This window comes from Rana temporaria, chromosome 10 (assembly GCF_905171775.1).
Source record: "Rana temporaria chromosome 10, aRanTem1.1, whole genome shotgun sequence".
Classification (NCBI taxonomy): domain Eukaryota; kingdom Metazoa; phylum Chordata; class Amphibia; order Anura; family Ranidae; genus Rana; species Rana temporaria.
Genome location: NC_053498.1, coordinates 33,456,535 through 33,600,713, shown reverse-complemented (window position 1 = coordinate 33,600,713; position 144,179 = coordinate 33,456,535). Strand labels below are relative to the sequence as shown.

At 44.8% G+C, this 144,179-nt stretch overlaps 1 protein-coding gene across 4 annotated transcripts; it reads right to left on the bottom strand.

Moving 5' to 3' along the window:
* Positions 1-50,047: 50,047 nt before the first annotated feature.
* RIC8A (RIC8 guanine nucleotide exchange factor A) lies at positions 50,048-133,881 on the bottom strand. 4 transcript variants are annotated; one of them, XM_040327511.1, is made up of 12 exons: positions 133,682-133,881; positions 102,786-102,833; positions 99,752-99,769; positions 87,372-87,464; positions 86,317-86,931; positions 69,164-69,258; positions 61,265-61,415; positions 59,378-59,473; positions 59,111-59,255; positions 56,774-56,918; positions 55,948-56,067; positions 50,048-50,757 (listed from the first exon to the last, which is right to left on the bottom strand). In XM_040327511.1, exons 1-12 carry the CDS (start codon positions 133,763-133,765, stop codon positions 50,637-50,639), a joined length of 1,731 nt encoding a protein of 576 aa, XP_040183445.1. In that variant the 5' UTR covers positions 133,766-133,881; the 3' UTR covers positions 50,048-50,636. The 4 variants fall into 4 exon arrangements, with proteins under 4 accessions (XP_040183445.1, XP_040183444.1, XP_040183446.1 ...); XM_040327510.1 differs by having other exon boundaries at positions 50,048-50,760; positions 133,682-133,880; XM_040327512.1 differs by lacking the exon at positions 99,752-99,769 and having other exon boundaries at positions 50,048-50,760; positions 133,682-133,879.
* Positions 133,882-144,179: the final 10,298 nt, after the last annotated feature.

The following is a 144,179-nucleotide window of genomic DNA, read 5'->3' as shown; positions in this document are numbered from 1 at the left end:
AATTATGCGAATGTAATCGATTTGTTAAACTTGTAGGTTGAATCGTTTTATTTATTTTTTGTTCCTTCTGAACATTTGTTTTCGTATATAATCGTCAAAAGAGTCTTTAGTTCATTTGGATGCTTCCCAAAGAAAAATGCCGAATTTCATCCGATAACTATTATAGCCCCTGTTGCGCTTGGTGGGTGGTATCGTTTACCTAGCGCTACCCAATCAAGTGAATGAAATGGGGTGGCACTGCAACTTCGCACGTGCAGTCCCATTTGTTAGGGGTTAAAGCAAGCAGTCTATTGCTGTCTGAAGAGTGATCCAAATGTGGATTGCACTTCAGACAATAAAACAAGTCTAAAGATGGCCTAAATGTAATTTATTTTCTCCTGCCTTCAGCCCTCTCTCATATTTGGATATATACAGTACACGAGTGAGTGTGTGTATATATATACACACACACACACACACACACACACACACACACATACATACATACATACATACATACATTCATTATATATATATATATATATATATATATATATATATATATATAAATATATATATATATATATCCACACACACACACATACACACACACAGTATCTCACAAAAGTGAGTACGCCCCTCACATTTCTGTAAATATTTTATTATATATTTTCATGTGACAACACTGAAGAAATTAAACGTTGCTACAATGTAATGTAGTGAGTGCACAGCTTGTATAACAGTGTAAATTTTTAAAAAAAATTCTTTTAGATCCGACCAAAATGAGGGACAAAATTAGGAGGAAAAAGGGACAGAGGGACTTTGTTCCAAATCAGGGACATTCCCTCGAAATCAGGGACAGTTGGGAGCAACGCAAATACTGTAGCTGCTGACTTGACACGTACCTGTGCAGGCATCCCGCAATGTCCTCACCCGAGCCAATTCTTCAATCAGCTTCGGGTGGCGGCATCTGTAGTAAGGCTTTACAGCCTGTTTCTTACTGCACATGCACGAGTCGCGCTGTGCCTTGTGAATGGTCCCATTGTCTTCTGAGGGGGGCTTAGTTCACCGCAGCCATCTGGGCTGGAAGTGGGAGCGGGTACCAGGTACCCACCCCCTGTCCCCCCATTCTAAAAGTGACAAACAATCAGAACTTCCCCTTTTGGGTGGAGCTCCACTTTAACTGCAGACAGGAAAAAGGAACTTTATTATAGAGAAAAGACATCAAAGGGGTTGTAAACCCTCACGTTTTTTAAGCTAAGTGCATCCTATGCGTTAAGCTGAAAAAACACCTAGAAGTGACCGGTCCCCCAGCCTCTCACCCCCGTTTTACTTACCTTAGCCCTAGAATTTCCCTTGGCGGAGACATTGGTTCCTGCTGCAGTCAATCAAATCCAATGACGTGGGGAGGCAGGGCCGATTCCTACATTCGGCATCTATGGACGCCAAATGATGGACTTGGGAGTGCACCTGCAAGGTAACCCTCCCGGGAAAGCGATTCTCCTAGGGGGTTATTACGATGTGGGAAGAGCAGCGAGAGCCGCCGTGGAATCCCAGAAGTTGAGGATCGGGGCCACTCTGTGCAAAACAAAATGCACAGTGGAGGTAATTATGACATGTTTGTTATTTAAAAAAAAAAAAACTGAAGCCTTACAAAAACTTTAACCACTTAAGGACCCCTTCACGCCGATATACGTCGTCAGAATGGCACGGCTAGGCACGGCATGGCACGGCTTTAAGAGCCCAGCTGTGCGGTCCAAAGCTCTGTGACCGCGCCCGCGGGACCCACGAACCCGATCGCTGCCGGTGTCTCGAGATCGGTCACAGGAGCTGGAGAACGGGAAGCTGAAGGAGCTGAAGAACGGGAAGAGGTGTGTATAAACACAACTTCCCCGTTCCTTATTGTGGCAATGTCAGTGATCGTCTGTTTCACAGTAATCAGTGCATTTTTATAGCACTTTTCGCTGTGAAAATGACAATGGTCCCAAAAATGTGTCAAAATTGTCCGATGTGTGTGCCATAATGTCGCAGTCACGAAAAAAAAAAAAAAAAAAAACGCTGATCGCCGCCATTAGTAGTAAAAAAAATAAAATTATTAATAAAAATTACATAAAACTATCCCCTATTTTGTAAACGCTATAAATTTTGCGCAAACCAATCGATAAACGCTTATTGCGATTTTTTTTTACCAAAAATAGGTAGAAGAATACATATCGGCCTAAACTGAGGAAAAAAAAATGTATATCTTTTTTGGGGATATTTATTATAGCAATTAGTAAAAACTGCAGAGGTGATCAAATACCACCAAAAGAAAGCTCTATTTGTGGGAAAAAAAGGACGCCAATTTTGTTTGGGAGCCGCGTTGCACGACCGCGCAATTGTCAGTTAAAGCGACGCAGTGTCGAATTCTAAAAAAGGGTAAAGGTCCTTAAAGCGGGAGTTCACCCATTTTTTTTTTTTTACCCTTAGATTGATGCTCATTTTGTCTAGGGGAATCGGCTAGTTTTTTTTTTAAATCGAAGCTGTACTTACCGTTTTAGAGAGCGATCTTCTCCGCTGCTTCCGGGTATGGTCTTCAGGAGTGGGCGTTCCTATTTTGATTGACAGTCTTCCGACAGGCTTCCGACGGTCGCATCCATCGCGTCACGAGTAGCCGAAAGAAGCCGAACGTCGGTGCGGCTCTATACTGCGCCTGCGCACCGACGTTCGGCTACTTTCGGAAAATCGTGACGCGATGGATGCGACCGTCGGAAGCCTGTCGGAAGACTGTCAATCAAAATAGGAACGCCCAGTCCCGCAGCCCATACCCGGAAGCGGCGGATAAGATCGCTCTCTAAAACGGTAAGTACAGCTTCGATTTTAAAAAAAATAGCCGATTCCCCTAGACAAAATGAGCAGGAATCTAAGGTTAAAAATTGTTATTTCCGGGTAAACCTCCACTTTAACCTGCATAATGGTCTGGGTCTTAAGTGGTTAAATGTAACCATAGATGCAGCTGCAAACTTATAAACACTGCCATCTACTGGTTGATGTAGTTGTTGCATAAAATACAAATGAACATCGTATTCCAACGCCTTTTATGTAGTTGCCAGGAAAGGAGGGAAGAGAAAGAATATACAGTGTCACTTGAGTGACAGCCAGGGCCAGCCCTACCATGGGACCCGATGGTACCATTGTACCAGGCAGCACTTTCCGGGGGGCAGCAAATTTCCTGCCCGCACGCCATCCCATTCCGCCAGCTCCACTCTCCACTCCACTGTGGGGCTAATTGCCGCCCGACCGCTCCTCCCGTTCCGCTCTCCGCTCCACTGTGGGGTTAATTGCATGAATAGAGCCATAACAGGTCCTTTTTATACTCCTATATATATGTATAGAGCCATGATAGGTCCACTTTAGTTATCATGATATAAAATAATGGATGTGGGGGCATTTTGGTGAATGTAATTTTTTTTGGGGGGGCAGCATTTCATTCTTGGTACCAGGCAGCACAATGTCTTGGGCCGGCACTGGTGACAGCTTTGAATCTGCTGTGGCTTCTGATATCATATCCAAGTTGATGGTGCCCAGCAGCAGTCTCAGGGCCTATGGAAGGGAAGCTTTTACAGGTAACTAACATGCATAAAATGCGTAAAATGCAGATAAAATGTTATAGGTCTCTTTAATGATTTTCTGCCTATACTGCAGTATGATCAAAGAAGCAGCTGGAAGGCATATTATAAAAACCAGAGCCTGGGACTACATCCAGTTCCACCTGCTCTCCCGGCAGCCCTAAATAATATTAGAATCATGAAGCAAAAGCACTCAGAATGTTTTGGTGACGCTGCAGTTTGTAGAGACAGGTCCAGGCAGTTCCAAGCATCATTGACCTCCAGGTAGCGCTCCATGACAGTATTAAATTAACAAAGTGAAACGTCTTTCAACCCTAAGGACGACACGCAATTGCCGGGCACAGATTATTTTTCCCTCGCACTTGTCGAACAAGGTAGCTCCCAAGCCCGAGGGAAGATAATTAATGAACAGCGCATTGAGCTGACGATGCATAACTCGCTTCTAACGGAAAAGGCAATCTAGACATTGCAGTAGTTTTGCAATGCTATTAAAATGTCATTTAACTTGAACTCCAGGCAAAACACCAAACAGTCAAATGTAATAAAATGGTAAAAAAAACTTCAAATATGCAAAGACTAAAGTTCCAAAAACCTCAAAAGGATAGTTCACCTTTACCAACAAACTCCCTATGCCAGGGGTGTCCAAACTTTTTTCAATGAGGACCAGATTTGATGAAGTGAACATGCGTGAGGGCCGACCATTTTGCCTGACATTATTTTAACCATTAAAATTCGGTCTAAGTGTGTTCCTCCGAGCACTAATATACTGCCCAACAAGCTCAGGCATATTATTTGGATATACCGTATTTATTGGCGTATAACACGCACCTTTACTTTAAGAGCCAAGTTTCAGGATTTTTTTTTTAAATAAAGAACTGTGAAGCAAAATAAGGGTCAGTGCCCATCTGCAGCCTCACAAGTGCCCATCTGCAGCACCCACCATTGCCATGAATGCAGCACCCACCAATGCCAGGAATGCAGCACCCACCATTGCCAGGAATGCACTCACCATTGCCAGGAATGCACTCATGAGCGCCAAAGATTACCTACATGAGAATTTCCTGTTTACACGGCGGCCTCTTTAATAGAAAGTCCAGCCTCCTTTGATGGACAGAACAGTCGTCCAATGGCAGTGCCGGAGACGGGACTTCCTATTACAGAGGCCGCCTGTAAACAGGATGTTCTCCTGTGTATGTACGGCACTTGTTTCGCCTCCTCCCTGTCCCCTCTAAGGCAGCCAGAATATACATCTTTTGTGGGAGATCGTCAGGGGCCACAAAAGATATAGATGTCCAAATAACTAGGCGGGCCGCTCAAAACCGGAACGCAGGCTGTGATTGGCCCACAGGCCGGACTTTGGACATGCCTGCCCTATGCAGATAAGGGGTGTCTGTAGATCAGGGGTCTCAAACTGGCGGCCCTCCAGCTGTTGCATAACTACATATCCCATTATGCCTCTGCCTGTGGAAGTCATGCTTGCAATGCACCATGGGACTTGTAGTTTCGCACCAGCTAGAGGGCCACTAGTTTGAGACCCCTGCTGTAGATAAAAACAAACTCTGCAGCTCTGACTAAAGTTAAATCATGCCTTTGCTATAGGTGTAGGCCATTTATGTACCTTATGAAGACTGACTGGAATACTCCCAGGACATTTCTAAGTGAGGCCTAGTCTTACTGCTCACCTCCATCACAGGAGTGAGCTCTCTAAGGCCTTGTACACAAGATCAGTCCAAACTGATGAAAATGGACTGAAGGCTGAAGTCTGATGGACTGATGGACTGATGGTCTGATGTGCCTACACACCATCAGTTCAAAATCCGATCGAGTCCAACGCGGTGACGTAAAACACAACGACGTGCTAAAAAAAACGAAGTTCAATGCTTCCAAGCATGCGTCGACTTGATTCTGAGAATGCGCGGGTTTTGAACCAATGCTTTTGCGTACTAACCATCGGTTTTGACCGATCGGTCATCAGTCCATCAGTCCGATTTTAAAGCAAGTTTTAAAACTTTGGTCTGAAGGAAAAAGTCTGATGGGCCATACACACGGTAGGTTTGGACTGATGAAACGGAACTTCAGTGCGTTTTCATCAGTTTGGACTGATCGTGTGTACAGGGCCTAACACTGAGCTCAGAACTACTGCATCAGGGGAGAGAAAGGGCATGTGAAGGATGGAGGGAGGTTGAATCAGAGAAAAAGCTCACTCTTGTGATGGTGGAGGAAAACAGTAACAACTAGGCCTCACTTAGCAACACCCTGGGAGTATTCCAGTCAGTCTTCACGAGGTCAGTACTACACCTACAGCAAGAGCATTATTCAACTTTGATCAAAACTGCACAGTTTGTTTTTATCTACAGTCACCCCTTATCTGCATAGGCAGTTTTCTTGGTAAAGGTGAACTAACCCTTTAAAACCAACTTTTCCATTAAAAGCATAATACATTAGGGCTCCTCACCCCACTGTAATTAGCAGCAAGAAGGGAAATATTTGTGTAGCGGGGTCATCCTGTCAGAGTCTAAGGACAGGCCACCCCCGCTGGGACTTTATTCACGCTTGTAAATATGTAAGATACCTTTAAGAAGTTATGCATTACGGGATTGCAAGTAGCGGGACATATGGACTCCATTGACTCTTAGGAGAAACAGACTACACATCCCATAATGCCCTGCAGCATTGGAACACGTGACACCTCCGCGCAGACTTGTGGGGGAGGTTACTTAAGAAAAGGGCTAGGCCGATCTCGCTCTCTCGGGACCAGCATCTTCACCTCTGCGGAGCTGCTGTCACAGCGCAGCCGTGCTGCTAGGCCAGAAGCCTGGGCCTAAACCCACCAAGAGACCAGCCATCCGGAAGAAAGAAAGACTCCAGTATCCAGCCTGTGTTCCCGGAGATTAAAGAGGCAGCCCAGCTGACGTCTGAAACAGTGGAGCACCCTCGTCCGGGACCCTTGTGCTGTGGAGCAGTGTTTTACCAACGCGCCCTCTGAGGAGAACTCAGGCGGATCGGCCTGTTGGGTGAGAGAGCATATGCTCAGTTTTGACTTCCACCTAGACAGACAACTTAGTGCCACCCCACAGGCCGTAGATACATGTTTGGCCTCCAGCTGAAACTTAGGCCCTGTACACACGATCAGTCCAAACTGATGAAAACGGACTGAAGTTCAGTTTCATCAGTCCAAACCTACTGTGTGTATGGCCCATCAGACTTTTGTCCTTCAGACTAAAGGTTTAAAAATTGCTTTAAAAATCGGACTGATGACCGATCGGTCAAAACCGATGGTTTGTACTCAAAAGCATCGGTTCAAAACCCGCGCATGCTCAGAATCAAGTCGACGCATGCTTGGAAGCATTGAACTTCGTTTTTTTTAGCACGTCGTTGTGTTTTACGTCACTGCGTTGGACTCGATCGGATTTTGAACTGATGGTGTGTAGGCACATCAGACCATCAGACTTCAGCCTTCAGTCCGTTTTTCATAAATTTTGACTGATCAGGTGTACAAGGCCTTAGAGGCCCAGTTAACTGTTAAGTGTGTTATAAAAGTGACCGACGCTGACGAGCGATCAGTTCACCAACATTCACCGTTCCAGATACTTTGTTGGGTAATTTCTTTCATTGATTGCCACTGTGGATTACAAATTTAACGTGCACCTACCGGCCGCAACGTGGACATTAACTGTTCTGCAAAACTGCTCGCTGGAGGGAGCTCGCGAGCATAGATTTCCTACCTTAGTTTAAGTGAATAGTACTATTCTTTATCTGAACCTTTATGTACTGATATTTATTGCTGATACCTGCAAGGGCCCTTGCGGAATCATAGTGAGATATTACCTAACAGTTATTTGTTTGTGATCTAAACCTATGCTTGTTTCTTCAAGTTCACATGAAGTAAAATGAAGTAAACTTATCTTTCTGGTTTAACTATATCCACTGTGTGAAGTGTATTTTCTTGTCTGGAGGGGCCTTCCATGAGAGCAGGTAATAACATTGTTACATCACTCACTGTATATTGTGTGCCTGCTATTGTGACCCCAGCCCAGCAGAGGTCACAATACCTTACCCACCAGACTTCTGATGTGTCAAGGGAGGGTTCGAGCTTGTTGAATAGGGGCGAGTTAAACTAAAGAGAGTAGATCCCAAAACAAACCAGCGGCTCCTGAGGGGGTAGTGCTACACGTAAGGGCTCGTCTGGGATTCTACTTCTCAAACTATCAATTATCCCCTCATACTGAACCCTGCCCTTACCAAGATCAGCCATGGATGCAGCCGCTGTAGCTAAATGGTGCATAGAAGAGAATGTTCCATTAGATAAAGGCCTAGTGGTAGAAGTACGGGGAGAAACTTGGAGTGAAGGGGAAGTACTCTCAATCCTGAAAGCTTTGTCCTCAGATCAGAGAGTCTGGGCGACTAACTCAAAAGTGGACAGTGAAAACCCACACACCTATGTTCTATGTGAATGGAAATATGGAGTTCCGGACTGTTTTAAAGAACCTAGCATAGAGACCATGGATGGCACAACACTTTTCCTGTTACTACCTGAACCAGAGTCAGCCATTCCTTCTTCCTCTAGTGTAACACCTTCTACTTCTAGCCTCCCAGCACCTGTTGGGGCTTCAGGACAAACCGTGAAGGGGTCTGTCAAAGCACCACTTAAGGACTTTAACCCTGAATTATGTGCTGTCCTGGAGGAGATATATAACCCAGTGCAAGAAAGATTCTCCTGACTGTTTGACCACCGGGTATAGGAAGCTAAGAATTTTCTCTGGAAGACACCCTGTACCCTCTTCGGAAGACGATTTTGAGGAATGGATGGATCATGCCGTCCAAGCTCTGGAAGAGTGGGGGATCCCAGAGAAGAATAAGAAGCAGAGGATTATGGAAAGCCTCAGAGGACCAGCCTTAGAGGCCATACGCAACCTCAAGCATAGTAAAGACAATTGCACTGCCCAAGATTATTTAGATGTTCTACAGAATGTGTTCGGGAGGACTGAAGACATTAGTGAGCTTCACTGCCAATTGGAGCATTGCTTCCAAAAGAAGGGGGAGAAGCTGTCTGAGTTTGTTAGCCGCCTGGATAAGATCCTGCACCAGATGTTGGTAAAGAAAGGGCTAGATTTAAAACAAATGGATAAAACGCGCTTTCAACAAGTGATAAGGGGAGCCCAACCAATGGACCCCAGAGTCTTTAAGTTACAAGCTCAAAAGGGAACCGGGGTGTTGGAAGTATCCCAACCTGGTCCGGGTCATTCGGCAGGAGGAGGACCTCCTAGATCAGAAGAACGAGTACCAAGCCACAGAGACTCCTGCACGAGTGCGAGTCGCGGCCACTGAGGACAGTGACCCCAAAGTTGACCTCTTGGAGTCACGAGTGTCTCAGTTGACGGAACTGGTGGCCGCTGTATCTAGCTAAGCAGGGTTTTACCCCCACCAACCTAAGAGAGATAAAACTGAGAAGTTTGCCTATGGATCCTATGACCAGCAAAATAAACCAAGAAGGTTCATATCCTGTTTCAATTGTGGAGGGATAGGACACGCCAGAGAAGTTTGTCCTAGCCCAGTCAATGCTTACCAACCAATGTACCGGCCGGCGGAAAACTTCAGAGGGTCCCGGTGAAGGAGTCAACCGGGAGACCGCCTATCATAGACAACTCCAACCAAAAAAATGAAACAGAGGGACAGAGGCAGAAAGAAGAGCTCCCTTTAAGGCCATCTCCCAGCTCCCGCTCCCGTGGCTGGGAAGGGGCTAAAAGAAGCCCACGCAAGAGAAGAGTGATAATACGAGTTACAGGAGAAAGCGGGAAAACTACACCTCGGAAGTTTCCTGCGAATTTGGTGGGGCCCTCTCAAGTGGAAGGGATTTACACCAAAGCCCTCTTGGACACCGGAGCACAAGTGACTCTTCTGTACAGAGACTTTTATGATCAGTACCTTTCTCATTTGCCTTTGCAGAAGTTAGAAGAATTGGAGATATGGGGCATTGGAACTCAGAGTTTCCCTTATGATGGGTATTTACCAATATGCCTGACCTTTGATCCTTCAATAGCTGGGGTCGCAGAGACCTTCAATACCCTGGCGATAGTCTGCCCTCAGCCCCCAGGTGCCCATAAGAGCCAAGCTGGACATCGGTGGCTGGCAGCCCTCTCAGGTTTCAATTTCGGCCTGAAGTACCGCCCAGGAGCGGGAAACAAAGATGCTGATGCCCTTTCCAGGAGACCCCACGGATCGGTTGCCCCAGAAATGAAATGGACTCAAATATCCTCTGACGGGGTGCGGGCACTGTGCCAAGGGACTGAGCTACAGACAAGAGGAGGTTCCCGAGCTGAAGAGATAGGAATTCTGGCAGCAGGAGTGCCCAAGTTCTATTGTAATGTAACCCAAATGAAGAGTGGGGACTTGCCTCAGCTATCCAAGAATGAATTAGGGCAAGATCAAGAGGAAAATCCCCTTGGTAAACTGGTCTTATAGGCTTTGGAGAACCGAAACCCAAGTATGCTTTTTGCCAACCCTTCAAAAGAAGCACGACTGGTGCATAAAGAGTGGGACAGGCTGCAGCTCCATCAAGGGGTGGTCTACCGAAGGGGCCCCTCTGATGGTCCCGAAGATAAATGGCAGATGTTCCTGCCCAGTAAGCACAGAGAGACTGTACTAGCTGCGCTTCATGACCAGCATGGCCATCTGGGGACTGAGAGGACTTTCCAGCTAGTTAGAGACATGTTCTACTGGCCTGGCATGAGGGCTGAAGTTGAAGGATATTGCCATTCTTGCATCCGGTGTATCCAAAGGAAAACTTTACCCCGCCAAGCTGCCCCAATGGGCCATCTTCAAAGTCAGGGTCCATTGGAGTTAGTGTGCATAGACTTTCTTTGTGTGGAGCCTGATCTGAGCGGAATAGGAAATGTTCTGGTAGTGACCGACCACTTCACCAGGTATGCCCAAGCATACCCAACCAAAGATCAGAAAGCCTCAACAGTAGCCAAAGTCTTGGTGGAGAAGTTCTTTGTTCACTATGGATTGCCACAACGAATCCACTCTGACCAAGGGAGAGACTTTGAAAGCAAATTGATACAAAAACTGCTGGGCCTGCTGAACATAGATAAAACCAGAACCACTCCCTACCATCCCCAGGGGGATGCCCAGCCTGAACGATTTAACAGGACTCTTTTGAATATGCTGGGGACATTGAGCTCAGAAAAGAAGCAACACTGGGGCAAGCATGTGGCTGCCATTGTGCATGCATACAATTGCACTATGAGCGACGCCACCGGGTACTCGCCACACCGCTTAATGTTTGGGAGAGAAGCTTGACTGCCAGTTGACTTGGCGTTTGCAAAGGCTATGTGGACCGTTTGAGAAGGAGCCTAAAGACGGCTTATGGGCAGGCACACGCTTACTCTAAAAAACAGGAACTAAGGAACAAAAGGAACTTTGATCTAAAAGTCCGGATTCAGGATCTACAACCAGGAGACCGAGTCTTGCTAAGGAATCTTGGCATTCCGGGAAAACACAAATTGGCTGATCGCTGGAAGTCTCAGCCATACATCATATGTAAAAAACTACCTGACCTTCCCGTGTACCAGGTCAGACCTGAAGGAAGTGTGGGCCCTCTAAAGACCTGGATCCGGAATCATTTACTGCCTCTCACTGAAGCTGTTCGACTACCCTCGGTCTCCGACCCTCTGGATCAGCCCCCTGTGTCCAAACCCTCTGGGCCGGTTACTAGGTCCCAAGCAATACCCCCAGAATCCGATAAAGAGGCCGAAGATGAATGGATAGGGTCAGAGTGGTTATGGTCTTCTCAACAGCCAGAGCCAAGTACTTCGTTCCTGCCCTCATCTGAAGTGACAAGTAGTGGGACACTTCGGCCAGAAGCCCCTGAATTCATACCACAGTCTGAGATTAATGAAGGATTGGAGGGCGATGTTGATTTATACTCTGCAGAAGAATTCATGTAGGCCTCAAGCCCACTAGATAGAGACTTGAATGCTTCAGAAGATGAGGAATCTGTTGTGTCAGGAACAGAGGATGATCCTGCTCTTCAGGACAATGAAATAGACTTTATTCTTTCTAGCTCCTCAATACAGGAAAAACCAAAGGAGAGAAGAGCCAATCATCCCCCAAGGAGACTGACCTATAGCCAATTGGGAGAGTGTTCTGAAGAAGCTGTCCTCGCCTCAAAAAGATCCAATGTCTTGTGTGACCCTTCAACTGTAAATTTAGTGGAGGGTAGCCCCTGCTCACCCCCTGACACATCTGAATCTAATACCTTAGTGTTAGTAAACAGTGGACAGGGTTGCCTGCCCATACCCGATGAATGGTGGGAGGATCCCCTGTCCACTCTTTGTCAGTCGATGAGTTGTTTTGCTTTGAGCAACGCTAGGAATAGTGCACAGTGTTTGTTGCCTTGCATATACTAACACACTTTTCTCCGCTTGTATTTTGAAAAGCATGCACCAGGATACATACTGCTACCCTCTTTGGGGACCAAAGATTTGAAGTGGGGGGGAGTGTGTAGCGGGGTCATTCTGTCAGAGTCTAAGGACAGGCCATCCCCGCTGGGACTTTATTCACGCTTGTAAATATGTAAGATACCTTTAAGGAGTTATGCATTATGAGATTGCATAAGTAGAAGTAGCGGGAGATATGGACTCCATTGACTCTTAGGAGAAACAGACTACACATCCCAGAATGCCCTGCAGCATTGGAACATGTGACACCTCCGCACAGACTTGCGGGGGAGGTTACTTAAGAAAAGGGAGCGGCCGATCTCGCTCTCTCGGGACCAGCATCTTCACCTCTGCGGAGCTGCCGTTACAGCACAGCCGTGCTGCTAGGCCAGAAGCCTGGGCCTAAACCCACCGAGAGACCAGCCATCCGGAAGGAAGAAAGACTCCAGTATCCAGCCCGTGTTCCCTGAAATCATAGAGGCAGCCCAGCTGACGTCTGACGTCTGAAATAGTGGAGCACCCTCGTCCGGGACCCTTGTGCTGTGGAGCAGTGTTTTACTAACGCGCCTTCTGAGAAGAACTCGGATCGACCTGTCGGGTGAGAGAGCATACGCTCAGTATTGACTTCCACCTAGACAGACAACTTAGTGCCACCCCACAGGCCGTAGATACGTGTTTGGCCTCCAGCTGAAACTTAGAGGCCCAATTAACTGTTAAGTGTGTTATAAAAGTGACCGACGCTGACGAGCGATCAGTTCACCAACATTCACTGTTCCAAATACTTTGTTGGGTAACTTCTTTCATTGATTGCCACTGTGGATTACAAATTTAATGTGCACCTACCGGCCGCAACGTGGACATTAACTGTTCTGCAAAACTGCTCGCTGGAGGGAGCTCGCGAGCATAGATTTTTCTACCTTAGTTTAAGTGAAAAGTACTATTCTTTATCTGAACCTTTATGTACTGATATTTATTGCTGATTTATTGCTGATTCCTGCAAGGGCCCTTGCGGAATCATAGTGAGATATTACCTAACAGTTATTTGTTTGTGATCTAAACCTATGCTTGTTTCTTCAAGTTCACATGAAGTAAAATGAAGTAAACTTATCTTTCTGGTTTAACTATATCCACTGTGTGAAGTGTATTTTCTTGTCTGGAGGGGCCTTCTATGAGAGCAGGTAATACCATTGTTACATCACTGTATATTGTGTGCCTGCTATTGTGACCCCAGCCCAGCAGAGGTCATAATACCTTACCCACCAGACTTCTGATGTGTCAAGGGAGGGTTCGAGCTTGTTGAATAGGGGTGAGTTAAACTAAAGAGAGTAGATCCCAAAACAAACCAGCGGCTCCTGAGGGGGTAGCGCTACATTTCTTAAATTTATGTTACCCTGGCTTCCACCCACAACACCTAGATTAGGGTGACCAGACATCCCCGGTTTCCAGGGACAGTCCCCAGGTTCAGGACACTGTCCCCGGACCAAGTCTGTCCCCGGATTGGATTTGTAAAGGGGCTGGGGCAATTTCAAAGACAGTCAATGCAGAATAAAAAAAAATCTGCCACTTCTACTAGCTTGGGGGGGGGGTGTATTTTTTCCATTATCTGTGCTCCTTTTTGATGATCATGTGCTGGTCGGAGCGGAGGGAACATTTCTTCAGTTTCGGGTGCATGCCCAGTCAGCTCCACTAGCATGTTCTTCTGCCTTTGCTCAATTCCCGGCCAGCCGCCTTCCTGCTTATCTCCTTGCCTTCCCTGACAAAGTGATCTTCCTCTGCTCCCTACCCAGTAGTAGCCGGGGGCCCGGAGAGTAAGACTCGACAGGCTGTGAGGCGGGCGGCGGCGATGGGCAGATAGTCGCTGATTGCCGCCATTACTAGTAAAAAAAAAAATATGTCTCCGGATTTCATTTAAAAAATCTGGTCACCTTAACCTAGATGAGGGCAATGTCACCATCTTTTGGGCCCTTTCACACACACGGACAAACGCTCCGTTTATTACAAGTCCGTTTACGGACTTGTAATGTATCCCTATGGGATTGCAGACGTTAGCAGATGATGCATCTGCTAACGTCCGCAACCATCCGCGTCCGCAAAGATCCGCTTTTGCGGACGGAAGAAACACCTAAACAGGGCGGTCTCTGCACTGTGTGCGGGGACCACCCTGTCCGCCGACAGCTCAGCGGGGATTAACAAAGGAATCCCCGCTGAGCCAAACGGGCTAACGGAGTGGATCAATACGGATCCGCTCCATGTGAAAGAGCCTTTACAGAGAAAACCTAGGGCAACAAGGTCCCAAAATCTCAAAAGTAGTCAGTACTAAGTCGGGGCATCACCTTGTGAGATTTTGGATACTAAGCATTCCACGGGTACTTGTCAGAAGGTACTTAAAGTGGAACTGAAGTCACTATACCTTAGAGCTGCACGATTCTTGCCAAAATGAGAATCACAATTTTTTTGCTTAAAATACAGATCACGATTCTGGCGGCGTAAAATGTTTCACATTATACAAAAGAATTGGGCTAACTTTACTGGTTAGTTTTTTTTTTAATTCATTAAAGTAATGTTTACCCATAAAATTGCATTTGAAAGACCACTGCGCAAATACAGTGTGACATAAAATATTGTAACAACCACCATTTTATTCTCTAGGGTCTCTACTAAAAAAATATATATGTAATGTTTGGAGGTTCTAAGTTATTTTCTTGCAAATAAAAAGATTTTAACTTGAAACCAACAAATGTCACCAACAAATGTCAGAAAAAGGTTGAGGGGCAGATCCACAAAGAAATTATGCCGGCGTATCTATTGATATGCCGGCGTAATTTCAAAATTCCCGCGTCGTATCTTTGTTTTGAATCCTCAAAACAAGATACGACGGCATCTCGGCTTGATCCGACAGGCGTATGCCTTCGGATCTTAGATGCAATTTTTCGGGGCCGCTAGGTGTTGTTCCTGTCTAAATCCGCGTTGAGTATGCAAATTAGCTATTTACGGCGATCTACAAACATACGTCGGCCCGTCGCTTTTGTTTCCGTCGTTTGCGTTCGGCTTTTTCCTGCGTGTAGTTAAAGCTGCTATACTGAGGCGTACTCAATGTTAAGTATGGCCGTCCTTCCCGCGTACAATTTAGAATTTTTTACGTCGTTTGCGTAAGTCGTTCGCGAATAGGTATTTGCGTAGAATGACGTCACCGTCGTAAGCATTGGCGGGTTCCGGTTTAATTTCGAGCATGCGCACTGGGATACCCCCAGGGACGGCGCATGCGCAGTGCCAAAAAAAACGTTGTTTACGTCGGGTCACGACGTATTAACATAAAACACGCCCCCATTAGATCCATTTGAATTCCGCGCCCTTACGCCGCCGTAACTTATGGCGCGGATTCGTTGATGATTCAAACTAAAAAAGATAAGTTACAGCGGCGTAGCGTATCTTAGATACGCTGCACCCGGCGCAGATGTCTGTGGATCTGACCCTTAGTGTTTAAGTGGTTAAACTTTCCTAATTTACACACTGAAGCCCGTTCTTTTGATCTTAGGCCCGGTTCACTCTTGTGCGAGTTCATAACGAATGTGATGCGTCAAAAACACTTTGAATTCGCATGTCATCCCTATTTTGAATGACGGTCGTTCACATACATGTCTTCCGATTCCTCTACCAATGACCTCTGCCGGGTTAGCCCCCCCTTATTAGAAATTTTGACTTTTTTTTATGCAATTTGTTAGATCTTTGTAAGATCAGGTTAGATCAATCATTGTTTGCGTTAGATCTCACACAGAAGAAGCAATATTAACAGTTATTTGCTGGGGGGGCTAACCCGTCATCAGCCCCCTTATCAATTTTTTGGGGCAAAAATCATTCCGGCTAATAGATATTCGTTAGATCCGGTAAGATCAAGTGGTTTTAACGTTAGATCTCACATCGTTTCCGAGATATTCCACATATAAAAATAGATTTTAGGTGGTACATATGCATGGACATATGGACGGGTTGGCCCCCCCTTATCAAATTTTCTGGCCGAAAATTATTCAGGCTAATAGATATTCGTTAGATCCGGTAAGATCAAGTGGTTTTAACGTTAGATCTCACATCATTTCAGAGATATTCCACATACAAATACAGATATTGGGTGTATACAAGGACTAATGAGGGGGGGCTGGCCCCCCTTATCAATATTTTTGACCAAAAATCATTCAGGCTAATAGATATTCGTTAGATCCGGTAAGATCAAGTGGTTTTAACGTTAGATCTCACATAATTAGAGACTTATTAAGTGATTAATGAGGGGGGGCTGGCCCCCCCTCATCAATTTTTTGGGGCAAAAATCATTCCGGCTAATAGATATTCGTTAGATCCGGTAAGATCAAGTGGTTTTAACGTTAGATCTCACATCGTTTCCGAGATATTCCACATATAAAAATAGATTTTAGGTGGTACATATGCATGGACATATGGACGGGTTGGCCCCCCCTTATCAAATTTTCTGGCCGAAAATCATTCAGGCTAATAGATATTCGTTAGATCCGGTAAGATCAAGTGGTTTTAACGTTAGATCTCACATCATTTCAGAGATATTCCACATACAAATACAGATATTGGGTGTATACAAGGACTAATGAGGGGGGGCTGGCCCCCCCTTCTCAATATTTTTGACCAAAAATCATTCAGGCTAATAGATATTCGTTAGATCCGGTAAGATCAAGTGGTTTTAACGTTAGATCTCACATAATTAGAGACTTATTAAGTGATTAATGAGGGGGGGCTGGCCCCCCCTCATCAATTTTTTGGGGCAAAAATCATTCTGGCTAATAGATATTCGTTAGATCCGGTAAGATCAAGTGGTTTTAACGTTAGATCTCACATCATTTCAGAGATATTCCACATAGAAATAGGGATATTAGGTGGTACAGAAGGTACATATATCTACAACTGTCTCTGGAGGGTCTCTGGAACCGTCTTTGGATGGTTCTCTAGTGAATGCCTGTAGTCTCTCCTCACACCTCTGTTCCTGCCTCATGGTAATCTCCCCTCAGACCAACAAGCTTAAGTCTTTAGCTAGCCCCCCTTCTTGCAGAGCAAAAGTAGTAGCTCCGCCCCCCGTAGAAATCAATGGTGCCATTTTGTGATGAGACTTCAAGTCCCGTGGTCCTCTACTGCCGCTTGATTGGCTCCCTCACCCTGCCAATAGGGACACAGAGAAGAGAGCATAGTGGGCGGGATGCCGGTGAATGAGCGCCGCTCGTCACTCAAGGAAGAGGAGAGGGAGGGGGAGAAATCCCTCACAGGGACTGACAGTGAGTGAGTGCCTGTGTCTATTCAGTCCGACGGTTGCTGGCGGGAGGTGCGGGACCATGGGTGACAGAGCAGCCCCCGCTGCACACTCTCCCCACCAAAGAACCTTTGTTCCACCAAAGGAGGTAAAAAAATCTATGACGTGTTACATGCTTTTAATATACACACGGAAAAAAAAAAAAAGTTTAGTGTGCACAGGAAACCAGACAATTTGCATCTGCATATAACCCTGGCAGAGGAACATCCCACCAATTACTATAGGAGGGGAGGTTGTCCTGCCTCGCTGTTTTCATCTTCAGCAAGGGGTACAGACTGAGATCTAGTCACTGGCTGGGATCTTTGAGAGGCCGTTGGTGTGGACTGTAAATCTGTCTGTGGTGGCACATGAACTGCTTCTGACAGAGGCAAAAGATGATTGCGATGCCAAGTCTTCAGCGGGCCTGTGCTTCCCTCTGGCCAGCTTTGATATACTGGGAATCCTGGCAGATGCTTGCAAATGACATAGGGCTGTGACTTCCAGTGGTCAGCCAACTTGTGCTTTTCATGGACACCCAGGTTTCTCAGCAGTACCTTGTCATCTGGCTGTAGGTCCTGCACTCGTACCTTGAGGTCAAAGTCTACTGGCAGCCGGGCCAACCGTCCGAACATCAAACTATAGGGAGAGTAACCTGTGGCTTAAAGGGGTTGTAAAGGTTTGTCTTTTATTTTCTAAATAGGCTTCTTTAAGCTAGTGCATTGTTGGTTCACTTACCTTTTCCTTCCATTTCCCTTCTAAATGTTTTTTCTCTTTGTTTGAATTTCTTACTTCCTGTTTCTCCTCAGTAAGCTTTCCACCATCATCCGAACGGTGAAAAGTAATTTAGAACAGCTTACTGAACACCTTACTGAGGAGGAACAGGAAGTGAGAAATTCAGACAAAGAAAACAAAGAAAAAAAACATTTACAAGGGAAATGGATGGAAAAGGTAAGTGAACTAACAATGCACTGAGGCAAAGTCTTCCTTTGGATAAATCTGAAGCAGGAGTGGCAATAGTCCTCAACTTCAGCCCGCATGCAGAGCCAGTAGAACCGGTCCCTCTCCAGGTTAAAAGTCCTCTTGGGCCTTAGGTGGCCATAGTTGTCGGGTAGGGCAGTTAATACTGTCTCCCTATGTTTTTCAGGTCAGAATAGCTGCAATTTTTCTTCAGAATCATCAGAGGGGCCCCTTCGGTAGATCAACCCTTGGTGCACCAGAAACCGTTCCCACCCTCTGTGTAGCAGACGGGTTTCCTTTGGGGAGTCAGTGAGGAGCAAGTCAGGGCGTTGGCTCTCCAAGGCCTTCAATGCCAAGCTTCAGGGACGGTCCTCCAACTGGTCTTTGACAGCTTCGAGCAGACCCTCATCTCTGACATTGCAATAACATCTGGGGACACCAGCGGCTCACACTCCAACGTCTTCGGCCCTGGATCCTCCTCCACTTTGATGTTCTGCTCCTTGACATAAGGCTCCTACCACTTCAGGTGTCAGATGGGCCTATTCTTCTGGAGGGTCTCTGGAACAATGGGGCCTTCATGACAAAGCATCCGCATCTTATTTAAAGCGGGGGTTCACCCTATCGACAGGAAAAAAATTTTTTTTTTTTCTTTTACTTTTAAATCAGGCACTGTAGCGCGAGCTACAGTATGCCTGTCCCGAATTTTTTCCCCCCATACTCACCTTGTAGTCGTCCATCGAAGATACCGGGGAATGGGCGTGCCTCTGGAGACGGAGGATGATTGACGGCCGGCTCTGGCGCGTCACGCTTCTCCGGAAATAGCCGAAATAGGCTTGGTCTTCACGACGCGTGCGCATAGCCTGTGCGCACGCGCCGTGAAGAGCCGAGACCTACTCCGGCTGTCTTCGGGGAGAGTGACGTGCCAGGGCCGGCCGTCAATCATCCTCCCTCTCCATAGGCACGCCCATTCCCCGCGGGAGCCGGAATCTACGATGGACGACTACGAGGTGAGTACGGGGTTAAAAAAATCGGGACAGGCATACTGTAGCTCGCGCTACAATGCCTGTCTCGATGGTAACATCATGTGGGTCAGGGTGAACTACCGCTTTAAGGCTGAAAATAAACCCTGATAGAGTAGCCAATCATTTGTGACCCGTGGTGTCCAACTTGGTGGTAGTGATGATGTAGGTGAAAGGATTGTTGTCGTTCTTAATCACAAACTCCCTCAGCTTATCCATCACCGCCCACTTCAAGGCCAGGAACTCAAGTTTGTGCATGGGGTAGTTCTTCTCGTTCTGACTCATGTAGGCAACAGGCCGTAGATGGCCATCATGCTCTTGACATAGAACCACCCCTAAACCATCTTGACTGGTGTCAACAGGGCCATCTTTAATATGGTTTGGACCCTGGGCAAACATTTTTTTTGGGCTCCACCCCAATGTAATTTTGCTCTTCACCCCAACATAGGGTGAAAGTATTCTTTAGTAAGAGGATTGCTTTTGTTTTGCTCACTCCTCGATCAATAAAATACAGCACTAACACTGACTGTTAAACTGTGCGCGCGCCGCCGCCGCCAATGAAAGTGACAGACTGTCTGGATGTGTGTGGGGATCAAGGCCGATTTGCAGGCAGCACGCGGGCTTAACTAACAGCTCTGCTTTGGGCCTCAAACAGTGAAAGGGCCCTGGGCAGCTTCCCCGTTTGCCCTGTGGTAACGATGGCCCTGGGCGTCAAAGTGTAGCTCGTATGGCTTGGTTGGCTCTGCATAGACCAGGACTGGAGCGGTTGTTAGCCCCCATTCACACCTAGGCGTTTTTACGCCTGTAGTGCTACGCCGCTGCTGCCAGAGGGATGAAAACACATGTCCCTCTATGGAGATGGTTCACATCTCCACGCTGAACGCCGGACGCCTGACGCCTGAAAAAAGGTCCCGGACCTTTTTTTCAGCCGGCTTTCGGCGTTCGGCTAGGAGATGGGAACCATCTACATAGAGGGGGTCAATCTGGGGCACATCTAGGCGGACAATACCGGCGTTTTGTCGCCGCAAATCGCGGTACAAAACGCTGCTATTTGTACCGCGATTTGCGGCGACAAAACGCAGCGAATTTGTCTGCCTAGGTGTGAATGGAGCCTTAGGCTCCACTTCAGCTGCCTAAAACCTCTTCACACTTCGGAGTCCATTGTTACTGGACGGACTCTCTGGGTTTTTTGGATCCTCCAGTTGGTCTGACAGACTTCGCCAGATCAAGGTCAACATTTCAGCAAATCCCTTGACAAATCTTCTGCAATAAGAGCAGAATCCTAGAAATGACCTAAGCTCAGTCACGCTGGTAGGCGTATATCTATTTGTATGTGGAATATCTCTGAAATGATGTGAGATCTAACGTTAAAACCACTTGATCTTACCGGATCTAACGAATATCTATTAGCCGGAATGATTTTTGCCCCACTTAATAAGTCTCTAATTATGTGAGATCTAACGTTAAAATCACTTGATCTTACCGGATCTAACGAATATCTATTAGCCGGAATGATTTTTGGCCCAAAAAATTGATAAGGGGGGGCCAGCCCCCCTCATTAATCACTTAATAAGTCTCTAATTATGTGAGATCTAACGTTAAAACCACTTGATCTTACCGGATCTAACGAATATCTATTAGCCTGAATGATTTTTGGTCAAAAATATTGATAAGGGGGGGGCAGCCCCCCCTCATTAGTCCTTGTATACACCCAATATCTGTTTTTATATGTGGAATATCTCGGAAACGATGTGAGATCTAACGTTAAAACCACTTGATCTTACCGGATCTAACGAATATCTATTAGCCTGAATGATTTTTGGTCAAAAATATTGATAAGGGGGGGGCAGCCCCCCCTCATTAGTCCTTGTATACACCCAATATCTGTATTTGTATGTGGAATATCTCTGAAATGATGTGAGATCTAACGTTAAAACCACTTGATCTTACCGGATCTAACGAATATCTATTAGCCGGAATGATTTTTGGCCCAAAAAATTGATAAGGGGGGGCCAGCCCCCCTCATTAATCACTTAATAAGTCTCTAATTATGTGAGATCTAACGTTAAAACCACTTGATCTTACCGGATCTAACGAATATCTATTAGCCTGAATAATTTTCGGCCAGAAAATTTGATAAGGGGGGGCCAACCCGTCCATATGTCCATGCATATGTACCACCTAAAATCTATTTTTATATGTGGAATATCTCGGAAACGATGTGAGATCTAACGTTAAACCACTTGATCTTACCGGATCTAACGAATATCTATTAGCCTGAATGATTTTTGGCCCAAAAAATTGATAAGGGGGGGCCAGCCCCCCCTCATTAATCACTTAATAAGTCTCTAATTATGTGAGATCTAACGTTAAAATCACTTGATCTTACCGGATCTAACGAATATCTATTAGCCTGAATGATTTTTGGTCAAAAATATTGAGAAGGGGGGCCAGCCCCCCCTCATTAGTCCTTGTATACACCCAATATCTGTATTTGTATGTGGAATATCTCTGAAATGATGTGAGATCTAACGTTAAAACCACTTGATCTTACCGGATCTAACGAATATCTATTAGCCTGAATAATTTTCGGCCAGAAAATTTGATAAGGGGGGGCCAACCCGTCCATATGTCCATGCATATGTACCACCTAAAATCTATTTTTATATGTGGAATATCTCGGAAACGATGTGAGATCTAACGTTAAAACCACTTGATCTTACCAGATCTAACGAATATCTATTAGCCGGAATGATTTTTGCCCCAAAAAATTGATGAGGGGGGGGCCAGCCCCCCCTCATTAATCACTTAATAAGTCTCTAATTATGTGAGATCTAACGTTAAAACCACTTGATCTTACCGGATCTAACGAATATCTATTAGCCTGAATGATTTTTGGCCAGAAAATTTGATAGGGGGGCTGACGACGGGTTAGCCCCCCCAGCAAATAACTGTTAATATTGCTTCTTCTGTGTGAGATCTAACGCAAACAATGATTGATCTAACCTGATCTAACAAAGATCTAACAAATTGCATAAAAAAAAGTCAAAATTTCTAATAAGGGGGGGCTAACCCGGCAGAGGTCTACCAATGTGATGCGATAAAACAAAGGGTCTTGTCTGACTTTACTGCATTACATTGCAAAGTTAGTCTCTATAGACATCAGTGTAAATCGCTCTGAAATCGCAATGATGGTTCCCAGATGTGCGAATTTCACCACGCGTTTCTCCACAAAAACCAGGAAGTACACAGGAAGTTAACAGGAGGACTTCCTTACCTCTCAAGGCCCCCTTTATCCAGACAGTGTACCTGCTTGCCCGCCTATCATACAGGAAGAGGACGAGGAGGAGGAGGATTGTGTCAGCATGGAGGTGGAGCCTAGCACTCAGCAGCAGTCTTCAAGGGATCAATTACAGTCCCAAGGAACCCATGGACTTGTACGTGGCTGGGACGAGGTGGCTGCGGATCATGTCGTCCTCAGTGACCCAGAGGACTCCGCACCGAATGCCTCAGCAAACCTACGTTGTATGGCCTCCCTGATCCTGCAAAGCCTGCGGAGGGATCCTCGTATTCGTGCTATCAAGGAAAGGGATCATTACTGGCTGGCAACCCTCCTTGATCCACGTTACAAGAGTAAGGTTGCGGACCTTATCTTGCCGGCACAGAGGGAGCAGAAGATGAAACCTCTTCGGGAGGCCTTGCAGAAAGGTCTGTGCAACATGTTCCCAGATACTGGGAGGTTACAAAATCCTGGTCCTGGACAACGTGTTGCTGAGGCTTCGGTCAGTCACAGAAGGAGCGGTGGAGAAGGTGGCCGTCTGAGCGATGCGTTCAGACAACTTTTTAGTCCGCAGCCCCAAGGTATGACCGGTTCCAGCAACCATCACCAGCGTCGGTTTTACATGGTGCGGGAATACCTAGGGGCAAGATCAGACTTGGACACCTTTCTCACCGAAAATCCTCTGGCTTACTGGGTCTTGAGGATGGATTACCGCCTCTCCACCGACTCGGTCGATCAAATAACCTTCATAAAAATGAATCAAGCTTGGATCACCACCAGCTACCAAGCACCTGATGCTGATGTAATGTCAGATCCCTTCAAGACTGCCTATGCTGATGCTGAGTGACTATTCTGTTATGCTGAGTGACTATCCTTTTCCTCCTCAATGATCATGCTGATAGCTTGTAAGAACATTTTTGGTTCTGGGCACCAGTACCTAAGGCCCAATTTTTCTGCCCCTGTTTAACAGGGGCGTGTAACTACAATTTTTGATGCAATACTTTGCAGCGGGCTCATTCCTGCGCTCCAACTATATCTATATGAGGGGTTGCAGTGTTGTGGCACCACCACCAGCAAGAGCCACATTTTTCTGCCCCTGTTCAACAGGGGCATGTAATTACAATTCTTGATCTAATATTTCACAGCAGGGCCCATTCCTGTGCCCACCAATATTAACTGTGAGGGCTTAAGAGTTGTGGCACCAGCACCACCACCACCACCACCAACAAAGGCCCAATTTTTCTGCCCCTGTTCAACAGGGGCATGTAATTACAATTCTTGATCTAATATTTCACAGCAGGGCCCATTCCTGCGTCCACCAAGAGTAACTGTGAGGACTTACAGTGTTGTGGCACCAGCGCCAGCACCAAAGGCCCAATTTTTCTACCACTGTTCAACAATGACATTTAAGCCGCAAGCAGTTTAAATTACTTTTTTCTTATTGTAATCTCATTTTGTGCAGGGACAGTTCTAAACACGTGCCACTTCACAGGCATACTATAGACACCCAGCAGGTATAATATTTAAAGGAATTTTTCATTTTTTTTTTCACTTTAAGCATCATTAAAATCACTGCTCCAGAAAAAACAACTGTTTTTTAAAACTTTTTTTTCCATTGATACATGTTCCCTGGGGCAAGACCCGAGTTCTCAAACCCGTTTTCCGTCAATAACCTGCATATTGCCCAAAGTAATAACATTCAAATAATAAATAAACTCGCCCCTATTGATATGTGGATGGCGCACCTTTGTCTTCAGGACCAGTTACCCACGAGACCATCCCTCTTAAACTCCTAATTGAGACTGACCATCAGGAGACTATCAGCTTTGAGCTGATCAAATCACCCAAGTTCCCTATTATCCTAGGCATTCCTTGGTTCTCTATCCATAATTCCTCCATCAACTGGGAGACACGTTGATTAAGCTTTACATCTGACCATTGCAAAGAATCTTATCAAATAAGCCCTCCACCAACCCAAGATTTACAAGCAGCTTTGGCAACTATCAAGTCATACGACAAGCTACCTCTACAATATCTTGAGTTTTGGGACGTTTGTGATAAAAAGAATGCAGAACTATGTTATAAGGAAGAAGGTAAGAGGGAGGTGTTCTGTAGTCTTGTCCTAGGACGACAAGGGTACTTCTTTATATACAATACAGCAAATTATCATTTTCACCCTAAATTAAGGTGACCAGATTATTTAAATGAAAATCGGAGACATATTTTTATTGGCAAATGGTAAACTATTTTATAAGCAAATTTTCCTCAAATTATATATGCTGTGTATGTGGTATGTGTTTATGGAATATATATATATATATATAATGTTATTTCTCACATTTCGTCCACGAGGGAAAAAAAAAGAGATACTTTCATAGAATTTTTGGGGATAGGACTACCAAATGTTAGGGTCCTTTCACACCAGCGGACCGTTCGTCCATTCATTACAAGTCCGTTAACGGACTTGTAATAAATCCCTATGGGAACGCGTCCGTTAGCGGATGGAGCATCCGCTAGCATCCGCGTCAGTCGGGATCCGCTTTTCCGAACGGAAAAAAACCCTATTTTTCTTCCGTTCGGCGGAACGGACCGGATGCAGATGGACAGACGGTCCGTCTGCATCCGGTCCCCCATAGGGGACAGCGGAGCAGAGACAGGGCGGTCCCTGCACTGTGTGCGGGGACCGCCCTATCCGCCTTTGGCGGACACACGGAGCGGACCCAGAAACGGTCCGCTCCGTGTGAAAGAGCCCTAAAGAAGATAAGATAGAGAAAAAAAAGGAATGCAGGGCCCAGGAGCATGCCACGATACCTACAGAATGCAGGGGGGCTCACCAGTGCGTTACACACAGAATGAAGGGCTCATCAGTGCATTACACACAGAATGCAGGGGGATCACCAATGCCTTACACACAGAATGCAGGGGGATAATCAATGCCTTACACACAGAATGCAGGGGGCTCACCAGTGTGTTACATACAGAATGTAGGTAGGGTTGCCACCTCTCCGGGATTCACCTGGACAGTTCAGGTTTTAAACCATGTGTCCGGGTTTCAGTCCATCTGAAACCCTGACACATTATTCGGGAATGTGGTTCAGGGCCTGACAGGAGGGTAAGGGAGCACTATGCATGCTGCATTACTATTCTATATGGAGTGCCCAAAGGTGCCCCAGGTCTGTTCCAATCCTATAGTGTATGTTAACCACCTAAGGACCCCTTCATGCCGATATACGTCGGCAGAAGGGCACGGCTGGGCACGTCGGCTGTACGTCGCCATTAAGAGCCCATTCTTGGGTCACGAGCGCACCGCTGGCAGGGTGCTCGCGACCTGGTCCTGTTCTCCGTGACCGCGCCGGTGGGACCCGCGATCGGGTCACAGAGAGGAAGAACGGGGAAAGGTAAATGTAAACAAACCTTCCTCGTTCTTCCTAGTGTGGCTGTCACTGATCATCCGTTCCCTATGTTAGGGAACGACGATCAGTGATGTCACACGCACAGCCACGCCCCCCCCCCCACAGTAAGAACACTCCCTTAGGGCACACTTAACCCCTACAGCACCCCCTGCTGGTTAACCCCTTCATTGCCAGTGCATTTCTATAGCACTTTTCGCTGTGAAAATGACAATGGTCCCAAAAATGTGTCAAAGGTGTCCGATGTGTCCGCCATTATGTCGCAGTCGAGAAAAAAACCACTGATCGCCGCCATCACTAGTAAAAAAAAATTATGCCATAAAACTATCCCCATTTTGTAAACGCTATAACTTTTGCGCAAACCAATCAATCAATAAACGCTTATTGCGTTTTTTGTTTTTTTTTACCAAAAATATGTAGAATAGGTATCGGTCTAAACTGAGGAAAAAAAATGTTTTTTTATATATTTTTGGGGGATATTTATTATAGCAAAAAGTAAAAAAATATTGAATTTTTTTCAAAATTGTCACTCTATTTTTGTTTATAGTGCAAAAAATAAAAACTGCAAAGGTGATCAAATACCACCAAAAGAAAGCTCTATTTGTGGGGGAAAAAAGGACATCAATTTTGTTGGGGAGCCATGTCGCAATACCGCGCAATTGTCAGTTAAAGCGCCGCAGTACCGAATCACAAAAAGGGGCCAGGTCCTTTACCTGCATAATGGTCCGGGTCTTAAGTGGTTAAAAAAAATTGCTGTGCGCCGCTAAAGTGTTCAGGTTTGGCTTGAAGAAACACTGGCAACCACCAATGCATTACACACAGAATACAGTGTGTTCAGGGGCACATACTGTACATGTAATGGCCCTTTCACACAGGGCGGATCAGTAATGATCCGCCTCCGTGTGTCCGTAAGCTCAGCGGGGATGGCTCCGTAAATTCCCGCTGAGCCGGCGGCTGACAGGGCAGTCCCCGCACACTGTGCAGGGACCGCCCTGTCTTTTCTCCGCTCTCCCCTATGGGGGGGATCGGATGAACACGGACCGTGTGTCCGTGTTCATCCGATCCGCAGACGGAAGAAAAAATAGGACATTCTTCCATCTGCAAAATCGGATCTTTGCGGAGGCTGGTGATTACGGGTGTCAGCGGATGTTCATCCGCTGACACCCGCAATCACATAGGGACCAATGTATGTCCCTTTTTCATCCGCAAACGGATGGATGAAAAAGCGGAGATACGGTCCGCACGTCTGAAAGGGTCCTAATGGTCAGCAGCACCCAACAGCAGTAATACATAATCTCTCCTTGCTTGCAGAGTCCACACAGGGGAAACTATACAGAGCACAAACTGAAATGAGTGCTGAGCTAAGTTGCAGGATCAGGAACAGTTTACCTCAATCTACCTCTGGGAAATTCCATAGGAATGTATGTGAGCCTCCCTCCTCGCTCTCCAGATCTCCTGTATACATACAAGCTGCCACCAGACTGTGCACAGTGCCCGCCCTCTTCCCTCCTCTGCTGTGAGAGAGCCATGCAGGTTCTGTGCCTCACAGAATATTACTCTGATGCTCTGAGAGACCGTGGCCCAGGGGTGCCCAACCTTTTGAAGTACAAGGGCCACTTAGGCGACTTGGTAACTGATCGCGGGCCACAAACAGCGGAGCGGGCGGATGGCAGGTCCATGTCCGCTCTGCATATGCAGAGCAGACACGGACACAGGCGGAACAGATTTGAGGTAGGACACAAATCGGTTTACATAAGCGAGTGCAACGCAGTGTACCTTTGGCTTTTCTGCACTTTGCAATAGACTTCTATTATATTCTGCAGGTTTGGTGCACTTTCAGAAAGCTTACCAAACTTGCAGGTAATAACAGAAGTCTATGCAGGTAACCCACAGGTGCGCTGCTCTGCATCTGCGGATTAGTTTGAAAGCAGCCCAGTAACAATTGCAGAACAGATATGCCCATATGTACACTGTGATTTTACTAATAAACTGACCTTTAACCACTTAAGGACCGGACCAATATGCTGCTAAATGACCCAAGGGGTTTTTACAATTCGGCACTGCGTCGCTTTAACAGACAATTGCGCGGTCGTGCGATGTGGCTCCCAAACAAAATTGGCGTCCTTTTTTTCCCCACAAATAGAGCTTTCTTTTGGTGGTATTTGATCACCTCTGCGGTTTTTATTTTTTTGCGCTATAAACAAAAATAGAGTGACAATTTTGAAAAAATGCAATATTTTTTACTTTTTGCTATAATAAATATCCCCCAAAAATATATAAAAAAAACATTTTTTTTCCTCAATTTAGGCCGATACGTATTCTTCTACCTATTTTTGGTAAAAAAAAAATCGCAATAAGCGTTTATCGGTTGGTTTGCGCAAAATTTATAGCGTTTACAAAATAGGGGATAGTTTTATTGCATTTTTATAATTTTTTTTTTTTTACTACTTATGGTGGGATCAGCGATTTTTTTCGTGACTGCGACATTATGGCGGACACTTCGGACAATTTTGACACATTTTTGGGACCATTGTCATTTTCACAGCAAAAAATGCATTTAAATTGCATTGTTTATTGTGAAAATGACAGTTGCAGTTTGGGAGTTAACCACAGGGGGCGCTGTATGAGTTTCGTTTCACCTAGTGTGTGTTTACAACTGTAGGAGGGTGTGGCTGTAGGTGTGACTTCATTGATCGTGTCTCCCTATAAAAGGGATCACCTGATCGATGCAGCCGCCACAGTGAAGAACGGGGAAGCCGTGTTTACACACGGCTCTCCCCGTTCTTCAGCTCCGGGGACCGATCGCCGCACTCCAGCGGCGATCGGGTCCGCGGGACCCGTGGTCCCGGAGCTTCGGACCGGGTCGCGGGAGCGCGCCGCGGGGCACGCGCCCGCGACCCACGGCTGGGTACTAGTACAGGACGTACCTGTACGTACATGTGCCCAGCCGTGCCATTCTGCCGACGTATATGTGCCGGAGGCGGTCCGGAAGTGGTTAATAACAGTATTCTATTCTATTCCATTCCATTCCAGAGCAGGAGGTCGCAGACCACATCATAGGGCTCCTCTGACGGTATGGGTCCCCCATCAGATAATACCCAGGTTGGACTGTGCAGGCACAGCGCGTGCGCAAACAGAGCTGCCAAAAAATCGGTTGAACAGCTGTTCTGTACCTGTAGATGGCATATGCGCAATCAATACGCAGCTCGCTCCCAATTCTCAGGGCAGGTTATTCATAGCATACAACAAAGGACAGAATAAAAGAGGCGGATGTATTCTTGAGCAGTGCTGTTTTGGGAAATGCTTATCTCAATAAACTACACGTCTTTGCTGGACAGATTTATTGAAGGACCCTCTTTTTTGAACACTTTTGTAAGTACATTAGTACACGCACCACAAAAACGTGTAGTTTATTGAGAAAACCATTCCCCAAAAGAGCACTGCTGAAGAATACATCCACCCTGTTGAGAAAAGCATACGCCCCTTGTATTCCATCCCTTGTTGTATGCAATGAATAACCCACCCCCCGATCATCGGGAGCGAGCGGCGTGTTGATTGCGCATATGCCGTCTACAGGTACAGAACAGCTGTTCTTCCTTGGAGATCTTTGGTGGCTCCATTTGCACATGCGCAGTTCCAGCCCAGGCATTATCCAACGGGGGACCCATACCGACGGGACACCGGAACTAGAAGAGTATCGGCATCTACGGCCGTGTATCCCGCCACATCAAGTCCCAGTTCAGTCACATTGCTTGGCATGTCTGCATTGATCCAGGTTGGATAGATGCAGATTTGCAAGGCCTTGTGTGCTGTCCTACTATCCCTTAGCTGTCAGCCTGTTAACAAAACAGACAGAAATAATGTTGTGTTTTATTCCAAAACTGAATTTACTTCCATCAATAGTTCTGTAAACTGCAATACAATCAGAGAAACTTAGAATTATAATGTGTATTACATGTGACACTTGCAAATAAGTACAACATTAAATATTACTATACATAAAGCTGATATTTAAAGCATATATCAAACTGCAGTCCAAGTTTAAAATTTACTTTGAGAAATAATAAATAGACTTACAGGCATTGTGTATCTAGAGGCAAATATGAAGACCTTCTCTTGTCTGCATCAGAACTAAAAGGCTTATGAGGTAAAAACTTTATGTTGTTCAATAAGAAACTTTATTAACAAAGACAAGACTTTCCTGTGAGGAACTAAACTGTAATTGCAACAGGCAACCACCAGGTGTCCTCAAAATGAGAACCCTATAGACCAGGGGTACTGAATTAAAATACACAAAAATGTTCTTCCAGCAGAGGTCCGAATGTCATATTGGTGCTTTGACTTCACATGATATCCTCCACTTCACAGTACCCCCACCACACACCTTCGCGACACACACATCACACTTTGTGCTTTTTTCTTTCATCTTTATTGAAATCTCAAAATACATTTCATTAATTTTTATGCAGCACAGCTCAGTTTCATACCTCCCAACATTTAATAAATCCAATGCGGGACATCTTGTTGAGCTGGGGGGGGCGGGGATCAAAGTTGTTAACCGGGGGGGGTCAGAGTTGTTGAGCGGGGGGGCGGGGATCAGAGTTGTTGAGCGGGGGGGGGGGGGTTCTCCTACCTGTGCAAATACCTCTGTTCTGTGTTCCGAATCCCCGCCAGCGCCATCCACCTGCACCACCATCATCCATCATGGTTCGTATTTCCCGCACTGTGATTGGGCGTATAGCGGTCATGTGCGGAGGGGGGACTTCTAGACGTTCACAGACAGGCCAGCCCCACGACGCACATGACGCCAATACGCCCAATCACAGGCCAGGCACCGGACAACAAACATGGCGGGGGAAATCAAACATGAAGGCACGGAATGTCGCCACCCGTAATGTCACTCCCGGGGCCCTGTTTTCCGGGAATCTACTCTAGTCCGCGGGACCCTGGGACACACTTAGAATTCCGGGAGGATCCTGCGGAATCTGGGACGGTTGGGGGGTATGCAGTTGCGGTGCATAAAAACAGTATGCATTTTGCACCACACTGCTCAGCACGCAGGGGCGCTGTTGCAGTGTGAACAGGACACATAGAAAACAATTGTTTTCTATTGCTCTTGCAGAGACCTGTGTTTTTCAAGTGCAGAAATCACAGAAATCACAGACCCCCTTTTACATCAGTGTCCTCAGTCCCCCCTTCACATCACAGACCCCCTTTTACATTAGTGTCCTCAGCCCCCCCCCTTCATGTCACATCCCCCCTGCCTCATCACAGACTGACCCATCACAGACTGACCCCCCATCACAGGCTGACCTGACCCATCACAGACCCCCCCCCATCACACAGACTGACCCCACAAATCACAAACCTCTCATTACAGACTGACCCCCATCACAGACTGGCCTGACCCATCACAGACTGACCTGACCCATGACAGACCCACCCGACCCATGACAGACCCACCCCCCAAATCAGAGACTGACCTGAACCATCACAGACTGACCCCCCCATCACATACCCCTCATTACAGACTGACCCCCCCAAATCACAGACCCCTCATTACAGACTGACCCCCCCATCACAGACCCCTCATTACAGACTGACCCCCATCACAGATTGACCCCCCCATCACAGACCCCTCATTACAGACTGACCCCCCCATCACAGACTGACCCCCCATCACAGACCCCTCATTACAGACTGACCCCCCCATCACAGACTGACCCCCCATCACAGACCCCTTATTACAGAATGACCTCCACCACAGACCCCTCATCACAGACTGACCCCCCAAATCACAGACCCCTCATTACAGACTGACCCCCATCACAGACCCCCCAATCACAGACTGACCTGACCTATCACAGATTGGTCCTGACCCACCACAGACTGACCCCCCCCCCCCATCACAGTCCTCGACAGATCCACTCTCGATATTAAACCCCTGTCATTTACAGCACAGCACTCCCCCTCTCCCCACAGAACCCTACCTTATTCACACAAGACATGAAGCGTGGCCGCTCTGGACAACGGGCGGGACTTTTGATGTTAAAAGTGAGTGGTTTATTGCTGGAACCGCCCCACTGACTAGCAACCAATCACCCACTCCCTAACTTAAAAAGTACCGCCCTTTGTCCGGAGCAGCCGCGCTTCATGTCTTGTGTAAATCAGACAGGCAGTGTGGAGAGGGGGCAGTGCTGAGATATTAGAGAAGGCACAGACCTGCCGTGCCTGCTATGCAGAATGACCACTGGGGACGGAAACCGAACCGTGGTCCGCCATTTAGTGACGCCCGCTATAGAACATTCTATAATAGAAAGCACATTCCCCACCTTCTATAAATATATACCTCTACTACATAATCTATGAATTTCTGTACTATTCAAACAGGTTACTGTATCTTTTGGACAACACAACCAAATCTGAGTCAGGCCTAAGGTATACTTTAGCAATTCCTTGTTTAACCACTTCCCTACCGGCTCATTGTAAAATGACGCCAGCAGGGACCCTCTCTCAATCCTTGTTGACGTCATATGACGTCCTGTGTTCCCGGCGATCTAGGGGGCGCACACACTGCCGGCGGCGCGCGCGTGCCCGCGGCAACGCTCGTGACCTGGCGCGGGTGCCCAGCGGCAGCGATTGCCGCCAGGCACCCGCGATTGCCGGTAATCACGGCAGGAGTGTGGATCTGTGTGTGTAAACACACAGATCCACCTCCTGTCAGCGGTGAGGAGACCAATGTGTGTTCCCAGCAGTGGCGGCTGGTGCTCAAAATTTTTGGGGGGGGCGCAAACGAAGAAGAAAAAAAAATATAAGCCTCACTGTGCCCATCAAATGCAGCCACTGTTCCATCAATTCGCACCACTGTGCCATGCCATCAAACGCAGCCACTGTGTCATGCCATCAAACGTAGCCACTGTGCCATGCCATCAAACACAGTCACTGTGCCATCAATTGTCACCACTGTACCATGCCATCAATTGTCACCACTGTACCATGCCATCAAACACAGCCACTGTACCATGCCATCAAACACAGCCACTGTACCATGCCATCAAATGCAGCCACTGTACCATGCCATCAAATGCAGCCACTGTACCATGCCATCAAATGCAGCCACTGTACCATGCCATCAAATGCAGCCACTGTACCATGCCATCAATTCTGGTCACTGTGCCATCAATTGTCACCACTGTGCCATGCCATCAAATGCAGCCACTGTACCATGCCATCAAATGCAGCCACTGTACCATGCCATCAATTGTGGTCACTGTGCCATCAATTGTCACCACTGTACCATGCCATCAATTGTGGTCACTGTGCCATCAATTGTCACCACTGTGCCATGCCATCAAATGCAGCCACTGTGCCATGCCATCAAATGCAGCCACTGTGCCATGCCATCAAATGCAGCCACTGTGCAATGCCATCAAATGCAGCCACTGTACCATGCCATCAAATGCAGCCACTGTGCCATGCCATCAAATGCAGCCACTGTGCCATGCCATCAATTGTGGTCACTGTGCCATCAATTGTCACCACTGTGCCATGCCATCAAATGCAGCCACTGTACCATGCCATCAAATGCAGCCACTGTACCATGCCATCAAATGCAGCCACTGTACCATGCCATCAAATGCAGCCACTGTACCATGCCATCAATTGTGGTCACTGTGCCATCAATTGTCACCACTGTGCCATGCCATCAAATGCAGCCACTGTACCATGCCATCAAATGCAGCCACTGTACCATGCCATCAAATGCAGCCACTGTACCATGCCATCAATTGTGGTCACTGTGCCATCAATTGTCACCACTGTGCCATGCCATCAATTGTGGCCACTGTGCCATCAATTGTCACCACTGTGCCATGCCATCAAATGCAGCCACTGTGCCATGCCATCAAATGCAGCCACTGTGCCATGCCATCAAATGCAGCCACTGTGCCATGCCATCAAATGCAGCCACTGTACCATGCCATCAAATGCAGCCACTGTACCATGCCATCAAATGCAGCCACTGTGCCATGCCATCAATTGTGGTCACTGTGCCATCAATTGTCACCACTGTGCCATGCCATCAAATGCAGCCACTGTACCATGCCATCAAACACAGCCACTGTGCCAATTGTCCCCACTGTGTCACTGTCCAGTCATACATCCACCTCGGAGCTTTATATTATAACCTGCTGGGACTTGTAGTTCTCCATCGTCTCCTGGGGCTCAGGTGCATGCAATCCACCATCTTTGTCCAGTTTTTCTCACTGCTGGGACTTGTAGTCCCATAGATGGTGGATTGCATGCACCTGAGCCCCAGGAGAAGATGGGGAACTACAAGTCCCAGCAGGTTTATAATATAAGACTCCCATCCACCTAGGAGCCTTATATTATAACCTGCTGGGACTTGTAGCTCCCCATCTTCTCCTGGGGCTCAGGCTGCTGACGGCTGGCATTTCACCCAGATTATGCATTGCATTGAACATTAAAAATCATTTATTATGCCCAACTCCATGAAAATGTTAAAAAAAAATCCACCCTTGCAATGAGCCTACATCTGCACTGGGTTAATTGCTCATCATGTCTAGTGAACATTTGGCCGAAATCGCGGCACCCCCATCCCCCCCCCCCCCCCTGAGGGGGGATGGGGGTGCCGCGATTTCGGCCAAATGTGCACTAAAAAAAAAAATTCCAAATGTTCCAAAAAAATTTTTATAGTGAATATTCGGCCGAAATCGCGGCACCCCCATCCCCCCCCCCCGGGGGGGGAGGGGGGTGCCGCGATTTCGGCCGAATATTCACTAAAAAAAAATTGGAACACAGGTAATCTTTGCAGAAGGGGGGTGGACAGCTGCAGCTGCTGCCGCCGAACTTTGCAGAGAAAACAGTCCATTACAGAGGGGCAGAGGCAGGCGGCATAGCTCAGCTTACCTGTACTCGCACTGAGCGCCCCGAGTCCCGACGTCACTTCCTGTTCTTCCAGGGACGTCAGGACGGAACGAGCACAAATAGTGGATGCACCCGCCCAGCCATAACAATGCAGTCCATCGCGCCGGAAGCAAGTGGCGCGATGGACCGCGCCACAAAGGCATTTTTGGGCTGCCAATGTAGCGCCACGTCTGCAATCCCGTGATTGCACAGACGTGGCGCTACCCATACCGCGCTTTTCCCGGCGCCCGACGCCCGGACTCAGTGCACATAAGAACCTTTTTTGGAATTTTTTTTCCTTAAAGGGACATGTTTAAATAAAAAAATTTTTTTTTTTTTTTTTTTTTAGATTTTTTTTTTACTGACTGGGGGAGGGGGGGCGGCGCCCGGGCGCCCCCTATGGGCGGGCCGCCACTGGTTCCCAGTACAGAGTAACACACATCGGTCTCCTCCCCTTGTGAGTCCCCTCCCCCCTACAGTTAGAACACACCTTAGGGAACATATTAACCCCTTCAGCACCCCCTAGTGGTTAACCCCTTCCCTGCCAGTCACATTTACACAGTAATCAATGCATATTTATAGCATTAATCGCTGTATAAATGTGAATGGTCCCAAAAACGTGTCAAAAGTGTCCGATGTGTTCGCCGCAATGTTACGGTCACAGTAAAAATCGCAAATCGCCGCCAATACTAGTAAAACAATTAATAAAATAAAAATGCCATAAATCTATCACCTATTTTGTAGACGCTATAACTTTTGCGCAAACCAATCAATATACGATTATTGCAATTTTTTTTTAGCAAAAATATGTAGAAGAATACGTATCGGCCTAAACTGAGGACATTTTTTCTTTTTTTTTTTTTTATTGTGATATTTATTAAATAAAAAAGTAAAAAATATTGTGTTTTTTTTAAAAATTGTCGCTCTTCTTTTGTTTATAGCGCAAAAAATAAAAACCGCAGAGATGATCAAATACCACCAAAAGAAAGCTCTATTTGTAGGGGGAAAAAAACATAAAGATTTAGGGCCAGATTCACATAGAACTACGTTACGCTGCGGCGGCGTAACGTATCCCATTTTTGTTACACCACCGCAAGTTTACAGCGTAAGTGCCTGATTCACAAAGCACTTACCTGTAAACTTGCGGTGGCGTAGCGTAAATCCGCTCGGCGCAAGCCCGCCTAATTCAAATGGGGCGGGCACCATTTAAATTAGGCGCGTTCCCGCGCTGAATGTACTGCGCATGCTCCGTCCGTAAAATTACCCGACGTGCATTGCGCTAAATGACGTCGCAAGAACGTCATTGGTTTTGACGTTAACGTAAATGGCGTCCAGCGCCATTCACGGACGACTTACGCGAACGACATGAAATTTAAAATTTTGACGCGGGAACGACGGCCATACTTAACATGGGTTACACCACCTAGAGGGCACCCTTAGTTTTACGCGAAGCATCTCTACGGAAACAACGTAAAATTTAGATCGACGGGCAAAGCGGACGTTCGTGAATCGGCGTAACTAGTCATTTGCATATTCTACGCCAACCGCAATGGAATCGCCACCTAGCGGCCGGTCTAGAATTGCAGCCTAAGATCCAACGGTGTAACATAGTTACAGCTGTCGGATCTTAGGGCTATCTATGTGTTGCATGACCACGCAATTGTCATTCAAAGTGCAACAGCGCTGAAAACTAAAAATTGGTCTGGGCAGGAAGGGGGTGAAAATGCCCTGTATGGAAGGGGTTAATAATTTTGACCTCTGCTTTGCAAATTTTGCCGTCATCGCTGGAAATGGTTTTCATGACAAGACCCATTGGCCAATTATTGCGCTTTGCTTAAGGGTCTTTCAACAACACAAAATCTTCGTCTTCAACATTTGGTTTCTCCTCTTTCCACTTTCTTCTTGTTTGGAGTGATGATAAATACTCTTACCTCCAATGTTTCCAAGAGGTGTCAGCAAGGTTCTGAACTTGTTTCCACTGACACGTGTAAAGATCTTTTAAGGTGAACTCACCAGGAGGAGCTGATATTGCACAAGTTTTTGAGTCAGGAGCATTGCTGGCGTAAGAATTCTAGGTCTCTCAGGATCTGTTGAAATGGAAACCAATGGTCTAGGGTTCATTATAGCTGTAACCAGCCATCAGGGTAGTAAGCACATCATGTGACAGTCAAGTGTTTTTATTTTGCATCAACATTGAGTCTTAAAACTTAAAGAGGACATGGATTCAATCACCTCCAAATAAACCGCTTTAGTATTTAAACAAGTGAACATAACAGCCCATCTCTTAGGCCTTGTACACACGATAGGTTAACCAGAGGACAGCGGTCTGAAGGACCGTTGTCCTAGGTTAACCTATGAAGCTGACTGATGGTCCGTTGTGCGTACACACCATCAGTTAAAAAAACGATCGTGTCAAAACGCAGTGACGTAAAACACAACGACGTGCTGAAAAAAACGAAGTTCAATGCTTCCAAGCATGAGTCGACTTGATTCTGAGCATGCGCGGGTTTTTAACCAATGCTTTTGCATACTAACGATCGGTTTTGACCTATCGGTTACCAATCCATAGGTTGAATTTCAAAGCAAGTTCTCATTTTTTTGACCTAAGGTTAAATAACCTATGGGGCCTACACACGATCGGTTTGGACTGATGAAAACGGTCCTTCAGACCGTTGTCCTCTGGCTATCCTATCGTGTGTATGAGGCCTTACTCTCTGCAGAGTGTCCTCTAGTATAACTAGAAATTACATTCCAAGGCCTGAAAACATCAAGCCCTACATGTGAGAATGGAGGCGCTACAGTGAGCCTGTCTGTTGGGAGATCTGACATTTTCAGTTCCTGCAGCCTTCCCCTCAACTTCCTGGAGATCACACACTTATGGACAAAACTGGAGACGAGCTTCTTAGTGCGGCGTAGAGGTCATTGACTCTGGGGTCAGGGGCATGATTGAAGCTGACGATATGGGACCCTTCACTCTGGTGCCTCATTGGCAAGGTGTCTCTTTCTTCTCCTGTGATCCAAATCGTTCTGCAGCTCCAGGTCTCGGTTCGGTTTTCCTTGTTCCTTGTCTGGTTCTCTCCATCTTGTTCTTTCAAGCAAACCTCCCAGCTTCTTGGTTTCAGTTCTTTGGGGACATTAAGGTTAGGACTTGGTCTTTGCAGCTCTTGGTCCAATCTTTGAACTTTGACCACTTCAGCTCCATCTTGAGGTTGGGCCTTCTGCTGTTCCAAGCCTCCGACCACCTTATCGGCCTGGACGTGCTGTTCTACAACAAGCTCCTGCTCCGGAGGACCAGGCAAGGCCTTGTTCACTTTTGTGTTAAGGTCACCCTATTGGTTTTTGAGAAGGCTCTCGTCCTGGTTTTGCTTATTCCCTGCCCCCTCCTCTTTTTGCGCTGGCTTCTGTATACGGATCACCTGCTCAGCTGGAACTTTGGCTTTTTGCTGTGGAATGCCAACCCTCTGAACAGTGAGATGGTCCTCAGTCTTCTTTATCACCTCGGCTTCCAGGGCTTTTTTCACGATATTCAGATCATTATTGTTCTGCAGGATTGAATTTCCTGGGCTGCTTTCATCTCAGGTGTGGGTAAGGCGACTCTCTCTGTGTCTTTTCGCTGCTCTTCTCTGGGTTCGGCACTGGCTTCTTATCAATAGCGGGATCTTTATCTTCTGCTTTTATCTCTTCTTTACTCCATGGATGTTCTGGAGGGAGGCCGTCCGTCTTGTCACCTTCCTGCTCCTGGTGGATCTCCATGTGTTGCTCCTTGATCACAGCCAACAGCTTCTCCTGCTAATCCAGAAGACATTTCTGCTGCACCTGTTGCTGTTTAATGACGTGATCCAGCATCTACGTCTTCCCAACTTCTGTTTCCAATGGTGGTGCAAGTTCTGCTTGGTCATGGTCCAAGATCTTCTGCATAAATCCCACAAAATGTTCTTTCATTTCAGTTTTTTTTTTGCAAAAGAACATTGCAGAGCCAGGAATCTTTTCTGTGCTTGCTTTTTATTGTTTGGCAGTCTAGGACGCAGCAAGCAAAATGGTAGAAGTGCTACTTAATAATTTTTTTCATCAACAAACATCTCTTTTTTAACTACATCAAGGAACATTCTATCTTCAATAGACAGCAGATTTTTCATCATTTAAAGTTCTAACAAACGCATTATCACCTAAACTGTCTACACTGTGAGTTGCATTTCTTAAATAACATAATGGGTCCACTAGGCAGCACATTTGTCTTGAAAGAGTTTACATCTACTGATGTATTAATTCCTCTTAAGCATATGTAGCGCCTGTGTAGTTTTCAGTACATGTGCGATGTCAAATTTAGTTGGGGGATGAGAGAGTTACCTTGCTCTCATCCGTGTTGATCTGTTAAATTGGGTTTCTGTCAGCCCTGGGCTGTCCTGTGGTGTCAGAGTGTGTTCCAAGGATACCTTCCAATCTTTGGATAGCAGGTGGCGCGAGAGGGGTCCAGGCGGAGCGCCTTTCTCCAGCAGCCAATGAGAGGAGTGTTTCCCTCGCGGGGCATGCTGGGAGAGGGTATTTCTGTGACAGACGCCATTGTGTGGGGTTCTTTGCCCGTTCCTGGTTCCGGGTGCGGCACCCACCTTTAGGGTGTGCGCACATCACGGGCCCCCGGCGATATGGCCTACATGGCCCAGAGCGACTAATGCTGCCAAGGGGCCCCAGTGACTTACTGGGTCCCCCACCTCTTATTAAGAAGATCCCAAGCGAGTTGTGCTATTTGGTGGGGAGTCGGTCTGAGGTGAACCCGGAGGCAGGTGATCCAATAGGGATCAGACGATCCATCGGGGATCTGGGTGACCGGACACTGACAGGTTGTATGCTGCAAACTGTCAGTCGGTGACCCCAAGCTAACAAGTCTACCTGAGGAAGATTCAGACGAAATTGTGTTTCCTCTGGCGGATTTGGATCTGATGGCTGTACACACCATCAGATCGAAATCCCCGCGGAATACATCCGCGGTGACGTGGCCGCGCCGTGACGATGACGCGGCGACGTGCGCGACCCTGAAGGTAAATACTTCCACGCATGCGTCGAATCATTACGACGCATGCGATGGATGGGAGTGGACGGACTGATCCGATGAGTCTGTACAGACGACCGGATCAGTCCGCTCGACTGGATTCAAGCGGATAGATTTCTTAGCATGCTAAGAAATTTTTATCCGCTGGGAATCCAACGGCTGGATTTTTATCCGCTGGGAAATGTCTGCTCGGACATACACACGACCGGATCTATCTGCTGGAACTGATCCGCGGATCAATCCCAGCGGATAGATCCGGTCGTGTGTACGGGGCCTTAGTGATACCCTGGCTGCCAGGGGCCTGTCTAGGGGCACTACACCCACTCTGGCTGGAGTGTCGACGAAGCAAAAGCTATTATCCTGAAGCAGGACTGCTTCGCTTATCTAAAGGCCTGAATCTGCGAGTTCTCTCCTTTCACCAACCTATTCTATCTACCTTGAGTTGACTGTTGGTCATGTTGGACCAGTAATAAAGCAAAGAAAGCATCACCCTGCTGTCTGGACATTCCGTCATTTGCTCTCATCCCCATCCTCTCCTTCACCGTCTTCCCTGGACACATCACAGAGGTAACATAGTCATGCCGTCCCAAATCTAACCAGCGGCTCCTGGGGGGGTAGCGCTACACATACTTCCCCAACTATAACCCAGCCTAAATCTAAATGTTGTGCATAAGGCGTTATGAGGCCCATTAATCTGCTCACGTACCTTGTGCACACTTAAAGGGGTTGTAAAGGTTTGTTTTTTACTTTCTAAATAGGTTACATTAAGCTGGTACATTGTTGGTTCACTTACCTTTTCCTTCGATTTCCCTTCTAGATGTTTTTTTTCTTTGTTTTCTTTGTCTAAATTTCTCACTTCCTGTTCCTCCTCAGTAATGGGTTAAGTAAGCTGTTCTAAATGACTTCCCACCGCTCGGATGATGGTGGAAAGCCTACTGAGGAGAAACAGGAAGTGAGAAATTCAAAGAAAGGAAAAAAACCATTTAGAAGGGAAATCAAAAGAAAAGGCAAGTGAACCAACAATGCACTAGATTAAAGGAACCAATTTAGAAAATAAAAGACGAACCTTTACATCCCCTTTAAGATATCTCTTCCTAGCAAGAGAAATATTTGGGCATTAGGGTCAAGTTCTGTGATCTTGTCTTTTAAGGATTTCAGATGAGAGAAATGCTGTGTAACCTCAGGTGTGGGAATTTCTGACCTGTCATCGGGTATCATGTCACATTCAATAAGTGTAGGAAGTTTTATGTGTATTTGTAATCTAGTCAATATTCCAATCGCACACGTTCCTGGAAAAACGGCTCATAGAGCAAAGGTGGGTGCTGAAACGATCACCAGCTGGGCACTGGAACCATGAAACAAACAAACATATTCGCCAGCACACCGTGGATCGTAGATTACGTCCAAAAATTTAATACAAAACAAACATCACAAAAGTGCTTATCAATAGACTAAACAGTGAAGTTGGACGCCCTAAGCCCTGGTTTCTTCCTAATGCCTGAGCATGTTTTTAGAATGTAGGAAAATGTTTCACCACTAATGTTAAACATATTAAAGAACTCCGATTTGGCTAATGACCAGTTACTCTGATCATCTAACACTGCATACATTTTCACTGCACAGTCAGGTTTGTTAGGATACACAGGGCCAGATCCACAAAAGGGATACGCAGGCGTATATCTACTGATACGCCGTCGTATCCCTGTTTCTATCTATGCGGCTGATTCATAGAATCAGTTACGCATAGATATTCCTAAGATCCGGCAGGTGTAATAGTTTTACACTGTCGGATCTTAGGATGCAGTATATCGGCCGCCGCTGGGGGCATTTCTCGTCGAAATTCCGCGTCGGGTATGCAAATTAGCACTTACGGAGATCCACAAAGCTTTTTCCCTTCGTTTTTTTTTCCGTAAGTGTTAGTTTGCCGTCGCAAAATTAGGGCTGCTTTTACAAAGTGTAAACTTAGTACACCGTGTAAAAGTATACCCTTCTTTCCCGCGTCGCTGTCAATTTAAAAAAAAAAATAATTTCCCGCCGCGACTCTTTTTTTTTCTTTTACACCCTTCGCGATTCTCAAAACTCGGCGCAACGTAACTTTGCGCAAAGCACGTCGGGAAAATCGCGTCGGGAGCATGCGCAGTACGTCCGGCGCGGGAGCGCGCCTAATTTAAATGGGACTCGCCCCATTAGATTGGGCACACCTTGCGCCGGACAGATTTAAGTTACACCGCTGCAAATTTCCAGGTAAGTGCTTTGTGGATCGGGCACTAACTTGGACAATTTGCGGCAGTGTAACTTAAATGGGAAAAGTTAAGTTACGCCCGCTATTTGTGGATCTGGCCCTTAGTCACTAAACAAATCTTGGAACATGATCTGGGCCTTGTCCCTTGCGCCCATACCCCTGTACTCTTGGATACAATAGTGGATGGGGTAACTTCATCTTTCTCCCCGCCTTGCTCTTTTTCAGTTACAAGAGTCTCTGCTGCCCAGGGGGCTGGACCTGGATGCAATGATTAGATATGCTGGTCACTGTTACATTCTCTGCATTTTATGTTAGCTTTGCAGTCTTTAGCAAAAAGGTTGGGTGGAAGCACAGCATCTGAAGCAGATGCCATTTTCTTTCAGGTAAGCTTTACGTTTATCAATATGCTTGCTTTGATAGTGGGTGTGGTTTATTATGAATGGACATGGGAGAAAGAGGGGAGGGCATGAGGACAGTTGCTGAGGTTGGCCAAACGTACGTAAACCCACAATTTTTGTGGTGGACTATCTCGGTACTGATAAACAGGAAAATAATTCTTAGATAAAAATGTATTCATTTATTACATATAAAAGATTAAGAAAGGAGCAGAAGAAGGGAAAAACGGTAGATCGGAGGTAAGGAGGATGGGCCTTATAATTGGCAGTTGGGTAAGCAACTTTCCAATGTTACTGCTGAACGTTATATATTTTATATTATGTCTTTTTCTGTTTTATTCGACTATTTGTCTTATAATGTAAAGGGAAAAAATATGTGCGCTACCCAAAAACAAAAATAAGTGTAACAAAGAATGAACCCTGAACAGGAGTGAAGCAGCTACACAGGAATGTGACAAAACTCAGACAAATGTTGATGGTAATGTAGCGCTATGTGTGAGCCAAAAAGCAATGGCTGTATACACCTAATGGGGTGTGACCATATATTGTGACACAAAGGATGTAATGGCAAAAATTGCACCACAACAAAATGTGAAATGCGTTTCGATCCTGTAGACCAGTGTTTTTCAACTCCAGTCCTCAAGGCGCACCAACAGGTCATGTTTTCAGGCTTCTCATTATTTTGCACAGGTGATTTGATCAGTTTCACTGCCTTAGTAATCACCACAGCTGTTTCATCTGAGGAAAATCCTGAAAACATGACCTGTTGGGGCGCCTTGAGGACTGGAGTTGAGAAACACTACTGTAGACGTCCTATTGGATCGAAACGCGTTGGGCCATGCATTTGGCTCCCCATATTGCTTTTAATACTTATGAATTGTGATCACCTTTTTTTATATTTGACTAGCTGAATACCCGGCGTTGCCCGGTCTTCCTATCTTAACCTTTTGGGGAGGAAAATCATAGGAATATAAATATACCCATCTTTTATATAAGGGTGTAGGTAAGGGTTAATTTAACTGTCATATATTTGTATTTGGCATATAAGTAATATGTGTACCAGGTATTATTGAAATATCTCCAGGCGTACAGAAGTTATGTGGGAACATTAAAGTCCCATGCAAATCAATGGGAAATGTAACAAAAACCCCGACCCTCACAAATGGGGGTAGTTAAGGGATAAATTAACTATCCTATAGTTTAAGTGGACATATAAGTAACATGTGAGCAAGTGTTATCGAAATAGCTACAGCCGTTTGGAAGTTATGAAGTAACATGTATTTCCCATAGAGTTGAATGGGACTTTAAAGAAAAACCCCGACCATGGCAAATGGGGGTGGGTAAGGGTTAAACCACCTATCCTATGTTTGTTGCTGACATATAAGTAACATGTGTGCCAAGTTTCATGTTAATATCTTTAGCCGTTTGGACGTGATGCTGGAACATACATACACACGTTGAGTTTTATATATATAGATTATTATGTATATTGTTTTCTTCATTAAAACCTCTTTATGACCTACACCATTGGAACCCCTATTTTTTTCTTCGCTTTAAAATGAATTTGTGGAAGATAAGGTTTTTTTGAGCCCTCTCCAGTTGGTTTCCAGTACCCATGCCAGGGTTCTCACTTACCTGAACCAGATCGTGTTTGGATGCTTGGAGGATCTTTTATGATTGCCATACCCAAGGTCTACTAGGATCTTCAGTATTGAAGTAGTCGGTGGTTGATGAACATCTGGTCTTCCTGCCCTTTCCTGGGTTGACGACATCTGACTACCTAGGAGGTAGACTCCATTTCCTTCTGGACTTCCGGTGACATCTCTGTGGGACATTCCAAGCTCAATCGATCCACTGTCGTACGACATTTGGGTCCAACGGTTGCGGTAAGTGCATATGTATTCCACCTCATATTTGAAGATTTCTGTAGGGAAGTTCCTAACCATCTCATGACATCTTCATTGTTTATGGATACTACATTACATTTTTGTTTATATTGTTCACTTTTTTTATTTGAATTTCACATTTTGTTGTGGTGCAATTTTTGCCATTACATCCTTTGTGTCACAATATATGGTCACACCCCATTAGGTGTATACAGCGATTGCTTTTTGGCTCACACATAGCGCTACATTACTATCCATATTTGTCTTATAGATTACTCCTCCTGACGAAGCAGTCAGTGAACAGTTTGTACCGTGAAACTAGTAGAGGACTGGTTAATCTATGAGAAACACTCCATCAACAGATATCTCTTGGGGAAACCTTTGAGTATTTGTATATTGTTTATTCAAATCATTTTAATGTGATTCGTGTATGTCTTTTTTGTATGCGTTAAAAACAGGGGTTTAGTCTGCACACATATGTTGCCTTCCAATGCTGCTTGCTGCAATGGCCAGATATAGGTGGGAGCAGTGGACTCTTTTTTTGTATAAAAGTTTCAACTGTTCTGGGAGGGCTGTCCACAAGGTTTAGGAGTATCTATGGGAATGTTTCACCATTCTTTCAGAAGCGCATTTGTGAGGTCAGGCACTAATGTTGGACGAGAAGGCCTGGCTCGCACTCTTTGCTCTAATTTATCCCAAAGGTGTTCTATCGGGTTGAGGTCCGGACTCTCTGCAGGCCAGTCAAGTTCCTCCACCCCAAACTTGCACATCCATGTCTTTACGGCGCCGCACAACACTCCTGTGCATGCACCGCCGGTCATGGCACGCTGCTGTTGCAGAACTACCATCATGCCTCTGGGAGTAGTTGTAACTGCCAGCCTTGCCACGCCTCATGGGAAATGTAGTTCCACAACAGCTGGAGAGCCCCAGGTTACCTACCCCTTGCTCTAAAGCACAACTTTATCCATAACGTGATACAACATTATGTTCTTTAACAAGGAACATACTAATTTTGGTAGCATAATTATTAAATTGTTGTAAATTGCCTCTAGCATTGCTCTGGTTTCTTCTTGCTGGAGGCTGACATTTTGCTGAAGCCCAAAGCCCCTGAACAGCAGTAAATCTTTAGGCTGTTAGTAGATCTGCCTTAGATCTACATTTTTGGCACAGTACTGAAAAATATAGCAACTGAGCATGTGCAGAGCAGAGAGGCGCTTATTTTGATTTTAATGTTTTAAAGAGCTATAACTGCAATAGGAACCAGCCTGAAGTAATCTAGCAGTACTTAAAGTATAACAAAAAGACAATTTTTTTTTTTAAGTTTGGGATAAAGTGGAGATGGATTAGAACACCTATTTTTTCCTTGATGCGGTCTGTGCCTGTTAGGAAGATTTACCCTCTCCATTTATCCTGTTTGTGAGGACCCCGTCGCTGGGCTCAGTGGGAGGAAGGGGCGAGGGACCCGTCGCTGGGCTCAGTGGGAGGAAGGGGCGAGGGCCCCGTCGCTGGGCTCAGTGGGAGGAAGGGGCGAGGGCCCCGTCGCTGGGCTCAGTGGGAGGAAGGGGCGAGGGCCCCGCCGCTGGGCTCAGTGGTAGGAAGGGGCGAGGGCCCCGCCGCTGGGCTCAGTGGTAGGAAGGGGCGAGGGCCCCGTCGCTGGGCTCAGTGGGAGGAACGGGCGAGGGGCCCCGTCGCTGGGCTCAGTGGGAGGAACGGCGAGGGGCCCCGTCGCTGGGCGCAGTGGGAGGAACGGCGAGGGGCCCCGTCGCTGGGCGCAGTGGGAGGAACGGCGAGGGGCCCCGTCGCTGGGCTCAGTGGGAGGAAGGGGAGAGGGCCCCGTCGCTGGGCTCAGTGGGAGGAAGGGGCGAGGGCCCCCGTCGCTGGGCTCAGTGGGAGGAAGGGGCGAGGGCCCCGTCGCTGGGCTCAGTGGGAGGAAGGGGCGAGGGCCCCGTCGCTGGGCTCAGTGGGAGGAAGGGGCGAGGGCCCCGTCGCTGGGCTCAGTGGGAGGAAGGGGCGAGGGCCCCGTCGCTGGGCTCAGTGGGAGGAAGGGGCGAGGGCCCCGTCGCTGGGCTCAGTGGGAGGAAGGGGCGAGGGCCCCGTCGCTGGGGCTCAGTGGGAGGAACGGCGAGGGCCCCACTGTTGTTAAAGTGGGAGGAATTATGCCCCAAGGGCTGGATAAAGCAAAGGGCCACTGTTTGGAGACCACTGGGCGAGAACTACAATAGCCTATACATTTGTATTTCATCCAAATACAATTTTTTGTACCAAACTACAGAGTGCCATTGTATATTGAACGGGGGGGGGGGCAGACAATCTTCTTATATTTAATTGGCGATACTGCATTAAAATATAGAGATTTTGAAATCCATTTAATTTCTTTGCGTTCATAGATGTAAAAGAAAAAAAACACAAGCACAACGTGAAATATCTGTCTATTTTATAAAATGGATAATACACTACATATTTTAACTCCAGTGTTTAAATTATCTTTGATATTGTAGGTTTTTTTCTTTGTTTATAACAGTTTTTTTCTTTCTGAGCTAACCTAGACAGAAAATAACAGTGTAATAATAGTCTATGTAACTTTACTAATCCTTCACAGACATTAAATAAAATTCTTACATGTACGTTCATCCAACATGATTATAACTTTCTAGGGGTTCCAAGCCTTTTTATAGCAGATACTGTCCAAGGATAGCCACACACTGTTAGATTTTCCTACGAACATTCAAACGATAATGTTTTTTTAGAGCATTCGATAATATAGTCAGTGACTATACAAATTTTGCAAGCAAGTCTTTAAAATTTTCATTCAACTGTGAGGAAGATGTTGGCAATTTTAGAATTTGATTATGCAATGGATGGAGGGGAATAGGATTACAAAAAGGAATGAGAATTACTGGAAGAATATCATTTGATCAGATAAAAAAAAAAAATTCATGGTCAATATGATCAAAAGCCGTGATCGATTTGTCCACACTAACCATTACAAAATCAAAAGAAAGTTTCAAAAATGACAGCTTTCCTAAGAAATTCTACCAATGTATGGCTAGCTTAGCAATGTGCTTTGCTACCATGTTGTGTGACAACTAAAGTCTCAGATTTATCAATGAAGAAGACAATCTGTGTAATCCATTGCAACCAAGATTTTTTTCTATCACTGAATCAGAAATGAAGGAGGACTGTGAGCCATACAGACAGTTCTTCTTGCAGACTCCTCAAATCACTCCGGAATGAATTGGGATAAAATAGATAGCCAGGTTTTCCAAACTGAACCCAAAGTATCACTGACAGTAATTATCTCGCCCCCAATTCGAATCCACCAGCCTCTTGGTCTATGAACTAGAGGTGCTGCGAGTATCATGGCCTTACATTACAGGGTCATGGTCTTAACTGACACCAGAATCCATCTGCAAGTCTGGATCTTCCCAGATAAGAGTTTGAAAAAGTAGTGAAGTCAGAGGTAGCCAGGTAAGAAGTACTTTAAAACTTAATTCTGGGCTGGAAAAAAAAACTTTGCATTTAGGTCTCCCGCACTGCCTGGATAAATGCTCATCATAGGGAGCGAGATGAAAATGTCCTACCTTACCACCACCCCCCCACCACTCTGGCGCCATCTCCATCTGGCAACCCAAGTTGGAGGCAATCCCTCCGTGCCATCACTTACAATGCAGGGCTATTAACTCTTTACTGTATGTGGAGGAGGCAGGAATGTGTCTCTTTAAAGTCCAAAAGGGGAAGTTCTGCTTGTTTTCTCCCACCCACCTCCACTGCCACATTTGGCACTTTTTTGGGAGGGAGCAAGTACCTGGTTTTGACAGGTACCCACTCCCAGCTCTGTCCCCTCACTCCTTCCCTGCAGTGTTCTGGGACCTATCACAGGTCCCAGAAGACTACGGGACCATTCACAAGGCACAGCGTGGCTCGCAGATGGGCAGTAGGAAACCGGCTGTGAAGCTGCAAGGCTTCCTTTCCTGTTTCCCCTGCTTGCAATGCCGATGCATGTACCCAAAGCCGATTAAAGAATCAAGTTCAGGTGAGGACATCGCTGGACCGGCAAGTGTCCTTATATTAAAAGTCAGCAGCTACAGTATTTGTAGCTGCTGACTCTTCATTTTTGGGGGGAGTGTGGAGCTCCTCTATAAGGAACACCTTAAAAGGATAAGTTCACCTTTACAAAAAATAAATAAAATAATAAAACGATGCACTTTTTTTGCCCAAATTCTTTTATGAAAATGTTCATTTATTATGATTTTTTTAGGAGCCTGTAAAGCATTGCACCCATAATCAGAAGATCGTGGGTGTAATGCCAGGTTCCTGCAGACTGTCTGTGCAGCTGTCTAATACAGGCAGGCTGTTACTGAATGACAGGAAGCTCAGTGAACGACCTAGAGTGCTCAACAGCACCCTGGTAATAAATTGAGACAGCTGCAAAAGCCGACGATAGTTAAAGTTCATTGGTTCACAGGGATCTGTGAATCAATGACATGGCCGTGTAGGCAGAGCCCCACATGGCAACACTCTGTAAACAGTGACAGCAGATCCAGGGATATAATCCCCGGCCCACTGTCACAAAGAGGTCATGGGGGCAAAAGGCAGATGCTGAACATGTTACACCCTAAATATCATAACATATTCAGAAAGGTAAACTTATGCTTTAAGGAGGAGGCTTCTCAGTACCGGATGTACCACTGGAGGAAGCCTGCTTGAGAGAGGAAGAAGGTAAGCATTACACCTTATTATTTTACCCCTAGCATTTAACCCTTGCAGTGTGTGTGTGTGGGGAGGCTTACCGCAAAAGTATTTACTTTCTTGTGCCCAGAGCATAGGTGTGCGCAGCCTATTGCATTAGGGTGTGCACCCCAAAGCTCAAACATACACTATCGATCGCTCACGATCTTCATTCAGAAAGGGAAGGGGCCAGTAAATTACATATTTACCAGCCCCTTCCCCCCCCCCCACTCATTCTAAAACATCCCCACAGCAACAGCCGGTGGGAGAGGAGGGAAGCTGGAAGCGCTGTGACGGGGGAGGAGCTAGGGCAGTAGGGAAAATTTGTGCTGCACAGGGTGATTAGAGTGTGCCTGGGCACACCTGGCACACCCTGTGCGCACACCTATGGCCCAAAATGAGGCTTTAGAGCGGAACAAAGAGGAAAAAAAAAAAAAGAGTTGAGGGGTTAACTACTCATTTATGTCCAGCGGGACATAAAACAGTTTTACTTACCTGCTCCTTTAACCTGTTGGTCTCTGCAGCCATTTCTTACCCACAATTCAGGGATCAGATGTCTCAGACATCATCAAATATTATGCAGGGAGCAAAGCACTGCATTGGATGTAAACATCCCCAAGGAACAGTCCATTGCCCGACCCATAGAAGAGCACAATTCGTCAGGGTAATGGAGGATCAGGTTAGCAAGAGTGGTGCATTTACCGTCCCCTAGACATAAATGAGGCTACGCCCACACTGCAAGAATTAAATGCTCATTTTTGTCTAGAGGGCAGTAAAAGCAGTTTCATTTCTGATTTGTATTGGCGATTGCATGCTTTGTGAATACATTTACTCATCTATAGCTGTAAGTGGAACTGGAGGTCAAGTTTGGGGCACGGTAGTAAAGAACGGAAACACAACTGCTTTAAAAAGATTGAAAATAATGCCCTATTATGGTGCAGTCTAAAAATCTGTACTGCAAACCAAAACGTTCAACCTGCACAGTAAGCAGATAAACCCTACAGGCAAAATTCACCCCATCCTTTGGAGACCGTGTACAAAGGAAGCTCTGTGTGCTGTAATAGCGCCCTCCAGTGGCTAGAGTGTGCTTTGTTCTTGCTTCCTTGGACTTTTGCAGATTGTAGGACCACCTTCAATCTGAAAAGAGACACCCCAAGGAGAGCACCTAGGACTCCAAGTCTGAGCCTTCCGGCAGCTGGAACTTCACATCTTTGTCCTAAGCAGCCGAAGTCTCTAGAAGAAACGTGTTACACTACAAGTGTCCCAGTGATCAGCAGAGGACTCAGAGATACATCTACAGTAAGCTAGGTTTAATATCCCTCGTGGTTTATGGTGTCTGGATAACTGTTCTTGCTCCGATGGGACCTCTGCTTGGCTCGGATTCTGGACCGTGCTCCCCTCCAGCTTAGGTCGTTTAGTCTGAGTCAGTCTCCAGGTCAGACGACTCCTGTTGCTGTAGCATCCTCTGAGCAGACTCATCTAGAGCTTCCAGCCTCCCATCAGACGTTACTCCCATTGGTTGGATGATCTGTTCCCTGCTTAGAGGGGGAAAAAAAACAGTTGATTACACACTTGACATTGAAGGTTTTACCCCCTTCATGACCAGGCCATTTTTTGCTATTCAGTACTGTGCTACTTTAACTGCCAATTGTTCGGTCATGCAACACTGTACCCAAAAGGAAATATTTTGCATTTTTTTCCACATAGAGCTTTTTGGTGGTATTCGATCACCACTGGGTTTTTTATTTTTTTATCGTATAAATAATAAAAAATAAATTAAAAAAAAAATGGATTTTTTTTAGGCCAAAATTCTGCTACATGTCTCTGGCAAACGAGAAATCCCAAGTGTATAGTAATTGGTATGTGTGAAAGTAATAGTATCTACAAACTATGGTATATATACACTAGAATTGATACAGCTATAGACATTATACTGGTAAAAGCAGTGATCAGTGACCAATAGTGTGGCGGACAATCTAGTGCTAACAGACACTGCCTGGAAGGGCCACTAACTTACTGACACGGACGTCGCTAGTGACACCAATACAGTGATAAAACTGTACCAATGACACTGGCTAGTTAGGAGTTAATATCAAAGGGCTTCCAATGGGTTAACTGTGTGTCTAACAAGTGTAATATGTGCTGCTTTTACTTCCTGAAGTAGCTGTTTTTTCCCTGCTTTTCAGGGAGAAGAAACAGCCAGATCGCTAGTCTCTGTACACAGAGTTCTGTGTGTTTGTAAACACAGAACTGTGCCTGTGATTAACCACTTCCTGACGGCCGTACGACTTTGTACGGCCGCAGGGTGGCTCTAAATTTCTGGGACGCCGTCTTTTTACGCCTTCCGCTCCTCCTGGCCACTGGGGGGCGTGCGAGCGCGCCCCCCGCATCACTGAGATGCCTATGCGCGTGCCTGGCAGCCGCGATGTCCGCCAGGCACCCGCGATCGGCGGTTACAGAGACAAGGACATGGATCTGTGTGTGTAAACACACAGATCCATGTCCTGTCAGGGAGAGAGGAGACCGATCTGTGTCCCTTGTACATAGGGACACAGATGGGTCACCCCCCCCAGTCAGTCCCCCTCCACACACAGTTAAAACACTATACATTTAACCCCTCCCTCACCCCCTAGTGTTAACCCCTTCTATGCCAGTCACATTTATACAGTAATTAGTGCATATTTATAGCACTGTTCGCAGTATAAATGTGAATGGTGCCAAAAATGTGTCAAAAGTGTCCGATGTGTCCGCCATAAGGTCGCAGTCCCAATAAAAATCGCAGATCGCCGCCATTATTAGTAAAACAAAGATAATAAAAAATAATAATTTTGTCCCCTATTTTGTAGGCGCTATAACTTTTGCCCAAACCAGTCGCTTATTGCGATTTTTTTTTTTTACCAAACCTATGTAGAATACATATCGGCCTAGACTGAGGAAAAAAATAAAAATAAAAATTGGGCTATTTATTATAGCAACAAGTAAAAAATATATATATTTTTTTCAAAATTGTCGCTCTTTTTGTGCTTATAGCGCAAAAAATTAAAACCGCAGAGGTGATCAATACCACCAAAAGAAAGCTCTATTTGTGGGGAAAAAAGGACGTCAATTATGTTTTAGAGCCACGTTGCATGACCGCGCAATTGTCAGTTAAAGCGACGCAGTGCCGGAAGCTGAAATTTCACCTGGGCAGGAAGGGGGTGTATGTACACAGTAAGCAAGTGGTTAAACACAGCAGATTTCAACCTAAATTACTGGCTGAAATCTGCTGCCAAACTCATGCAGTGACCAATCCCAGCATGGGTTGGCAGGGGGTGCGCACAGCCCAAACCTGGAAAAAATTCCGGCAACATACATGTACGATAATGAGCCTGCACCTGATGCTCACTTGCGGCATATTTACCGTGAGCAGTCGGCAGGTAAAGAAAACAGCTACTTCTAAACAAACTTTGGTCAACATAACAACCCATCCCCAGCCTGTCTGCCCACCCCTTCTCCTTGAAAGAAAAGACTATTCCTAAAAACATTCCTCTCCCTTCTCCGTCTACCGATCTTCTGTATTAGATTTTTATTCTGGTCCAATCACGTGATCCCGCAGCTCCGCCTCCCCTGTGTCAGTGAGAGGAGGGTGCAGAGACAAATGGCTGGGACCTAGGAGCCTATGGGTGATGTCACAGCTCCCGGAATGCACAGTCATGGTTTATGCAGGGTAGGTAGGAGGAGAGGGAAGGGAATGGTTTTAAGAATAGTTAGGCTTTACTTCCACTTTAAAACGGTATTAAACCCCAACATTTTACCAGTCATTATTAGATGTGGTGGCTGCATTCTTTTGTTTAGGCTTTTTTCCCCCCTGGTGATCTGGCCAGTAACACACCTCCTGCATTAGAGTGTCTCCACTCTGGAGGAAGGAGCAATAGAGATAGCTTTGGACAACAGCATTGTCAATATGGGGGGCTGGGAGTGTTAGTGTATATAAATCTGCTTGTACATCAAACAAATTAGAGCCAAACTCCAGTTAAACTGGTTGTAAACCCGTCACTACCACCTTTACCTACAGATAAGACTATAATAAGGCTTACCTGTAGGTACCATGAATATCTCCTCAACTTGCACCGTTTGGGAGATATTCACTGTGTCCGCATGTGCCGACGTCATCAGCACACGCGCACTGAACAAACGGCTTGCTTGTGTCGTTTCTTCAGTAGACATGCCGTGACCGGCAGCTCCGTCATTGCGGCTCCGTCCAATCTCAGCGCCGAGGTCCGCGTACCCAGAACTAACTCCAGGAGACATGTCGCCGGTCACAGTGGTGTACAGGGACCGCTGCAACAGCTTCCTTCTAAGGTAAGTATTTCATAATGAGCTAGTATGCGATGCAGGTTTATTCATTTTATTTTTTGAGAGTTTACAACCACTTTAACACTTTATAAGCCAGTGGTTCTCAACCTCAGTCCTCAAGTACCCCCAACAGGGCCATGTTTTGGGAACTTTCCTTAGATAAAATAGCTCTTATTAATTCTATGTCTTTGCTTTTGATTTAAAGCAGCTGTGCAAAGCAAAGGAAAATCTGAAAACATGGCCTGTTGGGGGTGCTCGGCAGTGGTAAATGTTTTTTCTCAACCCTGTAACTGTACAGGAGAGCTTGTTCTTCCAAAAACAAACTTACTGGCAGGATCACCAGGTGAAAATAAAGGAAAGAAAGCCTAAAAACGAAGACTAACCATCACAACTATGATTTTGTAAGCTGAAATTAAATACATATACGTTTGATTTTAGGCCCCTTTCACACCAGGGCGGGAGGTGCGGTGACGGTATAGCGCCGCTATTTATATCGGCACTATACTGTCAGAATTGCGGCGGTATTCAGCCGCTAGCAGGGCAGTTTTAACCCCCGCTAGCAGCTAAAAAAGGGTTAATACCGCCCGCAATGCGCCTCTGTATAGGCGCATTGCCAGCGGTATAGCCGTGGTGTCCTATTGTTTTCAATGGGAAGGAGCGGTAAACACACCACTCCTCTCCCCGCTCCAATGATGCTGCTAGCAGGACTTTTGGAGTGGTCCCGCCAGCGCATCGCCTCAGTGTGAAAGCCCTCGGGAGTTTTTCAGGCGGTATTTAGGCGCTATTTTTTTAGCGCTAAACCCGAGGGCTTTTACACGAGGCGATGCGCTGGCAGGAGGCAAAAAAAATCTCCTGCAAGCAACATCTTTGGAGCAGTGAGAGGAGCGGTGTGTATACCGCTCCTTCCCCGGCGGTTTTAACCCTTTATTCGGTCGCTAGCGGGGGTTAATACCGCCGCAATTCTGACGGTAAAGCGCCGCTAAAAATAGCGGCACTATACCGCCACTGCACATCCTGCCCCAGTGTGAAAGGGGCCTTATTGAAAACCTATCCATTAGGGCCAAAACAACTAATCGATTATGAAATGAATCAATTCCCATTTTCATAATCAATTAATCGGCCAGTAACATAATGAAGTTAAAAAAAAAACCAATTAGCCCTTTATAGTACAAAAAGAGCAAATCGCTACTGTAAATATAACTTTCACTGTTCCACAGTAAAAAATGAACCACCAAGGCCCCTTTCACACTGGGGCGTATTTCGAGCGTTATTACAGCGTTAGTAGAAAAGCCTCATCTGCAATCCCAATGTGCTGGTAAAGCACCTCTAAGACCCTAAAGTTTTAGGGCGTTTTTGCAATGCCTCGGTGTGAAAGTGTAAGGCGTTTTTACAGCGCTTTTCAATTTATTTCAATGGAGAGGGGCGTTTTTGGAGCGCTTTTTTTAGCGCTCAAAAGCTGCTCCAAAGATGCTGCTTGCAGGACTGAGTGTGAAAGGGTCCATTGAGATGCATGGAGAGCGTTTTATGAGCGTTTTAAGAGCGCCATTTTTAAACGATAAAACGCTGTAAAAACGCTTCAGTGTGAAAGGGGTCTTACAGTAGCGATTATTTGCTCTTTTTGAACCAATTTTAGTTTTTTTAACCCCATTATGTTACATCCATGACACCTTCACATCCATGATTTTTTTCAGCTGCTGCGTATATGGAAAGGGCAGGGACTTTTTTTTTTTTTTAACGCAAAACTGTGCCATTTTGTTTTTTTGGCTCAATATACTTCAGTGGAGAAGCTGCAGAAAAGCATGTAATGCGTTTTGGCGGCAATTTGTGTTTTTTAATCTGCCCAACAACAAATTGGCCCAAAACATTTTTTTAATGCAAATCACAACGAAATTACTTTTTTTTTTTTTAAAGTTTATTAACCGATTAATTGAAACAATCGGCCAACTAAGCGGTTATGAAAATAATCGTTCGTTGGAGCTCTAGTATCCATGTCAACTGAAGAGTTGAAAGACCAGAGCCGCTACCTTATTTACCGCCCCATTATCTTACCGCCCCATTCTGCCCTAAAGAGACCCTGTCATCACTGTTTAGTTTTCAAATCAGGGTTCTCCAGATTACAGACCACTACAAGATTTTATCTGGCCAGCAAATAGCGTTAGTGGTCAGACACAGACTCGGGATTCAGATTAGCTGGTCTGATGAGGGGGGGGGGCTTCTAATATGAATGGAGGGGGCTTCAGATATTAAAGTTATTTTTTGCAGTGTGTTTATCCATTCATTTATAAAACCAATTTTTATTTGGCCTGCGAATATTTGCAAAATATATGATGTGGCCTTTGTGTTGAAAAGTTTGGAGACCCCCGTTCTAAATAAACCTGAAAGCAACTGACCTTGATAACTTATCAAACATGCTGACCAATTTCATGGCCTCATACTCCTTCTGCTCCTCCGTCATGCCATCCATGGGATTGGGCTGCTTCTCCTCCACCCGTCCCGTCACTGGATTAATGCTGTACAAATACAATAGAGAACAGAGATTTTCACACACTTTATTTCTGGTTTAGCGTGATAAATTATCATATATACATGTTCATTATGTTGTACTTCCTGTATGGGACTCATACAAGCAGACTGGTCTCATTTATCAATGAAATAAATAACAAATTCCTGTGTAGCCACTGAACAGACTCAGACTGAGAAAATGGCTGAAGAATGAACATTTGAATCTGTATGCAGAAGACCAGTCCAAAGAGTTCTTCTTTCAAAAGTAGCATGGCCAAAGCTTTTTTGGCCCCATTTCTCCTATGGATCACAGGAGCACAGTTTATTATGCACTCCTGTGACCCGTTTAAAACCAGTCCAGGCTTCGGAAAGATACCATCCATATGGTCAGGATCTAACTTGATGCCTGGACCAGGAAACACCTGACTCAGCCTCTCAGCGATCCGCAAGAGCCTGAGCCAGCCCCTCCTGCCCCCTCCACAGCCCAGCGCTCCAGTAAGCACTGGGGGGGAGAACAGAGCCGCTGACTGACAAAGGGAGAGAACCAAGTGGTGTTTGATGGCTCAGTTCTCAAAGCACAGCTGGCGGGGGGACACCTGCAGCATTGAATCTATACTGCATCCACCTAGGTGAGTATAAAATGTTTTTTTTTTTTTTTTTTAATCCTGAGCTTCCATTTTAAGCAATTTTATAATTATGTGATGCTACACTTACTTAGCTTTAGCTTCTCTGTACTCTTCTGTATCTGTGTCTTCATCTTCAGAGTATCGACCTTCTCCACGTCCACCTGCCAGCAGCCCTCTGGCAGCAAGCAAGCCAGCGGCATTCCCATATCCTGTGTATTTCACAAATCTAGACACTGTGTGCAAAGACAGGAATATCAGTCACAAAACTGCTCCATGTAAAAGCCAATTTACTAAACAATTACAATTCCACAGTAAACGTTTACGGTGATGTGATGAAAATTGCACCTGTTGCTCATAGCAGTTTCCAATTATATATTTTTTTTCTAACACCCTAGAGAACAAAATGGTGGTTGTTGCAGGATTCTTTTTGTCACACCGTATTTGCGCAGCGATCTTACAAGCGCACTTTTGGAAAAAATATTTTTTTTATTTAAAAAAAGTGTAAGACAACAGTAAAGTTAGTTTTTATATTGTGAAAGATAATGTTACGCCGAGTAAATTGACACCCAACATGTTACGTTTCAAAATTGCGCCCACTCGTGGAATGGCGACAAACTTTTACCCTTAGGGCTCTTTCACACGGAGCGGACCGTTTCTCGGTCCGCTCCGTGTGTCCGCCAAAGCTCAGCGGGGATCCCCGCTGAGCTGTCGGCGGATAGGGCGGTCCCCGCACACAGTGCAGGGACCGCCCTGTCTCTGCTCCGCTCTCCCCTATGGGGAACCTGATGCAGACGGACCGTCTGTCCGTCTGCATCAGTTACGCTCCGCCGAACGGAAGAAAAATAGGGTTTCTTCCGGTCGGAAAAGCGGAACCCGACTGACGCGGACGCTAGCGGATGCTCCATCGGCTAACGGACGCGTCCCCATAGGGATTCATTACAAGTCCGTTAACGGACTTGTAATGAACGGACAGACGGAGCGGACGTCTGAAAGGGGCCTTAAGGGTCACTAAAGGAATTTTTTTCTAAATAGCTTCCTTTACCTTACTGCAGTCCTGGTTTCATGTCCTCATTGTTTGTTTTTGCTTTGATGTTGCTGTAATTCCTCTCTGTTCTGCACACTTCCTGGTTGTCCGTTTCCTGATGACCACAGTACTGGGAGATTTCTCACTGTGGTCACTAATCAAGGAGGTGTGATTACGGTTTGTAAAACGAAACTGGATTGGTGCTGAGGGGTTTTAGACAAAGTATCACTGCTCTCTATTGGCTCTTTGTCTCTGTACATCAGAGAACCAGGAAACAACAGCAAAAACTAAACTAAACTGTAGGTACATTATATGATTGGTTTTTATCTATTTTTAATCATTTTTAAAAGGAATCAGTTAACTATTATGTCTCTATACCCTGTAAACAGTAATTTCAGCAAAAAATAATTTTTCCTTTAGTGACCCTTTAAGAATCTCCATAGGTGACGTTTAAAAAAATTCTACAGGTTGCATGTTTTGAGTTACAGAGTAGGTCTAGGGCTAGAATTATTGCTCTCGCTCTACCGGTCTCGTGTAGTTTGAACACCGTTTTCATATGCAGCGCTACGCACGTATGCATTCGCTTCTGCACGCGAGCGCAACGGGAGGCATTTAAATTTTCTTTTACTATTTATTTTACCTTTTATTTTTTCACTGTTCTTTTAAAAAATAAAATAAAAAAAATTGTGTCACTTATTCCTATCACAAGGAATGTAAACATCCCTTGTAGAAGAAAAAAAAGCATGACAGATCCTCTTAAATATGAGATCTGAGGCCAAAAAGACCTCAGTTCTCATATTTACACTAAAATGCAATAAAATAAAAAAATGTGTCCCTTTAATAGCTATGGACGGATGTGACGTTTTGGAGTCGCTTCTGCCCTGCAATGATTAGGAGAAGGGTTGGGGCAATCTTCCCCTCACTTGTCTCCATGAAAGGCTAGGAAGAGGTTCCGCCGCTACCGACAGCCACGGTAAGCGGTGGGCCTCTCCCGCCGCAGATAAAAGTGATGTCGCGTCGAATCAGCCGCAGAAACCACTTCTATATGAAACCAGATCACCCGCTAAAGAAAAGGATACCAGGGTTATGGTAACTAGCTGCTACCATAACAACGGTATTCCTCTTCAAAGAGAGGACGTATATAGTCGTACGGCGGTAAGGAAGCGGTTAAAGACATACTGTATTTATTGGCGTATAACACTCACTTTTTTACCCTGAAAATAGAGGGTAAACTGTGCCTGAATGTTATAGGCAGGGGGCTGTGGGAAGTTTTTTCCCTGAAACTTCCCTCTTAAAGTTAGGGTGCGTGTTATACGCCGATAAATACGGTAATTATTATAATCACTTGTACCTGTTCACCTGAAAACGGCATTGATTTTTGGCTTTTGATAGATCACTCACCATTTTCCTTACACAGAACAAAAAGGAATTCGGCAGCACAGTGCTTTACATCCGTGTCTACGTGTGTCATCAGACGGACCAACTTGTTGCGTAGTGTGTTCCCCACTTCTGGACGGTTCTTTACATCCCTCAAAGGAGGTAAAACCTGTAGGAATGAAGATTTATATATGAAATAGTAGAAAACAGGATTATACACATTGCAAGTTGTATGAAAATTTAGAAGCACTTTAATCAATAGCCGCTAAACTAGAAGCCTTGAATGCTTACTTTTGCTCGGAGGAACTTCCGCGTCTCACGATGGACCCGTGAACTTTCAGTCAGGAGGTTCAAGACTGGAGTCAGAGTCTCACGTAATTTATGACCCTACAGCAAAATAAATTGATATGTAAGAACATAATATTTAAACATCCATATGTAATATATTCAAAGGCTTAGTCCACCTGTAACGCCTCGTACACACATGCGGGATTTCCGACGGGAAAGCCAAGAACCTGCTCGGTCAGTCTTTCCCCCTACACACGGCCGGTTTTCCTGACAGGAATACTGCGATGGAGCTTTGGTCGGGAATCCCAGCCGTGTGTATGCTCCATCGCAGTTTTTCCCATAGGAAAACTGCCAAAAACCGCCGGTTTTCCCGGCGGGAAAAAAGAGCTGGTTCTCTTATTTTTTTCTGCGTTTTTTGGCCAGTTTTCCCGTCGAAAAAACTGCGAGGAGCATACACACGGCTGGGATTCCGTGGACGTATCCCAGTGCGCATGCACAAAATCACGTTGCAAATAGTCAATGCTTTCGACATGAACGTAACTTACGCAAAGCCCTATTCGCGAACGATTTACGCAAACGGCGTAAACAACGGAAAATTTGACGCTGTCCCGACGTCCATACCCAACACACCTCAGAGGCAGGGGTAAGGTTACACCGAAAAAAGCCTTACGTAAACAACGTAAAAAAATGCACCGGGCGGACGTACGTTTGAGAATCGGCGTATCTAGCTAATTTGCATACTTCTATGCGGAAATCAACGGAAGCGCCACCTAGCGGCCAGCGGAAATATGCACCTAAGATCCGACGGCGTACTAAGACGTACGTCAGTCGGATCTAGCCCACATTCAGTCTTATCTTGTTTTGTGGATACAAAACAAAGATACGACGGCGCATCGTAGAACTTACGCAGCGTATCAATAGATACGCCGCCGTAAGTTCTTTGTGGATCTGGCCCAACATCTTCCCGTTCTGCCTAGCTGACACTGATTGTGTTCCCTGTCATCGGGAACACGATCAGTGATGCGTCACAGCAAGCCATGCCCCCCTACAGTTAGAATAAAACCTTGGGGAACACAGCGCCCCTACAGCGCCACCTAGTAGTTAACCCCTTCACTGCCAGTGTCATTTTCACAGTAACCAGTGCATTTTTATAGCACTGTTCGCTGTAAAAATGACAATGGTCCCAAAAATGTGTCAAGTGTCCGATGTGTCCGCCATAATGTCGCAGTCATGATAAAAAAAAAAAAAAAAAAAAAAAAAAAATCGCAGATCATCGCCATTACTAGTAAAAAATATAATAATAAAAATGCTGAAAAAAAACTATCCCCTATTTTGTATACGCTATAACGTTTGCGCAAACCGTTCAATAAACGCTTATTGCGATTCTTTTTTACAAAAAATATGTAGAATACTACGTATCGGCCTAAACTGAGGAAAAAATTATATTTTGTTTATATATTTTTGGGGGATATTTATTATAGCAAAAAGTAAAAAATATTGAATTTTTTCCAAAATTGTCGCTCTATTTTTGTTTATAGCGCAAAAAAGAAAAACCGCAGAGGTGATCAAATACCACCAAAAGAAAGCTCTATTTGTGGGGAAAAAAGGACGCCAATTTTGTTTGGGAGCCACGTCGCACGACCGCGCAATTGTCAGTTAAAGCGACGCACCCCAACAGAAATGCAGTGTAATGCCACATTTGTGTACTGCTCAATGGAATTTACTGACTTCTGTTTGATATGCATTTTAAAAGCACATGAAAGGCAGGAAAGAAAACACACATGAACATAAGGCCTAATAAAGATGTGATATTGTGATCCAGGTCTACATATTGCATATACTGAATGCCATCTGAATGCCATCTCCTTCATGTTTTGTTTTGACACTCACCCGGTCCAACCTCCTGTCCAGGAACTGTATCAGGACCTCCACTGTGTCCATGTTCATTCCCATGTACTCCACAGAACCATGCTCGACTTTAGGTGTCAGCAGAACGTCAAGACACATGAGGGGCAGGTTCACCAGCAGGTTTACCGTGTGCCTGTACAAGGGTACAAAAACTTGGTTTAAGGAGCTCTCAGCATGAGCACTGAAGTCAGCAACAGAGGACTGTTCTTCTATTGCTAAAACATTCTTTGTAGCAGCCAGTGAACTGGTATTTTCATACAGGCCTTTCATGACAGGTTTAGATATAAAGCCAACATCCTCTGCAACACTTTACAGAAAACTCAAATAGCTAGATTCAGGTACATTTGCTCAACTTTGCGGCGGCGTAGCTTAAGGAATTTAAGCTACGCCGCCGTAAGTTAGCGAGGCAAGTACATGATTCACAATGTACTTACCTGCTAAGTTACGGCGGCGTAGCCTAAATCGGCGGGCGTAAGGGCGCCTAATTCAAATGTGTTTGAGGGGGGCGTGTTGTATGTTAATGGGGCTTGACCTTACGTTTTTTGCGAACTGCGCATGTGCCGGGCGCCTACATTTCCCAGTGTGCATTGCGGCTAAGTACGCCGCACGGGCCTATTGATTTCGACATGGACGTAAACGACGTAAATCCCGATTCACGGATGACTTACGCAAACGACGTAAAAAAGTTGAATTTCGATGCGGGAACGGCGGCCATACTTGACATTACTATTCCAACTAGAACCTAGCTCTAACTTTACGCGGCCTATCTCTTAAGTAAACTGCGTAAAAGTACTGCGTCGGCCGGGCGTACGTTCGTGAATCGGCGTATCTACTCATTTACATAGTCTACGCCAACCGCAATGGAAGCGCCACCTAGCGGCCATCCGAAATATTGCAATCTAAGATAGGATGGCGCAAGCCGTCGTATCTTAGATATGTTTAAGCGTATCTGTTTGAGCATACGCTTAAACATAAGTCGGCGTAGATTCTGAGTTAGGTCGGCTTATCTACTCATAAGCCGGCCTAACTCTTACTGAATCTACCTAAAAGTCATTTACTTTGGTCCCTGTTCTCAAAGAAGCTTACAGTCCAATATAATGCCACCATTTTTAGGTGAAAGTCAAATTTACACACCAGAACTTTCTTAAAATTTGATAGCAATTCTGAGCAGACAGGCAAGAATTCCACAAGCATGGAAAGAACATGATGATTCTATGCAGGAACAAAATGAAAGAGGAGAGAAAGCGCCATCTAAGTGCAGCAGGAAATACAGGATTAATAATCAACGGTCATAAAAACTCACAGGATCTGGATCCCGTTCTGCAGGAACAGCTGGGACAGGAGATGGAGCTGTCAAATCAGGCAAGGAGAGCAGAGGACCCTGCATGGTCAGAATGCACTCACAAGCATGAGCAAATGCGTTCCCGATGCACTACAAATCAGCATGAGGCTGGATGAGATACTATCCAGTGTCCTCGGCTCTCCTCGCCTGATCCAACAGCTCCATCTTCTGTCCCAGCAGGACGGGATCCAGATCCTGTGAGTTTTTAGGACCATTGATTATTAAAGCGGAGTTCCACCCAAAAATGGAACTTCCACTGTCCGGATTCCTCCCCCCCTCCGGTGTCATATTTGGCACCTTACAGGGGGAAGCAGATACCTGTCTAATACAGGCATTTCCTCCCACTTCGAGCAAAAGATCGCCGCAGTATCCATGGTGTTCTGCGCCATGTCTGGCCCCTCCTCCATCTGTCGTCCCCATCCCCCCGCTGTCTTCTGGGAGACACACAGGTCCCAGAAGACAGCAAGGACCACTCAGAACGCGCAGTGCAACTCATGCATGCGCAGTAAGGTACCAGGCTGTTAAGCCACAAGTCTTCACTTCCTGATTCCCTTACTTAAAATGACGGCGCCTGTACCCGGGAGTCAAGGGGCGTGTCTGCTTCGGGTGAGGACATCGCGGGAGCCCTGCATAGGCAAGTGTCCTTATTTTAAAAGTCAGCAGCTCCAGTATTTGTAGCTGCTGACATAAAACAGTTTTTCTTTTTCATGCAGAAAACTTGCTTTAAAGTTGTATTTTAACCACTTGCCGCCCGCCAATTGCAGATTGACGTTGGCAAAGTGGTTTTTAATATCCTGAGTGGACGTCATATGACATCCTCAGGATATTGAGCCGCTGCGCTTTCCCGGGGGCACGCATCGCGGTGATCGTTGTTGCAGGGTGTCAGTCTGATACCCCGCAACACCGATCTAGGTAAAGAGTCTCCGACGGAGACTCTTTACCTCATGATCAGACGTGTCCAATCACGGCTCATCACGATGTAAACGATGTAAACAGGAAAAGCAGGTAATCTGTCAGACGCGAGTAGAGAAGAGCCGATCGGCTGTTCCCCTGACAGGGGGGGTTTGTGCTGATCGATTATCAGCACAGCCCCCCCCCCCCCCCCGAGGATGCCCACACTGGACCACCAGGGATGCCACTAGACCACCAGGGATGTAAAACATAGGGATGCAAAACACACACTAGACCACCAGGGATGACAGAAATAATAGATGCCAGTGCCCGCAATGGATGCCAATCAGTGCCCACAATGGGCATCACTGATTGGCAGGCATTGTTTGGCACTGATTGGCACCCATTAGTACAACACATACGTTAGTGCCACCTATCAGTGCCCATCTATGCCCATCCGTGCCGCCTATCAGTGCCCATCCTTGCCACCTATCAGTGCCCATCTGTGCCACCTATCAGTGCCGCATATTAGTGCCCATCAATGCCACCACATCAGTGCCACCTTATCGGTGCCCATCAATGCAGTACCATCAGTGGAGAAAACGTACTTATTTACAATGTTTTATAACAAAACAAAAAAAAGTTTTTTTTCCATGAACTTTGTATGGCACTATAGCAGATGCTGTATGGAGTTCCCTTTTTGCACCAATGTCTCCTACTGACAATGATTCTATGCAGGCAGTTTCTCTGCTGAATCCACAACTCCAGTCCTTCAAGGCCATGGGCCCCGGCCTACCCTGTAACCCACTTGTTTAAGCACGTTTTTTCCTTATTTACAGTGGAAAAGTTAATACTGTGGTAAGATTTACACTAATCAGCCATAACGTCATGACCATCCACCCAATATTGAGTAGTTCCCTCTTTTGCCACCAAAACAGCCATGACCTATGGAGCCATGGACACCACTAGATCTCTGAAGGTATGCCGTGGCACTTGGGACCAAGCTGTCAGTAGCAGATCTTTTAAGTCCTGTAAGTTGTGAGGTGGGTCCTCCATGGATCAGACTTGTTTTTCCAGTACATCACACAGATGTTCAATTGGATTGAGATCTGGAGAATTTGGAGGCCACCTCAAATGCGTTGTTGTGTCCCTCAAACCATTCCTGAACCTGCTGAAAGAGGCCACTCATCAGGGAAGACTGCTTCCACAAAGGGGTGTATTTGGTCAGCAACAATGTTTAAAGCGGGGGTTCACCTGAAATATTTTTTTTAAATAGTCAGCAGCTACAAATACAGCAGTCAGAAGTCATACTGCTGACTTTTAAAAAACTAACACTTACCCAAGTCGCCCGCCGAAGCCGGAGCGGTAGCTCGGCTCTCGGCTTCCCCCGCCGCCATCCTCTGTAATGGAATCGGGAAGTGAAGCGCTGCGGCGTCACTGCCCGGCTCCCTACTGCGCATGCCCGAGTCACGCTGTGCAGTTCCCAATGGTTCCCGTTGTGTTTTGGGAGCCGAGTGTTTCCCAAAACACAACGGGGGGTGACACGGGTATTGGGGGGGGGGGGTTTTATACAGGTATTTGCACCCCCCTCCCCCAAATGTGACACCGGAGGGGGGGGGGGGTTGTTCCGAAAAGCGGAGGTTCACTTTTGGGTGAACCTCCGCTTTAAGTAGATAAATGCAGGAGACTTGGATAGCTGCACTCAGAAAAAAACCATCCGCTTTATTGCAGCAATTACATCCTCAATAATAAAAGTTAGACACTTTATGGGCTGAAGGAAACATCAATGCATTTCACACCATCTGAGCGCTTACTAATGACAGGCGCATAAAAGTGTCTAGCTTTTATTATTGATGTCATTGCTACAATAACATCTCCTGCATTTATCTACCTGCACAGCTCAACGATCTGGGCTAGCACCCTTTTCTAGTGAGTGGTGTGGAGGATTGTACATGGCAAGCTTTACCGTGTACAACAATGTTTAGGTAGGTGGTACATGTCAAGTAACATCCACATGAATGGCAGGACCCAAGGTTTACCAGCAGAACATTGCCAAGGGTTCACACTGACTCCACCGGCTGGCCTTCTTTCAATAGTACATCCTGGTGCCATCTCCAACACACATGCACACACACACACACACACACACACACACACAATCAGATCAGGCCACCTTCTACTGCTCCGTGCTCTAGTTCTGATGCTCACGTGCCCAGTGTAGGTTAGGGTTACCACCTGTCGGGTTCGGAATCATGTGTCCTGGTTTCAGTCCACCTGAAACCCGGACACATTATTCAGACAGGAATGTGGCTCAGAACAGGGCTTGACAAGAAGGTGAGGGGGCACCATGCGTGCCGCATTACTATTTGGAGTGCCCAAAGGTGTTCCAGGTCGGTTTACAATCCTTTAGTGTACACTGAAAAAATAAAATAATTGCTGTGTGCCGCTAAAGTTTTCGGGTTTGGCTTGAAGAAAAAGTGGCAACCCTAATGTAGGTGCTTGCTTCTTGCTGTGGACACAGATCAGCATGGGCACCCTGACCAGTCTGTGGCACCGCAGCTCCATACAACAAACTGTAATGCCCAATTTTCTTCTTTCAACACATCAACTTCAGGAACAACATGTTTATTTGCTGCCTAATATACCCACACTGACTTTCAGATGCCATTGTAACAAGATAATCAATGTTGTTCACTTTACCTGTCAGTGGTCATAAAGTTATGGCTGACTGGTGTATATCAGTTATATCACTACAAGGCGAATGCAACTATAAAACCAGCACACTGAATCTTACTTAACCACTTCCCACTCGGTCAATAGCAAATTGACATCTGGGAAGTGGTTGCGTTATCCTGACTGGATGTGATATGACATTCAGCAGGACAACAGCCGCCACGTGCCCGTGGGGGTGCACATCGCGGAAACCGGTGGTGCAGTGTGTCAGTCTGAGGCTCTTTACCACGTGATCAGCCATGTCCAATCGCGGCTGATGACAATGTAAACAGGAAGAGCTGATCGGCTTTTCCTCACTGGCGTCTGACAGACGTGAGTAGAACCGATCGGCTGCTCTCCTAACAGGGGGGGGATCTGTGCTGATAAACTATCAGCACAGACCCCCTTCGGATCCCCGCCCTGGACCACCAGTATGCTGCCTAGGACCACCAGGGATGGGCATCCACACTGGATTACTATACTATACATATTATTAATATGCCCCCTAGACCACCAGGAAAATGCAAATCTGTGCCAAGGCAGCTGCCAATCAATGCCCAGGCAGCTGCCAACCAGTACTTTAAAACACAGAAAACAAATTCTCCTGCGCACGAGAGGATAATCCAAGAGTCAACTGCCCATAAAGATGATATCAACAACGGTGCCACTGGCCTTGCTGCCCTTCATGGATGGGGATATCCTAGTGGCAAAGAGAAAAGAAAACAAAGGCGCACCAGCCTAGTGCGTTACCGTTAAATGATTTTAATAATATTAAAAATATATACAGGGCCTACTCACAAATGTAGTGGGAAAAAAGTCGCAGTAAAGCTTAGTCGACATAAGCTACAAAGAAATGACCTCGAACCATACTCCGATCGATCGTAGAGTATGTGAAGGGAGTCACCACCGGCCAACGCGTTTCGAAGCACTAAGCCTCTTCATCAGAGCCCAGCTGCCAACCAGTGCCCACCCAAAATCCCTGCCAGTGCCACCAGGGATAAGCATCAGTGCCACATGTCAGTGCCATGTATCAATGCCCATCAGTGCCACCCATAAGTACCCATCATTGCAGCCTTTCAGTGCCCAGTGTCACCTATCAGTGCCTCCTATGAATGCCCATCAGTGCTGCATATCAGTGCCACCCATAAGTGCTGCATGTCAGTACCGCCTCATCGGTGCCGCTTTATCAGTGAAGGTGAAAACGTACTTATTTACAATTATTTTTTTAATTTGTATAGCAAAAAATAAAAACCCCAGAGGTAATCAAATACCACAAAAAGAAAGCTCTATTTGTGGGAACAAAGTTATAAAAATGTTGTTTGGCTACAGTGTTGCATAACCACGCAATTGTCATTTAAACAGCGACAGCGCAGAAAGTTGAAAATTGCCTTGGGCAGGAAGGGGGTGTAAGTGCCTGGTACTGAAGTGGTCAATACAGGTATTTATATAGCACTGACAATGTACGCAGCACTTTAAAACACTGTAAATTCACACCAGTCCCTGGGCTAAAGGAGCTTACAATCTAAGTTCCTCATCTCACATGCATTATCCATACACATACCAGGGCCAGTTTAAACGGGTGCCAATTAACCTACCAGCATATCTTTGGACGGTGGGAGAAAATCTGAGCACCCAGAGGAAACGCACACACACAGTGATAACAGGCAAACTCAATGAGTGTAGTATATTCTGAACAGGCTTTGAACGAAGGACCCCAGTGCTGCAAGTGCTAACTACTAAGCCAATTAAAGTGAAACTGAACAACATTGTGCCCAAAAATACAGAGGGCAAAGATCTAGTCACCAGTATGGTCTGTGGTCTTCCTGCAGCTGATGTTTTGCCATTACTCACTTTCTATGCCTTGATCCGCACTGTGTCAGGGTTTCCCAACCTTTTTTCAGTCAAAGCACCCTTCAAAAATTATGGACAGTCTTGAGGCACCCTGTTCTAAAATCTAAAAAAATATTCTAATAGCTTTAAACAATGCAGCAACAGCCACACTTAGGACACCTAATTTTAGAGGTGATTTAATCTTCCAAATACAATTTTGCACACAGGTACTGACTAGTATGCCAATGTTTCTCTTCTCCTTCAATTTCTCTCCATCAGTCAGCAAATGTCACCCAGCCCTGATGGAGAGGGGCACAAGAGGGCCAAACAAGAATCCTGTTGAGGCAACAGACATCCACCTTATTAATGGATGACGCCATTGCCAGTGTCTAGAAAGTCGTAATGGTGCGTAATGAAAACTCATGGCTTTGTGCAAGTAAAAGGCAGGCTTGATCCACCTGCTGGCTTGTATAGGATTGTTGATCAATTTTTAGGCACTTTGCCAAGGCATCACTGAAGAAACCTTAAGGTTGAAAAAGACTGCTGTAAGTGGAGAGGGACATGTTTGGCAAAATGCAAGGATGTGCTTCATTACTTCAGAACAGTGGGCACTAGGTTAGTGACATTAATAAAGATGCACTTTTAACCAGTCCTGGGGGGGGCGGTTTATCCCCTTGGTCCATTTATCTTTTGTAGTGCGACTGCTCCAAGCCATGCCCAGGATCAGTTAAATGTACCATGTCCAGGTAGACCGCTTGGAAGAGGCAGCCCTGGGCACAGTTCACTTGTGATCTGGTACAGCAGTCCTCAAAAATCCCCCCCCCCCCCCCGTTAACTCACCTGAGCCCAATCCAGTGAAGTGCAAGAGAGCAGAGCAGAAGCTCTCCCGGGTCTCTCTCTCTCCCTCATTGGCTGAGACCCCAGAGCAAGCACTTCCTCTGGGGGCACTCGGCGGGCCGGGAGCAGCAGCTGGGGACCCAATAGAGAGGAGAATTGAGGCTGCTCTGTGCACAATCACAGTGCAAAGAGCAGGTAAGTATAACATATAAAAAAAAAATATATGAACCTTTACAAACACTTTAATGTACCAAGCTCTAGAATCTTACCCATGGAATTCTTCTGTTCTGTCTTCACCATCACTTTGTCTGAGTAAGCAATGCCTAAGTATGGCCGCTAGATGGCGATACAGCGCTGCATCTTCCTGTAGAAAGAATAAAAAGGGTTTATAGATAATTAGCATTGGAAACCGTGCAAATATTAATTATATTAAGTTGATTTTTTATACCTTATGCCAACACTAAAAAGGGATTTATCTCCAAACACAAAAGACGAATAAAGTTTTCAAAGGGCATTGTAAACAATGTGAACTTCATTTCTCCCCTATACAAATAAATAATTATATAGTCCGAATAAGATATATGGGCCAGATTCACGTAGACTAGCGGCGTCGTAACGTATCGTAGATACGTTACACCGCCGCAAGTTTTCATCGCAAGTGCCCGATTCACAAAGCACTTGCGATGAAAACTACGCCGGCGGCCTCCGGCATAAGCCCGCGTAATTTAAATGGGTGTGTGCCATTTAAATTAGGCGCGCTCTCGCGCCAGACCTACTGCGCATGCTCCGTTTCGGAATTCCCGCCGTGCTTTGCGCGCAGTGACGTCATTTTTTCGAACGGCGACGTGCGTAGCGTAATTCCGTATTCCCGGACAGCTTACGCAAACGACGTTAATTTTTAAATTTCGCCGCGGGAACGACGGCCATACTTTATACAGCAATACGATTGCTGTGTAAAATTAGGGCAGGTCAAATAATGACTAAAATTGCGACGGGAAACTTGACTACGGACGACGTATCGAACGCGAAAATCCGTCGTGGATCACCGTAACTGCTAATTTGCATAACGACGCAAACTCCCCCCAGCGGCAGGCCGCGGTACTGCATCCTAAGATCCGACAGTGTAAAACAATTACAACGGTCGGATCTTAGGGATATCTATGCGTAATTGATTCTATGAATCAGTCGCATAGATACGACGGAGTATCTCAGATACTCCGCCCTATCTCCTTTGTGAATCTGGCCCTATGTACCTACATTTATTAAAAAGGAGGCATTTACTAAAAGGCTCTCATTGTCAACTTTTTTTTTTTTTTTTTTTTTTAGGATAATGGGCAAAAAGCAAAGTTTACCAAAAACAGATATTTTCATTCTGAGTGGAGCCCAGCAGGTTAAATCACATACTAAACTTCTTGAGGATGTAACAGGCGCTTTCTCACCATTAGCATATTTTTTTTTTTACTTCATTACTATATACAATCAATACCAAACCAAACACAGGGAGTATCAATCCTTCAGCTGAAGTCAAGGATGAAGAAAAGCAGCGGGTATCTAAAATATTGGTTTTGGGTAGACGTACCCTTTAATTACGGCACTGAGCCAGAAAGGAATCAATATTGACAAATTCAACATATAAAAAAAAAAAAAAAAAAAAAAAAAGAAAGTTTGCCGTTGACGTCACTGTGGTTTGCGTCGGCTCTGACTAAGAGCATCAACCGCTGTGACTAATCATGAAAGGACGTCTTCTTTTGTGATGACAGCCAGCGGGTAGCAGAAACGTACGCTACAAGAAATACACAAGACGCCATCAAGTAATTACAGACAATTTGTCCTCCGCTGGACGTTAGGCTGATGTAAAAAAAACTAAATGCTGCAAAGGATATGTGTTTTTTCATCTCAAAATTTCGTAAGGCAATCTTTAAACAAACGCATTTCGTGACGCTGGGCTGAGGGCGATAAACGTGCGAGTACCAAAAGCCACAGCAACCAATCACATTTTAAATGACAGGTCAGGATAATGAAAGACAAGATCACGTTGTTTCATCTTATTTTCTGTATTTGTTATGTGCGGTTTGTTCAGATTATACAGAACGAGTCAAACCAATCAATGAACTGCTATGGTTATCCAGTACGTTTTTCAACTGTGCTAAGAAAAAAAAGAAATCCACAAAATCCAATAAATTCAATCTTCCATGGCAGGTCTGAATGCGATTGGTAGCCATGTGGAAGTTATGCTGGCCATATCCGTCTCGACAAACTTTGATCAGAAAATCAAAGGAGCCAAGCAGGAAATTCTCATCCAATCAGATGCAGTCTTCTTTTGGGTATTCAGATAGCTGGGGGAGAAAAGGCTTCGTACACACGTCGGGGAACCTGCCATGACAGCTTTTCGGCCGGGAAAACTGGCCGTGTATATGCTCCATGGCAGTTTTATCGACAGGAAAAATTAGAACATTATGGGCCAGATCCACAAAGAAGTTACGTCGGCATATCTATTGATACGCCGCGTAACTTCTAGGATGCTCCGGCGTATCTTTGTTTTGTATCCATAAAACAAGATACGCCTGAATGGGGGCTAGATACGACTGACGTATGTCTTAGTACGCCGTCGGATCTTAGGTGCATATTTATGCTGGCTGCTAGGTGGCGCTTCCGTTCATTTCCGCGTAGAGTATGCAAATTAGCTAGATACGCCGATTCTCAGAACGTACGTCCGGCCGGCGCATTTTTTTACGTTGTTTACGTAAGGCTTTTTTCGGCGTAACGTTACCACTGGGTCTATGAGGCGTACGCAATGTTAGGTATGGACGTCGGGCCAGCGTCGAATTTTCCGTCCTTTGCGTAAAACGTTCGTGAATAGGGCTTTGCGTAAATTATGTTCACGTCGAAAGCAGGTCGAAAAACGTGGGGTCAAGTTGAATTATCATAAAACACGCCCACATCTTTGTCATTTGACATCCGCGCCCTTACGCCGACACATTTACACTACGCCGCCGTAACTTATGGCGCAAATTCTTTGTGGCTAAGAAACCCTTCGCACCAAGTTATGGCGGCGTAGTGTATCCGAGATACGCTACGCCCGCTGATATTTACGCCGAGGTATGTGGATCTGGCCTCTTTTGTCCTGCCGTGATTCCCGGTGGTCTTTTTCCCGGCAGTTTTCATATGGGAAACACTGCGGTGGAGCATAAACACGGCTGGGTTTCCCGGCCAAAGCTTTAATGGCAGTTTTTCCTGACCTACCTGGCTGCATGCTCTAGTATGGATTTGGGAGGGGGGGACCCCACGCTATTTTTTTATTTATTGTATAAAAATTTTGGCGGGGGGTTGGGTTTCGCCTTGATTTTTTTTCATCCGCCAACGTCCGCTATCCCACATAGAGGTACATGCATGTCTATTTCATCCGTCAACGGATGGATGAATAAAAACGGACATACAGAACGCCCGTGTGAAAGGACTCCAAGGCTCTAGTCACACTTGTTTGACTCCAAAGTTGTGCCGACTTTGGAGTGCAACTTTGACATGACTTCAGCTTTGACCAGTGACAATGGACAACTGTTGTACACAAGTTGCATTGTATAACATTTAGGTATGACTTTCATGTAACTTCTGAGGGTTAACATTGAAGTCTATGGCCCTCAAGTTGCATTAAAGTCGGACCAAAGTAGTGCATGAACTACTTTGAAGTTGCTGCAACTTTAAGACACGCATATATGAATGAGTTATTGGAAAACATGGGGAATGACTTGTCATGCCACATTGATGTACAAAGTTGCAAGACAATTCGCACAAGTGTGAACAGAGCCCAATACCGTATACATGATGAAGCCAAGGGACTGCTCACAGACCAGAGCTTCAGAGAGAAGAGAACGGTGGAGGAGCCTGCTGGAGAGTAATGCAGCCTCTCATTCTACCCCCCCCCCCCCCCACTGGACTTAACAAGCATTGAATGCGGAGGGCCCCACTACAAGGGTCATTTTTGTTGTACTCAGCATTGGACTTTAGGAATTGTATTGTGTGCCTCAAAAGTCCACTATGACGATTTTCTCTACTTAAAAATAAAGTTAAAGTTAAAAAAAAACAAAAAACAATGTTAACACTGTGATGCGTTATAACACAACGCACAGCAGCGTATGTATGTTCTGCACACAAAGAGTTTCCCCAATGGTGTAATGGACCCCAAGTGTCCCCTAGTACACAGCAAATACTTTGAGTTTCATTCCACTTTACCTACAGTGGAGGTTTTGTTTTCTGTACACATTACATTTCTATTTCCACAATGAGAAAACCGCTGTGAAATTGTGAGGCGAAAACACAGAATATTGTAATTACAAGAATAGGAACTCCTCCCATGACACAGCTGCTTCAAGCTAGAGAAACGAAACTGGAAATGTAGAAAAAACAAGAGCTAAAAAACTGAAAAAAATAATTCCACTCACTAAACAACTTTATTTTTTTTACAAGTAAGTGGACTGGGGAGATCTTATCACAGTGTATATTGGTTTTTAATTTGCATGGACAATTTATATATATATATATATATATATATATATATATATATATATATATATATATATACATACATACACACACACACACACACACACACACACATACATATATATATATATATACACACACACACACATACATATTTATATATAGTGGAGAAATTTGCCACTGCTACTACCAAACCAGGTCTACCGCTGCCCCAATAGCCTCTGTTTAGGCTGATAATCAGGCATGGTTACCTTTTGTACTTTTGCTACCAGGCATTTTTTCTAATTTGTGGAAGGGTTAAAAGGAACGTCCTTTTTTCTTCCCTTCCCCCTAGGCATTATCCTCCTCCATTGAAGACCTTTTACCCTATTCTGGGGTCACTTCATTATTTATCTATATACGTCCAGCAGCCCGGACATAGCTAACCCGTTTGCTAGGAAATCCCTATGCCTAATACCTACATTCTATGGATCATTACCAATGCTCTTAACACTATCTCCAACCACACTGAGACTCCGCGAGGAAGGGCTGTGAGATAGCGCGAAACCGGTCGAGTCAGCTAAACCTAGCAAGCCATACCATCGCAGACATCCTATGCCTGCACCTTCACAACTATACAGGACCATAATTTGTACTTATGGGTTGCCTTTCATGTCTTGAAAGTTTTCAACCTTATTGTTGATATACTGTTATCCCTTACTATTCCTGTTATTGTACTTGGAGAGGCTTGCCAAGTTAGCCCATTAGATAGTTTTGCTGCGAATGACAATCTTCTTTTATTATGCATTATAATTTTGCTTTTGAGGTCTTAATAAATCAAAAAAAACTTTTTAGAGAAAACTATTCTCTGTGTGACTATATTCTGACCAACCAACATACACACCTATATCCATCTCTCTATGTTCATATCCATACATACACACTATATTACCAAAGGTATTGGGACACCTGCCTATACACACACACACACACACACACACACATGAACTTTAATGGCATTCCATTCTTAGTCCGTAGGGTTTAATATTGAGTTGGCCCACCCTTTGCAGCTATAACAGCTTCAACTCTTCTGGGAAGGCTGTTCACACGTTTTAGGAGTGTGTCTATAGGAATAAAATGTTTCACCATCCTTCCAGAAGCACGTTTGTGAGGTCAGGCACTGATGTGGACGAGAAAAGTTGTTCCATCGGGTTGCAAGCCAGTCAAGTTCCCCCACCCCAAACTCACTCATCCATGCCTTTATGGACCTTTATGCACTGGTCCAAATCACTTGGTGGAGGGGGAATTATGGTGTGAGGTTGTTTTTCAGGGGTTAGGCTTGGCCCCTTAGATCCAGTGAAGGGGACCCTTAAAGGGGTTGTAAAGCTTTTTGTTTTTCCATACATTAAGGTGAAAAAACACCTGCCACTCTCCGGACCCCCCCGTTTTACTTACCTGAGCCCCGAATCTCCTTGGGCGCGATCCCGCGTTGCTTTCCCCCAGCTACTCATTGGATGATTGATAGCAGCGCAGCCTTTGGCTCCCGCTGCCGTCAATCAAATCAATGACGCGGCATGCTGAGGGGGGCAGGGCCGAGCGATACACTTGGCAGCTATGGCCGCCAAGTGTATCACACGGGAGAGCGCACACAAGCTAACCCCCTTGGGAGAGAGCTTCTTAGAGGGGGTTAGCTCTTGCGGGGAGGAGCCGAGATAGGTGCCGAGGGACCCCAGGAGACGAGGATCGGAGCCGCTCTGTGCAAAATGAGCTGCACAGTGGAGGGAAGTATAACAGGTTTGTTATTAAAAAAAAATAAACAAATTTAACCTTTACAACCCCTTTAAGGCATCAGCATACCAAGACATTTTGGACAAATGTCATGCTCCCAACTTTGTGGGGACAGTTTGGGGATTTCTCCTTCCTGTAACAACATGACTGCGCAGTACGCAAAGCAAGGTCCATTAAGACATTCTGAGCGAGTTTGCGGTGGAGGAACTTGACCTCAACCTGATAGAACATCTGGGATGCATTGGAGCACAGACTGCGAGCCTGACCTCACAAATGCGCTTCTAGAAGAATTGTTAAAAATTCCCATGAACACATTCCTAATTCTTCAGCTGTTATAGCTGCAAAGGGTGGGCCAACTCAATGTTGAACCCTAGGGACCAAGACTGGGATGTCATTAAAGTTCATGTGCGTGTAAAGGCAGGCGTCCCAAAACTTTTGGTAATATATATAGTGTATATACAGTATCTCACAAAAGAGAGTACACCCCTCACATTTTTGTAAATACAATTTTTTTAAATCTTTTTTAATGCAACAACGCTGAAGACATGACACTGCTACAGGGTGCATTTCCGGCCAGTAGAATACAATGGTTACTGAGGCTTTAGCTGCTGGCAGTAAACGTATTTAGAAAAATCCCACATGCTGGCTGTTCCTAAGTTGATCGATCAACTTGAGTGCAGCCAGCTTGCCCATTGATGCTTTGAATCTGAGCTGGTGACTGCTGAACTGGCTGAGGCTCAAATTGTCTAGGACGACTTAACACGTTATGCAGTTACAGCAAACCGTTTTTTCGTTTTGGGTTTTACCTAAATAAAATAAAAGCTGATCATTATTAGCACCCCTGTCAGTGTTAAATGGTTTGTTTCAACACTCCAGTACAGCTTGTTTAGTGGATAAACAGACTTACTGGCTAAATCTCAAGGTGAAAATATAGGAAAGGCGTCTCAGCCATTGCCCATTGTTTCCCCCCAGTTGTGAGAACCCTAAACAATTCTCTTGGTGGGAGTATAATGGATTCACTGATGTCCATTCTCTGTTTACCCCCATGAGAATAGTCACGTTTGAAGCCCTTAGATCCTCTCACGATATCCCCCTTCGGGAACATTATAGCTACCTCCAAATTAAACATTTCCTCCAACATCTAATAAGAGCCCAACCCATTCCATACACCTTGACTCCCTTCGAAAGGATTTGTAGGGCTCAACCCCACTCTCCGGAATTAATATCCTTAATTTATTCCTCCATCATTTCCTCTAGGAAACCCCCAGTGAGGGCATGTCATCTTCAATGGGAGAGGGACCTGGGTAAACAATTGGACCCGGAGGACTGGCAGATCAGGACGATATCCCTTGGAATGTTCTCACCCTAGAGAATGCATAGACGGTATTTTACAGATGGTATTATACGCCAGGCAGGATAGCTCGCTTTGTCCCTTCTTACTCCCCTTATTGTTATTGGGGTTGCTCAATGGAAGGTACAATGGCCCATATTTGGTGGACATGTCCCAAGGTATGCAGACTATGGGTTAGAGTCTATTCCCTTCTACGTAATATGTTCCATTCCAACCTAAGGAGAGACCCTTATGAAGCCCTTTTATGTAAACCCATCCTTGAACTTCTCAGCCCGGAACGCCAATTAGCCCAACACCTCTTTAATCATACTAAGTTGACCATTGCGAGAGCTTGGAAAACCCCCGTACTTGGCTTCGAGGCAGTTAAAAATCGCAAGAACGATATTATGATTAACGAAAAATTGGAATCCTTCACCTCTGATACCCACAGTAAATTTCTTAGGGTTTGGCAACCATGGATATCGAATCACCAACCCCCCAGGTTTGATAGTCAACTTCTCTCAATCTAAGTGTCTCTGGATGCTCCCCCCCCTCTTTTTTCCTGACCCCCCCCCCCCCCTTTTTTTCTCTTTCGTTTACTTCTTCTCTCTCTTGTAGGTCCCCTTACTCCCTGTAGTCTATCTACTTCATTTCCTATTTCTGTGTACTCTTTTGTGAGACTTTTGTGATGATTTGGAGTCGATTTATTGACGATGGTTACAGTGATACAAGTTACCTAATTTTGAGAGACCAAATGGGGGATACATACTGAATAGCTGTGTATTTTTTTGTGTTCTATATGATCACAGTACAGTAGAATTATGTATATTTGCACCCCCCCCCCCCTTTTCTACTTGTGTCATTGAACGTTGTACAATGTATTTGGCATCCCGCTGCTGGGACTCCCCCTTTCCATTTTCTGTTTGATGTAACCATCACATTGTTGCACTAACCTGTTGTGACTACTTTTCTATCAATAAAACTTTGTAAAAGAAAATAAAAGAAAGGAAGCCTATAAAATGGAAAGCTGCAATATAATAAATGATTACTTTTGGATTTAGTACCGCTTTCATTTTGATCTGGGATTCTAATTGGACATACTGTAAGGATAACACTTCCCTTAAAACTCAAAACCTTATTTGTATTTTTCTATTCAATAGTGAAAGAGTACAAAGGAGAGACGCTGAGGAACCTGGAGGCTTTATATAAATTAATGATGATTATCCCATTATACATATTTTATTAAGCTCTTCTAGAATACTTTGTGTTTTTATTTGTGTCTGGTTTGCGTTAACCCCAAGTCTCAAAACAAACCCATCTTATCTTGCAAAGCAGCAGTCTATGCAGCAACTGCTAAAAGATATTGTAGTTTGGTTTCTTCATATACATTTCTGGTTTCGTTTCTTCAACTGAAAGTGCAGCTCCCTCTTATCTCATATCAGTTAAAGGTCATTTAGCCTCTTGCATGTGCCTTCTTCCAGCCTCCAGGGAGACAAAGACCCAGAGTGGGGTCAAAGGACATAAACCTTGTTCCTTTATGAGTGGATTTTAATAGTAAAAAGCTTATAACACAGCAAAGGGATCATTCAAAGGCATGTCAGAGGCAATGTGAGGATGTGGTAACAGCATTAAGTCAAACAGTCCCTCACCAGTGGCTGACGTCAGCAACAGCATTAATCCCAACAGTCCCTGACAAGTGGAAGGGCTCAGCAACAGCATTAAGCCCAACAGTCCCTGACCAGTGGCAAGGCTCAGGAACAGCATTAGGCCCAACAGTCCCTGACCAGTGGCAGGGCTCAGGAACAGCATTAGGCCCAACAGTCCCTGACCAGTGGCAGGGCTCAGGAACAGCATTAGGCCCAACAGTCCCTGACCAGTGGCTGAGGTCAGCAACAGCATTAGGCCCAACAGTCCCTGACCAGTGGCTGAGGTCAGCAACAGCATTAAGCCCAACAGTCCCTGACCAGTGGCTGAGGTCAGCAACAGCATTAAGCCCAACAGTCCCTGACCAGTGACTGGGTTCAGCAACAGCATTAAGCCCAACAGTCCCTGACCAGTGGCTGAGGTCAGCAACAGCATTAAGCCCAACAGTCCCTGACCAGTGACTGGGTCCAGCAACAGCATTAAGCCCAACAGTCCCTGACCAGTGACTGGGTCCAGCAACAGCATTAAGCCCAACAGTCCCTGACCAGTGGCTGGGTTCAGCAACAGCATTAAGCCCAACAGTCCCTGACCAGTGGCTGAGGTCAGCAACAGCATTAAGCCCAACAGTCCCTGACCAGTGACTGGGTCCAGCAACAGCATTAAGCCCAACAGTCCCTGACCAGTGGCTGGGTTCAGCAACAGCATTAAGCCCAACAGTCCCTGACCAGTGGCTGAGGTCAGCAACAGCATTAAGCCCAACAGTCCCTGACCAGTGACTGGGCTCAGCAACAGCATTAAGCCCAACAGTCTCTGACCAGTGGCAGGGCTCAGGAAAAGCATTAGGCCCAACAGTCCCTGACCAGTGGCTGAGGTCAGCAACAGCATTAAGCCCAACAGTCCCTGACCAGTGGCTGAGGTCTCATGAACAGCATTAAGCCCAACAGTCCTGGACCAGTAGCAGGGCTCGGGAACAGCATTAAGCCCAACAGTCACTGACCAGTGGCAGGGCTCAGGAACAGCATTAGGCCCAACAGTCCCTGACCAGCAGTGGAGCTTAGTGATGAAAGTGTCAGCCACCAATAGCATCCACAGCATGGAGCCTGCTCAGAGATGCTAAACGTGTGGCATTCTCAGTTGTCTGGGTGTCCTCAGGAACAGAAGTTTTTCTATTCCCAAGTCTTGAGAAAGGGAGAAAGCCCCTTAACATGCCACCTACATACAGTAGGACCATGCAGAATGAATGAAGGGGGAGGCGGCGGCAAAGAGCAATAGAAGGGACTTTTAGATTTTTCACTTTAAAGAGGCGCTCCAGTCGCCTCCAAAATAAAACGTAAAAAGTCAACAGCTACAAATACTGTAGCTTCTGACTTTTAATATAAGGCCAATTACCTGTCCCTGGATCCACCACCGCCCTCAGCCTCTTCAAATCGACATTGGATGCAGACGCGGGTATCTTCACCAAGGAAAACTGGCAGTAAATCGTTGAGGCTTCACAGCCAGCTTATGTACAAGCCGCGCTGAGCTTTGTGATTGGTCCTGAAGCCTTCTGGGACCTGTGATGTGTCCCAGAAGGCTGCAGGGGAAAGGAGGGGGCAGATTTGACCAAAAGTGGATACCTGTCACACTCCAGTAACCCCATAAAAAAAATGCCAAATTTAAAGGTGTGGGGGGGGAGGGGGGGTTGAAGAGGAGAAGAAATAAGACAATTGATAGAGAAAAAGGTATCTTTAGTGGCTCTTCATCATTTCATCATGCAAAGTGAATAGTGATCACTCGCCTGATGAAGGAACTCCCAGTGGTTCTAAAACGCTGAATTTTGCAGTATGACATTCTGAATGAAGGTGGTTCTTATTGCAGAAAATTAAGGCGTAATCCATGGCGTCTACAATAAATGTGTAAATTAACCCTTGCGGTGTTGAGTGGATTTTTTTTTCCTTTTAATGGAGTTGGGCTTTAAAGCTTCATGCACACTGGGCTTAAAAGGCTAAGTTTTACAGGCATTTGGTGTTTTTTTTTATTTATTTCAGCCTGCAAACGCACCTTTATGTTAGCCTATGTGTCCATACATAGGCGTTTACAGGTGTTAGAAAAAACAGCATTTAAAGTGAATGTAAACCTGATTTATGAAATTTGAGCTGGGCACATATATATCTGCAGTGTTTTCTTATCTCTCTTCAAATTACTGTGTCCCCTAGCTGTCTCCAGCTCTATTCGTCTGTTATCAGCATGTGAACTTCTGACAAGTTCTCCGTCACATATGATAAAAGCAACCAGAGTGCTAAACGATTCAAACAAACAGATCTGAAAGTCTCTACCTATGAGAAGAGGGGGTGTGTGCCTTTTCTCCAATCAGCTGTCTTGGGCTTCACTGCAGTGCTCCCCATGAAGAGAAAATCTCCTAAAACAATCTAAACTTTCTAAAGAATATAAAAAAGCTGAAGACAGCAGATATACATGTAAAACTGGTGTAGGGACATTTATTTAATCTCTGTGTATCATCTGAGGCTGTTCACTTCACTGGGTATATGTAAAGGTTTACATCCACTTTGAACAATGAAAAAATAAAAAATAAACACACAAAAAAAAAAAAAAAAACACGGAACGCACAGTGTTGTAGTGTTTAGCACTTTCACCTAGCAGCAATATAGGGTCGCTGGTTCAAATCCCGACCCAGACACCATCTGCGTGGAGTTTGCATGTTCTCCCTGTACCTGCGTGGGTTTCCTCTGGGTACTCTGGTTTCCTCTCACACTCCAAAGACATGCTGTTTTTTGAGTTAATCAGATCCTATCTCTAAAATTGGCCCTAGTATGTGTATGTTTGTAAGCGCGTCGGGATCCTACGGGGTAAATGACTGTGCTATATCAAGATGCAACTCAACATAAATCGCACCCAAACATGCATAAATGCCCTTAAGCGCTAGCGGTGTTTAGGCGCGTTTGCACTTTTATGGATTCTAATGGCCAGAATAAATGAAAATTCTGGCCAATAGAGTGCATTAGCATGCATACACACATGTGCAATACATAGCTTTTACCGCATTTTTTAAGCAGGTTTTCTCCAGCCAGGAGAAAAGCTGTTCAGAGGCGCTGGAATGCTCAGTAAGCATGGGGCTTAAAATCACTACAGACATTAATCTCCACTTCAGCCACTAGATGGCACTCTGCATATAGAAAGTAAAGGATTTGCAGCACTAGAAGTAGAATACAACATACAAGGAATGCTGTTCCTTTTCCAAACTTGTTCCTTTTATCTCCTCAAAGACCACTTGACTAATATGCTGACAACCAATTATACTGGCTGTTGGGTTTATCAGGGAGCTCATTTGCATACTAACATATTGGTCACAGCTCAGCACCTTCAGAGAAAACATGATTTTGCATTAATCTCCAGCATATTCATTCAAATATAGATTTACATTTTTGCCACTTCCTTCTTCCTTCTTTAAAATTAAATCCCAGATTTCTCATTGTTCCCCAAACACAGGTTCACTTTAAAACACAAACGCTTGTACTAGCTGAGCATGCATATTTATGCATTGTGCAGACAACCACGTAGCAGTTCTAGATCTCAGGAAGAATAGCGAATGGCAGGGGAGAAAAAAAACAAAAACACAACACAAAACACAATAGCCCAAGTGATTTTCCCATCCAAAATCAGGATGCCAACAGAGTCATTGCAGGTAAAATCAGAAACATTTTCCCTGTCAAAGAACACAAACCTTTTTACATACATTACTCAGCCTGAAAATGAGCTGCTGCTATAAAGAACCACTTGAGGTCGCTATAACCCAGTGTTTCTCAACTCCAGTCCTCAAGGCGCACCGACAGGTCATGTTTTCAGGATTTCCCTCAGTTGAAACGGCTGTGGTAGTTACTAAGGCATTGAAACTGATGAAATCACCTGTGCAAAATAATGGAAAGCCTGAAAACATGACCTGTTGGGGCGCCTTGAGGACTGGAGTTGAGAAACACTGCTATAACCCACCCAAGGACATGACTAGGGATGCACTGATAATAAAAAACAAACAAAAAAGTAAGCCTTTGCAGATACCAATTACTGATACCTACCGCAATGGTTTTGCTTATACTTCAGCTGAAATAAATTATATAATAAAAATAATAATTAAAAAAAAAATTGCGCTATTGCGCCATCGCGACCCCACGTGATCCCGGAGGTTTGGGTGTATGCCTTGTTCGTTTGCCGGTGTCTTGTCGAGCTGGTTCCTCCATCGATATGGTTCCTGCCTCGACTGCGCAGGCGCAGTAGGAGGCCACAGAAATCTCCGAGCCTCAACAGCCGATTGTCAGCTTAGACGAGCTCGCTCCCGCTGCCTGAAGCCTGCTTATACACTAGTACACGCCGCTCTACACAGCAAGGGGCGGATGTGATATTGAGCAGTGCATTTTTGATTGGTTATCCACGCCGCTCTATACAGCAAGGGGCTGTATCACATCCGCCCCTTGCTGTAAAGAGCGGCGTGGATAACCAATCAAAAAAACACTGGTCAATACCACATCCGCCCCTTGCTGTGTAGAGCGGCGTGTATAGAGCGTATAGTCAGCCATTGGGAGCGAGCGCGTCTACAGCTGATGAACAGCTGTTCCCGCTCAGAGGTTTCCGTCGGCTCGGGAACCATATCGATGGTAGGAACCAGATCGCCAGAACACCGGCAAGATTTTTATCTAAGCCCATTTTTTTCTTATGTCTTGTAAGTAGACAATTGGCCGTTTTTTTTTTTATTATCCTTGCAGTATTATACTATTGGAGTTTGTGTTTTATATGACCAACTCCCATCCCTGGACATTTCGGACGTGTTGGTGGGAGGGGAGGGTATTACTCAAATACCCTGGAGGCTTGGCTGTCATCATTTTAAACCCGCAGAGGTATTCTGCCTGCCTGACCATCCTAGAGATAGGTGGTCCCGACGATTTGGTAAGAGTCCCTGACTACCATGTGTTGTTTCATCACAGAGAAGTTTCATCAAATCACTTGGTGGTAGAGAATTTTTTTAGACTTTACTATTTTCAAATAACTCAGTCACTATTGCTTATATTCAAATTGGTTATATGTGAAGAAGTGTTTCTTGGTGCTCTGGATTGACTGGGTTGCAACAAGCACACACTATAGAGAGGGATACGTTTTGTTGGTACCTCATGTCAGAGGTTTACAACCACTTTAACCGCTTGCCCTCCAAAGGATTACCCCCTTTCATGATAAGGCTGATATGGTGCTGCGTTAGGTAAACTGAAAAGTGCGCGGTCATGCGCCACTGTAATCCAAAAAATGTTATGTCTTTTCCCCCCACAAATATAGCTTTTCTTTTGGTGGCATTTAATCACCTCTGCGTTTTGTATTTTTTGCGCTATAAATAAGAAAAGATTGACAATTAAAAAAATAAAATAAAATAAAAAACAGTAATGGGGGAAAAAAAAAAAATCTAAAATGTCTTCATTAATTTAGGCCAATATGTATTTTGCTACATTTTTTTGGTAAAAAAAATCCCAATAAGTGTATATTGCTTGGTTTGCGCAAACGTTATAGAGCCTACAAACTATGGGATATTTTTTTACTAGCAATGGCAGCGATCAGCGACTTATAGCGGGACTGCGATATTGCGCTGGACAATTTGGACACTGACACTTTTTGGGGATCAGTGACATTATTACAGTGATCAGTGCTAAAAATTATGCACCGTCACTGTACTTATGACACTGGCTGGGAAGGAGTTAACATCAGGGGCGATCAAAAGGTTATATGTGTTCCTAGCCAGTGCTTGTGTACTGTGTGTCATGTGCTTTTACTAAGGGAAGGCAAAGATCATGTCCTTGCTTTGCAGGAACACCGGGTCAATGCCTTCTCTATTGACAGAACAGCGATCTGCCTTGTTAATATAGGCAGATCGTTGTTCTGCCTGTGCATTAAACAATTGGTGGGTGCGCCCCCCACCCATGTATGCAAAATTATATATATATATATATATATATATATATATATATATATATATATATATACATACATACATACATATACACACACACACACACACACACACACACACACACACACACACACAGCGCACAGCTGCCGCCTTAAAGCAGTAAACATGCTATAGGGCGGTCAGCAAACAATTAAAGCAGAACTAAATCTTCCCATTCTTTACACCCAAGGGAGCTGCCATCTTAGCCATAGTTCTGATCTGCAGTTGCCATGGTGCTACACATGATAAAGTCATGACACCAGCCATATGATGGTTTGACAGCTCTGCAAAGAGCACAAGCAACTGACAGCTATCATTCACAGCATGCCTGTAATGTAACTATTTTAGGAAAAGGTTAAATTGATTGGCTTAGTTCGGCTTTGACTGTGGATCACTAATCAGTGACAGCAGATTAGGTACACGCTACATTCCCTCAATTAGCTCCCACACTTTCGGTCCTGTTCACACAATTGTCTGTGCTAGAATGCAGCCACTAGTGTGCCATAGGATATCAGCCATGCCAATGCACCAAATCACAAAACACTGCACAGTTTCCTTTTTTTGTTTGTGAACTTTACTGAAATGTCAGTGACATTTTACGGAGTTCTATCAGATGTGCTGAAAAAAAACACGCAAGCCATGCTTCTTCGGAACAGACCACTGCAACACAAAGACTGGGAAAACCAAGCTTGTTAGTACACCTAACTTCAGTCTAACCAACCAAATATCTATGATTTTCATTTCAGTTCTTTAACACACACGTCAGAAAAAGCCAAAACCTGCCAACCAAACTCTACATTTTTGTTGCCATCATTACCACTGTCATTATTCCTCTTCCTAGTGCCTGGCTTCCTCATTTAATTAGGTTGCAAATGAGTTGGAGTGGTTTAGATTAATAACGAATTGCCTGTATTAATGAGGGGAAAGCAAATATAAACTAAAATGGATATTAGTCTTAAGAGGTAACATTTTCCACAATTTGACACTAAGGGGGTTATTTACTAAAGGTAATCCACTGAAAGTGCACTTGGAAGTAAATTCGCTGTAGATCTGAGGGGGACATGCAAGGAAAATAAAAAACAGTATTTTAGCCTGCACGTGATTGGATGATAAAATCAGCAGAGCGTCCCCTCATTTCAGATTTTCCCCTCAGATTTACAGCGACTGCACTTCCAGTGCATTTTCAAGTGCACTTGTAGTTTGCACTGTGGATTTGCCTTTCGTAAATAACCCCCTAAGCATAAAGATATATAAAAATTGTATGTTAGGAATCAGGTACGTGGCGAACAGAGGTAGAGGTTGAAACTGGAACCCTGCTCCTTGAAAACCCATAGAGCCAAAATATGCTCTCCATTACCTTGAGCAAATGTGAAAATAGATTGCTTATCTGCATTGGGGGGAAGGTAACTGTGCCCATTTGGAGGTGGTTATGGGAGTTGGGGATTTTAGGTACATAGGGGTGGGCAACTTAACTGCAGGAAAGTTAAAGGGGTTGGGCAAGTCAAGTCTGGACCAGTGGGTGTGCTTAAAGTTCGGGGACCCTGGCTTCATCTTTACCAGGAACCCTGGTATATCAAGCCACTCCACTGTCAAGAACCTCCGATTCCTAGTAGGAACGGCAAAGTTACACACAACTCAAAAACCCAACCACATTATGCCCTAGAACAGGTGTCTCCAAACCTTCTAAACAAAGTGCCAGTTTACAGTCCTTCAGATTGGAGCAGAAAAAAGTTCCAGATGTCAGTGGGAATAAGCAATCTTTGGTGTCAGTGGAAGGAATAGTGCTCGCTTGTTGGTGCCATTGAGTCTCGTTGGGAGGAATTGTGCCCCATCTTTGCGGTCACAGGGAGGAATTCTGCTCCTTTACTGGTGTCAGTGAGGGGGAATTATGCCACATTGTTAGCATCAGTGGGTGAAAACAGTGCCCCAAGGGCTATTTAGAAGCAAGCAAAGGGCTGCATCTGGCCCTGGGGCACAGTTTTGGAGACCACTGAACAAAATGATGTAAGAACTCACAGGAACTAATCAGAATCTACTTTTCAGATTTCCAACCCTGTTAGAAATGATAAGACTTCTTAATTTCACTGGGAAACCAAACTGAAAAACCTGATTGGCAACTAAAAGTATCAACACAATTTTTTTTTTTTTTAACAGTACCCATTTTTCACACTTTCCGGAAACCACAATATACCTAAACTCACCTCATCAACTTCCCTGCGGCTGATATCAAAGGTGACGTTGAAGAGGGTCTTCAGGATTTCCATCACCCTCTCGGTCTCCTCTTTGCCAAGTGGTGAAGCAAGATGATCTGTAACTACCTCATAGATGTCAGACCACTTCAGGGCAAGGGTGCTTTCTAGAGCATCAGTGAGGAGACTAACACCCCTCAACTCCCGGGCCAGCTGTCTTCTGACGTCTACCCTTAGTGCCGTGAGGAGGAAAAGAAGGCGTAGATCAAAAAACTTGCTTTCATGAGACAACCTGGTCTCGTTGTAGAGCTTGAGACGGCGAGCTAGGCCACACACCAGCCGCAGCTCCTTGGCCACTTCCTGAGCCTCAATGCTATTATAGACAATGTTACACAGTGCCTTCAAAGCTTCCACAACACTTTCACTGTCCGGCATACGAGGCACCTCTGTCTCATCCGAGTAGTCCAACCCTGCGTACTGGGCCAGGATCTGCATTGCCGAGCGGCTGGTGAAGGGAGACAATCCATACTTGTCTCGTGAAAGAATTCGGATAGTTTCCAGACAGACAACTTGACAAGATGGCTGAAGATCCCGTTCCAGGAACTTGATGACCAACTCTCCAAGTTTCTAGACAAAAGCAAAAGTGAAATTAGCAACGCAAGAATAAAAACAAATCATACATCCTCCATTAAATTCTAATTTCATTCGTCATTTCTCGATTGGTAAGAAAATTAAGGAATCTGATGGGTTGCCTGTGACAGCATCAATTTCTATGCTGCGTCTGTTCTGAAACCAAAATATGACCAAAACCAGTTTCTTAAATGAACAAAAAGGTCCAAATTAGTCGTGTGTCTATTTTGAAGGAAAATCTGTCCTACCTTTAGTGATAAATCTGCTGCAGACCTGTACGAATTTGTCTTTGTTTGCGAAACTGACAAAAATGTTGGACTAACCGGGTAACCGAAACTCGATTAGGTGAGAAATTCATTTTGTGTGACTTTTATAATAAAAACTATAGTATCCCGATATCCGCACCTTTATGTAGCACTAGGGCACCCTTATCTCACCTGTCGTAGTTTAACCTCTGGATCATCAGAGAAATCGGAGTCATAGTCCGAGTCTGACTTGGGGACAAAGTCTCGGAATTTCTTTTGCCTAAACTACAGGTATGAAAAGGAAAAGAAAATGAAGAGGGATCACCATAAAACAAAGCAGACCCCATATTTAAAAAATACCTGAGAGAACTAGATATACCTACTGCCTAAGCAAGAGACATATTTGGAACCTAAACGGGAGATTATTGCAAAGCAATTAGCACTGCACTATAAGCAGCAAGGAAAGCCAAGAATATAATCAGAAATAAAACTTCATAAATCCATGGGTTCCTGCACACAATATTACACTCAGTACAGACATTTGTAATCTGGATTTTCTGCATCTACCTGTTAGCACACTGGACTCTAAGGGCCAGATCCACATAGAATTGGATAGGCGCAGCGTATCAGAGATACGCTACGCCGCTGTATCTTATCTGGCTTTAAGTCGAATCCAGGAAGATTTTGCGCCGTAAATTACGGCGGCGTAGTGCATTTCTGGCGGCGGAATTCAAATCGGCGATTAGGGGGCGTGATTGAACTGCGCATGCTCCGTTTTGAAATTTCCCGCCGTGCTTTGCGCGAAATGATGTCGCAACAACGTAATTTTTTGAACTTAGACGTGACTTACGTCCATCCCTATTCACGGACGACTCACGCAAAAAATAATAAAAAAAAATCAAATTTCGATGCGGGAACGACGGCCATACTTAACATGGCAAGTCTATCTATACGCCGCAAAATAGCAGCTTTAACTATACGCCGGAAAAACCCAACTAGAGACGACGTAAGAGAATGCGACGGATGCGCGTACGTTCGTGGATCGTCGGAAAAAGCTAATTTGCATACCCGACACGGAAAACAACGCAAACTCCACCCAGCGGGCGCCGAAGTATTGCATCTACAATCCGAAGGCATATCTTGGTTTGAGGATTCAAACTAAAGATACGACGCCGGTAATTTGAAAGTAAGCCAGCGTATCAGTAGATACGCCGGCGTACTCGCTATGAGGATCTGGCCCTAAAATTTTAGGGATATGCTAGGGATATGTTGTTCGTTGTTTAGCAACAGGTTATTTTTAGGGAACAAAATGTCAACATTATAACTACTCTAATGTTAAGGGATTAGAAGATTTTCTTTGTTTAAAGGATTGGATTGAGGATTTAGGACTATGGAAAAGGCAAGGGATGACAGCAAGGATGAGATATAGTGATCACGTTAAAGTGTATGTAAAGGCAAACAGTTTTTTTTTTGGATAACACATGGAAGGGTTACACCCTTTGTCAAAATGTTATTGCCTCTTATTTACTGGTGACCACTGTCACCGAGATGAGAAGGGAGGGAAATCCGATGATTTTGAGTTGTCAGCTGAGGCGAGTGAAAACCCTCCAGTTGGGGACAACTGCTCCAATGACTCTCTAAGGCTGCATTCACATCTATGCGACAGCGGCGTACGGGGGGGTACGCGGCGTATTTTGCCGCGAGTGTGTATCCTTTTTTTTTTTTTTTTCAGATTCTTCCCATTGCTGTCAATGGGCGAACGCCAATGTCGCCTGAAAAAAAGGGTCCGGGACTTTTTTTCAGGCGACAGGCGTTCGGCGTCTATGAGATGTGAACCATCTCCATAGACAGCAATGGGAATTCTCCCCTCTAGCGGCAGAAGCGTCCGGCGTTTTGTCGCATAGATGTGAATGGAGCCTAAGATGAGAATTCTGTTTATTTTAGAGAGATTACCTCTCGTTTCCTTTCAAATCTTTTAGATAAAAAATGAAGGGAACGCTTCCAATCGAAAAAGGGAGCTATGTTTTTTTTTTTTTTTTTTACACTAATGCCACGTTGTTTTTTTGTGATGAAATAGAACGACGTTTTAAAAAACATCATTTAAAATGATCGTGTGTGGGCAAAACGTTGTTTTTTGTCTTCTGAAAAACGACAAAAAAAAAAAATTCAAAACATGCTTCAATTTTTTATGTCGTTTTTCAAAATGTCGTTTTTTGTGTCATTTAAAATGATCGTGTGTGGGCTAAAACGACGTTTAAAACAACGTTTTTAAACCCGCGCATGCTCAGAAGCAAGTTATGACGCGAGCTTGAATGGAACAGAGTGCCGTCGTACGTGCTGAACGTAACCGCGCTTTGCTAGAGCATTTTGAAAAAACTATGGTGTGTAGGCAACGTCGTTTTTTAAAATGAAGTTTTACAAGACAAAAAACGACCGTGTGTACGCGGCATTAAGGTTTGGGGGTAACAGATTTCATTTTAAGGCTTTCAAGTAGAATTATTGCCACAAGCGCCAGTGCCAACACGTTTGTTTGATTTTGCTTCACTTTGAATCCCAGTGACAACCATTACAATTCTATAGCTTGGATTCTGAGGGGATGCAGAAAGCAATAAAATAAACTGACAGGGGTTCCAACCTTTCTACTATACCCAAAAGCTTTAAAGATTTGCAGATATTTAATCAGAAATAACATTTGTAGTCCTAAAGTAACTAAAAAATAGATGTGCACCCATTGTAGATCTAAAACCTTGCCCTCCATGAAATCATCCCAGGCAGAGATCTGATGCCTAGGCTTATAGTGTAGGTCTCAATGAGATATGATGCCTAGGCTCACAGTGGAGGCCTCAATTACAGAGATCTGATGCCTAGGCGCATAATGGAGGCCTCAATGGCAGAGATTTTAAGCTTATGACAGCAATAGGAATCTGTCAGGGCGACATCTGAAATCTAGGTGCATGGTGTGATTCTCCAAGACAGAAATTGGATGTCTAGCCTAGGCCCATAGTTGGATTGCCCAATGTGGATATCAAGTGCCTAGACTCATAATGAAAATCTCCCAGGCAGAGATCAAAAGTCAAGGGTCTATAGTGGGAGTCTCCCAGACTAAAACCCACAATGGAAGTTTTTCAGGCAGAGATATGAGGCCTAGAATGGACATGTCCCAGCCAGAGATCTGGTGTCTAGGCTCAAATGGAAAACTTACAAGCAGATATTTGAGGCCTAGCCCAAAGTGGAAGACTCAAAAAGGAAAATATCTGAGGCCTACGCTCATAGTTGGAGCCTTCAAGGCAGAGATCCGAGACCTAGGTTCAATGTGATAGTTTTCCAGAAAGCATTGCCAACACAATGTTTTTATTTATGGACAACTTCCCCAGAAAAAAAAAAAAAAAACACAGACGGCTAACAAGTTAAACTGATACATCACAATTAGAATGGTGAACAAAATGTTTGCAAAAAAATATAACTGGATACCAATATTTATAGCAAAGTTGATTGGGGGGGGGGGGGGGGATATCCAAATGCCTTGGAGAGTCAGTAAGAAATTGCTTCCCCTCCCACTTTAGCAAATTGGATCATGCTTTATTTGGGGGGGGGGGGGGTTGCCTTCCTCTGAATCAACTGTGGGTATAAGATTGTGTAGATTTTCGATTTCTGTGTGCTTTGTTTTTTTTTGTTGTTTTTTTGTCCTGTGGTTTGGACTGGATGGCCTTGTGTCTTTTTTCAACCAGATTAATGTAAGAATATCAGCCTGGCCTAATTGACTGGTACTGTATATTATTTAACAGGGGAATTGCACTAACATTTAGGTATGATAACTTTCATACACACAGCAATTATGTGTTGCAGCAGCAAACCTCCAGAGGTTTAGAATCACATGCTAGAATCTGAACACAGGGAGCCTTCACTGTGTGGAGGTTTCTACCAAATAATTAACAAAGCCTGCTACAAATCACCATGTGACATGAGATATGTGAAAAGCTGAGATTCCAAAGCAAAAAAATTATATAAAAAAAACAATTTTTAATGGACACTCATTTGCTTTCTGACTTAGAGAAAAATACACAGGCAGCTTGTAAACAGTGCATATTCAAGCCATTTTGTAAAGTGTATGTTTAGCCAACACAACATGGCTTCTCACCTTGTCCCAATCTACAAAAAAAAAAAAAAAAAAGTCATACATACATACATACATACATACATACATATACACACACGCGCACTAAAAAACAAAAACAAAAAAAAACCTGCGAGACAAAGGCATAATGAGCCAGTATGCATCGCATACTTACCTCAGAACGAAGCTGTTGCAGCGGTCCCCATACACCGCTGTGACCGGCAACATGTCTGCTGGAGTTATTTCTGGGATTATGGGCTCCAGCACTGTGAATGGCCAGAGCCGTAATGATGTCACTCCCGCGCATGTGTGCGGGTGCCGCCGGTCATGGCACAGCTACTGAAGAAACAACACGAGCGAGTTGTTTCTTCAGTGCACATCGGGCTCGTACACAGTGATCTGTGGGTATTAGGTGTCCGATCTGTCCACCGCAATGTCGCAGTTCATCGCCATTACTGGTAAAAAAAAAAAAAAATAATAATAAAAATGCCATAAATCTATCCCCTATTTTGTAGACGCGGTAACTTTTGCGCAAACCGATCAATATACGCTTATTGGGATTTTTTTTTTTTTACCAAAAATATGTAGCAGAATACAAATTGGCCTAAATTGATGAATACATTTTTTTTTTTGGAAAGGTTTTATAACAGTAAGTGCAGGAGCGGTGTATACACTTCTCCCAAAACGCCCTGCCCATTGAATTAAATGCCACCGCGCCAGCAAAGCGCTTCGGCAGCGCCGCAACATGGGCACTTTTAACCCTTTCCGTTACATCACGGAAACCAGACATTTTAACTGGGGGGTGTGGATCGAGAATATAAAATATAATCTATATCTACATATACACACATTCAATATTCGTAAATGGTACAAAGAAAAACGAGGGATGGAAGGGAGACCTCTTAAAAAGGAGTCACTTATTTAGAACAAGCATGCAGAAATAAAGTCAAACCCTAACCAGATTTGTTTTGGCAATACCAAAGGGCAATGCAGCTCAAAGCCTGCAATGTGCCCATCTCTGTGGTTTTAGGTGCTGCCCACTGGAGCTTGTCAATGCTCCCTACATGGAGTAAACAAACAAGTTGGCCACCCTCCAGAGTAACGACTTGTTAGTTCATCAACAGCCAGGCAACCATTTTTTCAGAAGGAGAGGTCAGTAATGGCAGCCCACATATTATTTCAGTACACGTTTTCTAACGTGAACACAAACCATTTTAAACTTTGAAAACTCAACAGCCTGACTGGGACCAGACACCAAAAGGTGACTGCTCGGTTATTAGCTAGATAACCCTATGGGGAGTAGGGATGAGCTTTGTGTTCAAGTCGAACTCATGTTCGACTCGAACATCGTATGTTCGAGCGTTTGGGATGAATTGGGCCATTGTCATGCTGGAAGACCCACCCACGACCCATCTGCAGTGTTCTGGATGAGGGAAGAAGGTTTGCATCCAAGATTTTACAATACATGGCCCTGTCCATTGGCCCCTCAATGCGGCAAAAATCAGCCCGTACCTTTAGCAGAGTCCTGACCTCAACCCGATAAAAACACCTTTGGGATGAATTAAAGAAGGAGACTGCAAGCCAGGCCTTCTCATCCACAACAGAGTCTGACCCCACATATGTGCTTCTGGAAGAATGTTCAAACATTCTCAAAGACAGACAATCTCCTAAACCTTGTGGACAGCCTTTCCAGAAGAGTTAAAACATGTATAGCTACAAAGGGTGGACCAACTCAATATTGAACACATTGGGCCGGATTCAAATAGCCCGGCGTAAATTTGTGCGGGCGTAGCGTATCTCAGATACGCTACGCCGCCGTAACTTAGTGAGGCAGGTTCTGTATTCAGAAAGAACCTGCGCCCTAAGTTAAGGCGGCGTAGCGCATGTGGTCCGGCATAAGCCCACGGAATTCAAATTATCCATGCAGTGGGCATGTTGTATGGTAATGAAGGCTGATCCCACGTAATTGACGTTTTTGACTAACGGCGCATGAGCCGTCTGTGAAGGTAACCCAGTGCGCATGCTCCAAATTAACCCGCAAAAAGCCAATGCTTTCGACGTGAACGTAAATTACGCTCAGCCCTATTCGCGAACGACTTACACAAAAAACGGAAAATTTGACGCTGGCCCGACGTCCATACTTAACATAGGATACGCCTCATATAGCAGGGGTAACTTTACGCCGGAAAAAGCCTAACATAAAACGACGTAAAAAAATGCGCCGGGCGGACATACGTTTCTGAATCGGCGTATCTACCTAATTTGCATATTTATCGCGTAAATCGATGGAAGCGCCACCTAGCGGCCAGCGTAAATATGCAACCAAGATACGACGGCATAAGAGACTTACACCAGTAGGATCTTAGTAAAATTCCGGCGTATCTTGTTTTCTGAATACAGAAAAAAGATACAGATACGCCGGAGCATCCTTTTTATTTAACTATGTAACCCCTCGCATCACTATGACCCGTGTTCCTCAGTGAATAAAGAGAAGAGAAAAAGAGAAAGATAAAAGAATACATTTTCTTAGCAGCAGCCTGAGCTTTTGGCTCCGACTTCGTTAAGATCCTTATCCGACGCACACCTCATGTGTTCCCAGAGGTTCACAAAGCCAACCAGCTGAATCTCTGGGATGTAAGTGATGGAGCCGCATTGTGATCACTGAGGACTTGCCACAAACAACCCTGTCCTAACATAACACTATGATGTATCAGAGCTCTCAAAAACTGTGCAAAAGTGTTCCGGCATATTCAATGCGTCTTAAATTTTTCTTAACCTGAAATGGCATTCCCAAATGAATGGTAAAACCCAGATGATTAATTTTCTAATTGCCAAATCATACAGCGTGCAATCAAAACAAAAATGAACACATTACTTTGGTTTCCTTCAGAATCCCGGAAATTATTTTTCAATTTAGCTTTTGTGATTATCTCAATTATATGTACTAGGCTGGCACTAGGCAGCTGATAATTGAAGTCAGGCTTGGTGTGGGAGGAAAGTGGAGGTGTGGAGGTGGGTTTGCAGGCGAAAGAAAGGAAACATGTTTCCTAGGACATGGAGGTGGAACCTTGCCTGCAGAATTGCAGGTTCCCTCCTATGTTACATACCCATAAAAAGAGCAATAGTGGTTGGGTCACAAGAGTATATGCATACTTTTGTATAGTATACGCTTGTATACCATACTTTACAAATCATTTGAATTATAGGTAAAACCATTTCTATACATCCATTTCAAACGTTTTATTTGGCCGTTTGTCTAGAGCTGTCCTGTCATTTGGTATAGGCGTTTACGTTTTATTTATGCTAAATGGTTAGTAACCACTTGCCGAACGACAAATGTACCCGTACGTCGCTAGACTTCAAGTGGTTATACCGGGATGATGCCTGCAGCACATTACAAAAAATACACGGTACATACAAAAAAAAATTAAGACGGCGGTCGGCTTTCTTGTAAACGCAATCCCAGCGGCTACAAGCAGGAGGAGGATGTTCCCCCTCACCACCACCACCTTCTGTGGCTTTCTTGGGCTCTCCTGGCCCACTGATCAGAGACCAGATCGACTTTGTTCGGCACTCAGCTATGGTAATCTGCCATCTCTTAATGTTTAACCGGAATCAAAAGCTCCATAAAAAGGAGTACCGGTCACATGCCTATCGACGTCACAAGGGATGTTTACATTCCTTGTGACAGCAATCTAAAAAAAATAAAGCGACAGTATAAAAATACAAATTTATAAGTGCCCCCGTGCTTACACGCAAAGGTGAACACACAAATCGATCCCGCATGCACACAAACAGCGATCGTCCCACACATGTGAGGTATCACTAAACGTCAGATCACAGCAGTAATTCTAGCACCAGACCTCCTGTGTAAATCTAAAGTGGTAACCTGTAAAGGCGTTTAAAAGCGTCACCTATGAATTGTAACATTAACGCCATTTGTCACCGTTTCACAAGTGTGCGCATTTTTAACCACTTAAGGACCGAACCTCTTTCTGAGATTTGGTGTTTACAAGTTAAAAACATTTTTTTTTTTTGCTCGAAAATTACGTAGAATCCCCAAACAGTATATATATTTTTTTCTAACACCCTAGAGAATAAAATTGTGGTGGTTGCAATACTTTTTGTCACACCGTATTTGCGCAGCACTCTTACAAGCGCACTCTTCAAGCACCCAACATGTCACCCTTTTTACATATAACAGGATATGTAAAAAGGAAATCAAGGATGCAAAAATTCAAAACGAACGACAGATTGCAAAAGATAGTAGGACAAACCCCAAAAAATTCTTTAAATATATTAATAGTAAAAAGGTGAAGTCTGAGCATGTAGGCCCCTTACAAAATAATCTAGAGTGGGTGACTGGGGACAAAGAGAAGGCAAATTTATTAAATGCTTTCTTCAGCTCTGTGTATACAATGGAGCATGGGGGAGCTCATGTCCAAAATGGGGGTGGGAGTGACACAGCCCCAAATCCACAATGACTCAAAAGTGATATGGTCCAGAAATATTTAGACAGAATAAAGGTGGATAAAGCACCTGGACCAGATGGCATCCACCCACGGATCCTAGGTGAGTTGAGCTCTGTCATTTCAAAGCCACTGTATCTAATATTTAGGGACTCATTAATGACAGGAATAGTACCACTGGATTGGCGTAGAGCCAATGTGGTGCCTATATTTAAAAAGGGAACAAAGTCTTTACCAAGTAACTATAGACCTGTTAGTCCAACTTCTATAGTTGGGAAGATACTGGAACGTTTAATAAAAGACCACATGGATGAGTTCTTGCAGGAAAAAAACTATTTAAGCAGCAGACAACATGGATTCATGAAAGACAGAAGTTGTCAGACAAACCTGATTTCCTTTTATGAAGAGGTAAGTAAAACCCTGGACAGAGGCGTGGCTGTGGACGTGATATATTTGGATTTTGCAAAAGCGTTCGATACAGTTCCGCACACACGGCTCATGTGTAAGGTAAGGTCTACAGGATTGGATATATCAGTTTGTAAATGGATAGAAAATTGGCTGAAAGCCAGAATTCAGAGAGTCGTGGTTAATGATTCTTACTCTGAATGGTCCAATGTTATCAGTGGTGTACCCCAAGGTTCAGTGCTGGGACCCTTACTTTTCAATATATTTATAAATGATATTGGGTCTGGGATCAAAAGTAACATTTCTGTCTTTGCAGATGACACCAAGCTATGCAGTGGAATAACGTCCTTGCAGGATGTCTCCAATTTACAAGCCGACCTCAATGCTCTGTCTAATTGGGCGACTGAGTGGCAGATGAGGTTTAATGTAGATAAATGTAAAGTTATGCACTTGGGGGCTAAGAATATGCATGCATCATACATACTAGGGGGAGTACAACTGGGGGGATCTGTAGTGGAGAAGGATCTGGGGGTTTTAGTTGATCATAAGCTCAATAATGGCATGCAATGCCAAGCTGCGGTTTCCAAAGCGAGCAAAGTCCTTTCTTGTATTAAGAGAGGTATGGACTCCCGAGACAGAGATATAATTTTGCCCCTGTACAAATCATTAGTAAGACCTCATCTGGAATATGCAGTTCAGTTTTGGGCACCAGTTCTCAAAAAGGATATTGGAGAACTGGAGAAAGTGCAGAGAAGAGCAACCAAACTGATAAGAGGCATGGAGGAGCTCAGCTATGAGGAAAGATTAGAAGAACTAAATCTATTCACTCTTGAGAAGAGGAGAATTAGGGGGGATATGATCAACATGTACAAATATATAAGAGGTCCATACAGTGTACTTAGTGTTGAGTTATTCACTTTACGGTCAACACTGAGGACAAGGGGGCACTCTTTACGTCTAGAGGAAAAGAGATTTCACCTCCAAATACGGAAAGGTTTTTTCACAGTAAGAGCTGTGAAAATGTGGAACAGACTCCCTCCAGAGGTGGTTCTGGCCAGCTCAGTAGATTGCTTTAAGAAAGGCCTGGATTCTTTCCTAAATGTACATAAAATAACTGAGTACTAAGATTTGTAGGTAAAGTTGATCCAGGGTAAATCCGATTGCCTCTCGGGGATCAGGAAGGAATTTTTTCCCCTGCTGTAGCAAATTGGATCATGCTCTGCTGGGGTTTTTTGCCTTCCTCTGGATCAACTGTGGGTATGGAGTTGGGTATATGGGATTGTATTGTGTTTTTTATTTTGTTTGTTTATTTTTTTGAGGTTGAACTGGATGGACTTGTGTCTTTTTTCAACCTGACTAACTATGTAACTATGTAACTATGTAGCTTCATAATTGCGCCTGCTCGTGGAATGGTGAAAAACTTGGTTGAAAACTTAAAAATGGTCTAGGGCTAGAATTATTGCTCTCACTCCAACGATCGTGTTGATACCTTACGTGTGGTTTGAACACAGTTTTCATATGCGGCCACTGACAGAAGAGGATCCAATTGCCCCCGCTGCTGCCGATAAAGGTGATCTTGCGGTGTATCCACCGCAGAGACCACTTTTATCTGAAAGAGCACTGCCCGCTCTTGAAGAGGGTACTGGGATTATGGTAGCTAGCTGCTACCATAACAACTAGGGGTGCAACGGATCAAAAAACTCACGGTTCGGATCGTTCCTCGGATCAGGAGTCACGGATCGGATCATTTTTCGGATCGGCAAAAAAAAATAAAAAAATAATCTCCCCCACTGTAATATCCACATGTCCTCCCCCCCCCCACCAACTATAGTACCCCCTCGGTGCAGACACCCCCCCTCCTCTTAGTACAGAGACCCCCCCCCCCTCCTCTCAGTACAGTGACCCCCCCTGCTCAGGACAGTGACCCCCCCCCCTGCTCAGGACAGTGACCCCCCCCCCTGCTAGTACCGACAGACGAGCGGCGTGTCCCACGAGTGCGGGCTCCTCCTCTGTGGGTGTAAACAGAGGAGGGCCGCCGCCGGGTGTACCAAGAAGCCCGCGGCTCCGGAGCTAGGCCGAAGCCGCGGTATTTCCTAATGTTACGGCGGCGGCTCCGGAGCTAGGCCGAAGCCGCGGCCTTTCCGAGCGTTATGGTCGCGGCTCCGGAGGTAGGCCGAAGCCGCGGCCATAACATTAGGAAAGGCTGCGGCTTCGGCCTAGCTCCGGAGCCGCCGCCGTAACATTAGGAAAGACCGCGGCTTCGGCCTAGCTCCGGAGCCGTGGCAATCCGCGGATCACAGTGTGTTCCGATCCGAAGGGGGTGACCCGTTCGGATCAACTGTGATCCGTTGCACCCCTAATAACAACGGTATTCCTCTTCAAAGTAGCAAAATATAATGACGGCGGGCGGTCCAGAAGTGGTTAAAGCATGACATGTTTGCTAATACTACATCAACCCTTTTGAGTCACTGTGCTGGGACAAGCATACAGACCAGGAAAAGTCGAAGGGAGATAGCGTGCCTAATCTGCATATCTGCTCAGCTTAGTGCCCAGGAAAGCACTGAACCCATTGTTTAAGCCAGGCAACTAGCACTTCAAGAAGGGGTCAGCAAAGGAGGCCAACGTACGTCCTCAAAACAGGCTTCAGTTAAATGGGTTGTAAAGATTAAAAAAAAAAAAAAATCCCTAAATGGCTACCTTAGTGCAGTCCTCCTTCACTTACCTCATCCTTCGATTTTGCTTTTAAATGTACTTATTTCTTCTGAGAAATCCTTACTTCCTGTTCTTCTGTCTGTAACTCCACACAGTAATGCAAGGCTTTCTCCCTGGTGTGGAGTGTCGTGTCCGCCCCCACCGTTAAGTGAAGGAGGACTGCACTAAGGTAAAAGGAACCTATTTAGGGAAATTAGTTTTTACCTTTACAACCCCTTTAACATTTCAAAGCAAGCAGAAATAAATTAAATATGGGCATTTCCTGCTGCCTAGAGGTTAACGAGGTACTTGATATTACCAACCCGGTAGGGAGGGGCGGTGGAAGGCAGGACAAAGTTCAGCTTCCTAGACAAAGCCTTGGTTTGTATAACAGGTTTGCTCCAGTTTTTCTTCGGAAGTGCACAATTCTTGGTACCATATTTTATCCACTTTGCAGCAGTCACAGTTCATCGTTTCCATGAATTTCTAACAGTGGACAGACAGACATTCATGTTTGATCTGTTCACAAAATCTGATGTAGCAAACAGGATAGTGCAGATATAGATGGATTGTTGATGTTCAAGTAAAAGCGGAGGAGTAGGTGTAGGAAGGATATCACTGGAAAATGCTGCACCAGCCTTAAGTGCAGGTGGGAACAATACAGACATAGGCAAGCAAAGCTACATGATGAGTTGATCCACCCAAAGTGGTCACTGGTAGTCATGTGTGTGGCCAACAGATATAAACACCCAATCCCATCAAACATAGATTAGACAACCATCATCTCTTTGACTATGGGTTCCTTAATACAGCTTAACACTACAGTCAAAGTCTCAGCATAGCACTAAGGAAGGTTGCAATCTACATCTACAGACTTCATGGCTTTTCATTACCTCTTCCAGTTCCTGGCGCTGCAAGTCAATGAGTAGAAAACCATGTGCAGTGAAAGGACAGTATAGACAGTTTTAATAGAGAATTAAAGGTTTAATGACAGAAAGGGACATATACATACTGTGTAAAACTGTAGGAGTGTAAGTATTTTACACGTATTCTACTTACAAAATGATGAAGTGGAAACCCTAATGCCGCATACACACGATCATTTTTCGGCATGAAAAAAACTTTGTTTTTGAAAAAATGTAATTTAAAATGATCGTGTGTGGGCTTCACATAATTTTTCGAGTTCTGAAAAAAGTCAATTTTTGTTCCCCGAACATGCTGCATTTTTTAACAACGTTTTAAACAATGTAATTTTTCGGGTTGTAAAAAATGATTGTGTGTGGGCTAAAACGACGTTAAAAACCCGCGCATGCTCAGAAGCAAGTTATGAGACGGGAGCGCTCGTTCTGGTAAAACTACCGTTCATAAAGGAGCAAGCACATTCATCACGCTGTAACAGACAGAAAAGCACGAATCGTCTTTTACTAACACGGAATCAGCTAAAGCAGCCCCAATGGTGGCGTCATTTGCATGGAATTTCCCCTTTATAGTGCCGTCGTACGTCACCGCGCTTTGCTAGAGCATTTTTTTTAAACGATGGTGTGTGGGCAACGTCGTTTTAATGATGAAGTTGGAAAAATCTTGTTTTTTCTACATGCTGAAAACGTAGTTTTTTTTCATGCCGAAAAATGATCGCGTGTACGCGGCATTATACTTGACTAAATGGAACAAGAAAATTATTCGATTCTAGAGTATGTATATAAAAGATCCCACAGCAGTCATGAAAACATACATGGTGGATTGATGGCTGGAGGAAACCATAGTTGGGTCAAAGAATGACAACTCGTGCGACGTCAAATTTTCGAGAGTAGTGGGGCGTGCCCCTGCGTAGCCTTTTCTAGAGTTCTAGCTCCACCCAGTCACCTCGTACCATAGTAGCCAATCCAAAAGGAGCCACTTCAACTCACTGATTAGGTTGATGCCCTGCTTAGTTGCCAAGCATCCAGATGTCAAGGCTCCCTTTCCTTAGAGCAGGGCGGGTCAAGGGGCCTTCATTATAATTGAAGTGTAAGGCCTCGTACACGCGATAGGTTAAACAGAGGACAACGGTCTAATGGACCATTTTCATCGGTCAAAACCGATCGTGTGTTGGCCCCATAGGTTATTTAACCATCAGTTAAAAAAAAGCCAACTTGCTTTAAATTTAACCGATGGATTCCTAATCGATAGGTCAAAACCGATCGTTAGTAGGCACAACCATCGGTTAAAAATCCATGCATGCTCAGAATCAAGTCGACGCATGCTTGGAAGCATTGAACTTTGTTTTTTTCAGCACGTCGTTGTGTTTTACGTCACCGCGTTCTGACACGATTGTTTTTTTTAACCGATGGTGTGTGGGCGCGACTAACCATCAGTCAGCTTCATCGGTTAACCAATGAAAAACGGTCCATCAGACCGTTCTCATAGGATGGACTGATCGTGTGTACGCGGCTTTAGAGCCAACTTCCCATACTGGGGTACCTATGGTATTGACTATTAAGACAACAAGTAATGTGCAAAAAGCAGTGGACAAGAGCAACCAAAATCTGTTGCTCATTTAACCTCAATGGAATTGAATCTTAGCTGCATTAGGCTTTGTCACTTTGCACTCTCTTTATAAAGTCTTTAAGAACATCTGTCATGGGGCTGCAATTGCTGGCCTCCTTTTGAAAATGGTGAAGCTGCTTTTTGTAGTAGGCAACACAAACCGCTTTGGGGTAACTCCAGGAATTTTAAAGTTTGCTGGATTATGCGGGGTTAAGTCCAACCCGATGTATGCCACTTCTTTTTCTTATTTACATTCTAACTGAGGAATGTAGCTATTGCTATACTTCCGAGGAATGACGCTGGACCCAAGCTACAGCAGCGTTAGAGTTGTGTATAGCAGTTCTGCCTGCCCCTCTTCTCCTCTTGCCCAGTTACGGAAGGCTTTGTATTTTGTGAACCCATTTACAAAATACCAAGTATTTAAAAAAGGCAAAGTGGGGAGAAAGGGTGGGCAGTCATGCAACAGGGTATAGTGATAACATTTTAATGGTAAAAAAAAAAAATAGATAAGACCATGAGGTGGCATACACCTAGTTAGATTTTACTACTTGTAAGCCAGGAGCATTTTAAAACTGCTGCAATTTCTGGCATTCTACAGTAATGTGCATTTAAAATGTTGAATTTCCCCTTCACTGTCTGTAACGGGAGTCACTTTTGGGCACAGATTGAGCCAGAAAATAATGGACATGCAGAATATGTCTTGGACTGCAGCCCACCTGTCTGTTGTGATGTAAATTAATCTAGGATGGCTTCTAAGGATCATTCATTGGGGCTTGTGCTAGTTGACCCTGTATTGTGTGAAGGAGTCCTGTGATAAATGTGTATTGTGAGTTAACAGACAGCCTAAAGGTCAGGTGTATGAATCATCGTCTGTAGTTAATTGGCTCATGTAAATTAGGTCAGAGCCAGAGTCAGGATGTCTACTAAAAGATGTGTATTGGGGCTCATTAAGTAAGCAGTGTATGATGTTGTGGGTGGAGTTGGGTCATCGTTCATTTGGTTACTGCAGTATCCTAATTGTATATAAGAGCTGTATTTCTCAATAAAGGGGCTCTTTCCTGTTAAACCTCAAACAGAGCTGTGTGTCTCGTTATTGGGGTTCGTTTGCCTGACTGTGGAGTGTCGGTAGCATTCTTGTGTTCGGGAATGGAATATCCTAAACGGCTTTAACCCCTGTCCCATTTGGGGTGCCGTTACACTGTCCATCTTCAGTGACAAAGGCCACCGTTACACCGACCAAGACCACAATAATAAGTATCAAAAAGTCTACCCTACTCTATCAAAAACGAAAAAAAAAAAATTTGCGTAAAAATCCACAATAAATTCAGAAAGTCCAACATGATGTTTTGAATTCTGATGAAGTGATCAATATATAATAATATACATAAACACCATACTCACCTTACGTTGCTCTCTTTGCTCTGCATTGAAGAAGAAACACTGGGAATTCTGCAAGAGAACATAATTCAGTATTAATTCAAGATTATTTGGGATTATGCTGTCCAGAATTTGAAAAATCCTCTGAAGAAGTAAAAATTCACGTGCAGGGACATATCACTTGTTTCTAAAAACACATTTAGGTTGCTTTCCTCCAGCTTTTCCCTTCCCTTCCACAATCCAAAAACAGGCCAACCAACTTTTGCCACAATCTGACCCTAAGGTGTGGACCAGTGTGCATTAAATGTTGCAGAACTGTGTGATCATTCAGAAACAGGGACTGACGGGACTGGGACAATGCTCCCGTAAAGTGCAACAGAACATGCTGGGGGGGGGGGGGGGGGGGGGGGGCTAGTATTTGGTAAAGTAGAATTACAGTCACAAACCCAGCTACTTATGTTCTGACTTGGGCCGTAATTTCAAAAGAATTTCTTATCTTATCTAAGAATGTTTGTTCGTATTTCGCACCATTAGTGGGCTGCAGCAACAGCAGATTTTCGTGCGGACATTAAAATTTTAATTATCGGACATGTTGGAAATTTTATGAAAAACAAACTATTTTCTAATCAATGATGGTAGAATCGTGCGAGAAATATAAATCAAAAAAGAAATACGCATGTGCAAGAAAAGAAAATTCCAGGAAGAAAAAGAAGATTCCCAGACACAAAAAATATTTTCGGTAGGAACATGAGGTGAAATTGAAGAAGGTTTGGTTGATCAGATTTCGAAAATCAATGGTGGCTCCATCGGATCACAAAACGCACAAATTTTCTAAAGAAAATTATTTCGAAATTCAACCATGTATGGCCTTGCCTTAGGCTCCGTGTACATGGGACGTTTTTACAACTGCTCCTGAACGATTTAACTTGACAGATATTAACCCATGTTTAAAACGTCAGTTTTGCCGCGTTTACATGCCGCGCTTAGCTGCATTTTTTTTTTAATGGGCAAAAACTAAAAACGCTTATAAACAAAACGCTGCTAAACGTGGGTTACCGCTTTTAGTCGCGTTTGAAATGTGGAAATCTTCAGCGTCTGAACCCATTTTTTTGCTTTCAAAGAAACGCTGTTAAAACGCAACTGCCTAAAACACGGCAATAAACGAGACTGTGTATATGGTCACATAGGATAACATTGAATGAGTTCAGGGGCAGTTGAAAAAAGCTTCCAACTGCCTCTGAACGTACGTTTAGCAGCGTCCCGTGTACATGAGGCCTTAGGCGGTAAGCCACGTTTATCAGTGTTTTGTTTATAGGCGTTTTTTGTTATTTAAAAAAAAAAATTATATATATATATATATATTTGAAATGCTTCTAAAATGCAAACACAGCAAAACGCCACTAAACGCGACAAAACAGACATTTTAAACATGGGTTACTATCTGTCAAGTTTAATCAATCATTTAGGAGCAGTTGTAAAGACGTCCCGTGAACATGGAGGCTCCTTTCAGATGAGCATTCTGATCAGGTCTGCTTGTCAGGTGGACCCGATTAGAAGGTCCATTTATCCCTATGGACACGTGAGTGTAAACAGACTTATGTCCCTTTACACCTCCTACGACCTGTTCTCCTCCCTTTTGATGGATCAGATCAGAGGGTAGTTGGGTGTAAATGAACAGGCCAGTTTACTCTTCACCGCCCATAGAGCAGAGCGTGCTCTGCAGATACTTACCCGACAGATGTATCATCTGCCTACTCTGCTCCTGTCAGCAGGGGATCTGTGAGCTGATCCTCTGCTGATCAGAAGAGATTTGCTTCACGTGAAAGGGGCTTTACCTGTGTAAGGAATCTCTGTATACTTATCTGTTTTCAGCTGCTCCAGTCAGTGATCGACCCCCCTGTCGTCCAGCAGCAGCTGCAGGGGAGAGGAGGGAATGCTGATATCGGCTGGGCCACAAGAGTCTATGAGTAATGTCACCACTCCCTCCCAGGCATTTTACCAGCTGTTGTCGAGCATGCTCTCCTGCAGCCGATGCGGGAGATCACGTGACCAGTTAGTCACAATAGGCGTTGGAAGGGAGCATTTTTAAGAATAGTTAGGTTTTGCTTGAAATTCCACTTTAAAGTGTATTTTCACGCTATTGACTGCTCTGATCTGAGTTCAGTGCTTCAGATGAATTTCTCCATAATGCCTACAGCGACAAAGGTGAATCAGGGCTGCTTTTCAAGCGCTTTTATTGCTTGTTCAGAATATGCAAATAGTTTAAATGTGCATGGACTGGGCACAGGTTCCAATTATTTATTTTTTACAGAACATACAGGATAAGAAAAGCAATACACCCTTTAGATAACATATTAACGTCGAACAGAATACAAGATAGTCAATTTAAGAAGATTACAATAAATTATCGCTCTTTACAATTATCATCAGCCTGAAGCTAGTGATATTTTAGATTTCAATTGGAGGTCAACTGACGACAGTAGGAAATTAAGACAAGACTTAATGTGATAAAAACACATTTTGTGAGATATTATATTAAGGCTTTCAACAGTCATATGCCCATTCCAGGCAACAAAAGTGCAATTTAAAAAACAATTACCATAAAATACAAATAATTCAATAAAATGAATAAAGCAGCTGATCCATTATGCTTAAAATTACCATAGTCATCCACAAAACAAACACAAACAGCCACCTTTACAAGCTTCAAGAGTTTTTTTGCAGCTTAAAAAAAATGCCTTTCCATGTTAGTCTATGTGTCCATGCACACATAAGCTTTTAAGAGCTGTAAGTGGTATAGGCGGTTTCAAGCAGCAAAAAAAAAAAAAAAAAAAAAAACACCCAGGGCCAGCGTGAAAAGGTTTCTGGTCCGAGCTGCAATGCCTTTTAAGGGGGCATTGACATGGGTCACAGCGTGATCGAGTGCCTTGCTTATGAGGATAAAGCAGCCAGGACCAGCATGCAGTCTATTCACCTTTTTCTCTATGTGGAGCAGCTGTACAGACACCCATCCAAATGTAACAGGCATGCAGGGGCTGCGTCCCCCACCCCTGCACGCCCGTCCATTTTGGCCTCATGCACACAGCCAGTAAATGCCCCTTGCGTAAACGCACATTTAGAAGCGTTCACAGGCATCAATTGTTTTTTCGGACAAAATTCTGCTGCTCCTGGATGCACTGGCAGATCTTTTTTAATCTGCCTCTAAAAGCCTATGTGTGCATAGACACACAGGCTAAAGTCTGATACACACAATGAGATTATCGGATGAATGATCTTTCGGTTTTTTTACATGCTAGTCTCATCAAAAATGAAGAGATTACTAAAATTACGAAATTCGAACGACAGACTAGTAATTCGGAAGTGATGTTAATATTTTGTATTGTATTTTCGTCCGAAAATTGGATTAAAATAAAAATCATACGATCTGGTATCGTACGAGAAAAATCTTCGCACTTGTCCCATCGGATAATTTCGCACGACCTGCCCCGATTGGCTCAAAAGCGGTGTACGTACGATCAGATTATTGTAGGATTGCTTCGAAGGCCGCTCAGATGTCGGTTAATTGCCAGCTCCTATCTCTCCACAGTGATTCACCTGTTGATGATTTGTTGCTCATTAGTCCTGCTTATTTAAGCCGTACAGCCCAGATGGTCTCTGCCTTCGCCTGGTCAACATCACAGAGATTTTCTCCTGCGTTCCTGTTAAAGACTTGCTTGGCTGACGTTTCTTCTGGCTCCAGATCCTGCTTGCTGTTCCACTACGCCAATTCCTGGCTTTCTGGCATGTCTAACTATCCGTTACGGTTAACAGAACTTTGGCTATGTTTTGACTACGTTTGTTCCATTTACTTGTATTATTAAACAAGTGTGATTTAACTGTACTTCTGTCTCAGTCTGATTCATGGTTTCTGACAGTTTTGCTTTCCCCTAGGAAAAGAGACAGTATATCTGCTGGATGATTGTAATACACTTTCTGCCTAAACAGAGCTCAAGGCCTTAGGACAAGTGGCCGTGTCCATACCCATAAAGAACATGGAATACATGCACACAGCTCCAGCTGCATAAACAGGCACTCATTCACACTGTACGAGCCACAGTGCCTGTGTGAATGAGTCCAAATCCATTAAAATGTAGATTTGTGAATCTAACTTCCTGTTATAGTTGCAATAGAGTATATGTTTTACACTCGTTACCATTCATCCCTTATTGAATTTGTGTAAACCGCGAATCAAAGTGAATGTCAATTTATGAACATTACTGCACAGCATAACGATCCTGTAGGGTCGCACTGCATTACATTCTTTCCTGGCCGTAAATATTGCCAACAGGGAAATATTTCCAGGAATTGACGTCATAAACATCACTTCCCCTTCACCAGGGAACGATCTTGCACATCTTCTGGGAATGCCCTGTGCTCAAAACATTTCGGGAACCAGTCCTCAAACTCATACATAAATTCACTGAAATTTCCCTACAGGATGACCCGGCCGCGGTCTTACTAAAACTTAACTCTTTATCAAGGAATCATTATCATAAATCCCTCCTCAAACACCATCTTAATGCTGCTCGAGCGTGCATCCTGCCTCTATGGAAGCAATCCGCGCCAACGATGGCTGAATGGTTCGCAAAGGGTGAAGGATATAGAGCAAATGGAAGACTTGACCTCGGTTCTGCGAGATAAGTCTGAAGAACATAAGACCAGATGGTTTTATAGGGTCCAATTCTGCTTCTCAGATGAATTTCTCCACTACGCATAATAAAGATAATTGCCAGTGAATTCTACCGAGTGGGGGGGGGGGGGTCTCACTCTCTGTCTCATAGACTTCACAATGACCCGACTGATCTCTTTTTCCTCAGAAAGGAGAGATTGCCTCCAACACAGACAAGTTGAAAGAGAGTCATGGCATTCTTTTACAAGCATTGTTTTTCTCGTTACCACATGTATATGCTTTACTCTTCCACAGTATATCTCAGAGTATTGGTTGGGCTAATGATGTTTACTACCAATTGTATGTTTTTGAGAAGTTACCCTCTTATTGTATCTGCTGCATACCATTAAATAACATTTTTAATGGAAAACAAATAAACATCACTTCCAAAAGGGGGGGGGGGCAATCGGGTGACAGCACAGGCCTGGCATGGCGACCTGGTGATGGAGATTTGTCGAGCGCTGGCTATAGGTATGGCACACGCAAAAAAATAAAAAGCCCCCATTCACATCTGAGCAATTTGTTGGGCATTTTCTGAAGCGCCGCAACACTCAACATGAAGATTCACATTATGTTTATGTTGTCAGTTTACACCCAAGTATTGTGTTGCAATTTGACACACAATTATGTACATGAGCTTTTCTGGGTAGAATTGAACATTGTCGGACCAACAGACTTCAATAGGAGCGCCTAAAACACGCGTTTTAGATCCCAACTCTGTCCCCCTCCTCCTAGTAACCTCAAGCCTCTGAACAAAATGGAGCATTCAAGAGTGTCCATGCTGGATAAGGAGACGGATTCATCTGGTGAGGGCCCACAGGAACCTCTACCATCCAAGTGATGCCCATTACACTTGCCTAGCAGCAGACAGAGGGCCTAAGAAAAATGTGCCCATAGCGGGAACATGGCTCAGGAGCGCCAATAGCACAAGACACTAGAACACCACACTAAAAATGCAGGAAGCAGATACAAGGGACGACATACAAAGTAACTGATACTGCCTTCTGTAGGACAAAAAATAAATAAAAAATAGGATTTTTTTCATTACACTTGCGTGTAAAATCCTTTTCTTTAAGTAAATCATGGAACACAGAGTTAGGCTGATAGTCATTACCTACTGGGTTATACGCCATCTCTATGTGAATGGACACTGGTACACAAAGTCTTAGACAGGAAGTGATCCTCTACATCAGTGGTTCTCAACCTGGGGGTCGGGACCCCCTCAGGGGTCAAATGATGATTTGCCAGGGGTCACCAGATCCTGGGCTGTTCCTGAAGCCCGCACCACTCTCCCAGCCTTCTCGCGGCTGCTCAGCAGGGCTGTCTCTGGAGCCGGTGGCCACCCAACTGGGCTGTTCCTGGAGCACACGGCCGCCCACTCAGCCTCTTTGCAGCCACCCATTCAGTTCACAGCATGGCTGGGGGGCAGAGACTAGAGGTCCGCTGATTAGTGAGGATTGTGAGGTGGGAGGGGCTGGAGGAGACCCCATCTTCTGAGTTCAGCATAGGTGTCACTGCTACGAGACACCACAAAGTCAGAGACACACTGGGTAACACTACCTGTGATTATAGTTGCCACTAAAAGTCCCCACTACAGTTCTCAGATCAGCAGATGACCTTCATCAAGAGCACCTAAGTTGGCTGATCAGAACTCCCCCCAGCATTGCCACTCATCCCCCCCACCAAGGAGTAAGAGAAGGAAATAAGAATACATGGAAGAGAGAGGAAAAGAGGAGGAGGAAGAAAGAAAAAGGGAGAGAAAGAATAAGAGAAAAAACAATAAGGACGGCTAGAGAGAGGGATGGGGGGAAAAACAAGAAATTAGGATAGCGAGAGGTAAAAGGGAAAAAGAAGAGAACAAAGAGAAAGAGGGGAACATCCTAAAATGTACCATATGAGGTTTTAATACTGTATGATTGGAGGGGACTCAGGGAGCGCTACATTTCCATGGGTTAGGGGCGCAAATTACTTGTCTTGCCTTGGGTCCCGACAACCCACGCTACGAAAATAATTTTACTGTTAGGGGTCCCCACAACTTGGAAATTTTATCAAGGGGTCACGGCACTAAAAGGTTGAGAACCACTGCTCTACATAACCCCTCCCATACAGGAAGTACATCAGTTTTGTAGCAAGCACTGAATCCTCAAAAGATGAAAGGAATCTCTGTGTCCCATGATGCAATTAAAGAAAAAGGATTTCACAGGTAAGTATGATGAAAAAAATCCTATTTTCTTTTTCATACATCATGGGAGTAAAGCCTCATACACACGATCGGATTTCCATCGGACAAATCAGTGGATTTTTGTCTGAAGGGCGTTGGTCGTGAACTTCTGCATACAGGATGACAGAACTTTTCCAGCCAACATTGATGAAAAAAATTTCTGCTTTTTAGCGCCACCCTTTGGGCAACTTCTGCTAATGTTGTCTTATGGTTAGCATTGGTTCGGAGCATGCATGTTTGTACTTTGGATTTTAGTCTGACGGACTTGTGTACACATTCCAACAATTGTCCGATGGAGCATACAGACGGTCAGATTATCAGACAAAACATGTCCATCACACAATTGTTGTCGAAATAGCCGATCGCATGTACGGGCCTTTAGGCGAATATTCATTACCTACTGGGACGTCCCAGAACAATAGCCTGGACGGGGAGAGAGACAACCTGCCAAACAATAGCCATCAGACCTTATACGGCAACCCGCAGTACACTGAAGTCAAAAGTCGAATCCTCGGCTGCTCGAACATCCACTTGATAAAATATTGTGAAAGTATGCACTGAAGACCAGGTAGCAGCCTTACAAATCTGAGCCACAGATACATGATGGTAAAAAGCCAAGGAGGTTCCTACACCCCTGGTAGAATGAGCTATATGGTTTCCAAAAAAAAGTTGTCCACTTTATTTTAGTTTGAAAACGGCCATCCCATAAATTTTGCGAAATTAAAACTAGAAGTGCAGTTTCTGTGATAAACCGCATCACATGAGCGAGAAGACAATTAAAGCATTTTCTGAGCTACTTAGGCCCAAGTTCGCGCTGCCGCAATTTTGTAGCCATCATCCTACCGTGACTTCAGCACGACTTGCACATGACTTCTTTAACAGAAGCCCAAGCAAGTTGTCACACCAAAAGTACCGTAGTACTAGAGCTGCACGATTCTGGTTAAAATGAGAATCTCGATTCTTTTGCTTAGACTAAAGATCACGATTCTCAAAAACGGAATGCCAGAAACACCCCCCCCCCCCCCAAATAAATAAACCTGTGATTTATCTGAAAATATGAATATATAAAAAAAACAGACCAGTGATAGGTCTATAATGTTAAAGACCATATAACACCTATGGAAAAAGGAGAATCAAACTTTGATTCTCCTTTCTTCATAGGAGTTATATGGTCTTTAACCTTATAGACATATCACTGGTCTGTTTTTTATACATCAGAAGCAGTACCACCGGCAACCACTGGGTGGCGCATGGATACACACTACAGTTGTACAGAACTGTGAGAGAAGCCCAGGCAACCATCCAGCGGCGCAGGCTGCCGACGTCGGTTCCGATATCTGCGCCATTTGCGTTCCATGCTGGTTACGTGGAACGGGCGGTGAGAGAAGAAAATCGCAGGTCATCCAGCCTGGAGATCCCGCGGGGGGGGGTGAATCGAGATCGAGATTCTCTACGTGATTAATCGTGCAGCTCTACGTAGTACAGGAACTCAACTCAAGTTTCTCCTATTAGAACGGCTCCATTGCACTTAATGGGGCTGGACTTGTCATGTGACATGTGCTCTCAAAGTTGGAGTGCCTGTCGCACCAGTGAGAACCGGCGAGAAAGGCAGTTCCAGTCAAAAACATTCTCTAGCAAGCTGGAAATATTACTGCTTGAGCTTAGAGCATTTTACAAAATGAACGAGGCATAGTGGTTAACCCATTAAAGTAGAGTTCCACCCAAAAGTGAAACTTCCGCTCATCGGAACCCCCCCCCCCCCCTTCCGGTGCCACAATTGGCATTTTCAGGGGGGACAGGATACCTTTCCCACTTTTAGGAGTCCCAGCTGCGGCCGGTGACGTCAGCGCGCGGGGGTTCCCTCCTCCTCCCTCTCCCCCCAGCTGCCGGGCCAGTAGGAGAGAGGAGTGGGCCTCGCGCATGCACAGTAGGGTTCCCGGCGTGAATCCAAAATGCTACACTGCCGGGTACCTTTACTCGCAATGGTGGCGGCAGCACCCGAAAGCTGATGGAAACATCAGCTGCGGATGCCGACATCGCTGGACTCCAGGACAGGCAAGTGTCCATTTATTAAAAGCCAGCAGCTTTTTTTGGCCAGAACACCACTTTAAGCAGATGTTATTTAACTAAACTACAGCTGCCACGGGTTACCTAAAATGTCTTCCTTAACCTTTTTACCCCATGAGTCATAGCAAAAGGCATTATTCAACTTTAGTCAGAGCTGCATAATTTGATTTTATCTATAGATGTCCCTTATCTGCATAGGCAGTATTGTGGTAAAGGGTGAACTATCCCTTTAAGGAACTCCTGTTAACCTGTAGAAGAGCCCTTGTTGAGAATAGTTATGTTTTTTGGCAAGGACAATGCGATTTGAAAAATAAAAAGGATTTTCATTTTTTTGCACACAGACGGCAAAGCACCGCCATAAGCACAATGTAGCAATTTATCCTGAGCACTCACTCGGGAGCAATTACAAACTGACAAACAGATCTAATCATAGTGAATGACTCCGCAATATGGAACAGACCGACAGAGATAAACAGCTCCAGGGCCATAAACCTCCAAGGGACCCACCGACACCAAACGGACTGCTGCAAAAGCTAGCCATTCCTGAAATAAGCCCAGGACTCATAGCTGTTCTCCAGTACTCTCTTCCAGGCCACACAAGTTTGCAAGTTGATGACCAACTCCAGCAACAAATTAAAAAAAATAGGACACCTTCCATTTCTTGTATGGGGGTCACTTAAAGGGGTTGTAAAGGTTCGTCTTTTATTTTCTAAATTGGTTCCTTTAAGCTTGTGCATTGTTGGTTCACTTACCTTTTCCTTCAATTTCCCTTCTATATGTTATTTTTCTTTGTTTGAATTTCTCACTTCCTGTTTCTCCTCAGTAAGCTTTCCATAGTAAGGGCACATATATATCCAAAAAAATAAAAAAAATAGATAACAGAGTGGAGTTTATGGGCTTTAAAAAAAAAAAAAAGGCCCAAACTCCAATAAACGGCAGTTTATCACCTCCAGTGTGCACGGAGCCTTAGCGCACACTGTTAGGGCCAATTTGGTTGTTTTGCAGGCTGGACGAAAAGACGCACAATATTCTTGCAGCTACTGAGGAAGGAGCAGCGAGATTGCACATGACAAGTATAAGGGGTCAGGGGATGCCCTTTGCCCTCAAGGGTAAGGTGACCTTGTCTCTAACTTCTTACTTGACTTAAATTCCACCAGTCATTCATGAAGAGCAAAAAGGTAATTTTTTATGCAAAATATTATTTTGCATTGGCAATGCTTACATGGAGTCCTGTTGATTCATGCAAAGGTTGACTTTAATGAAAGGCACACTTAAAAGGAGTTGTAAAGAAAAAAAAATGTTCCCCTTAATGCAATCTATGCATGAAGGTGAAAAAACATTGGATGCTGCCGCCCCCCAAGCCCCCGTTATACTTACCTGACCCCTCGAAAAAAAGTCCCGCGATCCTCTTCGCCCGCTCAGCCTGGCCGCTGATTGGCTTGAGCGGATGGATTGAGAGCAGCGCAGCCATTGGCTGGCGTGGCTGTCAATCACATCCAGTGACGCGGCGCGCCGAGGGATACAGTGAGTGGCTATGGCCGCTCGCTGTATCACGGGAGCGCAACCGCAATTACTGACCACCATGCGAGCTCTTGCATGACTGTGGTGAGTAATTGCAGGGAGGACCAGAGACAGGGACCCCAGAAGATGTGGATTGAGGCCACTCTGTGCAAAACGAACTGCACAGTGGAGGAGAAAGAAAGAAAGAAAGAAAGAAAGAAAGAAAGAAAGAAAGAAAGAAAGAAAGAAAGAAAGAAAGAAAGAAAGAAAGAAAGAAAGAAAGAAAGAAAGAAAGAAAGAAAGAAAGAAAGAAAGAAAGAAAGAAAGAAAGAAAGAAGGAAAGAAAAAGGAAGACACCACTAATAAAGATGTACAGTAATAGAAAAATACTTCTAAGCTACCATTAAAGTTCCAATATAAACCGCGCTTACTTCTTTAGCAGCTTGGATTTTTTTCCCCCCACGCAGAAAAAAAAAACAGATGTGCGCTGGGTTCAAACATGACCCAGTTTTCAGAAGCTTATGCCTATGCTGACACCAACAATATCACTGAAGATTTACTCAATGGCTTTTAGGAGAAGCATCAACATTTATGAGTGTTCATACTGCTATAAGAACCTCTTAGCAATGCTCATAGCTGAAGCACAGATTATGGGTGGTAATAGTCCTGGCCAAGGACTTCTGCTTGCTTGGGGCACAGACACATCAGTGACTACTATCCAAAACACAAGCCAGTTATATTTGCTTTTGTCCAATGTCAGTAAAGCGGAGGTCCACCCAAAAGAGGAAGCTCTGCTTGTTCCCACCATCCCCCCTCCACTACCACATTTGGCACTTTTTTGGGGGGTATCCGAATTTGACAGGCACCTGCTCCCACTTCCAGGTAGGGTAGATCGCAGAGCACCAATATTTCCAGCCCCTTCCTCCGCTGCCTTGTGGGACACACAGAGGTCCCAGAAGACAGTGGGACCATTAAGAAAGCATAGCGTGACTCGCACATGTGCAGTAGGAAACGCACTTCCAGTTTCCCTTACTACAGATGCCAGCACCTGCACCCAAAGCCAATTGATGAATCAGCTAGGGGTGCCAACATTGCGGGATCCCTGGACAGGCAAGTGTCCTTATATTAAAAGTCAGCAGCTATATTATTTGTAAATGATGGAACTCCTCTTTAAACCATCTCGCACCCACCATATAGACAAAATTATGGGGGGGGGGGGGCAGGATGCCCTCTTGTTCTGGAATATGAGGTCCCACTCTCACTGTGCTTGCATGTCCCCAGGGGTGCGCAGCACAGCGATCGGTGGCAGAGATCCACAGTTCAGGTGGGAGAATCTGTCCACAGGACAACTTTTACTTGTGAACTCCACAAATCTGGCCTTTATGTGGCAAGAAGAAACCCATACGAAGTCCCGTTTGCGAGAAGCCATGTGGGGGACACAGCAAACATGTGGATAAAAGGTTCTCTGGTCAGATTAGACCAATATTGAACTTTTTGGCCTAAAAGCAAAACGCTATGGGGGTGATTCACAGAGAGTTAGGCCGGCGTATCAGTAGATACGCCGACCTAACTCGGAATCTACGCCGACGCAAATTTAAGCGTATTCTTGAAACCAGATACGCTTAAATTAGGCTCAGATACGAGCGGCGTAAGTGTCTTACACCGTCGTATCCTAAAGTGCAATTTTTAGGCTAACCGCTAGGTGGCGCTTCCATTGCGGTCGGCCTAGAATATGTAAATGAGTAGATACGCCGATTCACGAACGTACGCTTGCCCGACGCAGTAAAGATACGCCGTATACGTAATGCACTTTCAGGCCTAAAGTTATTCCATCAAATAGCTGGAATAGTATTGTTAAAGGGGAGTTCCAGCCATTTGTAAGTTTATTAAAAGTCAGCAGCAACAAAAAGTGTAGCTGCTGGCTTTTAATAAACAGGCACTTACCTGCTCCAGCGCTCCAGCGACGGGCCGGGGCTCCGCTCCTCTCCCCCCCTCCCCGGCCGGCGTCTTCATTTTCAGTGTGAGCACCCAGCCGTGACAGCTTTCGGCTTCACGGCCGGGCACACACTGCGCATGCGCGAGCGGCACTGAGCATGCGCGAGCAGGCCCGGCCAGGCGCCGCGCCGTGTAATTGGCCAGGAGATCGCCTAGGACCTGTGACGTGTCCTAGGCGATCGCCTACAGCAGCCACTTCCTGAAGGCGATTAAGTTTAGTCGCCTACAGGAAGGAGGAAGTGGGACAGGAAGTGCCACTCGTGCTGAAGCCCCCACTCCCCCCCCCAAAAAATTACATGCCAAATGTGGCATGTAAGGGGGAGAGGAGTGGGTTAAGAGGAAGTTCCAAATTTGGGTGGAACTCCTCTTTAAGTATGGCCGTCGTTCCCGCGTCGAAATTTGAAACTTTTACGCCGTTTGCGCAAGTCGTCCGTGAAAAGGGATTTACGTCATTTACGTCTACGTCAAAAACAATAGGACCGTGCGGCGTACTTTGCCGCAATGCACACTGGGATATGTACACGGACGGTGCATGTCAAATCACACCCCATTAACATAAAACACACCCCCTCAGCCGAATTTGAATTAGGCGCCCTTACGCCCGCCCGATTTATGCTTCTCCGCCGCCGCAAAGTTAAGGCGCTCTACTTGAATCTAGCTATATGTGTGGCAGAAAACTAGCACTGCACATCACCCTGAACACACCACATCAGCAAGGACAGGGAAGCTGGGATGCTGGGAAAATGGATGGAGCCAAATTCGGGCAATCTTAAAAGAACCTGCAAAAGACTTGAGGCAGAGGTTCACCTTCCAGCAATACAACGGCCCTAATCATACAGCCAGAGCTACAATGAAATGTTAGATCAAAAGCATATTCATGTGTTAGAATGGCCCAGTCAAAGTCCAGACCTAAATCCAATAGATAATCTGTGCCAAGAATATATTTTATACATACAGTGTATAATATATATATATATATATATATTATATATACACACACACACACACACACACACACACACAGTATATATATTCAACGCGGGAACCACAGTGTGTGTGTGTATATATATATTATATATATATATATATATATATATATATATATATATATATATATATATATATATATATATATATATATATATATATATATATATATATATATATATATATATATATATATATATATATATATATAAAAAAAAATAAAAAAAAAATAAAAAAGGTATGCGAGGGGAGATACACGACATTCGTTCCATTGTAAGGGACTGAACCCGAATCCAGACGGGTTTTACAACCTCTGGGGCTGGTTCCGGTCCGGATGTTTGGGTCCACTGGAGTCTACAGTCAGCTGGATTTTAAAAGATCCAGGAAGAGAACACAGGAGGGAACCTGAGTAAGAGCTCTGTCGGAGTGGATTAAAAGAAAAGGTTTGCTTTAGCGCATGTTTTGTGGGTGACGGGGACCAGCCTCGCACTGTATAGAGAGGAAACCATTTGTTTAGTTTAGCGCCGGCGAGAACTTAATTTACTGTTTTGTTTATTTTTACCTGCAAACCTCTTGTAAATAAAACCTGGCATCCGCCAAATTTTTAAAGTGGTTGTAAATCCTCTCGGAGAACTTTCACCTACAGGTAAGCTTAGATTAAGGCTTACCTGTAGGTGCTTGCAATATCTCCTAGACCTACACGGTTTAGAAGATATTTGCAATAAAAAAAATGTACTGATGTCTATGGCGCATGCGCGCTGTAGACAATGGTGCTGGCGCACTGAGCGTGCCGTTGCTGAATGTCATCATGCCGTAAGTGTCGACTCCCACGCACATGCAGGGTTTACTCTTCAGGAAAGTGCCTGTTTGCGATCTCCCAGAAATATATATTTATATATATACACATATACACATACACATATGTATACACACACAGTACAGACCAAAAGTTTGGACACACCTTCTCATTCAAAGAGTTTTCTTTATTTTCATGACTATGAAAATTGTAGATTCACACTGAAGGCATCAAAACTATGAATTAACACATGTGGAATTATACATAACAAAAAAGTGTGAAACAACTGAAAATATATTTCATATTCTAGGATCTTCAAAGTAGCCACCTTTTGCAGCAGACACGTCTCTAGAACTGGTAAGAGGAGACTGTGTGAATCAGGCCTTCATGGTAGAATATCTGCTAGGAAACCACTGCTAAAGAAAAGCAACAAGCAGAAGAGACTTGTTTGGGCTAAAGAACACAAGGAATGGACATTAGACCAGTGGAAATCTGTGCTTTGGTCTGATGAGTCCAAACTTGAGATCTTTAATTCCAACCCCCGTGTTTTTGTGCGACGCAGAAAAGGTGAACGGATGGACTACATGCCTGGTTCCCACCGTGAAGCATGGAGGAGGAGGTGTGATGGTGCTTTGCTGGTGACACTGTTGGGGATTTAATCAAAATGTAAGGCATACTGAACCAGCATGGCTACCACAGCATCTTGCAGCAGCATGCTATTCCATCCGTTGTGCGTTTAGTTGGACCATCATTTATTTTTCAACAGGACAATGACCCCAAACACACCTCCAGGCTGTCTAAGGGCTATTTGACCAAGAAGGAGAGTGATGGGGTGCTGCGCCAGGTGACTACCTCTTGAGAATGCCAAGAGTGTGCAAAGCAGTAATCAAAGCAAAAGGTGGCTACTTTGAAGAACCTAGAATATGAAATATATTTTCAGTTGTTTCACATGTGTCAATTCATAGTTGTGATGCCTTCAGTGTGAATCTACAATTTTCATAGTCATGAAAATAAAGAAAACTCTTTGAATGAGAAGGTGTGTACTGTATATATATCAGGGCTCGACAAATCTCAGGCGCCAGGTCGCCATTGCGACTAGAAATTTCACCCTGGTGCCTGGGCTTTGATCAGCGACAGGTGCCTCTGCTACAGGGCGGGTTGCGGGGTCTTGGCCGTGAACATGATTAGTGGTGGAAGCGGGGATGGAGCAGGAAGAGAGCGGCACAGCAGCGGCTGACACGGCGGGAGGAATGAGTGGCCAGCAGAGTGAAGTCCAGCTAGGGATCCTCGGCGGTCTGTCATCCCCACTGCTGCTGTCGCCGTGCGCCAAGGTATTGTGGGAAGCGACTCAAGAACATCTGGGACCCGGATTCGGTGGTTTCCCAGCGCCAGAGCGCCCTGCTCCTATGACTGTCTGAGAGGGGATGAGCACGGGACAAGAGGGTCAGTGCCGTTGCCAGGAGTTGGGTGTGGGCCACACCGGGTGACACCTGTGGGCAGCGCCACCGCTCGCTAACACTACTCGTCGCACAGTCCTCGCCCCTACACAGCACACAGCGGAGCGGACAGAAGCCGCCTCCCTTTCCTCTCTGTTTACGGAGGAGGGGGTCCGAGGGACACACTACGCTGTGCCTATCCACCGAATCCGGGTCCCGGATGTTCTTTAGTCGCTTCCCGCTTCCCGCTTCGCTTCCCGCAATACCTTGGGGCAGGGCGACAGCAGCAGTGGGGATGACAGACCGCCGAGGATCCCCAGCTGGACTTCACTCTGCTGGCTACTCGTTCCTCCCACCGTGTCAGCCACTGCTATGCCGCTCTCTTCCTGCTCCATCCCGCGCTGTTCTGAGGTCTGTAATTTTTTAAATGTAGTCCAAATAGACATGTGCTGGGGGGTGCTATGGGAGGTAAGAGGGGGGTCTGCACTGAGGGCAGGGTGCACTGAGTGGGGGTCTGCACGGTGGGGGCCTACACTGATGGAGAGGGGGGCTGCACTGAGGGGGGTCTACATTGATGGAGGGGATCTGCACTGAGGGGGGTGTACACTGATGGAGGGGGGATCTGCAATGATGGGGGGCTGCACTGATGGAGAGGGGGGGTCTACACTGAGGGCAGGTGCACTGTGGGGGGAGTCTACATTGATGGGGGGGATCTGCACTAAAGAAGGTGTACACTGATGGAGTGGGGTCTACACTGATAGATGGGGGTCTGCAATGACGGTGTCTGTACTTAGTGAGGGGATCTATTCTGCAGGAGGGGGGTCTGGACTTAGTGGAGGGGGGATCATAGTTGGTGGAGGGGGGGGGGGGGTGATACTAGCTCTGGTCCTTCTCCAGACCCTTACTTCTGATGGTGGGGTGGCTCTTGGCATCTAATGTAAAGGGGAGGGGAATGTGCTGGACATTTAATCTTACAGATACAACCGGCCCTTTTGAGGGCAATCATAATGCTGATGCGGCCTACGCTGAAATTGAGTTTGACCCCCCTGCCCTAAACCCTTAGTCCCAAAAGTGCCTTTTCTTCCAAGGGACTATGTGAATCACAGGTTCCTCCTGAAGTTTGCATGCATTTCCAGTCTGGATGATGGCCAGCATCATCCAGACACTTCCTCCTTGGCTAAGCTGTCAGGGACACTACTGTATTCCCGAGGACCATCAACAAGTCTAGTTGCCCGTTACACAATCCTTTTGCTTAGCCTTGATGACTCCCTCTACCAGCTGATCATTTAGAGAGACAGGAGGAAACCCTATAATGTAACCAGGGAAATAGAAAGATTGTCTCTGGAACTAAAACATGGTATAAACCGTGGCTTCGTGCCTCCAACATTATAGCCACTTGTTTTCTTTAACTAGACGTTCTTGGTTACTATGGGGAGTTTGGGTTAGTAAAGCTTATACACGTGCCTACATCTGAATTCCAAAAGGAATGTATTACCACTAAAAGCATTTAGGTATATCTGTGTGTGAAGTACAAAAAAATACCTGCCGATCATGTGAGATATCTAAAGGTGTCCGATGTTTTATCCGCGCCACTTGTGTTATCCAAAAGGAGAGTAATTCGCTCTCCTAGATCTCACTTGAAATTACAGAATGATTAGTGTCTATGAGGCGGAGAATAGAATTGCTGACAAGTTGAATAGTTTATCAAAAAAAAATGGACAGGTCCGACACCGCTCAGTCTACATTATTTTTCTGTACCTGAAGGGTTTTTAACCAGCTGTGGACTAGGGATGAGCTTCGAGTTCGAGTCAAACTCATGTTCAACTCGAACATTGCCTGTTCAGCAAACAATTTGGGGTGTTCGCGGCAAATTCAAAAAGACGCGTTACACCCTCTGAAAATCTATGGGAGAAATCTAAAGTGCTAATTTTCAAAGGCCAATATGCAAGTTATTGCCCTAAAAAGTGTTTGGGGATCTGGATCTTGCCCCAGAAGACATGCATCAATGCAAAAAAAGTATTAAAAACTGACTTTTTTTGGGAGCAGCGATTTTAATAATGCTTAAAGTGAAACAATAAAAGTGAAATATTCCTTTAAATGTTGTACCTGGGGGGTGTGTAAAGTATGCCTGGGAAGTAGCGCTTGTTTCCTGTGCTTAGAACTGTCCCTGCACAAAGTGTAATTTCTGAAGGAAAAAACAAGTCATTTAAAAATCACTCACGGCTATAATGAAATGTCGGCTCCCGGCAATTCAGTGAAAAGTCTTCCATATAAAAAAAAAAAAAAAAAAAGCATGGGGGTCCCCCCAAATTCAATTACCAGGCCCTTCAGGTCTGGTATGGATATTAAGGGGAACCCCACGTCAAATTAAAAAAAAAAAAAAAAAATGGAGGTGGGGTTCCCCCCCAAATATCCATTCCAGACCCTTCAGTTCTGGTATGGATATTAAGGGGGAACCCCACGTCACTTCAGGTCTGGTGTGGATTTTAAGGGAAACTCCACCCCAAATAAAAAAAAATTAAAAATGGCGCAGAGTTCCCCCAAAAATCCACACCAGACCCCTTATCCAAGCACGCAACCTGGCAGGCCGCAAGAAAAAGAGGGGGTGGCGAGAGAGTGACCCCCCCTCCTGAACCGTACCAGGCCACATGCCCTCCTTCGATTTTTTCTTTTAAATGTCCTTATTTCTTCACTTCCTGTTTTTCTGTCTAACTCCACACAGTAATGCAAGGCTTTCTTCCTGGTGTGGAGTGTCGTGCTCGCCCCCACCCTTGGACTACGGAGAGTCGGGACGCTCTCTACGTTGCAGATAGAGAAAGGAGCTGTGTGTTAGTGGGCGTCCTGACTCTCCTGTAGTCCAAGGGAGGGGGCGAGCATGACACTCCACACCAGGGAGAAAGCCTTGCATTACTATGTGTAGTTAGAGACAGAAGAACAGGAAGTGAGGATTTCTCAGAAGAAATAAGGACATTTAAAAGCAAAAACGAAGGATGAGGTAAGTGAAGGAGGACTGCACTAAGGTAAAGGAAGCTATTTAGGAAAAAAAAAAATTGTACCTTTACAACCCCTTTAATTGTTAGCTTTGCTTCCAAAGAGTACAAAAAAGACAGAATGTAGCAAATATTATCTTTAACACTGAAAGTATTTGTTTCATTACATCTTGGCTTTCTGTTCTCAGGGTAAGGGCCAATGTCTAAAAATACATTAAATGGAAAATGAGCTAGGCAGGCAAAGCTATAATATCTCAAAAGGAACAATTCCTAATTGTTCTTTTAATAAAGGCTGAGAAAATTCTAAAATTAGGTGGGGAATGCAAGACAGATGGGAACTTAACCCCCCAAGCTGAAATGGTATTAAAGGCTCCTAGTATCCTCTAATGAGCAGCTCCTATGCCCCTATCACACTTATCTAGGACATCCTTGTTATAGGAAGGCAATTAATCATATAGGAAAACGCCATTTCATGTGTCAGCTTAGCCAGTTTCGTCTGCTTTTAAATTAGTAGGAAACATTCACCTCCAGACAAAGAAATGGAAAATGAAAAACGAAGCTCGTATTTGAGTTGAAATTAAAGGTTCTTCAATTTTAGGTAGTATCTATGCAGCAGATCAACAATTGCTTCCAAGGCATTAAAGAACATACATATTAGGAGGATCTCGGCTCTTCCAAAGTGAACCCCGTCTTTAATTTTAAACATACAGGGGGTAGATTCATAAAGAAGTTACGCTGGCGTATCTATTGATACGCCACGTAACTTCTAGGTTGCTCCGGCGTATCTTTTTTCTGTATTCAGAAAACAAGATGCGCCGGAATTAGGCTAAGATCCGACTGGCGTAAGTCTCTTACGCCGTCGTATCTTAGTTGCATATTTACGTTGGCCGCTAGGTGGCGCTTCCGTCGATTTACGCAAGGAGAATGCAAATTAGGTAGATACGCCGATTCAGAAACGTCTGTCCGCCCGACGCATTTTTTTACGTTGTTTACGTTAGGCTTTTTCCGGCGTAAAGTTACCCCTGCTATATGAGGCGTATCCTATGTTAAGTATGGACGTCGTTCCCGCGTCAAATTTTGAAAATGTTACGTTATTTGCGTAAGTCGTTCGCAAATAGGGCTTTGCATAGAATGACGTTCACGTCGTAAGCATTGGCTTGTTGCGGGTTAATTTCGAGCATGCGCACTGGGATACCCCCACGGACGGCGCATGCGCCGTTAAAAAAAAATGTAATTTACGTTGGGTCAAGACGTATTGACATAAAACACGCCCCCATCACATCCATTTGAATTGCGCGCCCTTACGCCGAAGTTACACTACGCCGCTGTAACTTACGGCGCAAATTCTTTCAGGATAAGGAAAATACGCTGTAAGTTACGGCGGCGTAGTGTATCAGAGATATGCTACGCCGGACGCAACAATGCGCCACGCTACGTGGATCTGGCCCTAAGCTCGTATTTGAGTTGAAATAAAAGATACTACCTAAAATTGTAGAACCTATGCAGCAGATCAACATTTATGGATTCACAGTTGCCTCCAAGGCATTAAAGAACATACATATTAAAAGGACCTCGGCTCTTCCAAAGTGAACCTGTCTTTAATTTTAAACATACAATGGGTATAGCAAAGAATCACCCCCCTTTAACCGCTTCAATACCGAGCATCTTCACCCCCTTCCTGCCCTGGCCAATTTTTTGTTTTCAGCGCTGTCACAATTTGAATGACAATTGCGTGAGGCATGCAACACTGTACCAAATTTTTTCCCCACAAATAGGAGCGTTCTTTTGGTGGTATTTGATCACCTGCGGTTCTTATTTTTTGCGCTATAATCAAAAGAAAAGTGACAAGTTTGAAAGAAAAACACACACACACACACACACACACACACACACACACACACACACACACACACAGTATTTTCTTCCTTTTTGCTATAATAAATATATTTTTTTAAAAAACTATTTTTTTCCTCAGTTTAGGCCGATATGTATTCTTCTACATATTTTTGCGTATATTGATTGGTTTGTGAAAAAGTTATAGCGTCTACAAAATAGGGGATAGAAAATTAAGTTTTTTTTTCCCCCACTAGTAATGGCAGCAATCTGCGATTTTTTTCGTGACTGATATTGCGACGGACATATCGGACACTTTTGACACTATTTTGGGACCAGTCACATTTATACATCAATCGGTGCTATAAAAATGCACTGATTACTGGTGTAAATGTCAATGGCAGGGAAGAGGTTAACACTAGGGGGCGATCAAGGGGTTATTTGTGTTACCTAGGGAGTGATTCTAACTGTAGGGGGAGGGGAACGATCAGTGTTCCTCTGTACTGGGAACACACCATCGGTCGCCTCTCACCTGACAGGACGTGGATCTGTGTGTATGCTGAGTGTGGCCGGCGGCCGAGTCATTGACAGCAGCAGGAGCCAATCAAGAGACGAAAAGACTTGAGAAATAGCGAAGCAGGATCGCGCCCACTGAAATTTGGGGCTCAGGTAAGTAAAACGGGGGGGGGGCTGGACACTGTAAGGAGTTTTTCCACCTTAATGCATAGGAAGCATTAAAGGTGAAAAAATTCAATAGTTTACAACGCCTTTAAAGCATCGCCTATGGCAGGGCTCGACAAATCCTGGGCGCCAGGTCGCCATGGCGACTAGAAATGGTGTCCTGGCGACTTGGCTTGGAAGGTGGGCAAAAAAAACAAAAAACATTTTTTGTGAGCTGGCGCCATCTGGTGGTGAGCCGTTGGTATTGCAAGTTATTACCACCAGATGTGTGAGCTGACGCCATCTAGTGGTGGCCGTTGGTATTACAAGTTAAGCATTACAAGTTACACAGCAATTCTAATGTAATTTTTCACTATTTTTCACTGCCATCTTCTTCCCTCTAATTAGAACCCCCAAACATGATATATATTTTTTATCCTAACACCCTAGAGAATAAAATGGCAAACATTGCAATACTTTCTGTCACGCCGTATTTGCGCAGCGGTCTTACAAGCGCACTTTTTTGGGAAAAAATTACACTTTTTTTAATTAAAAAATAAGACAACAGTAAAGTTATCCCCATTTTTTTTAATATTATGAAAGATAATGTTACGCCGAGTAAATTCATACCCAACATGTCATGCTTCAAAATTGCGTCCACTTGTGGAATGCCGACAAACTTTTACCCTTTAAAATCTTCATAAGCAACGTTTAAAAAAATCTACAGTTTGCATGTTTTGAGTTACAGAAGAGGTCTAGGGCTAGAATTATTGCTCTCGCTCTACCAATCGCGGAGATGCCTCACATGTGTGGTTTGAACACTGTTTACATATGCGGGTGCTGCTCACGTATGTGTTCGCTTCTGCGCGCAAGCTCGTCGGGACGGGCGCGTTTTCTGGCACCTAACTTTTTTAGCTGGCTCCTAGATTCCAAGCAAATTTGTCAAACCCTGGCCTATGGAGATTTTTTAAGTACCGTAGTTTGACGCCATTCCAAGAGCTTGCTCAATTTTAAAGTGCGACAATTCTATGCATTAAAAGGTGAAAACGACATCCGACAATACCAGCCCCCCTGTTATACTTACCTTACCCCACGAAAGTCCCGCGCTCGCCCCCGACATCCTTTTCGCCGCTCAGCCTGGCCGTTGATTGGTTACAGCGGATGGATTAAAATGTCACATCCAATGGCGGGGCGGGGCCGAGTGATACAGCCGGCGGACATACAGGAGCGCGCCTGCAAGAACTCAACACCATCACATGAAGGTATTGAGTCTTTGCAATGATCGCTATTTTATTCCCTAAGGTCTTTACCACAAAAAAATAATAATAATAATAATAATAATAATAATAATAATAATATGTTTGGGGGGTCCAAGCAAAAAAAAAAAAAAAAACACAACACACACACACGATTTAAAAATTGCCAGAAAAAGTGGTTAAACTTTATAGATCAACTGTCAAGATAGATACAATGTCACAAACAAAGCTCAAATACTTCCGGAGGCTGCCATTGCTCTAATCGCAGAGGTGGTGCTAGTTTTGGAGCAGAGAGCACCTCCGCAGCATTAAACATAATGATGTATACACCTCAGGCTTGGCATCAGTTTAAGAGGTTGAACAATAGCTACCTTCAACACTGGATGAAAGCCTGCATGGAACCCACACAGCTTTATGTACTAAGTGAACAATGGCAGTCCCCTTTTTTCATCCTCACAGGTTCCCTGGAGTGGTGAAACGCCATCAAGGGATGTTGGTTTTGGGTTGGAGACATCACTGAAACTAGTCAATTCGCCGTTTATTAAAAACACTGCAAGAAGAGCCAATTGGAGTGCAGTTGATATTTATGATTGTCAAAAAAGCTACTCCTTGTTTCAACTAGCTGTCACTGCTGCATTATCTACCAGCATCATAACAAACAATTGGACGTAACATGTATTTATCGCAATACACTGTCCTAGTTGGATGATTACCCAACAAACTTTTCCAACCAGTCCAGTCTAGTATTCATCTAGTAAAGATCTAGGGCTAGATTCAGATAGCCCGCCGTAACTTTGTGCGGGCGTAACGTATCTGAGATACGTTACACCGCAACTTAGGGTGCAAGTTCCGTATTCATAAAGAACTTGCGCCCTAAGTTACGGCTGCGTAGCGTATGTTGTCCGGCGTAAGCCGCCTAATTCAAATGTGGATGATGTGGGCGTGTTTAATCCAAATTACTTGCGACCCCACGTATTTGACGTTTACGAACGGCGCATGCGCCGTCCGTGAAAGAATCCCAGTGCGCATGCTCGAAATTACGTAACAAATCGTCAATGCTTTAGACGTGAACGTAACTTACGTACAGCCCTATTCGCGAACGACTTACGCAAACGACGTAATCGACGGAAAATTCGTCCATACTTAACATAGGATACGCCTCATATAGCAGGGGTAACTTTACGACGGAAAAAGCCTAACGTAAACGACGTAAAAAAATGCGGCGTGCGGACATACGTTTCTGAATCAGCGTATCTACCTAATTAGCATATTCCTCGCGGAAATCGACGGAAGCGCCACCTAGCGGCCAGCGTAAATATGCAACTAAGATACGACGGCGTAAGAGACTTACGCCAGTCGGATCTTAGCCAAAATTTTGGCGTATCTTGCTTTCTGAATACAGAAAGAAGATACGCCGCGTAAATTCAAAGCTGCGCCAGCGTATCAATAGATACGCCGACATAAATTCTTTCTGAATCTAGCCCCTAATCTTTGCAAATGTATACAATCAGCTAGCAGTCCAAAGTGTTCAGAATCTTCAGTTCGAATATCAACCAGGACACATGGAGTTTGCATATTCTCCTCGTGCTTGTGTGGTACTCCAGTTTCCTCCTACACTCAAAAGACATGCTGGTAGGTCAATTGGCTCCTCTCTATAATGGCCTTAGTATCTGTGCGCATGTATGCAAGATAGGCACCTGCACAGGGACTGATGTAATTAGGCCGAAACAACTAATTGATTATGAAGTTACCGTATATACTCGAGTACAAGCCGAATATTTTACCACAAAAACTGGGAAAACGTATTGACTCGAGTATAAGCCTAGGGTGTCCATCTGCATGCCTCACTTTGCCTCACTGTGCCCATGCCTAGACTGACGTTTAACATGGAAGTCTATGAAAGGGGTGCCCGGCTTTGAAAAAAATAAAATAAATCATGCTCCCCAGCCGTAGGTCCCCCAGACAACCAACTTTGCACACTTGTAGATGAGAAATTGGGCTATATGTGTGGCAAGTTCCCGATCCAGGGAACCTATGACCGTCCGGTACCGGGTCCCCAAAATTCACCGGAGAAATTACTGTTTAACATGGGAGTCTATGGAAGAGGTACCCGGGAGATCAGGCGCAAAAAGGTGACTCGCGTATAAGTCGAGGGGGGCATTTTCAGCACAAAGAAATGTGCCGAATTTGTTTATAGCGCAAAAACTAAAAACCGCAGAGGTGATCAAATACCACCAAAAGAAAGCTCTATTTGTGGGGAAAAAAAGGACGCCAATATTGTTTGGGAGCCACGTCGCACGACCGCGCAATTGTCCGTTAAAGCGACGCAGTGCCGAATCGCAAAAAGTGCTCTGGTCTTTGACCAGCAATATGGTCCGGGGGCTAAGTGGTTAAAAACACAAAACTATGCCATTTTGTTTTTTTGGTTCAATATACTTCAATGGAGAAGCTGCATACAAGCATGTAATGCGTTTTTTGCGGCAATTTGTGTTTTTTAATCTGCCCAACAACAAATTGGCCCCAAAACTTTTTTTAAATGCAAATCGCAGCAAAATTACTTTTTTTTTTTTAGGTTATTAACCGAATAATCGTTTAACCGAAACAATAACCGGCCAACGAATCGATTATGAAAATAATCGTTACTTGCAGCCTTAGATGTAATATACGATATGTAAAGCACTGCAAATATCAAACCATCTTCAATTCTTATGTATAGGTAAAGCTACCCTGAGATGCAGTAACCTAAAGTATATACCTTCATAGCGGTATTCCCAAGTGTGGCTCGGGGTGGAATTTCAGTACCATTAGCGGTAACCCCGAGCCACACTCTGGATTGCATTGCAGGATCCTGGTGCACTATACTTACCTTGTCCCCAGGATCCTGCGATGTCTCCCCGCTGTGTCTCGCTCGATTCACAGTGCCAAGCTCCACTCCCTGTGAGCGTTGCTACGCACGGGGACGGAGTTTGGCGCCAAATTCCAAAAAATAAAAACACAGTATAGTGTCACACTACAAGTCACTGATCACCGCCATTACTAGTATAGTGCCTGTCCAGGTCTCTTTCCTGGTCATGGTCAGAACTATACTACCCTGTTTCCTCAAAAAATAAGACCTACCCTGAAAATAAGACCTAGCGTTATTTTCCAGGAGGGCTACAATATAAGCCCTACCCTGAAAATAAGCCCTAGTTAAAAATGCTTGTAAAATCCTATAATCCACTCTATTACAGTAGTATATAATGTACAATGTGTGTTTTTCTGTAATATAATTGCGGGGGAAGAGAGCTCCGGCGGGTAACAGAAGCACAGAGCGACTCTATAAAGAAGGTATTTGACACAATTATATTACAGAAACACACACATTGTACATTATATAATACTGTAATATAGGGGTGCAACGGATCAAAAAACTCACGGATCGGATCGATCCTCGGATCAGGAGTCACGGATCGGATCATTTTCGGATCAGCGCAAAAAAAAAAAAAGGGTGTTTTCATTGGTCCAAAAAAAAAAAAAAATATTATTATATATATATATACACACACACATACATTTCAGGGGTGGATTAAAGAGGAAGCAGGTGAGGCTGTTTGGGACTTGTTAAAAGTACAATCTTGATGTTTTTACAGATAGATAGATATATATATATAAAATATGTAAAAACATCAAGATTGTACTTTTAACAAGTCCCAAACCGCCTCACCTGCTTCCTCTTTAATCCACCCCTGAAATGTGCTCTTCCCCCCCCCCCCCCCTCCTCTCACACCAGTGCTTCTCTGCTAATATTCCCTCTCCATGTCGGCTTGCCAGAGCCCAGTGCACAGCGTGACACGCCTCCCCGGGGAGGCGTGTCACGCTGGGCTCTGGCAAGCAGACTGGGTGGAGCAAGATGGCCGCCGCTCTGGAGCTAGGCCGAAGCCGGGGACTTTCCTAGGCCTAGGCTCCGGAGCGCTCCGCGGATCGCGGGGTGTGCCGATCCGAACGGGGTGGCCCGTTCGGATCACGGATCGGTGACGATCCGTTGCACCCCTACTGCAATAGGGTGGATTATAGGATTTTACAAGCATTTTAACTCAGTTCACACTGCGGATTCCTGACAGGCAGGGAGGGAGAGGGGATAGAAGACAGCACATTACATGGTAAGACCTACCCCGAAAATAAGCCCTACTGTATCTAATGTTTGCATAATTAATATAAGACCCGGGCTTATTTTCGGGGAAACACGGTAGTGTCCACAATAGTATAGTGTCCCCATAAAACGCAGTGTTATTGGGAATCTTTTTTTTGCAAAGACATGTACAGTGAGAGAAAAAATGTATCCCCTATCAGCAAGATTTCTTTTTAGCTCCCAGGTGTCCTCTTTAGGCCCCTTTCACACTACTGCGACTTCAATTTCAGGGAATGCCTGTGTAACTGGCATCAAAATTGGACCAAAGTAGTGCAGGTAGTAGTGCAAAGTAGTGCAGGGACTACTTTGAAGTCGAAACGACTTGGAAGTCATACTAATATGAATGTTTTTCATTGGAAATCATGGGGAACGACTTGCCATGCTACTTTGCCATCACAAATCGTGGGACAAGTTTGAGCTGACATTAGGAGCACTCTAACGGGAGTGCTCCTAATCTCAGCTTGTTACCTGTATAAAAAGACACTTGTCCAAAGAAACAGATTCCAATCTCTCCACCGTGGCCAAGACCAAAGAGCTGTCCAAGGATGTCAGGGACAAGTTTGGAGACCTACACAAGGCTGGAATGGGCTACAAGACCATCGCCAAGTAGCTTGGTGAGATGGTGATAACAGTTGGTGCGATTATTCACAAATGGAAGAAACACAGAATAACTGTCAATCCCCCTCGGTCTGGGGCTCCATGGAAGATCTCACCTCATGGAGTTTCAATGATCATGAGAATGGTGAGGAATCAGCTCAGAACTACACGGGAGGATCTTGTCAATGGTCTCAAGATAGCTGGGACAATATTTACCAAGAAAACAAATTGGTAACACATTACGCCGTGAATGACTGAAATCCCGCAGTGCCTGCAAGGTCCCCCTGCTCGAGAAAGCACATGTACAGCCCGTCTGATGTTTGCTAATGAACATCTGAATGATTCTGGGAACTGGATGAAAGTGCTGTGGTCAGAAGAGACCAAAAATCAAGCTGTTTGGCATCAACTCAACTCACCGTGTTGGGAGGAGGAGGAGGATTGCTGCCTATGACCCCATGATAATTTGTCAGTGGGCAAATGTACAAAATCAGCAGGGGATCAAATACTTTCTTCCCTCACTGTAGCAGAATACATTTTGATGTTTTATTGGATGTATTTTAGAACAGAAAATAGAAAATATAATTTTTTTTATTTTGGAGACTTAAAAGGCAAGAAGGGTTTTGATCTTAATGCATTTTATGCATTAGGATCAAAAACCTGTGTGTAGCAGCCTCCCCAGCAACCCCTAATTACTTACCTGAGCCCCATCTCTCTCCAGCGATGTCCACGAGTGTCTTAGCCATCCAGGACTCTCCTCCTGATTGGCTGAGACACAGCAGGGGCGCCATTGGCTGTCAAAGTTAGTTAGCCAATCAGAAGAGAGTGGGGGCAGGGCCAGGGCTCAGTGCCTGAGTGGACCCAGAAAGCTGTGACTTGGCTCGGTTGCACTGAACAGGAGGGGAGGGGCCATGAGCAGGAGCACCTTAGAGGGACCTGAGAAGAGGAGGATCTGGGCTGCTCTGTGCAAAAACCAAACTGTACAGGAGGAGGCAAGTATAACATGTTTTTTTGTTTAAAACTAGACTTACAATCACTTAAGAGCCGGTTCACACAGGGGCAACTCGCGACTTTGCAAGGCAACTTCAGCACGACTTAAAGTTGCCTCCAGGACAGGTGAATTTGGCCAATCACAGAATAATCAGCTCTGTGGGAGGAGTTTGCCTGAGTAAACTATTTTCTCTTCCTGTAAAGTTGCTTCACTTAAGATGGTGATCAGACTTTGGAGGCAATTTCCATTGAAATCTATGGGCACAAGTCGCCTTGAAGTAGTACAGGAACCTTTTCTGAAGTCGGAGCGACATCAGTAGTGTACATTAAGACGGCTCCCATTCACTTTAATCGTATTTCTCATGTCGGGCGACCCAAGTCGCAGTAGTGTGAACCAGCACTAAAGCTCACATTAATCTATTTTGTACAATCAACTTTTTATTTACCAAAACTATGCAATACAAGTACCTACCTAAACCATCACACAGATCCCCCATATTATGTCGTTTTTGGTAGATTTAAAAGAGATTGTAAGGATATTGTTTAGTGCCAATTAACTGCTTGCCGACCAGCCGCCGTATAACTGTAGCTATACGTCATCTCACCGAGCAGCCAATAGGGGCACGCGCCCCCCTCGGCTGCCGGGCACCCGCGATCACTTGTTACAGAGCGGGGACCGGGAGCTGTGTGTAAACATACAGCTCCCGGTCCTATCAGGGAAGAAATGCCTGACCGTCTGTTCATACAATGTATGAACAGCGATCAGTCATTTCCCCTAGTGAGTCCACCCCCCCCCCCACAGTTAGAACACACCCAGGGAACATACTTAACCCCTTCCCTGCTCCCTAGTGTTAACCCCTTCCCTGCCAGTGGCATTTTTATAGTAATCCAATGCATTTTTTTAGCACTGATCGCTATAAAAATGCCAATGGTCCCAAAAATGTGTCAAAAGTGTCCGCCATAATATCGCAGTACCGAAAAAAAATAAAATAAACCGCTGATCGCCGCCATTACTAGTAAAAAAAAAAAAAATTAATAAAAATGCCATAAAACTACCCCCTATTTTGTAAACGCTATAACTTTTGTGTAAATCAATCAATAAACGCTTATTGCGATTTCTTTTACGAAAAATATGTAGAAGAATACTTATCGGCCTAAACTGAGGAAAAAAATATTTTTTTTTTTTATATATTTTTTTGGGGGATATTTATTATAGCAAAAAGTAAAAAATATTTTTTTTTCTTCAAAATTGTCGCTCTATTTTTGTTCATAGCGCAAAAAATAAAAACCGCAGAGGTGATCAAATATCACCAAAAGAAAGCTCTATTTGTGGGAAAAAAAGGACGCCAATTTTGTTTGGGAGCCACGTCGCACGACCGCGCAATTGTCAGTTAAAGCGACGCAGTGCCGAATCGCAAAAAGTGGCCTGGTCATTGACCAGCAATATGGTCCTGGGCTGAAGTGGTTAAACCACTCCTTGCCCCCTTACATGCCACATATGGCATGTCATTTTTTTTTGGGGGGGGGGGGGCTTTAGTAGAAGTGGGACTTCCTGTCCCACTTCCTCCTTCCGCCCAGGGACAGTTTAGGCGATACGTCATATCGCCTACAGCGGCCCCTCCCTGTAGGCGATCGCCTGGGACACGTGACAGGTCCCAGGCGATCATCTGACCACTCACAGAGCACAGCTCGCGCATGCGCAGTGAATGCCCGGCCGTGAAGCTGAAAGCTGTCACGACCGGGTGCCCACACTAGTAATGAAGATGCCAGCCGAAAAGGGGGGGGGGGGTCAGAGGAGCTGAGCCCTGGCTGGCGCGTTGCTGGACCGTGGAACAGGTGAGTGCGTGTTTATTAAAAGCCAGCAGCTACACTTTTTGTAGCTGCTGACTTTAAATAAAAACATAAAAAATAATATATATATATATATATATTTTATTAATAATAAATAATAATAATAATAATAATAATAATAATAATAATAATAATAATAACACATACACTTACTATATAGAATGAAAAAACTAATATATCTCTCACACACAGACAAAACATTATGCTAATTATTATATTCTAGAAAATAAAAATATACATTAAAAAACAGTAACAAAGATTTTATTAAAAACATTTTTTACAGTGCCCCGCCCCCCCAAGTAAATGCACATAAATACATGTGGCAAGTGCACCTGTATACACAAACAATGAGCGCAACACAAACGTGATTGCCATGGACGCCAGATCAAGCGCAATAATTCCAGGTAAGGTTTATCAGGCTAAAATAAAATAAAAGTGTAAAAAATATTATATATATATATATATATATATATATATATATATATATATATATATATATATATATATATACACATACATACACACACACACATACACATATATATATATAAATATTAGTGCATCCAGCACATCTCAGAACCAGTGAGCCTCACCACTAGAATGTTTTCTTCCTGGGGTTGGATCTGCTTTATTTCCTCTGTTTTGGAAGGTTTTCTCCCTCTACCATGATGCACAGCAGCCACAATGTCAGTGAGACAACTGAAGAACAACAACAATACAGAGCAAATGCAAATCCCAACACCCACATCCATCCATACAGAGTGTCACTCATCAGCAGAGGCTTCATATCTACTCATGCATGCCATCCCCTCCCCCTCTCCTCTTCTCTTCCAGGGTTAGTGAGCAGAGCTGTCATGTCCATCCTTACCTCCTTGTTATACTGGGTCAGAGCCTTCTGCACCAGCTCCTGCTCCCCGCTCTCCAGCTGCTCTAGGATGCCATCCAGCTCCATACTGGCACAGGGTGAGCTGCACTCTGACTGCTTCAGCAGGAAGTGGACCCAGCCAGGCTGCTCTTCCTTCTGCTCTCCACTGACACGGTGACATCACCGGGGGGGGCGGGGCCTGTCCGGGACTCCAGGGCTGGAGATCACATCGCAGGCAACGTGTCTGGAATGAGAGCGGACAGAACATGCTGATTCCTATAAGGGCTTTATCTGGATGATGCAAATCCACAAAACAGCCATCAGCAGCCTACTGGGGAATCAGTGTGGTCTGAATGTGTGTGGGCACAGCAGGCTTATGCAGGGGGAGCTGATGAGAATTCGGGGTTTTAGAAACACAAGTTACTAATGGAGGGTCCTAAACTATACTGGGGGAAAAAATCCACTGCAACGCATCGAAAATGCATGCACGTTGATGTATAAAGGAGCACATTCACACCAAAAACTGCACATAACCGCGTTCTTCTAGCCAAACTCGGACATTTTAGCCGCACACGGTCCAGTTTTTTTTTTTTACTATACACTATAGATGCGCGTATCTTTGTGCGGGCGTAACGTATCCTATTTACGTTACGCCTCCGCAACTTTGACAGGCAAGTGCCGTATTCTCAAACCAAAGTTGCGGCGGCGTAGCGTAAATAGGCCGGCGTAAGCCCGCCTAATTCAAATGTGGTAGATGTGGGCGTGTGTTATGTAAATTTAATGTGACCCCACGTAAATGACGCTTTTTACGAACGGCGCATGCGCCGTCCGTGAAAGTATCCCGGTGCGCATGCTCCAAATTAACCCGCAAGAAGCCAATGCTTTCGACGTGAACGTAAATGTCGCCCAGCCCTATTCGCGAATGACTTACGCAAACGACGTGAAAAATGTGACGCCTCATATAGCAGGGGTAACTTTACGCCGGGAAAAGCCTAACGTAAATGGCGTATCTGTACTTGCATTTGCAGTGCATTTTGCTATATGCAAAATGCACATAACTGCGTGTTTTTGACTGCATGCTTACATGCATTTGACACACGCTCGAGTGCGTTTTGCAGTGCATTTTTCTATATGTTTTTTGGTCTTGGCTTAACAACTTAAAGAGGAGTTCCACCCAAAAATGGAACTTCCTCTTAACCCACTCCTCGCCCCCTTATATGCCACATTTGGCATGTATTTTTTTTTGGGGGGGGAGTGGGGGCTTCAGGAGAAGGGGACTTCCCGTCCCACTTCCTCCTTCCGCCGAGGGGCTGCAAAGGCGATACGTCATGTCGCCTTTTGGCAGCCCCTCCCTGTAGGCGATCGCCTGGGACACGTGACAGGTCCCAGGCGATCGCCTGTCCAATCAAACAACGCAGCGCCGGGCCGCATGCGCAGTGCCGCTCGCGCATGCGCAGTGGGTGCCCGGCTGTGAAGACGAAAGCTGTCACGGCCGGGTGCCCACAGTGACAATGAAGACGCCGGCCGGGGGTCCGCTCTTCTCCCCCCCTCCTCGGCCGGCGTCTTCATTGTCACTGTGGGCACCCGGCCGTGACAGCTTTCGGCTTCACAGCCGGGCACCCACTGCGCATGCGCGAGCGGCACTGCGCATGCGGCCCGGCGCTGCGCTGTTTGATTGGACAGGCGATCGCCTGGGACCTGTCACGTGTCCCAGGCGATCGCCTACAGGGAGGGGCTGCCAAAAGGCGATATGACGTATGGCGCGTTTCTGGAACGCTGGAGCAGGTAAGTGTCAGTTTATTAAAAGCCAGCAGCTACACTTTTTGTAGCTGCTGACTTTTAATAAACTTAAAAAATGGGTGGAAAACCCCTTTAAAGAGGAACTGCAGTCTGCTCACATAATTTGTAATAAAAACACCTTTGCCATTCTGAAGCGTCCCACCACTTATATTATTTTATATATATTGTGATTCCGTATCTGCCAAATATGCTGCAAAAATGTCCCTCCACCGAGTCTGGCTGCAATCATTTTAAATGTGGGCATTTGAATCTGCTGCCTGTTCACTTCCTGGGTTTACACAGACAAACAGAGGCACACCTCCAGCTCTGCGGCTCTCATTGGCCCTCCCTTCCTGGCAAACTCTCACATGAGTGGGAAAGAGAGCTGTGCATGATGTCATAAGCCTAGACTTTTTTTCAGACAAGAAACAGGAAGTGGGCTGTATAAGGTATTTACTGGCAAAAATACAATAAAAAAATATTTTACTATCCAAAGTTAAAACAACAAGGGCAGAAGATTTAATAGATGTAAAAATGACTGAAGTTCTGCTTTAAGGCCAGGAAAATTTTCCCCTTTAATGACTGGGCCATTTTTTGCGATATGCCACTGCGTCACTTTAACTGACAATTGTGCAGTCATGCGATGCTGTACCCAAAGAAAGTTAATGTCCGTTTTTTACCACAAATAGAGTTTTCTCTTGGTGGTAAATGATCACCTCTGCAGCTTTTATTTTTTGCGATATGAACAAAAAAAAGCAATAATTAAAAAAATAAAAATAAATTAACAATATTTGCTATAATAAATATCTTCCCATAAAAAAATATCTTCATCAGATTAGGCCAATGTGTATTCTTCTACATATTTTTGGCAATAAGTATATATTAATTAGTTTGCGCAAAAGTTATAGCGTTTACAAAACATTGCGGCGGACAGATTGGACACTTTTGACATTTTTTGGGACCTTTAGACATTAATACAGCGATGAGTGCTCTAAAAAGGCACTGATTACTGTGTAATTGTCACTGGCAGGGAAGGGGTTAACACTAGGGGGCGATCAAGGGGTTACATGTGTTCCCTGGGAGTTGTTTCTAACTGTGGGGGGGATGGAACTAACTGGAGGAGGAGAGAGATCGCTGTTTCTAATCACTAGGAACAGACGATCACTCTCTACTCCCCTGACAGTCTATGCATTTGGAGTGCAGTTCAAAATGCAGCCAACTGCATTTGGGGGCCCTTTCACACCCATGCGCTTTTAACCCGCTAGAAGGCACCATCAGAAAGTATTTCCATTGTAATCCTATGTACCTATTCACATCTGTACACTGCGTTTTGAATCTTGCATGCAGCATCTTTTGTGTAAAAAGCGCACAAAAAAATGCAACTTCTCACATGTCAAGGATACACAATTGCATGCTGGGAATCAGTGATGTAATATATCCAGAAACACATTAAAAACACTATGGGCTAGATTCAGGTAGACTTTATGTCGGCGTATCTTTTGATACGCCGCGTAAGTTAGAAGATGCGCCGTCATATCTATGCGCACTATTCATGGAGCTAGATATGCCTGAATTTCAGCTTCCTCCGACCGACGTAAGTGTTAGTACGCCGTCGTATCTAGGGTGCATATTTACACTGGCCGCTAGGGGCGCTTCCATAGATTTATGTGTAGAATATGTAAATGACCTAGATACGCAGATTCACGAACGTACTTGCGCCCACTACGCCGTTTACGTAAGGCTTACGTCCGGTGTAAAGTTATCCCTGCTATATGAGGCGTAGGCAATGTTAAGGTATGGACGTTGGAACAGCCGTCAAATTTTACGCCGTTTACGTAAGTGGTACGTGAATGGGGCTGTGCGTAGGTTACGTTCACGTCGAAAACACTGCGCCAACGTTTCTTAGGGAGTATATGCAACGTGATTCTGAGCATGCGTGCGCATGCGCTGTACGAACGGCCATTCATTTACATGGGGTCACGGCTAATTTAAATGAGGCACGCCCCCTACCTGCCTATTTTGAATTAGGCGGCCTTACGCCGGCCTATTTACACTACGCCGGCGCAACGTACGGCGCGGGATCTTTGAGAATACGGATCTGGGCTCACTGTTTTACGTCGGCGTAGCGCATATGAGATGCGCTACGCCAGCCAAAAGGTACGCCGCTGTACCTGAATCTAGCCCTATGTGCGCTGTAATCTAATACACTATATGCGTTTTTATAAACCGCATATAGCTTTTTTTTCTCTCTGGTATGAAAGGGCCCTTAGCCTAGGTTCAAATACCACCATTGATGTGCATTAGCCTAGGTTAACCCCCTCCTGCCCAGCTCCAGAATTCCTTTACTAGGGTCTGTGTGAACAATGTGATTGGCTGTCGCAGTGGTATTGAGAGGAAGTCCTAAAAGTCACACATCACAGAAAAATCCTCTAAGGAGCTGTATGACAGCCTTAGCCCGTGCTCCAGCAAGGCCACACCTCCAACGAATTTAAATTCGCCCCCGCAGCTTAATCCAATTAGGGAACAATACATGTTTGGTAGGCATGTTTGGTTCCACTCTTGCATTTTTTTGTTTTTCCAGTGCTATTTTTTGCTAGACTAACTATAGGTAGGGGTGGGTTTAGGTGATCACCTGCCCCCTATCTATTGATTAGCACACCTGTGCTCCTTTTTAGGAGACTTTAAAATTCATAGTTAGGAACTGCAGTACACGGAGTGCCTTGAAGTTGGCCTGCAGCTTACACAGGTATTTGCAAATACATGCAACTAAACCTCTGTTTTTAATGGATACAGCTAGACAGATTAATTTGGTATAGTGCTTTTTTGGTTGGTAATTTTGAGCCTGGCCATTATGGAAACATTTTTTATAGCCTATATATATATTTAATCGCATACTGCCGAAAACGCATCTCATTCAAAGTCCTAACCCTCCCCGCCTTTTTTATACAATACAGTTTTTACTGTTTGTGTTTCTATTCTGGTTATTGTTTAATTAGGGGTGGACAAACCCCAGGACCTAGGTCGCCAAGTTCCTGCCCCCCACATCCTGCATGTACCCCCCCCCCAGCTATGTATTCCAGGTTTCAATTGACCATCTGTGGGCCCGTGACCAGCATAGCGGGCGAGGGCATGCTCTCAGTCTACTGCAAACAGAGTGTGCCAGCTTGTATATAAACTGTCCGCTCTGTATGTAGCTTCTGACAGGATGCACAAGAAGCCCCGTATCTCCAGAACCATAGATGATAGGGGCCCCAAATCTTGACTAGTGCTGGAGTAGGTCTTTGGCTACCGACCACTCAATGATCCTCAAAACTAGATTTTTTTGGGGGGCAAATCTTCGCAGAGCACTGTGTCCTGATCTCACCTTGTTGTGCGACATAGCGAATACATTTTCGCTAATTTCACACTAACGTTACTCCCTGCCAATCAGGAGGCAGGTCAATGAGACCTGTCTTCCCAATTGGCTAAAGCATAGGCGATCCTATTGGATACCTAACGCTTTGGCGGAAGAAGAGATGTGGCGGAGGAAGCCTGAGGAGCCGAGCAGACACCGGAGCTGCCGCTTCCCGCCACTGCAGAAGAGGAGAAGGAAAGCCCCCGTCACTCCAGGAGAGCAGTAGAGCCCCACCACAGTGGCTGTATTTGATGGGCACAGTGACTGCATTTGGCGGGCACAGTGACTGCATTTGGCGGGCACAGTGGTTGCAAATGATGGGCACAGTGGCTGTATTTGATGGGCACAGTGGCTGTAATTAATGGAACAGTGTCTGTATTTGCTGGGCACAGTGGCTGCATATGATGGGCACAGTGGCTGCATATGATGGACACAGTGGCTGCATGTGATGGGCACAGTGGCTGCATATGATGGGCACAGTGGCTGCATATGATGGGCACAGTGGTTGCATATGATGGGCACAGTGGCTGCATATGATGGGCACAGTGGCTGCATATGATGGCACAGTGGCTGTAATTGATGGCACATTGGCTACATGTGATGGGCACAGTGGCTGCATGTGATGGGCACAGTGGCTGCATGTGATGGGCACAGTGGCTGCGTTTGATGGGCACAGTGGCTGCATTTGATGGGCACAGTGGCTGCATTTCATGGCACAGTGGCTGCAATTGATGGCACAGTGGCTGCATTTGATGGGCAAAGTAGCTGCATTTGCCCCCATCATCCCCTCCACACTCCTCTCCTGTACATACCGCCCACTGTCATATCCTTCACACTCTTTTCCTGTACATAGTGCCCACTGTTATACCATGCATACTCCTCCCCTATGCCTCTCACCCACAAAAACAGTTCTTTAAAATTATATTGAATATACTCAATGTTACCATCTCTAGAATGGGCACATTTCTGTTAGGTCAACTAAAGGAAATCTTCTCAATCCTCATATTTGTTCTTCCCATTATTGGTACTGATTTAATTATTAAATTATTACTACTGTGATGTATAGAGGAACATAGAAGATGTCAGCTATTGTAAATAGGGCTATGGGTGAGTTCCCTGGCCCAGAATAGTATTGGGAAAATTGATCAGCTAGAATGGAGTTTTCAAGCTAATCATTATTTTTCTTTCCAGACAGGCTGGTACCCTACAACAATTCCCTCTTCATAGGTATAAGCATGCAGTGTCATGCGATGAAAAATGTCATGTTTATAGAAAATTTTTTATTGGAAGATCATTCAGTGACTGAGTAGTACATGCATCAGTGGCAGTCATCTAATGTATGTAAGCAGCTTTCAGGATAAGTCCACTTATCCATTTTGCCCTTCCCAGATGCAAACTTATGTCAAATCATGGCTGTGGTCTTCACTGTTTGGTTACATCATAACAGCACATTTTCATTGCACTCCTGTGCATTAGCTTCATGTTGACTTCTATGGGACCATCTCTGGCCTCAGGACATAGCCCCTAAAAATCAATGGGAATCTTATGTGCAAGCATAACAGGGCATAGATTTGGATGTAACAAACAGTGGGGGCCATGATTTAAAGGTAAGTGTTCAACTAGGGAAGAGGAGGGTGGATTGGTTAGCTCAGGGGTGGGCAAAAAGTCAAAGTTCAAATGCTGCATTATTTCGCAGCCATGTGTTTGACTTTTGAAAGTCAATTTAACTTTTAAAGAGTTAGTCCACCCAAAGGTGATATTTTAGTTATAGGTGTATCTTTATAGACTTCAAACTGAGCCTGCACCATAAAAAACAAAGACACTCTGCAACTAGGTCGCCTGTGTCCTAGCAACCAATGACACTGTGTTGCCTCGCCTCCTGCATCCTACTAACCAATGAGTTTGTGCAGCCCCATACAAAAATGGCTGTCCCAGGCATAAATGGCACCTTGGGTTTAAGGTTTGGTCTAGAGGTGGGATTTGCATGAAGCATTTCCAGTGCATGCAAATCAACATGGTGTGAAATATTGAATACATTGACTCTGTAGGGTTGATTTACAAAAAAAAATACCTAGAGAGTGCAAAACCTGGTGCAGCTGTGGTAGCTGGTGGAAGCCAATCAGCTTCCAACTTTAGCTAGTTCAATTCAGCTTTGAGAATAAAACCTGGAAGCTGATTGGTTTCTCTGAAGAGTTGCATCTCTTGCACTCTCCAGCTTTAGTAAATCAACTTCTGTGGGCCTATTCACATTGCCACCCAGGAGTTGGCCACCTCATAGGAAGAGCATTAGAAAATTGGAATAAATGAAGTAAGGAGCCACTTCACTATTTCAGAAACGTCTGTGTGCATAGCAAGTAATATAAACGAATGCTGATAGGTTTACCTGAAAGTGTGGTTATACTTTAAAGGGGTTGTAAAGGTAAAAAACAATTTCCCTAAATAGCTTCCTTTACCTTAGTGCAGTCCTCCTTCACTTACCTCATCCTTCCATTTTGCTTTTAAATGTCCTTATTTCTTCTGAGAAATCCTCACTTCCTGTTCTTCTGTCTGTAACTACACACCGTAATGCGAAGCTTTCTCCTTGGTGGGAGGAAAGCCTCTTTATGGGGAAGGGGGCGAGCAGGAGGGTTAGGACGCCATCTACTTTGCAGATAGAGAAAGGAGCTGTGTGTTAGTGGGCGTCCTGATACTCCTGCTCGCCCCCTCAAGAGGCTTTCTCCACACCAGGGAGAAAGTGTTGCATTACTGTGTGGAGTTACAGACAGAAAAACAGGAAGTGAGGATTTCTCAGAAGAAATAAGGACATTTAAAAGCAAAATGGAAGGATGAGGTAAGTGAAGGAGAACTGCACTAAGGTAAAGGAAGCTATTTAGGGAAAAAAGTTTTTACCTTTACAACCCCTTTAAAGAAGAATTCCAGTTATGGATATTTTTATACATACAGTAGTTACATTGGTCCAGGTTGGAGTGGATATCACTGTAGTAGCAGTGCCTACTACAGTGATTTCCAGCTTCCATGGCACATACATACTTACATTGGTCCAAGCTGGACCAGTGTCACTATAATAAAATTGCCATATCTGAACTTCTACTTTAGTTGACTTCAATTTAAAGTGTCCCTATATACATGTGTGCGAGGGACCTCAGAGAGTTTGATCCTTGAGGGCTAGGACACATGTAAATGTACAATAAGTAAAGCTTTGCGTAAATTGTTGGTGATATAAAACTACCTATAATAATTTCATTACGAAAATCAGAACTTGTATAGTCTGCACTTCTTTCATAAAACTCCCCCACTGACATTTAGTTGCAGAATTTTTCCGAGACAGTTTGAACCGCAGCAGTGAGTTCAGTACATTTAGTCCACTGTAAGTGTAAACTTCCTGTTTTGAGAATGGCTGGACAGGTTTTGGTGCCAAAAGCACAGCAACCGAGTGGGTGGCACGTGTTTTGTCTGTGCTGTGTTTAGCTCTTGTCTGCTCTTCTTACTGTTCCCAACAACTTTCTGGCTCTTGATTATTGACAAGGTCAGGCTAAAAAGAGAAAATTATGCATGGAAGTTTTTTGTAAGAACTGGTTTACTGCAGTGGGTTACATACACTATTGAAGTCACCAGTCAGAACTGGTTACCAGCAGTGGGTTGCATACACTATTGAAGTCAATTCTACTTCGCTTGGGTATAACTAGGAGCATGACATCAAATGGAAGTTCCCCTAAGGCATAGGTTCTCAACCTGAGGTGAGGACTCCCTCAGGGGTCGAATGATGATTAGCCAGGGGTCACCGAATCCGGGGCTGTTCTTGAAGCCTGCACCGCTCTCCCAGCCTTTTTGCGGCCAACCCAAGTGAGCTGTTCCCGTAGCCCGTGGCCGCCCACTCAGCCTCTTTGCAGCCTCCCATTCAGTTCAGGGCAGGGCTGGGGGGCAGAGACTAGAGGTCAGCTGACTGGTGGGGAATGTGAAGTGGGAAGGGCTGGAGGAGACCCTATCTCTTGATTTCGGCATAGGTGTCACTGTTATGAGACACTACAAAGTCTGAGACACAGTGAGTAACACTACCTGTGATTATAGTTGCCATTAAAAGTCCCCACTACAGTTCTCAGATCAGCAGATGACCTTGATCAAGAGCACCTAAGTTGGCTGATCAGAACTCCCCCCAGCATTGCCACTCATCCCAACTCTCCGCCAGCACTGCAACTCAGACCACCCCCCCCCCCCACCAAGGAGTAAGAGAAGGAAAAAAAATTGAGAATACATGCAGGGTCGGTGCAAGGATTTTTGCCAACTCAGGCGAAGGTTCATTTTGCCGCCCCCCGGGACGCGCACACACACACACCATATGTGCTTCATTAAGCTTTAACGGTTATGATGCTTAAAGTGATCGTTTAACTTATTTATCTTTTACAGAGAAAGATAGCAGTAATATCAGCACCCATAAATGCGGCCTTACCAGCACCCATAAATGCAGTAATATCAGCATCCATAAATGCGGCCTTACCAGCAGCATCCATAATTGCAGTAATTTCAACACCCATAAATGCGGCCTTACCAGCATCACCCACAATTGCAGTAATATCAGCACCCATAAATGCGGCCTTACCAGCACCCATAAATGCGGCCTTACCAGCACCCATAAATGCAGTAATATCAGCACCCATAAATGCAGTAATATTAGCACCCATAAATGCGGCCTAACCAGCCCCCACAATTGCAGTAATATCAGCACCCATAAATGCGGCCTTACCAGCAGCACCCACAATTGCAGTAATATCAGCACCCATAAATGCGGCCTTACCAGCAGCACCCACAATTGCAGTAATACCCGCACCCATAAATGCGGCCTTACCCACACCCATAAATGCGGCCTTACCCGCACCCATAAATGTGGCCTTACCTGCACCCATAAATGCGGCCTTACCCACACCCATAAATGCAGCCTTACCCACACCCATGCTTTTAACCTACGCTAACGGCCGAGAAAGGGTTTTAAAAAACGCTGCTTTGATTTCAATGGGCAGGGGCGCTTTAGGATTTTTTAATGTCCTGCCAGCTCACCGCTGCAGTGTGAAATAACACTGGCTTTCACACTGGAGTGAATGGATCCACTCTTTCAGGGCGCTTTGCAGGCGCTATTTTTAGCATTATAACGCCTGCAAAGTGCCTCAGTGTGAAAGGGGTCTTAGGCTACTTTCACACTGAGGAGCTTTGCAGGTGCTACAGTGCTACGAAAATGCGAAAGCCTGAGAGCTTTCTCAATGGAGCAGTGCACTGGCAGGATGCTCAAAAAAGTCTTAGTAGCCGCATTTTTAAGGCAATGTAGGAACAGTGTAC

Bases quoted from the DNA above. Each gene is read 5' to 3' on its own strand.
- RIC8A (XM_040327510.1), bottom strand. From the start codon at position 133,765: ATGGAGCTGGATGGCATCCTAGAGCAGCTGGAGAGCGGGGAGCAGGAG. The intron at 56,919-59,110 runs GTGAGTGATCTA...CTTTGCACACAG, and splicing joins TGTTCTGTGTAAGGAAAATG to TGTCTAGATTTGTGAAATAC. The intron at 50,761-55,947 runs GTCAGTTGCTTT...TCCCCCTCTAAG, and splicing joins ATGTTTGATAAGTTATCAAG to CAGGGAACAGATCATCCAAC.